Genomic DNA, 105,431 nt, shown 5'->3' with positions numbered 1-105,431 from the left:
GTGTCTGCACTTTGCGACCCCTTGGACTACAGCAAGCCAAGCTTCCCTGTCCATCACCAACGCCTAGGAAGCCCATATGATCCAGCAGTCCCACTTCCGGGCATATATCCAGACAAAACTCTAGATCAAAAAGATGCATGCACCCCAGTGTTCATAGCAGCATTGCTCACAATAACCAAGACATGGAAACAATCTAAGTGCTTGTTAACAGAGGAATGGATAAAGATATGGTATATACAACATTCAATATATACATATACATATTGTATATTCATATATAATATGGTATATTTACAATGGAATATTAGTCAAAATAAAGAATGAAATAATGTCATTTGCAGCAACATGGATGGACCTGGAGATTATCACACTAAGCAAAGTAAGTCTCCATGGGGTTGCAAAGAGTCAGGCATGACTGAGCAGCTATCACTCACTCAAAGTAAGTGAGAAAGAGAAAAACAGATACCCTATGACATTACTTATATGTGGAATTTAAAATATGACACAAATGAACATACCTATGAAAAAGACTCACAGACAGAAAAGACTTGTGGTTGCCAAGGGGGAGGGGGAGTGGGGGAGGGAAGGACTGAGAGTTTGGGATAACCAGATGCAAACTATTATATATAGGATAAACAGCAAGTTTCCAATGTACAGTACAGGGAACTATATTTAATATCCTGTGATAAACCATAATGAAAAATAATGTGAAAAAGAGTTTATGTATAACTGAGTTAATTTGCTGTACAGCTGTGCAGCAGAAATTAATACAACAGTAATTAAAACTATTAATACAATGGTAAACCAACTATACTTCAATTAAGGGGGAAAAAAAAGCAGCTCACATTCGAGTGGTTGTTTAATCCAGATAAACTCATTCTCACCTCATTGCCTGCCAGGAGGAAATGACCCCACTTTCCAGATGAAGAAACTGAGGCCTCTGAGCTGAGCCTGGGCCGAGCCAGTGGGTAGAGCCTGGATTCCCTTTGACGGTGCCATCCTCCTCCAGGAAGCCCTCCCTGATGGCCCCCGACTGCACAGGGCTGTGATCCTTTAGCTGCTGCAGAGCCCGGCACTTAAGAGTTGCCTATAAAGGCGAGGTAACCATGCTTTGTGGGTACTCTCACCCCCCACAACCCTCTTTTCCAAGGCTGAGAGACAGAAAGCAATGCTTCCAGGGTCACCGTGGCAGGCCTGGCAATGGTTCTATGTTAGTGGGGGTGGGGCCACCCGTCCACCAATGCCTGGCCCTGCTCCGAGGCAGGGGTGTGCCCCCCCCCAGGGACCTCAGGGCGGCCCTCCCCACCCTCCCCACAGCAGGCCGAGGAGCTGATTGGCCCACAGCACAGCCTCCAGCCACCTGCTGCTGTCTGTCTGGGGCCACCCTCCCCGTGCTCCATGCTGTCCACCAGGCCCAGCGTGGCGACTGTGGGTAAGAGGGGCACAAGGAGGGCTGGGAAGAGGTGGGGGGTCCCCAGGACCTGGGAGGGCACCCCTGAGGTCCACAGGGGTGTCCCCGACTTCTGTGGCTGCCCCCACGCAACCCTAGGGGCCCTCCCTACCCATAGGTCTCCTCCCCCACCGACTGCTCTGGCCCCAGGGAAGGGTCCCCTTTCTGCCCAGGGATGGGTCACACTAACACTGGTGCAAGGGACACTGAGGATTCCAAAAAACAGGGGCGTGGGAGCCAACAGATGGGGTTTGGCTCCAATTCTGCACCACCTCTGGTCCACAGCTCCACCTTCAGCCTGTTTCTTCATCTGCCCTATGGGGGTGGCATAGAGGAGGCAGGGACCCCAGGGTCAGGGGTGGGAAGCCTGGCACTCCCTGCCCCTGCCTGTCATGGCCAGAGTCAGGCTGGTCCTGCCTGCTGGGGCTTGAGCTCCAACACCCACAGGGTCCGGAAGGAGGCTAGGTGCCAGGAATGAGGGGTAAGGAGGACCCAGAGGGAGACCCCAGGGGAGCAAGGGCCTAGGAGGGGCTGGGCCCCTAACCGGCCTGCCCTGCTGGCCTTGGGCACCAGATAAAAATAGTCCCTGGTCTCAGAGAACATGAGCTGACCCTGGGGCCAAGGGTTCCGGTTTAGGCTCTGTACTCACCTCTGTGTGACCATGGACAGGACCCAACCTGCTCTGGGCCCCAGCGGTCTCTGCTGTGTGCACAGGGATACTGGAGCCTGTAGAAGTTGGCCTATCCAGAGGGGTCCCAAGACAGACCTGGGGGGATGTCAAAGAGAGTGCCTGCTGGAGGGCTGTCGGGCCGTGCCCTTCGCAAGTGTGAAGTTAGCAGGGAAGGTGGCTCCAGGCAGAGGGACAAGTCAGGGTGGTGGTGTGGGGAGGCAAGGAGCTCCCTTCTCTAAGAGCTAAGCCCAGGCCCATAGCAGGGGCTCAGGCTGCCTCTTCCCCACTCCCCTTAGCCTGACTCTGGGCCTGCTGCTGCTCAGCTGTCTCCATGGCAACCAGGGCCTTGGAGGAGCTGGATGGAGGCCTGGGCAGCTGCCAAGTGGATGAGGACCTCTCTGCACTGGCTGACCCTTGTCCCGGCCAGCCTCAGAAGGACAGTGTGCAAGGTACCGGAGAAGGTGCCAGGGGAGGAAGCCCACGCCCCCATCCTCCTTCTGAGTCAGGTGGCCCACCTTCAGAAACCAGGACTTGGACTTCCACACTGGACTGGCTTAAACCATGCTCCTTGTTTCCAACTTCTGTGCCCATTAGTGTCCTGGGGGGTGGTGGGGGTTGTAAAGATCCCAGAAAACACGGGGCTGGGCCACACAGGTCAGGGTTTAGATCCTGGCTTGCCAGTGACCTGCTGTGTGCTTTTGTGCAAGGCTGTCTGAGTCTATCTACTTTCTAACCTGTAAACTGGGATATCTCCTGTCCCCAGCCCCTCACTCAGCAGAACCCAACAGAAAGTGGGATCTGGGGGTCCCCACGACTTTGATTCTCCCCTCTTTTTCCACCAACAGCGACATCCAGGTTGGCTGACTCCAGCAGCCGGTCCCATGTGAGTAGTGGGGGTGGGGGGGGGGGGGTCCTCCCTCTGGGTTTCAGCCCGAGGTGCTCCTGGAGTAGGGAGGTGCTGGCTTAAGAGGGTGGGTTTCTGCAGCCCCTGGGAAGGTTCGGTCTCCCTTAGAGGGAACATCCAGGATGACACGTGTCCCTACAGGATTCTCAGGAGCGGGTGACTGAGGGCAGCCCCACAGGCAGTGTGGACACCAAGCCCAAGAAGATGGAAAAGGAGCCTGTGTCCAAAGTGACCTCAGGAACTGGGAAGGAGAGAATGAAAGCAGGAGCAAGTGGGTTTGCAGGAGGCAGGGGTGAGGTGGGGGGATGGGTATGGACCAGCATGGGAGGGGAGGGTGGGTCCTTGGATCTGGGAGGATAGCCGGCATGGGGCTCCCGGCTGAGCGGTTTCCACGGCTGTAACTGAAAGGGCTGTGAGTCTCCGCTAATTCATGATAATACCAGCTTAGTTGCCACTAAGCTTCAGCTAATTATCTTCTGGAAAATTCTCTGCATCCCAGTGAAGCTGCCAAGCCAGCAGGGCTTAGTTTCTCAGCCCAGGGCCACACAGCCGGGCAGAGCAGAGCTGACTTTAGCCGCAGGTCTGCCCCTGGCTGCCCGAGAACCCAACCACCACTTGCTCTTGCAGCACCCCGGAGCCCCGCACGGAAGAAGGCACAGACCGCACCCCCAGCGCAGCCACCACCGCCGCCGCCGTCAGCGGCGCTGAGCGACGAGCTGCCCTGGGGAGACTTGACGCTCAACAAGTGCCTGGTGCTTGCCTCGCTTGTGGCGCTGTTGGGCTCCGCCTTCCAGCTGTGCCGCGGTGAGCCTCACACTTGGCTACTCCTTCCCGGAAGCAGGGACACCCCACGGGGAGGGTCTGTGTGCCCTGACACTAGGCGGTGTGCAGGCCGCCTGGATCTTGTAAGGGGTTCCTGGCGGCCCCCTGCACTTCTTGCTGGGCAGTGGACCTTGTGCACCCCCGTGGTCCCGTAATAGTCCCTCTATTTAGTACCGGCTCTGAGATCCCGCCATCCCTCTCACCAACAGATCTTACAGGGAACTGCCTCCTCCCCCACCCCAGTAGGGACCTTGATGCACCTGCCTCACCACCCCATACCCTGGGCCTTGCATGCCCAGGAAGGGCCATGTGCACCCCCATTTCAGTGTGTGGCTTTTCCTGTGTGCCTCAGTGCTCCCATGCCCTCAGAGAAACTGGAGCATCCTGGCACACCCTGAATGAGGGAGGTTTGAAGAGAAGCAGCAGTGGAGACCCGGAGCCCCTTCCCAGGGCTGGAAGGGACCCAGCCTAGCCTCAGTGTACCAGGGTGGAGACAGCTGGGTCCCCTTGCCTGTCCTCAGGAGAGGGGCCTCTAGGGGATGGATGGTGTGCTGTGGTTCCACTCCCGACTCCTGCCCCAGGCTGACTCGCATCCCCTCCTGTCCCCACCCAGAGGCTGTGGCTGGGGATGCAGAAGCCCCCGCACCTGTCCCTGAGTCGTGGGCCTCGTCAAGCTCATCATCCAAGGGGCCAACGTCACCCCTGGTAAGCTCTTCCTCAGTGGGCTCCTCACTGGGGGAAGAGGCTTGAGCCATGGAATTGTGGCTGATCCCACCACCCTGCACTTGTCTGCATAACAGCCAAAGCCTGAGGCCTGGGCCCCCCCAGTGAGGCAGCCTGAGCGCCCCTTGAAGTTAGAGGAAAGGGTCCAGGTTCCTAGGAGCAAAGAGGCTGCAGAGAAGGACGAATGGGAGTCTGAAGAAGCTGCTGATGAGGAGCATGCGCCCCTCGCCGGCCGAGGGCCCAAGGAGAGGCTGAAGGAGAAGCCTCGGAAGGAGAGGCCCAGGAAGGAGAAGCCACAGAAGGAGGAGAGGCTGAGAAAGGAGAAACCACGTGGTGCCAGGGAGCCCCAGGGGGCCCTACCGCGACGCTGGGAGGCCCGCGAAGGGGGCCATCGACCTTGGGGGCGAGACTCTGGAGCCCCCGAGGATAGGAAGAGGCAGGCCTGGGTCTCCCCGCGGCGCCCCGATGAGGAGGACCGGCCTCCGGGCCGCCAGAAGCGCCGTGCCGGCAAAGGCCGGGACTGAGTGAGACCGGGGCCTGTGTGCGTGAGTTTCTGAATATCTGCTCTAGGGCCCCGCGGTTCCAGCTAAATAAAGCAAGTGCTGCGGCCCCCTCATCGTCTGTTCCTTCGCACCAGGACGCCAGAACCTGCCCCAGGCCTGCGTGGCGCGGATAAGGAGCTTTGGGTGGGGGGTGGAGGGAGGACGGAGGCGCAAGGGGACAACGGGTGAAGACGGCGAGGACTGCGGGAAGGCCTCCGCCTTTCCCCAAACATGCACAAACACCCCAACCGCGTGCCTTCCCGTCTTTATTGGGGCGATGACGGGGTCCGAATAAATACGGGCCTGGGCAGCACAAGTACAGCGGGAGGTCACCGGCAGCCGCACTCGGTGGCCACCATGTTCGGGACGTGGTGCGCACTGATGCGCTCCTCGGACAGGCTGATGAGGAGCTTGCCTGTGTAGGCTGTGGGCACACAGCAGGGCGGGCGCGCCAGGGCGGCGCCGCGGGCCTGCATCTTCAGCAGCAGCACCACGTGGTTGCCGTAGCGTGGGTTGCGGTCCGACTGAGGCCAGCCGCAGGCGCCCTGGCAGTTGTTGGCCTGGTATGTCTCGGGGATGAGCACCGAGCGCTCGGCCCGCAGGTCTACGCTCAGCTCACGCAGAGCGCACGGCCCGTCTGCAGCTGCGGCTCCGGTGCTGCGCTGCGCCCGTGCAGAGCCGCTCCGCTCCCGCCCGCGCCACTCAGCGCGCAGGCCCTGCAGCGCTTTGAGTAGCAGCAGAGCGCGCAGCGGGCCGCCGGGGCCATCTGGGTTTCCAGGGCACAGTGCCAGCAGGCGCGCCAGCAGCGGAGGGGCGGCAGGAGGCAGCCCAGGGAGGGCGCGCAGCTCGGCAGCTGCTGCCTGAAGCTCGGCAGCCACACGGCGCGCTAGTCCCGCGGCCCACAGAGGGGACTTGGGACCTTGCGGCGTTGCGGGGACCCCGGTGGTGGCTGCCGTTGGCGGCAGCAGCAGCAGCAGCGGCTCCTCGCCGTCCAGCAGGCGCTCCAGGGCCGTGGGGTCCGACAGGTTGACCTGGCCCTGCGGGAAACCAGCCAGTGCGCCGGGGTCCAAGGCCAGTCGCGGTGGCGAGCTCCGGGCCGGGGGTCCCCGCAGCGCGCGCACCAGGCGCGTGAGAGTCTCCAGGAAGGGATCGGCGCTGGGCGGTGCCTCCTCTGGCTCTGGGGAAGGCCTGGACAGCAGAGTCGGGGGTCGGGAGGGCGCAAGGCTGCGGCGTCCACACTCCCCGCATCCCCAGGTCCGAGCCTGCGCGCACCTGGGCTGTGGGAAGGGCACCAAGTCCAGCCGACCGTGCGCGGGCATCGGTGCCGACGACCGCGCCGACAGCAAGAGCAACAGGGCCGGGGTTTTTCGTGTGAAGCAGCGGGAGTCTGCACCGAACAGCAGCGCCTGCAGCTGGGCGGTGCTCAGGGGCTCACCTGAGAGGGAAGGCGCGTGTGCCGTGCGGTTCAGCGGCCGGGGATGGGCTGGGGTCTGCGGGTCGAGGGCAGCCACCCAATCGGGTCCCTGTCGAGGCAAGGCCTACCATTTCCACGGCGCTGCAGGGTCAGGGCTAGCCCAGGCCGGCGCCAGGCCCCCTCCGGAGGGTCCACGACCAGGGCCAGGAAGTCCGAGTCTGCGGTCAGGCAGAGGCTCTGCAGGCAGACACGGGGAGTTCAGCCAGGTTGGGGGAAGGGCATGGATGCCAACCCTGCTCTGCCTGCTGCCCTTAACATCCCCTCAAGGTCTAGCCTGGACACTTGTGGCCTTTCTGTGAGGCCAAGTTAAAAACAACACAAACACAAACCCATAATCCCTCCCTTGCTCTGTGGGGGGGCCTGGGGGGCCTGAGAGAGCCACATTCCACTCCCTGGTACCTGGGTGCCTGGTAGCCCAGCCCCGGTGACAGTGACCTCCAGGCCAGGCCCTGGGTACAACACCAGCAGCGCCAGCTCTGGGGGGCTGGCTCCTCCAGGTGGAGGCTCCTGGAACCTCAGCAAGGGTGTCGGCTCCCACGTCACTGCGGCCAGGACAAAGGAAGAAGGGAGGCACCTGAGCCACCGAAGCCTGAGCACCTCCCCTAAGCCTGTCCCCTCCATAGGAGACCCCACGCCAACCAAAGCCTGGGGGAACCTGGTGAGAGGTTTGACGCTGGCTCCTGGCTTCTCTGGGACAGGAGTGGCCTAGAAGTGATGGATAGGGTGGGCAGTGGGGCTGCCACCTGTGTTTCCCCAGCCCTTGGGGGCTCTAGGCCTGGAGAGCTCCTGGGGGAGTCCTGGTAGTGGGTCTGAGGACAGCGATCCCTTGGAACAGGAACCTCTTGCTACCCAGTGTGGAGGGAGAGGCACTCCTCTGCTGGACCATCAGGCTGCACTGACCTGCCTCCCTCCTCCATCCCCCACCGTGTAGCTCCCAGGTAGGTGAACAAGGTGTTAGCCCCCACATCCCCCTCTGCCAGGCACTGCATGGGGAGAGGGGTGGCTGGGAGCTGGAGAACTTCTGGCCCCAAACAAGCAAAGATACAGTGACCCACCTCTCTGGCCATTAGCCTCCACTTCCTGAGACTGGGGAGGGGTCTGGGCTGGGGGCTCTGCAGTCCTCTGGTCTTGGGAGGAGGGCACTAGAGCCTGGCCTCCCACCCCAGCCCCGACACAACACATACCTTCCTCCAGGTGCAGGACCACCAGCCACCGGCCCCCGGGCTCCCCCAGCCATGCCTGCAGCCGCTGCAGGTGGGGCAGCACAGGCTGCCCGTCACCAGCGGGGCACACAGCGAAGGTGGTCAAGTCACTCAGGCCCCAGTGGGTGCGCCGCACAGCCTCCAGGAAGGCCTGCTCATAGCCGCTCAGGGACCCCACCACCCGCAGGGGGGCCCTGCTCCCGTTGCCACTCCCATGCAGGGTCACCAGGCACAGGGGGTCCTGAGGGCTGCCTGGCAGCCAGAGACTGGGGAGTGGCCAGTCCCAGTCTTGCTGAAAGATGAGTGTCCCGCTGCCTGTGGCCTGCTCCCTGGGCGAGGCTGAGGTACTGGAGACCTCTTCCCTGGGGGTCCCTGGCCTCAGCAGAGCCCCCATGGCCGACAGCACCAGGGCCAGAGAGAGAGATGGACCGGGCATCCTGGGAGCTTCCAGGGGCTGTGCTGCCCTACTTTATAAGGGGAGCAGGGCTGTTTGTGGTACAGGGCAGTCCCTATCTCCTCCTGGGACATGACCTTGGAGACTGGTGCCTGCTGCAAGCCTGGGAGGCCTGTGGCCTTCTCAAAGCCCCCTCTGTTCCAACCTGCCTGTCTATCTCCTGAGCAGTGATACAGTGTGTGTGGCCTGTGACCCATTTGTCAGACTGTCCTTGACAAATCTTTCCCCTCCCCAGAGCAGGAATGTGAGCAGGAGTGCATGCCCCAGACAGTCAGACTATCAACAACCTGGGGGTGTTGGAGGGCAAGGTGTGGAGCCCCTGCCCCAGGAGGATTCAGGTGCCAGCCCCAAGGGGGATGACGCTTCACATCGGGTAGGCAGGTCTGTCCCCCAGTGACCCCACGTGCTCGCTCACCCTACCTCTGAGGCCCACAGAGACCCCCAAGGAGAGTGAGCAGCCTTCTTCGCTCTGCTGTCTTCCCAGAGAACCACCCCACATTCTGCTGGCCCACAGGGTCTGTCCTTGCAGAGACACCAGGGGCCACCCCCTGTGGTCCAGGTGGGACCCTGACACCCCCTATGGTGGTGGAAAGCAGTCACGTGTGTCCACCCACAGCAAGCTGACCGCCCACAGGTTAACACAGCAGTCCAGTTCAGGGTCAGCAGACTCTTTAATGAGCTCTGGGGACACCCAGCCCAGTACAAAAGAACTCTACTCTGAGGGCGAAACCCAGGAAAACCAAACCAGACTTGCTAGGATGGGGGTGGCTTTTCAGTTGGTGGGGGGAGGGGGAGGAATGTTCCCAGGGCCTTCGGAGGGCAGTGGAGGCCTCAGCATCGGGGGCATGGGCGTTGGGGGGTGCACCCCAGGATTTGAGGGGTGCACCCCAGGTGGCTGAGGATGGACCCCAGGAGCCGGAGGATGGACCCCAGGAGGAGGGGGGTGGACCCCAGGAGGCTGGGGGTGGATCCCAGGGGCTGGTGGGTGGACCCCAGGAGCTGGTGGGTGGACCCCTGGAGCCTGGGGGTGAACGGCAGGAGTCGGGTGCACCCCTGGAGCCTGGGGGTGAACTGCAGGAGCTGGTGGGTGCACCACTGGTGCCTGGGGGTGAACACCAGCAGATGGGGGAGGATGGACCCCTGGGGCTGGAGGGTGGACTCCCGGAGCAGGAGGGTGGACTCCTGGGGCTGGAGGGTGGACCCCTGGAGCAGGGGGGTGGACCCCAGATGCTGGTGGGTGAACCACTGGTGCCGGGGGGTGGACCCCAGGAGCTGGGGGATGGACCCCAGGAGCAGGGGGATGCACCCCAGAGGCTGGTGGGTGGACCACCGGTGCTGGTGGGTGGACCCCAGGAGCCGGTGGGGGCAGCTGAGGAGGGCCTGGGGGCCCTGAGGGTGCAGGCCCACTGGGCGGCATCGGTGGCAGGGGCAGGCCTCCTGGTGGGGGCGGAGGCAGCGACTCTGGTAGTGGCGGGCGAGGGGGCAGGCCGTTCATCAGTGGGGGTGGGGGCCGTTTCACCCCAGGAGGCCCAGCAGGAAGGCTCGGTGGGGCTGGTGGCTTTTCCATCTTGAAGTGGAACTGGAGGAAAAACTGGACAGACAGGAAGAACTGAGTAGGGTCCCAGAGGCCTTGGGGTGGGAGAAGGATGGGGAACTGCATGGACATGGACTGACTCACTTGCTTGGTTTCCCGGTTCCAGTGAGTCCAGAACTTGCCTTCAGCCTTGTCTATTTCCCTGCTTGGCACCTGTGCGGGGTAGAGGGGCAGACAGGCCCTCAGGACCATGAAATGGCCTGGCCCAGGAGGCCCTTCTATGAGGGAACAGGGTCTGACGTGGGGGTGACAGCTGGCATTCTTGCTCCACTGCTTAGCAGCCCTGCCACCCAGGGAAGCTGCAACCTACCCTGTCTCGTTAACATGTATCTGAGAATTGGACCAGGTCAGAGTCCTGCACAGCCTGGTAACAGGGCCACCTCACTGCTAGGGCCATGCCAGGGTCTGATTCACGGTGGACACCCAGCCCCTGCCCTCGCTCTGCATCGTCTTCTGACAACCCTCAGGAGGCAAGGGCCCAGAGGGGGCGCCTGGTGTGGGCTGGGGCCAGCTGCTTGGATGGAGCAGACCCTGCAGGACCCTCCGGGGTCCCAGCAAACTACCTTGAAGGCGATGGTCTCATAGGGCTCAGCGGCCATGAGTAGGTACTGCCAGCGCCGGTCCGGGGGCTCGATCCTCTGCTCGTAGGCAGACATGAAGCGGTGTCGGGGCATGATGCCCTCGGCAATCTCAGGGTAGTCGATCTGCAGGGACACGGCCAGTGACAGCACTGCCTCTCAGGGGCCCCTCCCCTCAGGACAAAGGGTTCCCGGCCTTTGCTCACCTGGAAAAGGAGGCTCTGCTGGCCCATCTCTGTATCTCTCTGCTTGGTTACTGCAACACAAGAGGATGTCAGGTCCAGTAACGGGGTCCTAGGACTGGCCTAATGTCACCCACGAATGGGAGAGCTGGCTTGGCAAGTGGGGGGAGGTCACCCTGCTGGGCAACTAGCAGTCATTGGCCCAAGGGTGGGAGGGCTGTGCCCCAGGTGCCACCTGCCTGATATCACTTGGGTGGGGGCAGAGGGTGGGCTCCCCACTGCCCACCCTCCTCCACCAGACCTTCTGGGAGCGGGTGCCCATCACTGTCTAGCTCTGTGGCTTTGGGCTGCTCTCCACACAGCTCCGGGGCCCTTCATATGCGCCCTCAGGCACTTAGTGTCTCCCTGACACAGCCAGGAAGAGGCCAGATGACCCAGACTGACCAAAAGGCCTGTGGTGGCCTCCCTGGGGGTAGTGTCATCCTCGCCCTGGCTCACCAAGCTGGACCACTCCAAGGCCTTCCCAAGCCATGTCTTGTCTGAAACGCCAGTCATACACAGGGTGTGCCCACTTCAGCAAGAACACCTGCAAGGAGGCCTGCCTTCCCCTCCTCCCTGGCAACCCGATCCTCTGCAGCTGCTGGCCCAGGTAAGCCTCCTCTTTCCTTTACTCTCTCTCCATGTGAAAAGGCACCAGCACCCAGTTCTAAGGTCAGAGGAAAGGACTACACCAGGGCCTGCAGTCCCCTCCCACCCTCGCACCCACCTCTGCTAGGAGTGTAAAGAGCAGAGGAGACACTAAGGCCCCCGCCCTCAGGGCAGGAAGCCTCTAATGGAAGCTGAGGCCACTGGTGAAGCTGGAGGTGGGTGAGGGACTGCCCACCCAGGGCATCGACAGTTACCTTTGTAGCCCGGGCGGCCGATCTTCACAAACTTCTTCACTTCTACCTTGACCTTCTCCGGTGCTGGCTGGGCGGGGGCCTCCTTGGCCTCCTTGGCTGCTCGCCGGGCCCTGCAGGTGGGACGGACACAGTGTTGAGGCCCCTCCTCACAGGCCATCAAGGCCACAGCCCCAGGCGCCAGGAGCGCCCATCCCCGGCCGACCTTGGAGATGTGAGGTGAGGGGGACAGCAGGCATGGGAAGGGGTGCCAGGTACTTACAAGTTGGTCTGATGTTTCTTCCCCTGGGTGTGCGCGAGGTAACTCCCCTGGAACATGAGAGGAACATGCAATTGAGGGCACAGTGAGGGAGTGGTGCCCGGTGTCCCACCCGGGCCCGCCTCCATCCACAGGGCTCAGTGCTGACGGGCACCCGGTGGCTACTGAACACATGAGCTCTCGTGGATCTGCACACAGGGGGACGAGATGCTCAAAAGCCAGAGATGAGAGTCTCGGGTCGGGGGGACACAGCAGTCTTGTGGCTGCCAGGATGTGGGTGGGGCCAGTGGATATTGCTGGGCAGTGGTGGGGACACCTGGAATAAACATGCCCTTTGATTCCACCTCAATAATGTCCCAAGAAGAAAACACGTGTATCAGCAGTTTCCAACTGGAGGCTTTTCTGACCTCCAGGGACTCTATGTCCAGGATGGTCCCCCAAAGAGAAGGGGGAGCCTCAAAACCGCTGGGAGATGCTCCCATACGAGACTATTCAGCTCAGTGCAGCTGTCTGGAGCTGCGAACCATCTGGACAGAAAGTGCGCCCTCCATACACAGGAAAGGACAGAGAGGACCTGCTTATGGCAAAGGACAGGAACCCAATGCAAGCAAGCATCCGACTGACACTTGCTTAAAGACTCAAACTAGAAGCCACGCCTTCCAGACCTCTCGCCCCATGTGGACATCCTGGACATCCCCACATGTACAGATGCACATCTGTGATGTCGGAGCCACTGATGTTACAGGAAACTGACAGATGGAGGTAGGAACCCCACGGTGGCTGTCCCAGTGCCATGCAGGGCGGAGATGGCACAGCGGGGCTCTAAAGCCAGTACCTCCCTGGGAAAAACGCACCTCATTGTTATGTAGCGTCAGGCACAGCTTGCACTCATAGGAGCCCAGATGGTTCTTCATGAAGTAGGGGTCCTGCAGAAGAAACACATGTGTCAGGCAGTGGGGGAGACGCTCAGGGATGGAGGACAAGCTGGAGCCCCAAGCCAGCACCACCGCCCCTGGGATCCCACAGGGTCCACTGCACGGGGCTAGGGCTGGGGCTGACTGCCCGCCTCTGCAGCAAGACCCGGAGAGGGCTCCCTTGAAAGCCCCCAGCCCCACATTAGTGGTGGCCTGGGATCTAGGAAGAGGCAGAGCCAAAGGTGCACTGCTGATCCTCCAACTCCCCAGCCGGGACAGGGCTCCTCGTGCTGCAGTACAAGCTGGGCGCGGGCAGAGGAGAGAAGCAGGCAGGCCAACCCCAGGCCTGGGGAGACCATGGTCTGGAGGGCGCTGAGCTGCTGCTTTAGGGTGGGCAGGTGGGCGCACACCTTATTGATGTCAATGGTTTCTAGGGCCAGCTGTCGCAGGCGCTCCCGGCGGTCCCGGTTGCTCTCAGAGGAGGAGGCCACACCCCCGCTCCCGGTCTTGCCCCCGGGGCGATGCTGGAAGTCCATGGTGAGACCCTGGGCACTCTGTCAGACCAGGGGAGAAACCTGCGGAGGCCAAGGGGCAGCTGGTGAGACTACGTGTGAGATCTCACCCTCCTGGCCTGGCCTCACCTCTCCCCACTCTCACCGCCCCAGCCCTGGCTTCACCACCTGTCTCCCAATGGCTGAGGGCCCATGCTGGGCCAGGCACACAGGGATGAGGAAGGAGAAACAGGAGAAACGAGGCATCTCCAGGTGACAGTAGGGGTGGACCGGAGAGGAAGGTCTCTTTGACTGAGGAGTGCAAAGACCCAGGGACCCGAAACAACAGAGAAGAGGAGGCTGAGTTCTCACTAATTAGTCCCATCTCCTCTAAGCAGCCTTCCCAAACTGCCCAGGCCCACACCATTCACCCCCTTCTCTGAATCTCTTTTCTGCTCGTCTACACTTCCTTCCCGCAACCTAAACTCTACTTCTCTGATTCAGCAGTACATTTGCTGGAACAAGGAACACATCCGTCTACCTGCCTGCCCCCGACCCCCACTGCCTAACACACGAGACAGTCACAGCTCGTTTGCAGCTGAGGCAACTCTTCCAGGCCCTGGATTCTCCTCCATGCCCATCAAGCTATCCAACTGCTGTTTCCTACTGTTCCCCATACTGCTCCAGGTGCAGTTCAGATCCAGCCTCGGGTACCTTCCTCTCATCCTACACTCTCTTTACTGTCAAAGCTGGCCCCAGGCCCCTGGTTTAAACCCACAGTATCTTGACTCTGTTAGGGTAAGCTCACAGAGATGGGGCCCAAGAGTGTGAACCCCCAAAGATGTACCTGTCCTGCTCCCTGGGGTGCCTGGACACGTCACCTCACGCAGAAGAGGGGACTTTGCAGGTGGGATTAAGTTAGGTCTCTGAGATGGATATGACCCTGGATTCCCTGGGGGGGCCAAGTGTCATTATAGGGTCCTTATAAGAGGGAGGGGGAGGGTCAGAGGCAGATACAGGAGATGCTGCTCTGCTGGCTGTGAGCCAGGGATGCAGTGCCTCCAGAAGCTGGAAAGCACATGTCTTTCAGCAGGAGCTGGTACTCCCCTGAAGCCTCCAGAGGGAACAAAGCCCAGTGAGACTAGTGCTGAGTTTCTGACCACATAGATGCAGCGCAAACTCATGTCATGGAAGCCACTGGTGATTTCCTGTACCAGCCAGCTGTGCCACTAACTTGCCCTACAACTTGATGAGTTTATGAAAACCTCACGTCGGGTGACCAGTAGGGTGACCTAGCTGGCTGCAGAATCACCAGGCCTAACTCTTTTACTACACACAAGGCCACCCAGAGCCATCAACTGGTAAAGGCAAAACACTAACAGAGCCAAGAGTTCCAGTCAGTTTGGGGACAGCCAGTTCCTTCATAAGCAGCCAGAAGAACATGCCAATGGTGAAAGCCCTCAAGGAGAATCTGACCAACTCAGGAAACCCAAAAGCAGACAGATACTTAATCACTCAGCAGCCTACCTGTTGGGAGTCTCAGAGAGGCTGGGGTAAGGCCAGGTCCATTGGTGCCTGCCTGTTGAGCAGCAGGCTCCACGCTGCCCACTCCCGCCCCCCCAACCTGGCCTGTGTCCAGCAGGCAAGAAACCTGGCTTGAGTCCCCAGCCCAGGGGACAGGGGAGATCAGGAGTTTCTTCTGGGGAGAGAGCACCAGAGACAGTATTCTCAGACACTGAAAGTTGGGGGCTCTGCATCCCCTAAACCTCAGCACTTTGCCAGGCCCACTGAGCTCACTAGAGAAGCACTGCTCTCCATGCAGAAGAGTGAAGTCGCTCAGTCGTGTCCGATTCTTTGTGACCCCATGGACTGTAGCTTATCAGGCTCCTCCGTCCATTGGATTTTCCAGGCAAGAATGCTGGAGTGGATTGCCATTTCCTCCTCCAGGGGATCTTCCAGAACCCGGGTCTCCCGCATTGCGGGCAGACGCTTTACCGTCTGAGCCACCAGGAAGCTCCACACAGAACTGATATCTAAACAGATGTGAAGAAATGCATGTACTGGGGAAAAAGGAAACTCAGTGAAAAGCTCAACAGAAGATGTTAACATCCTCTTGGATGATGGGCGATGTTCCCACAGCTCGAAACTAGAACAGGATGCCACAGATTAGCATGGCCAATTAACACTAGATAAACCCTTTAAGCAAAGATGCAGTGAGCCTAACACACTGAATGTGAGCGCCTGAAGATAAGAGTCAAAGCTATCATAAAGAACAGAAAAATAAACAATAGCAAAATAACAAGATAACAGGAGGCAAAGCAAGAACCTAGAAATTTTGGACTGAGAACACAACATGGCCACACTACTATATTTAATAAAGATATAACCTATAGGAACCTACTGTATAAAGAACACAGAAAACTCTGCTCAGTGCTCTCTAACGACCTACACAGGGCAACAAAACGAAAAACAATGGGTCTGTATATATGTATAACTGATTCACTTCGCTGTACACCTGAAGCACAACACTGTTAGTCAACTACAGTCCAAATACAAAACTAAAACTAGAAAAGAAAAACAAAAAACTTGGAGAGTATTATCAAAGAAACAACCTAAAAAAATAAAAAACTCTCCAATAAATAGACCATGAAGTTTCCTAGTAGATGGGAAAAAACTCAGCAACAAGAGGTTAGAAACCAGGATGAGATGAGAGCCTTCAGAACAGCAGGAACACATAAGGCAGGGCAAGGCTTTTCCCAATTCCCATCAGGGGCTTTCAATCTAGAACTTTACACCCACACTTCTGACTGTCGGGATGGATAAAGCCATTTTCAGCAAACTGAGGACTCAAACTGAACAAATGAGTCGACTTCTTCAAAACCTACCTGAAGAGCTCTGATGGGAAAAAGAGGAGACAGTGGGACTGAAAACAGAAACCAGCCCATGGGAGCCTGGACAGAAGGTTCTAGGATAGTTACTCAGCTGCTGAGTGGAGCTCCAGTCCTCAGTGGAACAGGAGGATGCCAGCGCTGAGAGGAAAGTTTGCAGGCAGGAAAAGAAAAAAAGACATCCATTGTTTCAACCCATGGCAAACTACAACCCATACGCTTGCAAAGAGCGCACTCATCCGAAAAGCCCCTGATGCTTGGAAAGACTAACCACGAAAGAAGGGGGCAGCAGAGGATGGGATGGTTGGATGGCATCACTTACTCAATGGACATAAGTTAAGTGTAGTTGTTCAGTCGTGTTCGACTCTTTGCTACTGTAGCCCACCCGGCTCCTCTGTCCATGGGATTCTCCAGGCAAGAATACTGGAGTGGGTTGCCATTTCCTTCTCCAGGGGATCTTCCCGACCCAGGGATCGAACCTGGGTCTTCCGTATTACAGGCAGATACTTTACCCTCTGAGCCACCAGGGAAGCCCCAATGGGCATAAGCTTGAGCAAACTCTGGGAGATGGTGAAAGACAGGGAAGCCTGATGTGCTGCAGCCCATGGGGTCAGTCAGATGCGACTGAAAAACAAGGCGTGTGAAATGATGATGCTTTGAGAGAAAAATTAATAACCAGCAAAATCAGACAAATAGGAAGAATGAAGAAATGAAAGCGCTCTGGGGGGAGGGTTAAGAGGAGAACAGTACCCTCAAAAAGCAGCACGGCTCAATACAGTACCCGCCTGAGCAGCGAACGCTATTTTCAGCCCTAGAACATAAGACTGACAATCTGACTGAAGCTCAGGTTAACCACATCCATGGTATGAAGGATGAGGCTGCAGCGGGTGAGGGGGAGGCAGAAATGAGACCTCAGCAGTCACGGTAGGAAGTTGAGAGACCACTTCTACACCCGACTCAGGCTATTTACAAGCTCAGGTCGCTCGTACTCAGCTGCCAAAGGGCAGAAGGGAGAAGGGGGCCGGGCTCCCAGAGTGACAAGGGGAGAAGTCATTTAAACTCTGGGCTTCGCTCGCTAAACGCGCCTAGCTAACGGGTCTTGGGCCTCGAGCCAAGAGATCCGCCTCTGGACCTTCCTCACTCCTCGGCGGGCCTGGAACCAGGCGCGCCGTCACCCCCACCTATTACAGGAACCAGGTAAGCCCCGGACCACAAAGCCAGCAAACCAGAGGACTCAGGGAAGGCGCCCCGGGTCCGCTGCGACCCGACCCGACCCAACGGGCCTTTGCAACCGGAGCTCCCTGCGGGAGGGTGGGGGTGCTGGGCCGGCCCAGCGCCCGACGGGTAGAGAGCCGATGCCGCCCTCAACCCAGCACTTCAGCCACTCCCCTCCAAGGAGTCCCCCGGGGCCGCCGCCCTTGTCTCGCACTACTACTAATCCTCACCCACGATTTCGTCAAGTCCACGGGCTCCTCACACACTGCCTTGGTCTATTCAGGCGCCACAGCCACCACGACGACCTCGTCCTGCGCACGCGCGCCGAGAGCTGAGAAAGCACTTCCGGGGACAGGCCGGGCCGGGCCTCCTGCGTACGCATGCCCGGCCCGCCCAATGGCGCGGGCGACACGCTGATAGGCTGAAGGAAAGAGGGGAGCGGAGTGCAAACCGGAAGTCGAAGTCCGCGTGCACCCCGGATAATTTCGTTCTTTCGGTCAGTACCGCTCGCGCAGGGCCAGTTTTCGCGGGGAGGGTAGTTGCGACTCGCCTCCCACCCCTGGCGCCTGTTCGTTTGAATAACGGGCACCACCGGTCGTGGGGATGCTTTATTGTTCCCATCCCGGGTTCACGTTATTACATGGTCATATATGACACCGTCCATTTTGCCTATAGTCCCGTTCGCCCCAGGAAGTGCCCGCTCCGTCTTGACGGCCTCCGAGACGCTTCCGCCACACGCCGGTGATTGACAGACCGAGCGGCCCGGGAGCGCGCAGGCGTAGTAGCTCCGGCTGAGCTTCCGGGACGGCGCCGTAGGACCCTTGGCGCCGGCATCGGCGAGCGTTGGGACGGCGGCCGGGAGGGCGCGGCCGGCGTTCCGCGTTCTGGGTACCGGCGGCGCCATGCGCTATAACGACAAAGAGCTGCAGGCGTTATCCCGGCAGCCTGCCGAGATGGCAGCCGAGTTGGGCATGCGGGGACCCAAGAAAGGCAGCGGTGAGCGGTCCGGGACGCCGGAGCGGGGGGGCGGGAGTGGGCAGGTACTGAACCCGCGCGATCCCGCCTTGTGCTCGCAGTGGTGAAGCGGCGGCTGGTGAAGCTGGTGGTCAACTTCCTTTTCTACTTCCGTACGGACGAGGCGGAGGTAGGGTGGTAGAGAGGATCGGAGTGGGGGTTAGGTTCGGAGTTCGGAGTCGGGGACGGGGCGGGGTCGAGGTCCGGTGTCAGAGCAGGGCGGGCTCGGGAATCGGGGGCGGGGCAAGGGGCGGGCGGGTTCCCGGGGTCCTCCCCCATGCGCCTATTTGCCCGCAGCCCATTGGAGCCCTGCTGCTGGAGCACTGCAGAGTCATCCACGAAGAACCCAGCAGCTTCTCCATCAGTGAGTGCGGCCTGGGACGAGGCTGCTTGTCCCCGCCCCGGCGTGGCCCCACCTAAGTCCCTAGAGGCTGAGTGCAGTGTCCGGGCAGCCTCACGCGCTGGCTCCTCCCGTGGGGCCCAGTAGCCTAGACGGAAGCGATCCGAACGGCCGCCGTTGTCTTGTTGGGGAGCATTTCTCTCCCGGCGTGCCTCGCTGCAACTGTTCCATTTCTCCTGTGAGCAGGGCTTGTGCTGGGGATCCGGGAGGGTTTTCTTCTCGGTGCTTTTGAGAGGGTGGGGTCTGCAGGGGGAAAGATAGAGCTTCTACTAGTTTCCGCTGGAGGCCGCAAGAAAGTGCCACAGACTGGGAGGCTTAAATAGAAAAATGTATTCCTCCCTGTTCTAGGGGGCGAGAAGTCTGACATCAGAGTGTCAGCGCGTCTGCTTCCTTCTGAAGGAGAATCTGCCCAGCTTCTGGAGGGGTCGTTGGCAAAGCTTGTCTTGTAGAAACATCTCCCCATCTTTGCCTTCATTTTCTGGGATCTTCTCTCTTGTGTGGTTGGGTCTAGGTTCGGCTTTTCTTAACAGCAGTTCTATTGGATTAGAGGTTCACCCTCCTGCGGTGTGAGCTCAGCTTAACCACTTAACTACCTATGCCTGTAGTGACTCTGTGTCCAGATAGAGTCCCTGTCTTGGGAGATATACGTTTTAAGACGTGAACGTATGTTTTCTGGGGGACACGATTCAACCCACAGCCAGCTGTTGGGAAGCAGTGGGCCCAGACCGGGGCTGTAAAAGGAGGTTGAGGCCTGGGTGGGGGAGGTGGGAGGGGCAGGGACATATGGGGGCTGCTCCCTTCCCAGGCTTCCTGGAGGACCCAGAGAGGAAGTACCACTTCGAGTGCTGCAGTGAGGAGCAGTGTCAGGAGTGGATGGCTGCGCTGCGTCGAGCCAGGTGGGGTGCTGACAGAACCTAGGGCCAGGCGGAGCCTAGGGCAGTGCGGGGCCCTGGGGGCTCACTCAGCTTTCCTCTCCAGTTACGAGTTCATGCGGAGGAGCCTCATTTTCTACAGGAATGAGATCCAGAAGATGACTGGCAAGGTGTGTGTGGGAGTGGGGGCAGGGGGCGGGGGATGGGGGCCTCCTGGGCTCAGGCTTAAGCCCACCACCCTTGTTGTCCACCCACGCAGGACCCCCTGGAACAGTTTGGCATATCAGAGGAGGCCAGGTTCCAGCTGAGCGGCCTGAAGGCATGAGGCCGGGTGGGGCTCCCCAGCTGTCCTGTTGTCGGACAAGGCCTCCCTGCCCTCCCGGCCTCAGATTTCCTGACCAACCCTGGATTTGCTGTGGGAAGTGTCTTGGTTTAAAGACTTCAAACGCCCCAGGGTGGGCAGGGGCTGCCTTGTTGCGAGGAACCACCCAGCAAGTGTCCTCTAGACACACTGGGAACCACTGGACTGGTTTGGTACGTTGGTGCTACCTGCTGCTGCCAGGGGACCAGTGCCCCCTCCCATGAGCTGTGCCCTGCCCTTTGGGTGCGTTGACTCAGGGCCTGGCAGGTGCAATTCTCCTGCGCTGGGCAGGCTGAATGTATAAAGTTAGGTGAAGCTGTGAAGGGCGTGGGACTGTGCTGGGGCCGCTGTGAATTCTCCTGCTGAAGGGGCAGGCCCTGGCCGGACGCCTCTGGGCAGTGCTGGAAGGCTTGCCTTTGGGGTGGCCAGTATATTCTGTTCAAATAAAGGTACCTCTTTTCCATACGGGCCAGTGGTGCTGTGACTGCAGAGAGGAACGTGTGTCCTCTGCTGTGCGCCTGTCCTGCATCTGCACAGCCGTTCCTGAGGGAGACGAGGCTCTTCCCAGGTTCAAGGTTGAAGTGCCTGGGAGCAAGAGTGGGGGGGCCTGGAACCCAGAGCCAGGAAGGTCAAGGGGGGCTGGGACCCAGCCTACAGAGCTTCTGGCACTGACAGGCCCCCGTCTGAGTGCCAGCAGGACCTCAGGAAGGGTTTGTTGGTGGCGTTAAGGTCGCTAAGTAGTCGGTTTAGGAAGGCTAAAAGGAGACTACCCTGGGTGGTCCTGACCTGGTTATAGTTGTCGGTCCTTGAGCAGGGGCTGGGCCTCTGAGACCGGGGTTGGGGAAGTCATTGTGACTTGTCTGTCGTGGCCACCGTGCCTGTCTTCAGGAGCAGGTGGGGCCTCTACTGGGAGCGACCGTCCTCCCTGCTTGGGGACGGTAAGCACTGCCCTGGGCCCTATGCACTCCAGGACCTTGCCGTGTCATCACCAGGAAGAAACACTGCTGCCAGACTAGGTTCAAGTGAAAACAGGTATTTTATTACAGCGTCTAGAGATGGATATGCAGTGCAGTGGGGTTCCCTTGGGAAGGGAAGGGAGTTAGCACCCCAACTGAAACACAGGCTACCAAAACGACAAAGCCAAGCCCGTCTGCATTACAAACCAAGGTGCGACAGAGCGAGCGTGGATGGATGTGTGAGAACAAACAGTCCTACAGTGGATGGGCGGGATAAATAACGGGGGAATCTTAAATAGTTCACGATTTGACTTGTAGCTAAATGGAGGGCTGTGTCCCCTGACCAGAGGGTGTCTTCATTGTTAGGGTTTCCTGAGCAAAGCAACCGTAGCCATCGGACTTCCTGGAGTGGAGTGAAGCACCTGGGTCAACAGCAGCAGTGGGGCTCCTCCCCACGCCCAATACCCTGGTGCCCCCTCCTTCCTGTGGCAGCGGCACCCAGGCCAAGGCAAGGGGCTGGGGCCGGATGGTGGGTGTGGACAGGCCAAGCTGGCCCCACTGTGGGGCAGGCCCTGTGCACGTGTGTCTCTCCCTGTAGCTTGGAGGGCAGACAGGGCACGGTGGCCCACAAGCCATGCAGTGTTTGTGTACAGTGTCATTTGTTCAGATGGGGCTCCTCAGGCAGCCCCGCAGCTTTCTGTTGGGGGTGGGGAGCCTCTTGAAGAGGGGTGAGGGCAGGGGGCAGGAAAGCACCATCATGCACCCACCAGGAGCACCGACTTGGGGTGGAGGGGGCAGGGCAGGGCCGGTGGTCACAGGAGGAGGGGAGGGCTCCATCTCCAGCTTCAACTGCCGCTCTGAGCAGTGGAGAGGTGGCCAGAGGTGGGACACTGTCCTGCTCTGATCCTGTGGCCTGTATCTCACCGGGCCTCCACCTGCCAGAAAGGCTGGCTCCAGACCCACCCCAGGAATGAGGTGGCGGGCTGGGGCTCGGCTACCATACTGATCCTTGGGGCAGCAGAGGGCCCCACTCCACAGGGGTGGGTGGTGGTGGCCAGGCTGGGGAAGGCTCAGGTGAGATCCCTACATGGAGGCCCACCTCTTGCGCTCCTTGGTGGGTGCCACCTGGTGGGGGGTGGTGAGCACCTGAGGACAGGGCTCTGACTGCCCACGCCCAGCCTTTGGCTGGGTGCCCACCTTGGGGTCTGGGCCCCCTGCCAGCACCTTTGGCCAACATTGGCCCTTCCAGGGAGGCACACAGACAACACTGCTGCACCAAGGGCCCAGCATAGTCACAGATGCTGTGTGGCGGACGGAGAGCCCCACCCACCACCTCGGAGCCGTAGGGACCAGCCCTCCTGCCCTGCCACCCCACCACATCCCTCCCGCATGGAGGGGTGTGGCTGCGGGGGGCGGGGGGAGAGGGTCACTCCAGCTATGGGATGGTGGGTGGGCGGGCCCTGGGCCAGCACCTATGTGCACGTGAATAAACAGCAAGGTTTCCCCTCACTTTTCTTTCTTCCTTTTTCTCTTTAGTTTACTGTGTATTCATCATACAGTCTAAAAATAAATGAAGTCAAGTCTATGAAATTTATAAATTTTCATCACATCTCTATAAAATACTGTCACCCGTCAGCGTGACTCCCCTGTAGACACACCAGGCACCCACGACTAACCACCCGCGTCCCCAGCCACCACTGGCGCTGACCCTCCCTGGGCAGCTGTGGCGCGGGCCCAGACGAGCAGAGACGTACAAAAGTAAATGCACTTGTCACACGGCGGGTTCCAGACCCTCCTCGCGAGCACCACTCAAACGGGTCCCCTCCTCCTCGAGGCACCCTGCTGCAGCCTGGCCGTGCGGCCACCATTCCTATGCCAAAGGCGTGATGCAGACCCAGGGGCCGAGCGAGGCCGTTCACAGTGCGAGGTGGGGCGGGCCTCCACCTGGAGCTGGGGCCTTTGGTATAGGAAGAGCGTTAGATAAACAGGGCAGGCACGGGGCCTGGCGTCGGCGTTGGTCAACCCCGAGAGTCAGCACCAAGAGTGTGGAGGCCGGCCTGCGACGAGATAGCACCGGGCAGCTGGCAGTCCCCGTGGCGGCCAGTCCTCGGGCAGATGGACGTCTTTTACATAGATCCTTTCACATATAGTATCTACATCTCTCAACAGGTTGCCTTTACGGCTTCGGTGGAATAAAATAAGTCAAAGTTGTTTATACTTTTTAAAAAACGATAAATACTTTATCTAAAACTATGGACAGTACAGGCTGGAGCTGGGCCCCAGCGAGCCGTCTCCGCAGGTCTGCGCGGTGCTGATTCACAGTAGAGCCTGTTCTCCGGCCTCCGTCCGTCCTCGCCGTCCCATGGGGGGCCCCGCGCCGCTGGCCCAGCCCACCCTTGCATAGTCTCGCGGTTGAGGTAGAAATCCTAGTTACCTGCGGACACGCGTGGGAAGAAAGGCAGCACAGCATTAGCCCCTCACCCACACGGCCCGGCGCTGCCCCAGGTCGGGAGCCAGAGCCACCGATGGACAGACGGACCGACAGACGACGCACATGGTAGCCGTAGGACCCCGAGCCACACCCTAGGCCCGTCCCCAGGTCCCCTGTCGGGCAGTGCTCCCAGAGGCCTGTGAGCAGCCTGGCGATAAGCCTACGTGCTCCTGGGAGACTGGCTCAGGCAGCAGGGGAGGCAGTGTCCACCATGGGCCTGACCCGGCCTCCATGTGCTCAGCTGCCCTCTTTAGCTCCTGATGGCTGGCAGCCGCTGCACGCTGAGCAGCCCCACCTGGGTTTTTCCAACCAACAAGGCACAGCCCCAGTCCCAGGCCTCAAGTAAAGCTGTCTGAGGACCCTGACCAGGAGGCCATCGGACTCCCACGGCTGCCCATTTGTTTCCACTTACACACACGACACGCAGCTGAAGACACAGGCAGATCCTGAGCCCAGTCCTGATGCCCCATTTCTGCTCCAGACCTCACCCTGGGGATGTGGGTGCGGCACTGGGAGTGGCTGGGCCTCAGTCATATGACAGAACACTGCCCACCCACCGGGCCTGCCTTCCTGTGGCTCCTGCCACATTCACCCTGCCGCCCCTAGGCCACCTGCGGCAGGCCCTTCGCCTAAGGAGCCCACCAGATGACCACGGTCTGAAGGCCTGTAGTGCACCAGGGGCCTTAAATGCATTGAGTTTTCCTAAAACCCTACGAGGCACGTTCAAGCACCAGGCGACAGGCCCAAGAGCGCACAAAAGGCACTGCTGGGCTTCTCCATGGCCCCCACGAACCCACATGGGAGCTGCCCGGGTCCCCGGCAGCCACACACCCAAGCCCAGAATGGCAGCAAGCTCAAGCTGGGCTCAACAGGGAGGACACCAGCTCAGTCCTGCTCCTCCTGGCACCCTCCCTGGGAGACCTAGGGTGCGGGTACGAAGGCAGTGGGACCAGCCACGCCCTGGTTCCCTTGCCGCCCTGGCTCTCTGCCTTCACGCCTCCTGGCTTGGGAGCACAGCCTTGGCCCCATGACCTTCCAGGAGCCCCGCCGGCCCACCTGTTCTCTGCAAAGGGAAGCACGGCCACCTAGTCGGGCTCTAGCCTTACCTTACAGAATACGAACTGCTAGCTAAGCAAGGTCTTTATCGCGGCTTAACCCCCGCAAGGCGCGCGGCATACGGAGGCGGCATGCCAAGGGAAACCCACACGGCGGGCGGCCCCGTGGAGCTGGCCTGTGGGTTCACGGGCGCGGCCTGGGCCAGGGCCAACCCAGGCAGGGGCTGGTGGTGCACCGTCAAGGCGGGCCGGGACACCTTGTGCGGGAGGGAGGCGAGCTTGATGGACAGAGAGGCGTTAGCAGGCGGCAGAGAGGCGGCAGAGGCGGCGGGCAAGAAAGCTTGGTTAGCAGGGAGGGATGCGAGGTTCTGCAGAAGCACGGGCTCAGAGTTAGCTGGGAGCAGCGCAGGGGGAGGAGGCAAGGTGGCGTTAGGATGGGGGGGTGCGTGGAGGGCAGGCTGCCCCGGAGGGGGCCGGCCCAGGTGCGGAGGGGGTTGGGGTGGCCTCGGCTCCGCAGAGGACGGGGCCTGAAAGGAAGAGGCCGGGGTGCTGGCCACCGCCTGCAGCGGGGTTAAGCTCAGCGTGGTGCTGCGACATGCAGCCCCACTGCCGAAACTGGCTCCAAACGGATGGGCGGAGGCGGGAGGCACCGCGTGGTTAAAGACACCTGCAAACAGGAGAGAAAAACTCAGCTTCAACAGGCGGGCACCTCCAGCCGAGCCAAGAGCAGCACGCGGAGGAGGAAGCGACGGCAGCTGCAGCTCCGCGTGCGGGCACAGATGCAGCGAAGCGCAGGCAGCAGGAGCGCGGGCGGGCCCACCGCCGGCCTGGACCCACCCCACCCCACCTCGGTGCCACGCGAGCCGGGAGCCTCTGGCTCCCCGTGCTCTGCTCCACCCTGCATGCACGCGGGCCACGGGCACCACAGCCCCTCGCTCTGTCCCAGCGCCGGCCGCATCGGACCTTCCGGGCGAGCTTGCGGTAGGAAGGAGAGCCCGGGCATGGCGCCAATCCCTCTAAGAAGCAGAGGGCGCGGTCAGACCAGAGAGCCCGGCACAGCCGACTCACGCCCGAGTGCTCTGCCCACACGACCGTCACGGCTGCGTTTCGTGAAAAGGAACGAGGTGGCGGGCGCAAAGTGGACCCAAGGGGACACGCGGGCACAGCCTCTCCCCCCTCAGGGGGCCCTGGAAGGGAACCTGCAAACAGCGGCGGTTAAACCCAACAGTCCGGGTGGGCGGCGGAGACAACATGTGGCCCGCAGCTCGTCCCCCAGCGGGTCCTGTGGGACCAAGTGGCCGTGAGGGCCCTGCCTACCTCCAACTGCGCCGCCGGCCACCCCGGAGGAGAAGCTGCCCATGGCGTGCGAGTTGGTCAATCTGGTGGCGGCGGTCGAGACGTGAACCAGGCCGGCGGCGGGCACAGAACTGAACAGGGACTGCAGCACAGACGGGCCCAGGTTGGCCTGTAGCGACATGGGGCCCAGCGCGAACTGTGGCCCAGGGGCGAAGGCGCCCAGGAAGGGGCGGTGGGTCTGCACGGACGGGGCTGTGCCACCTGCCGAGGATGCCGCTGGGGCAAGACCTGGGCCGCTGAGGAGGCCTGCAGGGGGCGCGGTGGCAGCAGCCATGAACAGGTTGTGGCCGTTCTTGACGTCGGGCTCGCGCTCACGGCCCTTGCCTGCCTTGCTATGCGCTGTAGAGGCCTTGTCCAGGGGTCCGCATGTGGGAAGGCCCCCCTCGCCTTTTGGGCCCAGTCCGTCCAGCTGCCGCTTGTTTGCGAAGGGGCCAGACTCTGCAGCGCCACCCTCCTTGCCCCGTGGGCCAGGGAAGCTCAGGGGGGCACCCAGGCCAGCTGCCTCGGGGGCCTTGTGGGAGAGAGAAGCACCATCACTGAAGCTGTGTAAACTGAGGTCAGCTGCTAGGCCCCCGCCCAGGGCGAAGCCGCTGGCAGGAAGGCTATTGGGGCTCAGCCCGCCCGCCCCCGGCAGGGTGCCTGGGAAGCTCTTCCTGGAGTGGGTGGCCAGCTTGCCATCGGCTGTACTGGGCTCCTCCAGGCCAGGCCGGAAAGCGAACAGGGAGTTGTGGCTCAGAGCGGAGGCAGCCTGCAGCGGGCTGTCAGCTGCCTTGGCCAGGCCCAGGTCGGAGATGGGTGAGAAGGTGGACTTCCACTTGCTGCTGTTGACCGGCTCGCTGGCCAGTGGTGCCTTCCTTCCTGCTAGGCTGCCACCTGCTGGGAGAGGCAGTGGCTGAGGCCTGGGCCACCGGTGGGGCCTGGGGAAGACACTGCAGATTCCAGACCACCACCTGCTCAGAGTGCCTCCACACAGAGAAGGCCCTCTGGAGAGGAAGAGTGGCCTGGCAAGGGTGGGGCTGCCAGAGAAGCTGAGGGAGGTGGGCTGCTCAGCGAGAGGAAAGCTGTGTTGACAGGGAGAACTACTTGCACCTGAGTGAACCAGGTGGCACCAAGGGCGTCCAGAGCATCACAGGGAAAGGGGCGGGGGAGGTGTGTACTCAGCACAGCCCAGGACAATCCTGGAAGCCCCATGGGGTCCTCAGGGACCAGGTAGCAAGCCTAGCGTGGGTGCCAAGGACTCAAACGTTGTGCAGACTGAACTCACCATTTTCCAAGGTTTTTGGTGGAGATTTGCTTTCTAAGGAGATTGTTGCAATTTTTCTCTCAATTCTATCAGAAAAAGAAAAAGAGGATGAGTGTTTGCCATCCACGTGCACACCAGAACGCTGTGTGTGTACACTGAATTGCCCAGGCAAGCCGTGAGCCAGGGATGTCCGACCTGCCGTCAGGGCCCCCAGCAGCGGCTGTGGCAAGGGGACATGGCTGTGGGTGGGCCCCGGCAGCGGAGGAATGCTGCTTCCCAACACACAGACACATGCGGGAGCTCCAGGCAGGACTGGCCCCGAGTGGAACGGGCTCTTGAGCCATAAGACTGTGTTGTCCACAGAGGGGGATGACATGGTGCTGAGCACGTAATGACCCCCCAGCAGGTTGCACCCAGTGACACAACGGTGTGGCTTCACATGTCAGGATTCTTAGGGGCCGTCCCGAAGGACCATGACCTCCAGAGACATAACTCCCAAAATAATCCAGAATTTTCACAACGTGATGTTTGTATGTGGAAGAATGAACTCAGACAACACTGGAAACAGCCAACTAAAGAAATACCACAAATACACGCTACACGGGGCCTGTTCAGAACACAGCACTCCTGTGCCTCAATGGACACGAGCAGGACAGAAACTACACACCAAGGATCGGAGGACACAGCTGTAGGCCCCTACCTGGAGAGGGGTCACACGAGAACAAACTAAAGAGCTCTCACGACTTAGCAGCACAACCCGAATCACACATGGGCCGGGATATGAACAGACATCTCTCCAAGGAAGAGGCAATGTGGAGTGCTGCTGGCCCCTGAGGAGAAGAGGTTGGAACCAGGAGGACACCACCACACCCACAGAGACAGCATTGCTGCATGGAACAGAGACCCAGAAGCTAACACATGAGGGCGAGAACGTGGAGAAATGCGCCCCGTGCATGGCTGGCAGGAGTGAGATGGGGCACCCACTGTAGGAAGTTGGAAGGATCCTCAAAAGTTAAGCACAGACTCACCATGTGATCTAGCAAATTCCACACCTAGGGCCTATGTGTGCTAATCACTGTTGTGTCCAACTCTTTGTGACCCCATGGACTAGCCAGCCAAGCTCCTCTGTCCATGGGATTCTCCAGGCGAGAATACTGGGGTGGGTTGCTATGCCCTTCCCCAGGGGATCTTCCCAGTCCAGGGACTGAACCCATATCTCTTATGTCTCCTGCATTGGGAGACAGGTTCTTTACCACTAGCACCACTAACCATAAACACGCTTTCAAATAAAAACATACATACGAACATCCAGACCAGCATGATTCACAGTAGCTAAAAACAAAGCAACCCAAGCATCCATGATGGGTGAACACAACGTGGTCCATCCACACAGTGGAACATGATGCAGCTTTTAAAAAGCAGGTTCCGACACCTGCTACAACCTGGATGAACCTTAAGGACACGATGCTCAGTAAGAGAAGCCAGACACAGAAAGACACACTATCTGATTCTACTCACAGGAGGTCCTAGAGGAGTCAGATCCACAGAGACAGGAAGGAGATGATGAGGCTAGGGACTGGGGGAGGGGACAGGGAGTCTTTCTGAGGTGATGAAATTGCCCTAAATTGAGTGGTGATATCTGCACAACCCCATAAATACATCAGAAAGCCCTGGATCACACATTTTAAGCAGATGGTATATTATGTGAATTATACCTAACACAGCTGCTGTCAAAGAAAAAATAAGGGAAAGAAAGCCCTGTTCCCCATCAGATGAGTGGCCCGGAGCCTGTGCACCTGCTTCCAGCTTTCCCACCTGCTGCCCTCCCTCCTCTCCGTTGACATGGGACACCTGCAGGTGGGCTGCAGGCTCAGGCTCGGCTTCACCCCGCACATAGGCAGCGAGGTGCTCTCAGAAGCCTTGGGCCCTCGCGGGCAGTTTCTCACAGTTAAACAATCCCAGATGTGCCCTGCAGTCAGGACCACCCCCCAACCCCCTGATCGCAGCCCACTCGCCTGGCACTGCCGGGCTCATCCTCAGAGCCTGGCTCCTCGTCCGAGGTCAGTGGGGAGTAGTGGGCACCATTGGTCTGGCTCAGGGGCTTCTCCTTCTTGAGCACAGGTGGTTGGTCATTGTCCTGGTAGGGGACGGGTGAGCTCTTTAGGGAGCTCTCAGGGGACGAGATGGCTGTGATCTCCAGGGGCTGGTTGATGTTGCTGACCTGAGGGCCGGGCACATGGATGAGCGCCAGCAGGCCTGGCATGTGCCCTCATCAGCCACCCAGCCCCAGCACACTGCTCCCGCCTCACCATGGAGTTGAGATTCAGGGGGGACCCTGAAGACTGCGTGAAAAGCCCAGCGACAGATGGCAAGGCCCGGCGCTTGGGGGACACACTCGAGCTCAGGCTGGGGGTCCCCGCCGATGCCCGCTTCCTCCGGCCCCGCTTGCGGCTGTCTGGTCCATGGCCCTGGCCACCATCCCCGCGGGCACCCGAGGGCAGAGGGCTGTGTTTGCTGGAAGGTGACTGCTTGGCGCTGCTGGCACCCGCCGAGATGGTAAAGACGATCCTCCTTTTGGCTTCGCTCTCAGGGTCTGAGAAGCTGGCGTCACAGGGCAGGTCCCCTTTGCCAGAGTCGGGAAGCGGGCCCAGGGCGCCTAGCCGGGGGCTGGCGCAGAGCTGGGGGGCTGGCGAGGCTGAGCCACAGGTGCGTGGCTGCGTCAGCAGGGGTGGGTGCTGCGGGGTGGAGCTGCGGGACCCCACAGTGGCAAAGAGGCTTCCAGAGCTGGAGGACTCGTCCAGGGCCGGGGGCTCAGCTCCAGGGCCAAGGGGTGCTGGGCTGCCTGCCAGGGCCCCACTGATGGCCACCGAGCCGCTGTATGCAAAGCCTGTGGAGGACACGAGGTGGTGGCTCGGCTTTCTTCATGCTTGGCACCCCTGGGCCTTCACTGTGCCCTCCTCCCCACTTCTGGGCCTGCGACAGTCGAGGGCCTGGAGCCCATGAACATGCTGAGTGGACCCTGGGCACCGCCAGCAGAGATGCCCTCCCCACACGAGAGCAGTGGCTTCAAGACGAGTGCTGGAGCCGCCTGCTTCACAGCAGCGACAGGGCCCGTCTAGGGGGCAGGCACCCAAGTGCACAGTTGGCCCCACACAGAAGCCCCATTGGATCTCCCAGAGGACCAGACCCCGCCAACAGGGCCGGCACGGCTTCTGACACGAACCGGACGGGACCCTAGGGTGCGTGCAGCTGAGGGCGGCCCTGCTGCAGCTCAGACCCCGCGGCTGGAGGGGCCGGGCCTGGCCTCTGGGAACCCTCACCTGTGGGAGCCAGGGCGAGGCTCTTGCTCCCAGCAGCGTTGCCCCCGGCACCATGGGTGTTAGCAGCCACCTGCTTCTCCAGCGTAGACGAGGACTCTCGGGCCGGTGGCCCAGGGCTGGGTGTGCTTCTCTGCAGAAAGAAGGCGCACACTGTCAGCCAAGCCGGGCACACACCCAAGGACGTCCCCAGGGCCTGAGGCAGCGAGCCCAAAAGGGCGACGGCCACGCAGGTAAGCCTAGAAGTCAGCTACCAGAAGGCTCTCACAAGGTGCAGATGTCTGAGCTCAGGTCTAAACGCCTGGGACAGCAGTGGGGCGATGTCATGACCTGACCTGGCAGCTCCACTCCTAGGTGAAGCCAGATAAAAACAACTGTCCACATGATTCCTGTTCACACATGTCCACAGCAGTGTGATTTACAACAGCCCCGAAGTGCATACAACCCAAATGACCATCCACAGAGGATACACACGTGTCCCTCCACACACTGGACCATCCCTCAGCCACAAAGAGGAGAGAAGCCCTGACACTCGCTACCGTATGGATGAACCCTCAGGACACGAAGCTCAGTGAGAGAGGCAGACACAGGACATACAGTGTGTGATTCCACTGATAGGAAACATCCAGAACAGGCTGAACCACAGACAGAGAGTGGGGTACTGATTGTCAGGGGCTGGGAGGGGGTACAGGGGTGATGCCGATGGGGATGGGCCTCCTCTTGGGGTATAGAATGTTCTAGAAGTAGAGCTGGCTGCAAGACTGGTGAACACACCGAAGACCCCTGCACTGAACATCTTAGACGGATGAATTCTGTGTGAATGACACCTCCATAAACACAAAGCCCAGCCCACTCTACACAAAGTGTCATTCTGAAGGGCATGTGTGTGAGGGAGAACCCGAGTGTGGACCAGAAGGACAAGGGCGGCTCCTCTCCACTCACCGTCACCATGCACACTCAGATCTAAGATTAAAGCTGAAAACCTTACTGGGAATCGGTGCTTTCTTTTTCTCAGGTATTGCGGCATGCTGGAGATATAACTGCGAGCAACTGAACAGAAAGTGACTGGCCCTCAAGGAGAAAGGACAGGCCCGCGGCTCTGCCCGTGCATGCACACGAGGCCTGCGGCAGCAGGCTTGGGCCAAGGGCCGCACTCACCGCCTTCTCGGCGCGGCTGGGCAGCACCACGCTGGCCAGGGGGATGCTGACGGGCAGCTTGCTGGGCTGCACGGTGCTCAGCGGGATGCTGACGGGCAGGCTGGTGATGGCCTCCCCACTGCTGGCGTAGGCACGCTCCTTCACACCCTGCCGACCAGGACAGTGGCCTCGGGCACTGCCCCGGGGATACCGGGGATTCCAACCAGCCCCCACCCCAACCCGTTCTCCCAACTGGCCAGACCCGCCCGTCAGCAGCCTCCACCCACGACTGGCCCACCCTGCTGCTCAACCACCCTCTCCTCCCATCCCCAGGGACTGAGCTCTCTCCCACCCTCACCTGAAGGCAAGGGTGCATTCGGGTGGCCATGCTGCCCCCTCCTGCAGGACCTCCTTTGAGAGCCCCCACCCCACCCCACCCCCCGCACCCAGCGTCACAGATGCTCTCAGACAGCAGCCTCACCTTCTCAGGGCCCTTCTCTCCCATCTGTAAAGCCGTGGGGGATGAAGGTCGGGGGTCTTGTGGGCTCAGCTTGATGCCGTTGGTGATGCCAGGGCTCTGGTAAGGGAGTCCGTTCTCCTTGGCATGCTCGGCTCTAGAGACAAGGCGTGTCCTTGGTCACTCTGGAGAGTGTGAACACGGCTGCAGCTTTGTGTTCAGAGCTGACAGCCCTGGCCTAGCAAACCCCCGATTCTCTTCAAAACTGATGACTCTCAGATGAGAAGACCCACAGGGCCTGTACAATGCAGTGACACTGGCCTGCACTCACCGTGGGTGCAGCTCGCTGGCAGCTGCCTTGCCACTGGCCGCGTGGTCCTGGCTCAGGTGGCGCCGCAGCACCAGCTTGGCAGGGGATAGCCTGGTATAGTCAGGCAGGGCCAGGCTGGATAGCTTCTCCAGCCGTGGCCGGCCGCTGTGGCTAGGGGTGCAGGGCACGACCTCCTGGTCTAGCGGAGAGGCCAGGTACTGGGGGGTGTTCTGCTTGGGTGAGGGCCGACCCAGTGCGCTGCAGAGCTCATAGCCGGCCGCATGGCCATTCATGGAGAGCTCGGGGCTCAAGCTGCTGAAGGGCGGCAGGGAGAAGCGGGCGCAGTCCAGCTCCAAGTGAAGCCGGCCAGGCTCGGCCTCTGGCTTCCCACGAAGCTGCAGGGCCAGCGCCTCATCAGGCGGCACGCAGGACTTGAGCTGGAGCAGCTCCTGCTGCCGCTGGCTCTTCTCCAGCTCCACGATGCTGATCTGCGGGACGACCAGGGGCGTGTCAGGCCCGCCCTGCCCCAAGCCCAGCACCCCTCCAGCCAGAACCGTCCAGGAGAGGAGGATGTGGCTGGTGAGCTGACAGGTGAACGAGCGTCAGAGTCGGGCACAGGTGCACAGAGATGATAAGGGACCCAGGCTCCGTGGCCATCATGGCGACTGCCAGGGTAAGACATCAGGACAGAACCTGTCCTGGGCGGGCCAGGGCTTGAAGAACCGCATGTTTGGCTTTTCCCCACAATTAACGGACCGCTCCTTGATTCTCAATTACGGAGGAGGGTCAGAACCCAGAGTGTTCCCTCCTGAGACCCCTCCTGCAGGCCCCATCACACACAGGCTTGGGCAATAAATCTCATTTCTGTGACACACGGGCTGTGACCTTGCAGAAAGCTGCTCTGGGGAGGTGTGTGCTCACGACACATCCTAAAAAGGATCTCAGTGGACACCAGTTCACCATGAGAGCTCTGTGGTCAGAGATCCCTCAAAAGCGTCCCAAGGTCTGGTGCTGGGAGCTGCAGTCGAGGGGAAGGCGTCTCTGTAGGTGAGCCAGGGAGTGGGGAAGGGGGCAATGAGGAAGGCTCCAATCCCCAGCCCAGCCTTACCTGCAGTTCCAGGCAGTGCCTCTGCTTCTCTGAGATCTGGCTCTTCAGGGCCTGCTTCTCCTTCAGCAGATTCTCCAGGGACAGCGTGGACCAGTCCAGCTTCAGCTCCTCACACCGTGCCTTGAGCTGTGGGGAGGGTGTTGGGCTCTGAGTCCTGGCGGACAGCCCCCACCCAGTATGCACAGCTGGTGGGGGTTGGGAGGGGCTCCGGTGGACGGCTCCTACCCAGGGGTGCCTGCAGTGGAGATGGGGAGGAGCCCCTGGTACACAGCTGGGGCACGGAAGAACAGGAGTCTGCTGCCCAACCCCAAGCCCGCACCCTTGAAGCACAGAGCAGAGCTGCTTCTGGAAGCAGGGCTGAGAAGATGGGTCCTTGGGAAGGACACCCTGCAGGAGCAAGTGAGGGGCATCCAGGAGAGGAGACAGGGCGCTTCCAACAGGCGAGGCCCAGCACACAGGGGGATGTGGGCTCAGGGTCCCTGGGCTGTAGGTGGGGGAAGGGCTGAGGGTGCCCTGGCAGTGAAGATCAGAGCCCGAGTCTGAGATGCGCCAGGTGCCCTTAGAGCATCCTGATGGTAGACAGGGGCGAGGAGGGGTCCCACCCGGCCTGGGATGCTCACCAGCCGCAGGCTCTGGCTCCTCAGCTCCCGGTTGCCCTTCTCTAGCTGCTCCGTCTGTTCCCTCAACTGCTGGTTGTGAGCCGAGATCTCCTTCTGAGCTTGGATCAGGTCGTTGTAGGTCAGCGCCTTCACTCCCAGCTGAGGACACACCATGGCCCAGGTGGGCGCTCACGGGGCCACGTGCAGACTTCCCCTTGTTTTCTTTGATGCGGACCATTTTTAAAGATTTTACTGAACTTGTTACAATATTCCTTCTGTTTTATGTTTTTGGTTTTTTGGCCGCAAGGCATTCAAGATCTTAGTTTCCTGCTCAGGGATTAAAACCGTGGCCCCTGCACTGGAGGGCAAAGTCTTAACCACTGTACCCCAGGCAGTCCCAGGAGCTGCCCTCTGACCGCCCCCAGGCTCCAGGCCTCCTGTGAGGGAGACTTTCAGCATCAGAAGCACAGCAAGGGCAACAGTCCACCTGGATATCAGCTGTCTGGGCTGGGGTACCAACCCCCTCACCTGCCTGCCCACCCGCCCGCCCATAGCTCAGCACTGGGGGTCATGTGCAAGGCCTCCCGGCAGCCAGGCAGGGACCAATCTACCTCGTCCAGTTTCTGCTGGAAGAGCCTCTTGCTCTCCTCCTTCTGAGCTTGGCAGTGGCCAAACAGCTGCTGCGCTGCGCCTAGCAACCGGGCATTCTTCTCCTGCGGGGCAGGGCTGATGAGCGCCAGGACCATGGCAGGAGGGAGGTGGGGGAAACGCAAGCAGATTGGCCAGGCCCCCATAAGGGCTTCACCCCAGAACGTGGTGCCACACAGCGGTGGCTTCAAGTCCTGTTTATGAGCATCGTGGGGCCTTATGCCGCCCACCTTCCAGAGAGCCATGCCCGAGCTGGGCCTGACTGAGGCTGCAGAGGACACGCCCAGGCTGAGGGCCCCCTAGATGCCTCTCAGACACTGTCCCCAGATGAGGACACCTCAGCCATCACAGCAGGGCCCGGGCCAGCTGCAACCATGGGGCCATTGGGCCCTGAGGTGGGGGATGAGTGCCCCCCAACCCTCCCGGGAACTTGGCTGGCAGCACGGGGGCCGCACCTTCTCCTGGTCCAGCAGCTGCTGCAGGGTGGCCTTGTACTGAGGGGTCTTCGTGTATGCCAGGAACTGTAGATACTGAATCCTGAAGGACTCTGCAAGGAGAGAGCAGACTGGATGTCGACACAGGAAGGATCCTGCCGAGGCTCAAGGCAGGGGTGGGGTTCATGAACACATGCAGGCCCACAGGGTTTTGGTGGGGCCAGGGCTCTGCCCCAACCTGGGGTCGCCCCCTCCTGGGGCCCCTCAAAGCTCCTGGCATCACTGGCCCATGTTTCCTTTCTCCCACACGTGTGGGCTCTGGTTGGCTAATCTGCCAGTTTTCTTGGTAAACATACGCTACTGCTGTTGAGAAAACTGATAGCTCCCAAGGTTGTAAAGGGTTTCCTTCACCCAGCTTCTAGAGCTGAGTGATCTCAACACAGCCCACCCTTGCCCACGACTGCGAGCTCAAGTTGGCAGAACGGGGTCTGATCCCGCGGGATCCTGGCACCATGGACACGGAGGCCATCCTCTAGGGGGGTGGAGCTGCCTCCCTGGCCCCACTCACTCAATGCCAGGAGCCCCCAGGGTGGCCCAGTGTGCCCTGGGGCAGAACCTTAGCCTCAGACCACCACACGGGCCCTGGTGATCCCAGAACCCAGGAGTCCCCTGGCAGGATAAGCCTGAGCCCTGGAGGTGGTGTGCTCCACTGCACAGCATGGGGCTCCTGCCAGGGTGTAGACCAGCTGCTGCTCGCCCTCCCAGACCCGTGGGCCTGGCTGGTGCTCACCTAGCAGCCTGTGCAGCGCGGGCGGGGTGGGTGCCAGCAGCAGCTGTTCAGGGGTAGGCCGCTGCACGCTGGGAGGTAGCTGGTAGAATGGGCTGTGAGGTGGCCTGTGCACGTCTGTGGGGACACAGCAGTGGTCACAATCCCATAAACGGGGCCCGGAAGGCCACTACAGAGCCCCCAGTGCCCCAACAACAGGACTCAACACAATTCCCACAGCCCCAACCACCAGACACTGAGCTGTACATGCTCGTGACCTGGCCACTCACTCTGAGCCAAGCCTCCTGCCAGGACCAGGAGCGTGGGAAGCCAAGGCCCTAGGACCTGCTCCCGGGCAGATAGCTGGGTCAAGCTGACCACACCAATGGCCCAGGGGACCCCTGAGGTGGTTCCTCCCTCAGGTGGAACCTCCCTCAGGAAGGTTCAGAGCTTGGGCGTACCCACAACAGCACGCCCACGACACTGGCACAGCAGCTTCTGCCCAAGGACCCCACGGCACTCACTCCCAGGATCCCACAGCATGGGGGCGGGGCTCACCCTGCGGCAAGGGGGAGGCCGCTCGTGACACGGTCTGGGCGTGCAGCAGGTCCAGTGCGCTCTGGGTCTTCTTGGGCTTGCGCTCGGGGTTGGTGGCACTCATCTTCTTGGGGCGCCCACGCTTCCGACCCACCATCTTCCGGCCCTTCTTGTTCAGCTTCTTCTTCCGGGCCTTGGAGGGAGATGGCTTCTTGACAGCGGCCGTCCCGGCTTTCTCCTCCTCAGCACCAGAGTCCTGGTGGAAACCCGCATGAAGGACTGGCCAGAGGTGTGGGCTCTGAGGGTGGCCTGGCTCCCTCCCCGACCAGAGTGGGGCTCACCACGGGGGTGTCTGCCGGCACAGCTGCCTTGCTCTCGGGCACCTTGGTGGGTGTGGTTGTGTTGCTCTTGTTCTCCCGCTGCTGCCGGCGCCGAGCTGCCTCTTGTTCCTCCTGGTGGGCAGGCAGGGGGTGTCTCCTGAATCTCAGGCACCGTGTGGAACCCCCTGCCTCCAGGGGCCCCACAGCTCAGGCTCCCGGGGCGGGGGTCGGCCAGGTTCTGTTCATCTGTACCCTTGATGATGCCGCAGGGAAAACCAATACCCACACCCTGTCTCTGCCAGGACCCCAGCGGCCTTCAGGTCACAAGGAAAAGTTATTAAAGGCAGAGCCTGGGTGCAGAGTGAGGAGCTGCTGAATGGCCTGGCCTCCCTGAGGTCCCCACAGCTGCTTCCCCACTTGGGGGTGCTCTGTCCATGAAGAGGGCTGAGGGACACCCTGGGTCACCAGCAGGCAGTACAGTGCTGCCCATGAAGCTGTTCTGTCTTCGATGGGGTGGTAGTCCCCACACTGTGACCTGAGGTCCTATCACGGTAGGAGGGGCCCGGGTTGGGGGCTCCTCCAGGCTCACAGGCTCGTCTGAGCCTCCAAAGAGAAAGATGCTGGGACACTGGGACACACATCCCACAAGATTCAGGGACAAACTGACAGGGACCAAGGGGCAGCAAAACGTTTCAAAATGTTAACTGTTTTCAACCTATTATCAACCTATTTCCCCCCAAATTGTTGAAACTGCTCAAGTCAAGGCTGTCACAGCCAGGGGCCCCTGGTGCCCAGGCCCGAATCCGGACCCTCAGGCCCTGGTCAGCAGCAACCAGGCTTATAGGTCAAGGGCAAACAGACAAACTTACCCTGAGTTTTGGATTTTTTAGACTAGAAAAATAGTTTTCAAGCTAAAAATGGAAAAGAAAAAGTCTCATTAGCGGTGGAAAACCCTGCAAGATGAAAGCCATATCCCAGACCCACCAACGCCAGGCAGTGACGTGCCCAGGGAACATGCTGGACCCCGGGGTGGGAGTAAAACCTCTGCCCCCACCAGGTTAGCTGAGAGGCAGGGCAGGGGCGCTCGGGCACCACTCACTATGGTGCGGTCGATGGTGTGCAGGTAGTAGGAGACTGGCTTCCCCGTCCATGACACCGAGCCTTTTAGCGGCGACAGCTCCACGACGCGCATGATGGTGCCGATGTCTGTGCACAATGGGCCCATGGGTCAGGGGATGCCTGGGCATCCCAACCACCGGCCTGGGAGGTGCCCATGGCCCTCCCTCCCCCCGGCCCTCAGCCGAGGATGAGGGTGGGGACAAGCCCACAGCATGGGCTCTGAAAGAGTCTCGGAGTCCAACGAGACAGCCAGGGCAGCTGCAAGGATGCCCAGGTCCTGTATATGCCCCCAAGGGGCGTTGTCACTCTCCCATGGGACCTGAGACTCTCACCCCTACAACCCTGACCGGGGCTATGTCTGGGGACATCAGGGGCTGTCACATGGGGGATCCTGCATGGAGTGGAGCTAGGCCCAGGATGCTCCCAGGTCACCTCTGCTGGCAGGGATCCTGCTTTAAGTCACTGCAGGTGCTGACAATCAGACATGTTAAGAATCTGGCAACACAAGTGTTCTTACCACTCAAGTTTCTACTGTTTATTCTGAAGTTCAGAGGCGCAAAGGGCTTCGAGGACACGATTCTGCCACCTGGAAAACAGAGAGGGGTCAGCACCGCCCTGAGGATACCAGCACGCGATGCAAACAAGAGCCTGATGACATCAGAGCAGAGGGGTGCAAAAGTGTCCAGGAAACGAGCCCCCAGAACCCAGAAGGGAGGATGCACTGTGAGTCAGTCCTCTGCTCCAGTGAGAGCCAAACTAAGCAGCATCTGAGTGCCCTGGCCTGGAGCACTGACTGCCTTCCTGCAAAGGTGCTCACAGCCCCACAGCCCCGGGGCTCGGGGTGGGACAGCTGGGGTCCTCCACGCTGTCTGCACTGTGCAGATGAGCCAGACCAGAACCAGCCCTGAACCATACTAACAGACAGAGCCTGAGGGAGATCCGGGCCCTGACCCAGACAGACAGAACTTGAGGAAAAGCAGGTCAAATCCACACAGACAGAACCTGAGGAGAACCGGATCCTGATCCACACAGACAGAACATGAGGAGAACTGGGTCCTGATCCACACAGACAGAATCTGAGGAGAATCAGGTCCTGACCCACACAGACAGAATCTGAGGAGAATCAGGTCCTGACCCACACAAACAGAATCCGAGGAGAACCAGATCCTGATCCACACAGACAGAACATGAGGAGAACCGGGTCCTGATCCACACAGGATCTGAGGAGAACCAGGCCCTGATCCACACAGAACCTGAGGAGAACCGAGCCCTGATTCACACAGATAGGATCTGAGGAGAACCAGACCCTGATCTACACAGACAGGATGTGAGGAAAACCGGGCCCTGATCCACACAGACAGAACATGAGGAGAACTGGGCCCTGATTCACACAGACAGAACATGAGGAGAACCGGATACTGATCCACACAGACAGAACATGAGGAAAATCGGGCCCTGATCCACACAGACAGGATCTGAGGAGAACCAAGCCCTGATCCACACAGATAGAACCCGAGGAGAACCGGATCCTGATCCACACAGACAGGACCCGAGGAGAACTGGATCCTGATTCACACAGACAGAACCTGAGGAGAACCAGGCCCTGATCCACACAGACAAAACCGGAGAAGAACCAGATCCTGATCCACACAGACAGAACTGGAGAAGAACCGGGACCTGATCCACACAGAACCCGAGGAGAACCGGACCCTGATCCACAAAGACAGGATCTGAGGAGAACCGGATCCTGATCCATACAAACAGAACCCGAGGAGAACCAGGCCCTGATTCATACAGAACATTAGGAGAACCAGATCCTGATCCACACAGACAGGATCTGAGGAGAACCGGATCCTGATCCACACAGACAGAACATGAGGAAAACCAGGCCCTGATCCACACAGAACCTGAGGAGAACCAGGGCCTGATCCACACGGACAGGCCCTGATCCATACAGACACAACCTGAGGAGAACCGGATCCTGATCCACACAGACAGAATCTGAGGAGAACCGGGCCCTGATCCACACAGACAGAACCCGAGGAGAATCAGGGGTTGACCCCACACAGCCATAATGGGAATGGTTCAAGTCAGAAACGGCTGCACAGGAAAGTTTTTCCAGTAAGTCCTGGCATGCGTGCAAATCACTGCAGAGAAAAGAAGAACCACAAGGACTCGAAGCCTTGTGCAGAAAGGTCACTGTGACTGGTGATGTTACCTTCAGAGTACAAAAGCTTCCCCTTACCCTGTATGAAACGCTGTCTCTAAATGCACCAACGCAAGAAGGACTGAAACTGTCCAGAAATAAAGAACCAAGAATAAATGTCAAAGAGGAGCTTCCCTGATGGCTCAGTTTTTAATAATCTGCCTGTCAACTCAGGTGACATGGGTTCAATCCCTGCCACGAGGAACCCAAGTGCCACGGAGCAACTAAGCCCGTGTACCGCAACTACTGAGCATGTGCTCCAGAGCCAGTGCTCTGCAACAAGAGAATCCAAAGCATGCAGAAGCCTGCACCCCGCTAGAAATTAGCCCCCGCTGGCCACAATTAGAGAAAAGTCTGCACAGCAGGAAAGACTCAACACAGACAAAATGCATAAACTTACCCCCCAAAAGTGAAAGAAATATGTTACAAGGAAAGTGGAGTGGTCAGGATGAGCCCCTCAGCACATGCTCACATGCTCCTGACTATCCAGGCACAAAGAGCACCCTAGCACCAGCCTGGCCTCTGGCACCCCATGAGGAGGCGGTGATGACAGGTCCCTGGCCAGCTGGGTGCACATTTAAGCAGTCACTGTGGCCAGAGTCTGGGGTTACCCCAGGCATCGTGGAGGCGTCTGAAGAGTGGGGCCGGGGAGCGGGAGGGAGTAAAGCCCACACATTCCAGGATGCTTTAATTAGAAAGCCCAAGCAAGTTTTTAGGGTCAACAGGATATGTTAAGAGGACTTCTGTGGGCATGTCACTGCAGGGCCACAGATCCCAGGTGACAGGAGGGCCTGGTAGGCAGTCCCACTCCCACCAGGGGCCACGAGCCAAGCATGTGTGACACCCGAGAACTCAGGGACATGGGGTGCAGAGGGCAAGATTAAGCAGACCATGAGGAACCAGTGCACCCCAGGTGACAATCCATAAGACAACGATTCAGGATGCCCAGTGGGCAGTGTCCAAATGGAGGGGCTGTGCCCCGAGGCCCAAAGGCTACAGAGTGGGACCCCACAGCCAGATAGATGCCTGGGCCAGCGGGAAGGACAGCAATTCAAGCTCTTCTCTGGGTGGAACCTGGGGCTGGGGAAAGGCACTCACTCCCATAAACCATCAGGAACGACCCCTGCCGCACGCTCAGGCTTGTGCTCACCTGCACACGCATGCAAACACATGTAGCCGGCTGTACTGAGGGCAGCTGGAAACTGCTTCTATGCTGGGTGATCCTTTCAATTCTTCTGTCCGCTTGACATGTTTCATGATGAAACATGGAGGACCCACCCTGCTTCTCTCCCAGCCACGGACCTCAGGAGGACATGGGAGTCTTCCTGGAGCCTTGGGGACAGGGACGTGGGGGATGAGGGAGGCAGGGCAAGGTGCCTGCCCATGTCAGGCGAGGCTTCCCTCCAGGACAGGGGACTCCTGCTGTCTTGAGTCACGACTGGAGAAGCTCTTCCAACCCCCCTTCCTGAACATGCCAGACCTGCTCTCCTACCCTGAGCCAGAGCCCAACTCCCCAGGGACCCAGCGGTGGTGATGAGAACATGAATGAACACCAGTCCTCATGGGTGTGACGCTCCACAGGCACCAGGATGCCCTGGCACTGTGCAGGGATGCCCCATGGACTGCTGCACCTGCTGCATGACCGCAAGGTGGTGACAGTTGCATCCCTGCTCCCTGTACCTTCAGTGGTCTGGAAGCTTCTCAGAGACCACCCACTTGGGGACAGCCCTGCTCAGGTTTGCCACAGGCTGGGGGACGAGCTTGGGACACAAGAAGATCCAACACCCCGCCGTTTCCGAAGGGCGGCGAGGGGAGAGGAAGAGGTTGAGGAGAGGAGGGAGGGAAGGCCAGTGAGGTTAGCAGGGTCAAAAGCAAGAACTCAGCCTCAGCACCTTCCTCTCGGCCTCCCTGTGGACTGTCAAGATCCCCCATGAGCTTCTAGCCAGACGCCATCAATACTCCCTCCATAAAACCACTCCTGTTGCCCCAAGTCTGCACACTTTCACACACACACGGAGCACACCCTTCCTAAAGACTACATGGACTCTGACTCAGAATCAGAATGGAAGCTCAGCTTTCACGCTCTGATGACCTCTCCCTCCAGAGCTGTGCCCAGCAGTCCCACAGGGATTCTGAGACTCAGAGCTGGAGAGGTGAGCTCCCCTCCTGGGTGCATCTGGTCTCACCCAGCCTTGGGACGGAGAGTAAGAGAGAGTGGGGAAGTGGCGGGGGGCTGCAGCCAGGCCTCGAGGGTCCAGACACAAGAAAGCCCTGGGCAAAGCCAAAGGGCTGGTCTGGGCAGCCCCAGCACCCCAAGGCTGAACTTCCACTTAGTCAAGTTCCAGTATGAGACACACAGTTAAGTGCCCAGGACGTCCTTAAACTAAGAAGTTACGCACTGTCCATGGGAAACCCAGATGACTTGGACAGACTGCAACTCCCTTGCTAACCAGGTCCCCACCCGTTTCCCAGGCAGCTGCAAGCTCTGGCCTGAGCAGTGGTGAGGTCCACTCTGTTCACTGAACATTCTGAGCTGGGAGGCACCCTGCCTGCAACCTAGGTGACAGCAAGAAAGACAGACAAACCCCTCCCTCCTGCCTCCGAGGCCTTCCCACTGGGGCTAGATCAGAGGATGCTGCTAGTCCCAGCATGCGTGATCAAGGCCGCTGCTACACGGCCCAAGCAGGACGGACACGGGACAGACGTGGGACGGACGCACAGAGCAGAGACAGAGGGATACATTACCTTCCTTCATGTTTGCAAACCGCTCCTTCAGCTGGTGATCCACCTCAGGACCAAAGGCAAAGTTATTCACAAATACAACACTGCAAAACAATGCTCCAGTTGAGTGCCAGGTTCTGCGTGCACACGCACAGAGCTGCAGCGCCTCCACCGCAGCGCTGTCTGCACCTCCTCCACAGCGGGGGCACAGGCTCAGGGCCCACGGGGCGTGACAGCTGCCCCGGGTGCTGCCAACACAGACCCCTCAGCCAGGTCCCATGACAAGCAGGCTGCTGGCTCCCTGGGGAAGGCCTGCACCGACAAGGGCATCCCCAAGGCTGGTGCATGGGCAGTACAAGCTGGGCCACCTGGGCACACAGGGGTGAGGCCGCCTGGGCAGGAAGGCAGCACAGACCCATTGAGCTACACTTGGAAGGGAGCCCACCACCTGAGGGCCCAGCACGAAGTTTTTCTGAGGCAGGGGCTGGCCCAGGCTTCCCGTTTTTCCAATGTTCTCTGGCATCTGAGGGCCTGAGAAGCTCTGTCTGCAGATGCCAACCAGGCAGTCGGGGGGCTCCTGCCCCACCCAAAGTCCCCCATCCCTTGGCCATCCTCTATCCCCTGGCTCCTGTCCACATGGGGGATCTCCCCAACCTGGGTTTCCCTCCTTATTTGAATGTGACAGAGTAGCCAGCTGCCTGCCGGCCCCATGCCGCTCCTCCTGAATCTCAGCAAAAGGACAGTCACAGGGCCTGACCAGGGCAAGGACACATTGACTGCTATGAGAGAGTGGCAGTGGGAGCCCTCAGCTGGGGGCTAAGCTCTCCCAGCCCCTACTTAGGAAAAAGAGCAGGGATGGTGAGGTTATGACGGGCAGAGCCCTGACGAGAGCGGCTGGCTGGGAGGCCTCCACGGGGAGCAGGGACATAGCCTGGGAAGGCTGGATGGCAGGGTCTCAAGGGGACTGGCCAGGAGAGGGCGTGGGCCAGGACAGAGCCTGGGGTCGCCTGCAAAGAGACAAGGCAGCTCTGAGGCCCGTGGGAGCTGGGGTGAGGCGGGGCCTCGAGGTGCTCCAGGCCAGGTGGACAGTGGGCAGCCAAGGCTGGGAGTAGGCCCCTCAAGCAGCTCTTCCTCACCATAACCATGACCATGGAGCCCAGATACAGCCGCAGGGCCCCACAGGAGAGGCCCCACAGCTGCAAGAGTCCCCACACTCAGACTGAGGGGGACACTTCAAGCCAGCATGTTTTCTCGACAAAAGGGGGATAGCATGCCCGCCTCAGGGGAGACGTCCTCACTGAGATCAAAGATGGGGTCAGACCTCTGTGAGCGAGAAGATAATGACGGGGCTCAGGGCGCCCTGCAACAAGCACGTGTGGAAGGAAGGTCAGAGAGAATGACTGTGACCCCTTCCCCCGGTCAGAGCCAAGAGCATGTGACACACTCGCTCCTTGGTCACTGAGGCCCGGGGAGCCACCAGGAGTGTGAGCACACGGCCCCACGGCCAGGGCCAGGAGGATGCCCATCAGGCTCCAGCGCAAGCGACACAAAGGCAGGGCCACAGCAAGCTCAGGACAGGTGGCGGTGGTCGCTGCTGTCCAGCCCAGGGAGGCAGGGGGTCAGGATCCTGTCTGCTGGTGTGACCCTCAGGGAGGGAAAGCCACATTGTCCCTGCCAGCCCGGCCCCTCGGCCCCACCCCCAGGCCCCGGCCGTACCTTGTGTTAGCAATCCGTTCTCTCCACTCCTCCGAGAGGAAGTCCCCCCTCTCCAGCTGAAAGGAGATAAGAGGGACAACCCATCACTTGGGGTCTCACTGCCTGTGTTCCACCCCCGTCTGACCCCCAAGAAGAGATGGAATGATCAGAGGCCCTGACTGGGAGGATGTGGGAAGAGGCCAGGGTCACAGCCACAGGCTGACCATGCACGTGGACACAGCTGCCGGAGCACCGGAGGTGCTGGAAAGTCCCAATGCCATGTCCATGCAAGGCCAGCAGGGGGCGCCCCAGGGTGACCATGTGCCACAGAGCTGGACTGCAAGCGCTGTGACAGCATCAGGGCCCCAGGGTGCAGCCCAGCGCCCACCCACACTGCTGTGGGCGGTCTCCTCGTGCCGGGGGCATCCCGACGTTTCCAGTACCGCTCCCACTACTGTCTCCCTCAGAGGACTAATCTCATTTTGCCTCAAGGCCAAAGTGCATCTGAGACAACACAAGTCTCATTAACCTCATTGTCTAGAAACTGTAATATTTCAGAAACCAAGAAATCTGATTTTATGATTCTTCAAAAAATGTTATCATCCCACCCCCAGTGTCCACCCACGGGAACATCTGCACACCCCTGTCCGCAGAGACAGGTGTGGACAGTGCACGTGTTGCTTGATGGACAAGCAGATACACACATATCCACCCCCCACCCAGGAGCATCCGTCAGAAGCCCTGACACTCGCTACCATGTGGATGGACCCTGAGAATAGGATGTTCAGTGAGAGGAAGCACAGAAGGACACACAGGATGTGATTTCACTGATGGGAAACATCCAGAACAGGCAGGTCCAGAGGTAGAGCACCTTGGGGGAGCAGGTGGGGGTGAGTGCTGACAGGCCCTCGTCTGCACTCCCACCAGTGCCCCCAGGTGACAGGGAGGCCCTCCAGGCAGCGATGGGGCAGCACCAGCCAGCAGGCCTAGCACCCAGCAGAGGTCCTTGCAACGAGCAGCGCCCAGGCAGAGCAGCTGCGGGTTCAGTACCCTCCCTGCACACAGAAACCACCCAGCATGGGAGGGGCCGAGCCTTGCTGGGCAGAAGAGAGGCGGCCATCCTAAAGGATCCGGGAGCTGGCGGAGGGCTGTCCATGTCCAGGGGATCCATCTCTGGGTCTCCCAAGTTTGCCACCGCTCCCTGTACACAGCCCAGTGGGGCTGGGCACTGATTCAAGTTCAAAATCCTTGTGATGCTGTGCAGGAGAAATCTCATGCTGTGGGCCCAGGGCTGTGTCCTGGGGAGGGTTCTCAGCGTTCCCACACTGTCCGTGCAAACACCTCACATCCTCCAAGAGTCTGGGGTCTTGGCCATGGTAGGTAGCAACACTGGCATGGCCAGCACCCAGAAAGAACCCTGGGAATGGGGTCTGTGTGAGCCCCCTGGGGGACCACACCTCCCTGGTGCCATTACGTCTCATCTGGGCACGGGGTCTGTACGAGCCCTGCTAGGGACTGCACGTCACTGGTGCTGTCATGTCTTGTCTGAGGGAGTTCAACCCTACTAAAAGCTCATGCCTGGTCCCGGGACTCATCCACCGCCTCCTTCCTCTATTTGCTCTGTCCTGTCTCTAACACACCGGTCGGTGAGGACAGCTGACTGCTGTGTCCTGGGCTCCCTCAGCCCAGCCTGATGCAGCTCCTCTCTGTGGGGCTCACCCACCCAAGGAAAGCCACTGGAGCCACAGCACCACTGCTCCGCAGCGGCCTCATGCTCAGGGCAAGAAAACAGCCACTGTCCTGCCCGCCTGGCCCCCAGGCTACCTACCACCTCTTGGCACGGGCAGGCCATAACTGGTTGAGGACAGGGACTGACCGGGCCAGCTCTGTGTCGCTGGGGTCCGCGTGCCCAGGTTAACAGTGACAGGAAGATAAGCACGGCCTTCCTGTCGCCCCCACAGAGGACCGTGACCGGCCCAGCTGGCCCAGACCTCCAGCTCCAGAGGAATGTGCATGAAGGCTGCCCCGCGTGACCGCCCTTCCCCAACCAGGGAGACCTCCAGGCCGCGAACCAGACAAGGCGGCCACAGCCCCCCTCACCACAAGCCTCCTCCTATGGGCCACCACCCACACCACATGGCGCACATGCTCCCCCTGCAGAAAGCACTCCCTCCCGGGGGCCCCAGGGAGGCCCCACCCGAAGCCACAGGGCGGGAGCCAGCGACGGGTGCCCCACTCAGTCACCCTGCCACCTGCCTTGGAACGGCCACAGGCGCAGACGCGGCACCCAACTGCCAGCCAGTCCCTCGGAGCTGCTGTGTGCTAGAGCCACCAGAGGAGGGCAGGGCTCGTGCTCTGGGCGGCCCGTCAGCAGCACCAGGTCCCTGCCAACCTGACTGCACCAGCCCGAGGGCAGCCTCGCCCACTGGGCTCCACGCTGCCACCTGGCTGGGGGCACCTCCTTCAGCGGCACTTCCGAGAACTCACTGACACCCTGGCACAGGAAACCTGCTTGTGCCAGGCCCGCCACCAGGCACCAATGGCACGTGGTCACTCAGACATCCCCAGGCAAAGGGGCACCCTGAGGTGCTGGGGACATAGGCAGAAGCTGGGCACAGGGAGGGCCCAGGGCTTCAACAGGAGGAGGGGACCCAGGAGGAGGCTCCGGCGCCCGCAAGTAAACACATTGGCTAGGGTGTCTGCTGTCCCTCGTCTATCATCAAGTGATGGAGGCAGGACTCTACCTACCGACCAGGGTGCCTGCTTGAAGCCACACAGAACCTCAAGGAGGGCCTCCCCAGACCTAGCACGCGCCCTCCCGCCAAGTCCAGGCGTTGGGCAGAAGTTGTCACCATGGCTTCCTGGAGTAGGGCTGCCTGGACACCAGAGGCACTGCCGGCTGCCGCTCCAGACACAGCAGCCAAAGCCACGACTTAAGAGTCCTCAGAGCCAAGTTCTGCTCGCAGCCACCTCGTGGGGCCTAACAGCAGGGCCCTGATGAGTGCCTGGCCTTCAGGAGGCAGAGAACAAGCAGGTTTCCACACAGGAGGCTACGCCAGTGCACCAGCTGACATGCCACCAACCCCCAATCACCCCCCTCTCAAATTGCACTGCCTCCCGATGTTGCCAAGAGAGGGAGGAAGGAGCGGTGACCCACCAGGCAGGCAGCCCACCAGCCTCACCCCCACCTTGGCCTCCAGCCATGGGCGTCGTGCCAGCAGCTAGAACCACACTGTGAATCAAGCACCACAGGCTGCTGCGGGTCCATGGGGCATTCTGGGGCCTAAGTCAACCAGGCTTTTACATCACATGTTTCAACCATTTGGCCCTCTCATCAGAAGTAAGAAGCACTTTATAATTTTAAAAACCTGTGTTTTAGGAGGTTGTGCTGCTGCTGCTAAGTCACTTCAGTCACGTCCGACTCTGTGCGACCCCATAGAGGGCAGCTCTCCAGGCTCCCCTGTCCCTGGGATTCTCCAGGCAAGAACATTGGAGTGGGTTGCCATTTCCTTCTCCAATGCATTAAAGTGAAAAGTGAAAGTGAAGCCACTCAGTCGTGTCCGACTCTCTGCGACCCCATGGACTGCAGCCCACCAGGCTCCTCTGTCCATGGGATTTTCCAGGCAAGCGTACTGGAGTGGGGTGCTATCGCCTTCTCCGAGGAGGTTGAGGCCTTAGGAAAATGGCAAGCCATCCAGGAACTCTTATCAGCATGCCAGTGGGACTGGGGACAGGACAGGAAGAAGTTTCTCAGAAATAGAAATGAACTGGACTAATTTCCCTTAGCCTGAGCAACAAACACTAGAGGACTGCAGGTGTGGGAGGACACAGGGGCCAGAGGTGACACCCTCACATTTCACTGAGGGGAAGAAACCTATGAGAAATCCCATCAAGAGAAAGGGGAGGGGAGCTGGGCCCACACTGCAGATGGGTAAGTCCTGGCCCAGGGAAAGCAGGGCAGAAGCAGAGGGTGATGGCTGACCTCCCAACATGGGGTCAGCATCACCTGGACGCCAAAGTCAGACTCACGAGAGGAGGAAACCAGTATCTCCCCGGGCTGCAAATACCCACAACAAAAAGGAACTATTCCCAAGGCCAGATGGGCTTGACCTCAGGCCTGGAAGGCTGGCTCAACCTTCAAATCTTCTATTCTACGGAGGAAAATGAAAACAATCAACAACCACAACAATAGTCACCCAGAAGTAACACCAGCAACTACAGCAAGGCTGCAGATAAAGGCCCTATCATCTGTTAACAGACCACATACAAAGTCAACGGCTCACCTCCTAGGCAGCTTCAGGCTGGAGGCCTGAAGCTACGGGACTCTGGGCTGACTCCCACGATGCTATCATGGCAGGGCGCTGCTGAGAGCAGACCAGGGGTGGGGGTGGGGATGGGGGGGCAGCAGCGTGGAACCGAGCAGAACAGAGCACCTACTGAGTATGGCCGCTGATGACACAACAGAGATGGCTCAGCAGAGAGGGGCAGTCTCTGCAGCAGATGGCGTGGGACGGCTGGACGTCCACTCAGAGAGAGATGAGTCTAGACCAGACCTCACACCCCTTGAGAATTACCCCAAAAGAAACCACAGGCCTAGAGATGAACCACACAATCAAGGACCACCTATAAGATATCTTAAATCCAGGTGAGCTGAGACTGGACTTTCACATCAATACTGAGGGTGCAGTCCCTGAAAGGAGAACCAGTCAGGTGGCTCCAGGGCCAAAACTCCGTCTCTCCTGCTGGCCCCCCACCCCCTGGAATCACACACACCATTCTATTCCCTGAGGCAACAAGGAACGCTAGCTCTGGCCCCATAGCCCCCCGTCCCCCAGGACCCCCAAGAGCAAGACACAAATAACGTCAGGAATCTTCAGAGGGACCAGGAAGACCACATTGCAGCCAGGTGGAACTTGGGGCCCTGGGGGACCTGGGACAAGAAGTGACGTGTATGCTGAAGAGCCAGTTTGGAACCTTCCCCCTGCAATGCCCCGGCCGCAGTCCCGCAGATGGAGGCTGCATGGCAGCCCTATGTCCACTGGCCACTGAAACCTGCAGTGGCTGACAAAGCCCTGGGCACAGAGATGCGCTGGAGCTGAGAACATGGAGTTGGACACCCCAGGCAGGAGGAGCAGAGAGAGGCCAGAACATCAGGATCCAGGAGGGAGACCCAAAGAACCTCGGCATTGAAGGCCGAGCTGACGGATGCTGGGAGAGGGGCACGGGGCAGCGGCACCAGGCCAGCTCGTTGGTGGGGCCTCACTGCTGCAGGCAGGGGGCAAGTACGAGAAAGATGCCCTTGGCCAGCCCACACCCCACCGCCCCACATGTGGTCCTGAAACAGCCAGTGCTCCCAAGGCCTCGCTGGGTGCCCAAGGAAGAGAAGTGGGGCAGAGAGCAGGGCCGGAGGAGTCGACTGCCTACAAGGCCCACAGCAAGGAGGCAGCAGGTGGCCAGGAGGCAGTGAAAGTGGTGGGGAGGGGGGCTCCGGGCAGGGAAAAGAGGGGGCGGCGGGTCAGGGGAGGCGGCGCAGAGGGCGGGGCTGCACCCTTAGCCGGGGGGCATGGAGCGATGGCACTCACTGTGTATTCTGCATGCTTTTTTCCATACCATTTCATCCACTTCCTGAACTCTCGGTCCATCGTCTGCAAAGAGCCAAACCAGACAGCCCATCAGGGACCCGGTGGCCAGGAGGGCGCCCCTGTCCTCCCCATGCCCGTCCCACTCCAGGGTTCCCGGGAAAGGAGCCTGACTGCAGGGAACCAGAGTGGGCAGGCTTGCAAACCACAAACTCTTAACGGTTTCCCATGGCGACACCACCACTCAGACGCGCACTCCTCAGACCTTGCTGCCTCCCCTATCCCAATCCCCAGCAGACGTTGGCACAAGGGTGATGCCAGCTGACCCCCAGCGCCAGGGGAACCAGGGGACACAGCCACAACAGTCTTTCAGGGACACGTGAAGCAGGGACCCCCTCCCCTACCTTCCCTCAACCCCAGCACAGACTGCCCCCTATCCTGCAGGTCGCTGCACACCAAGGCTGGAAACAAAAGTGACACAGATGTGGCCGCACCCGGGGCCCAGGGCCACTCACCTCCGCGTACTTGGCTGGGATGTCAGCTTTCTCTACACCATAATGATGTTTGCAGTTGGTGGCTGCGGCAACCTGCAGCACGACCTGGCCCACCCCTTCAGGGGGGGAGAGAGAGAGAGAGGCGTCAGACGCACAGCAGGACACACCCAGCAGCCGGGCCGTGACAAAAAGATCATCAGGCAGAGGCTTTGGCCTCTCAGCGCAAGTCCCCAAGTGCCCTCTCAGGTCACAGAATGTGTTCAAATGCCCCAGACCATGGGCTGAGCTCCGCCCCTACCCCCAGCCAAGCCGTGCTCCATTTCATTACGAAGAAGATGCTCAGTGGCCACCCAACTGGGACCTGCCATGGTCCACGGCCCCACGGGGCATTCACTGTGCACACGCGGACACAGCTTTTTGAGGCACAGTGACCCCTGGGAGGAAGCACCCCCCACCAATGAACCATGCTCCACCATCCACCTGAGTTGGGAGCGGCCCAGAGTGGTGGCAAGAGGCCCCGCACAGCACATGCCCACAGGACATGGCAGGATCTGTGGGTACTAGCTCACAGACAAAGGAGGCTTCTGAGACTGTCCCTCCTTGAACTCAGGCCAGGTGCACTTCAAATAAAGTGTCAGGAGCCCCAAGATTTCCCATTTTGAACAGAACAGAATCCAATGATGGAAACAAGCCTCTATTCGGAAACACAGGGTAAACAGGGAGAGGACATGGGGTCCCTCCCGGGGGGCAGGAGAAGCTAGGGGACCTGGGGTCTGAGGAGGCTGGCAGTTTTCAGAAATCATAAACCTTCTGACACACAGGGGAGTTTTACAGGCTTTTCTAGAAATGACCTTCAACCATGTGCATGCTTATTAGAATATGAATTGTACACTTAAGAGTGTAAGCCAATGACAATGTCACCAGAGAAGCCACCTCTGTCTGTCTGCAGGGCCCTTCTCAAGTGGCAAGGCCATGCCATATGGGATAGGACCTTGGGGTCTGTGAGTAGGTTATGGGGGGCAGTGGAGACCCCAGAGTGCTGTGCTTGGGGTTCCTGACAGAGCAGCCCAACCACACGCCAGGCAGCCTGTCACCTGCACAGTCCCACCAGGACAATTTGGCCCATGGCTTCTTCATTCAGGCAACATGGCACACCCACGGGCGCCCGCCTGGCCCCAGCCCCCGGAACCTCTCCTTATGGGGTGGCCATCCTACAAGCACAAGGAGTGGGGGAAGGGGTGGGGGGAAGAGCCCCCACCTACCACTGCCCAGGTCCACGAACAGGTCATCTTCGGTCATCTTGATCTCATCGATCATCTGGGCGACCAGGTCGAAGGAGGTCTCCCCATACACCTCTGGGGAGAAGGGCTCATAGTTGTTGAGCTTCTCAGGGTCGGTCACCGAGTGGTTGTAGACCTGCTGCAGGATGTGCCGCAGGAGCCCAGTGGACGGCCGTGTGTTCAGCTTCATGGGCTGTGTGGTGCCCTTCCACTGCGACAGGGCACACACACAGTTTGCGGGGCCACACCACCCAGCCCGCTGCCCCAACCCAGCGGAGACACAAGTGCGCAGGAGCGTGTGTGAGCCTGCGTGTGTGCCAGTGGTGTGAGCCTACGTGCATGTGTGTAGACAGAGCGTGTGTGGGTATAGATGTGTCGGGTTGTGCGTGCATGCAAGTGCAGCTGGGACCTGGGCAGAGCAAGCTCCCTGGCACTGCTCTCCGCACAAGCTGGTCCATCCTGGCGCCCAGAGCACCCATGGGGGAGAAGCCCCAGGAAGGTTCCCTGTTACCAGCTGGCTCAGCACGGCTCCCAGGGCATCCACAAGGGCCGGGACCACTGGCCAGCTCAGCCCCAGCCATCTGCATCAACACAGTTCCAGCCCCGGGCCACAGGGCCCACACCCTGGGACACTACAGACCCCACACCATGACTTGATGGGCAAGGAGGGGGCCTGAACCACAGCTCAGGGGGCCGAGATGATGACACAGGTCCGAGGTGAGGGTGAAGGCCACCTACCAGCTGGTGGATGCTGTCGATGGCCCGGTTGTACTTGTCACAGAGCCTCTGCATACTCTCAAAGCTAAAACAAGCAAGGGAAGGCACTGGTCACCGCTGGGCTCAGAACAAGCCACCAGGCCTCGGGGGAGGGGGCAGAGGCCATGGGGCAGAGCTTCAGTTCACTGTGCCCTGAGGGCTCAGGTGAGGAATGAGCTTCACAGCTGTTCACAGAACAAGGCAGGCAGAACAAGGCAGGCAGACCAAGGCCAGCCTCACCCCCACCTGTAGATGCAGGAAGTCCCGCTGCCCCAGGGCTGGGGGACAGCTGGGTGCCAAGGGCCACTGTAGGCAGGGAGGGCTCCCAGCACTGCTAGTCGGGTGGGAGGGGACGATAATCAACACCCCGACCCTGCAAACAGAGGTCAGCATCCGCCTTCCTGCTGGTGTGGCTTCCATTTACCCAACAGTGTGAACTGCTGACACTTGCCAGATACAAGCGTCCACGTCAGAAATTCAGCGAGGGAGTCGTCGACCCAGCTTTTCCCCACACCAGGGGGGAGTGTTCAGTGGAAGCCCCCAACCTGGGTTCTCCCAGAGGGTATCTGGGGTATCCATGTTAGTCAGTACCGGCAATGAGCGACCCGACGCCCCTGCATGAGGGGTCTACCCCGGCGTCTGTGCTGCACAGAGGAGGGGGCGGTCACTTGGGGCGTGTCTCCTAACGCCACCCACATTCTGGGCAGCAAGACAGCTGCTCCCCAGTGAGCACCAAGAGCCCAGGGACCCCTGAGATGTATGCAGAGACATGGGGGGGCACCCACACACAGCCTCTCTCAACCTGCATCAAGACCCCTTGACCCTGGGCCCTGGATGGACCCCAAGAGCTTAAGTGCACTTCCTTTTCTAACAGAAGCAAAGGGATCTAAACGGACCCGTAACCACATGACACGTTCAATCTCCGAGAACAGCAGCAGAAGCTGAAAAGCCAGAGACCTCGATAATGGGAAAGAGCCGATGTGGGCGAGGCCAGTGAAACCTCACACAGACAGACAGCGAGGGGACATGCGGCTCTAATATGCTGTGAGCAGGCTGACACGATGAGGTGGGAAACCCATTCTGGAGGAGCTACCTGTATGCTCAGGGGAGGAGTCCAGCCCAGTGCCAGCCCAAAAGGGACCCTGGTAACACAGGCCAGGAGCGGGCAGCCAGGGCAAGTGCCGACACTCCGGTCTGGCTGTCCTCAGGGAGAAAACCCGCACTAGTTCCCAGATTCCTTCCTTGCGCTCCAGCTTCCATGTCCCTGTCAGAGCCCCTGACTACACCCTGGTATACCTCCTCCTGGGAGAATGCACACACATGGAGGCGCAGAGGAGCCTGGCACCTGGGCCCCGCTGTGCCAGCCCTGCCCTCACACACCCCTGCTCTGGGCAGGACTCCGAGGTCACTTGGGTTGCGGGGAGCGGAGAGTTGCCATCAGACTGCACCTGCCCTCTCCCAGCCCGGAATCCTTTCAGTCTGCTTAGGAGCTTCGAAACTCCCCCTCCCTGCCCCCGCGCAAGCACCTTGGAGCAGAAGCACCTCTCAGCACTCCACTGCTTGAGCCAGGCACTCGGCCCTTGACCACCAGGAAATGTGAACCATGTGGATCTTGAGACCGACGTTCAAGGTTAGAGTCCACAGGCACCCCCACCCTGGGGTCAGGGCTGATGCGTGCACCCAGCCACCTAAGCCCGTAACGGCCACCTGTACCAATTATCAGACCGGAAGGAGGTGGGAAGTGAGGGGAAGGGACTAGGGCTGACTGAGTCAGGCAAGTCCTCCCGACACAGGAGTGAGACCACTCAGCCTGCGCAGGGGCCCACAGGCACCTTGGGGCCACCTTCTCCGTCAAGAGCAGTCACCTAGGCCCACAGCCTGCGAGTGATCAAAGTGAGCCTGCCAAGAACTGAAAGAGGCAGGAGAGTCTCTCAAAGAAAAACAAAAAGAAATTCCAGGCAGGCATTCCAGACCCGGCCTCGCCCTTCCCCACCCACAGGACTCTTCTAGGAGATCCAGGATGTGCCTGAGGAAACTGCAGGGAGCAGCCAAAACCATATGAGACCTGGCTGGAGCTGGGGGCCGAGGCTTGAGAAGCCAGGCCAGCGACAGCAGTCACTGCAGTGGAGAGAGCAACTCCAGCTTTACACACGCCGATCCCACTTTCCAATTATGTCCTCACTCCGACAGCCTCTGCCAATATTTGATAAACATTTCCTACCAAAATAACTCCGTGCTGGCTATGGCCAAGTCTAAAAGGAAACTTCCCATCAGCCTGCGGTGTCGAGGAAGGTCTAAATTTAGCCTGTGTCCACACACACGGAGCCCGTCCCGGTGGAGACGCAGCCCCAGCACAACTCCACTTACCTTTTGGTATCGTAGTCAATTAAAACGTAATTCTCCATAGCGAGCTTGAGATCCGGGATTTCCTCACAGACCCATCTGAAACGCAAAAGAAACTAGTATTAGTGCTCTGTGTTCTACTCTCAATGCTGTTCTTAAACACTGTTGATTCTGCAAATACAAAAACAAAACATTCTGGCTACTCATCTCAAAATGTGAAAGATTGAAGGGGGGGCGTGACTTCAAAACAAACAATGTAAAGACATGTTCTTAGGAGGATGCTGTCCTTACAAATTACACAAGTCTCATGTTGCTTCGCGTTTAAACAACGCTGGCCATTGGGAGCTCAATGGATTTAATGTGTTACAGGGTCTAGGACACCAATCAGCTTAAATCAGAGAGTCTGAAAAGCAATGCGTCGACCAGAAATAAAAGGGAACGATTATTTGAAGAATGAACTAATCCCAAGACAAACAACAGGGTTTCTTCAACCGCTGGACTTCTCTGGCAGCCCAGCAGCTAGGACTCGGCACCTTAACTGTTGAGGGCCAGGGTCCAGTGCCTGGACGGGGACTGAGATCACCCCCACAAAAAGTGAAAACAAAAAATACTGCAGTGGGGAAAAAGAGATGGAGGGGGAATCTGCTGATCCCAAGGTGGAACCCTGACTGGATCCTGATACAATCTGGAGAAAAATTGTGAAAGACGAGTCATCATGACAGAGCTTACAGAGAATAAAAGGAAAATAAGGGATATCACGAAAAAAAGCATGTCAATAAACTCAAAAACTTAGGAGAAGTGGACAAATTCCTTAAAAGATGCAAATTACCCAAACCGACACAAGAAGCCGAACACCTGAACAGTGGGACACCCAGCACAGAATGTGACGTGACTTTCTCCCAGAGACTCCCAGCCCACAGAGCTTCGCGGTGAACTCTGCCATTCGCTGGAAAAGTGGTGACGCGGACCCTTTCCAGCTTGGGGAGGCCAACACTGCCATACGACCAAAACCAGAGGACAAAGCCTTGTAAAGATGCAGCTGCTAAACTGGCATCCCTCAAAAACGCAGACACAGAACTCCTCTAGAAATGTTAGTAAGCCGAAGTCAGCAACACATCGTATTCCAATGGAGTGTATCCCAGGAACAGAAGGTTGTTTAACACTCTAAAACCAGTCACTGTAATTCACATCACTGAGAGAATAAAGGAGAAAAAAAAATCATACAATTGTCTCAACACATGATGAAATCAGTTTCCATTCACAATAAAAACTTTCAGGAAACAGGAGTGGAAAGAGCCACCCGCCACCTGATGGAGGGGCAGGGAGGTCTGGAGGAGCTGCTGTCCCTTCGCTGCTGTGGGCTCTGCCAGGGGAGCCCAAGGAGGCCAAGGGTTGGAAAGCAGGGAGGGGCAGTTCTCTCACCATGCGTGCCCACCCACCCCGGGGACCCTCTGACACACACACTGGCCCTAGCCACTGGGTGGCCAGAGCTCCCACATTAGGCGTCTGGCTCCCCTCTCTGCGAGACCCACCCACAGTCCCCGGAGCTGGCTGGGCAGTGCCAGCTCCCTCAGACCCAAGGGAACCCAAGTCACGGTCCCCGTGTCAGCAGTCTCTCCCCCGCACAGGGCCTGCGGAGCAGAGACCGCTACCTCTGGCGAGCGCTTCTCCGGCACATCTGCTTTCCTTGGGAGGGCATCCACACCCCAGTGGCAGGGAAGGACTGGGACCTCCAGCCTTCTACCACAGGGCCCGGACAGCGTTCACACGGCAGGAAAAACCAACCAACAGCACAAAGGCCAGGAAGGAAGAAGCAAAACTATCCCTCCTCATGGAGGGATGCCACACAATTCAGTACATGGGCCAACCTAGAGAGTTTATGGAGAAGCTACCAGAACTCGTGTGGGTTCAGCAAGGTCACAGGATACAGGTCAACTGTACTTACAAACGCCAGCAACAAAGAATTTAGAACAAGAGAAGTTTTACATGTTACTTAAAATAACATTCAAACATAAATACCTAGGAATGATCTTGACTTCTACACTGAAAACAACAAAACATTGCTGACAAAAATTAAAGGCAACATAAATAAATACACAAACAAACAAAACTCAAGAAACGTAAGACTAAATATTGTTAAACCTCCTCCTCAAACTAAACTGCAAAGTGATTCCTCTAAAAAGGTTCAGTTAGGGTTTTTTTTGAGAAACAGACAAACCAATTCTCAAACTGACATACAAGGGCAGAGAATCTAGAAGAGCCAAAATAGCCTTTAAAAATAACAGCAATGGGACTTCCCTCGTGGTCCAGTGGCTAAGACTGTGCTCCCAATGCTGGGGGGGCCGGGGTTCGGGCCCTGGTTGGGGAACTAGATCCCACATACCGAAACTTAAGATCCTGCATGTCACCTCGAAGATCGAAGATCCTTCATGCTGCAAGTAAGACTCAGCACAGCCAAATAAATAATACATATATGTTTGTTTTAGAAAAGCACTGTTGCAAAATCCACACCGCCTTGATTTGAGATGTACTGTAAGTCTACAGTAACCAAGAGTGTGACGGTGGGATTTCCCTGGTGGTCCAGTGGTTAAGACTTCACCTAGTGCAGGGGACGAGAGTCTGATCCCTGATCAGGGAACTAAGATCCCACATGTCGCAGGGCAACTAAGTCCACATGCTGCACCAACAGAGCCCATGCACAGCCAACAGAAAACAGGAGGAGTGTGGTACTGGCAGAGAGGTGAACAGACAGATCGACCATACAGGACATGGGATCCAGAAATAGACTAAACTCTAACAAATGATTTTTGACCAAAGCACCAAGGCAATGTGATGGGGAAAGGAATATTTCAATAAGGCTGGAAGGATTGAATATTGATCGGGAAAAAAGAATCTTGACCCCCGTAAACACAAACCCACATTAGACACAAAGATTAATTCACAACTGATCCTAAAACCTGGATGTAAAACCTAAAACCCCAGACCTTTCCCCAAAAAACGGGAGACTAACTGCCTGACTCTGCAGGTAAAGATTCCCAGCTATGCCTCAGACAACTAACCATCCAAGAATGAGTTGATAAGTTTAAAACTTCATCAAGATGCCATTAAAGCCGCGGTCAGTCACGCCTACCTCACTGGACACTCACAGCCGCAATATGTTAAGAATCCCTACAACTCAGTGAGAAGACAACTTTATCTCTAAAAAGCAACACAAACTCCTTTCCAGGGGAGGAGACCAGAACTCTCTGGGGAAGCGGCCGACTCAGGCTAGGACACAGCAAACTCAAGATGGCTGTGGAGCATCTTGAGGCTCCAGATAGTGAGGCTGTGCTGGGAGCAGGCAGGGTCAAGTCAAGGGGCGGGGGCATAAATCCAGAGAGCCCCCCAGCCAGCACGGGAACGACTGAGGAGCAAAGCAGGTGCAGCAGAAGCGGGTTAGGACCCACAGGATGAAACCAGTGCCTACAGGGGAACAGCCCTTCCTCCCAGAAAAGCTCCAACGACTAACGGGGCAGGGGAAGAAAGCAAAACAGAACAGCCTTTCGAATGCCCTAGTAACTAGTTCTCAGCAGTGAGATTCACTTCTGGATCCTATGATCAGTTGCAAAAGTCCAAGAAGAAACAGGATCTCTGCACAGTCTCCAAGGATTTCCCCCACGATTTTTATTAATTAAAAAGGGGAAAGCAGGAGCTTCCCTGGTGGCTCAGTGGTGAAGAATTCGCCTGCCACTGCAGGAGACAAAGGTTTGCTCCCTGATCCAGGAGGCTCCCACATGTCACTGAGCAACTGAGCCCATCCGTCACAACTACTGAGCCTGTGCCCACAGACTAGGCGCCGCAACCACTGAAGCCTAGGAGTCCTACAGCCCATGCTCCGCAACAAGAGGAGGCACCGCAATGAGGAGCTTGTCACTGCAACTGGAGGGGAACTCCCCCATTCCCCACAACTAGAGGAAAAAAGCCCTCACTGCAATGAAGACCCAGCAGAGCCCAAAATTAACAAATAACTTTCAAAAAAACAGGGGAAACGGTAACTTTACATGAAAGAAACCTGGAAGACACCTCACCACGGCAAGGCATGCAGACGCCACAAGCCGCTTGCTGGGCTCAGAGCACTTTTCTGCACCCACTCCATGCTATCTGAAAGCAGACCACACATGACATTTTCATCCATAAGTATTTCAGTATTAAACTGTAGAAGTTATGGCCTTTTTCTCTCTTTTTTTTTTTCTTTAACCTAACAATGACGGAGGACTTTCTGTGATTCCAAAGCTCACCGTAAAGCTGTGGTGCTGCCCAAAGGACAGAGCCATGTGTCAGTGGCACTGAAAGAGGTTCGAGAAACAAATCACCTCATACACTGTCAACTCATCTTTCACAAAGGTGATAAGGAAATTCCACAGAGAGAGGACAATTTCATCAACAAATGCTGCTGGAACTATGGGATGTCCACATGCAAAGCAATAAGCCTCAACCCATGCTCTGCACCTCATGTAAAAGTTTACTCAAAGTGGAAAAAAAGATGTAAATGTAAAACCTAAACCATAAAACTTCCAGAAACCATGGCAGAAAATCTTTGTGACCTCAAGTTAGGCACACATTATCTCAGCATGCAAAAAACTGCAAACTATAAAAGAAAAAAGTTGATAAATTAGACCTCTATCAAAATTTAAGATATTTGCTCTTTAAAAGACACTCTTATCAATGTGAAGAGACAAGCCACAGACTGAAAGAAAATATTCACAAAACACATACCTAATGAAGGATAAGCCAGAATGACAAAGAATGCTCAAAATTCAATAGTTAAAAAACAACCAGTTTTTTTAAAAGCAGGCAAAAAATGATGAACATCAATAATTCTTAACAAAATTCTCATTAAAACCACAATGATACCACCAAAGGACCAGCAAAAACAACGCCGTCAACATGCCCTGCCAACATGGGAGCCACAGGAGCGGTCCTGCATGGCTGCCTGCATCTTGGAGGGGGCGGTCTTCCTTCAAGCACAATCCAGCAGCCTCATTCCCAGGTATTTACCCAGAATGAAGGAAGACATGTCCACACAAAGACCTCCGTGGGGTGTTTACAACAGCTTTATTTACAATTGCCAAAACTCAGAAACCACCCAAACGTATGTCATCTGGTGAAAGGGTGCACCAATGGTGCACTCCTCAGGAATAAGAAAGAAAAGCTTTTGACACATTTTTTAAAATGTAAAATTCTAGAAAATGCAAAGTAATCCACAGCAACAGAAAGCAGGCTGGGCTGCCCGGGGACAGGAGTGGAGGGACGGGGCCAACAGGGGACCCAGGCAAACAGGGGTGACTCCTTCTCACACAGGTACAAGGGGCACCCACACATCCACCCTGGCCACCATGCTTGCTCCTAACAGGGGGTCTCCCTCCTGTACTTCAGTCACACCTTGACTGTCCCAGTAAACACACGGCAAAAGAGGAAAGTAGATGGCCTTCCCACCTCGTTTCCCCACCCATGGCACTGGTACAGGCGAAACAAACGCTAGGCTGGGTGACGGGCACGTGGGCTCGTCATACACACTGTCCATCTCTGGGCATGTCAGAAATCCTCCAGGATGAAGAGATAAGAGAAGAAACAAAACAGGTGACTGCCATCTTTACCAGTGGGAAAAAGCCATCTGTGGAGACAAGAGGGAAGGACTGAAATAGCCTGCAGACTTGAGGATGGGGAACGGGCCCCGCCAGACCTGGACAGGACCTGGCCACCGGGAGGCTCCAGAGAACCTGTTCTGGCTGGCCAGCTGCACCCCCGTCCTACTGCCCTGCACCACAGGGACACGCCCTCCCTGCAGGAGGCAGCAGGCAACCAGGCCAACCCGCCCCCAGAACTCACCTGGCCCAAGGGAAGGGGGAGGGAACCCAGGCTGGCCAGCTAGGAGCCCCTCGCATAACCACATGGCCTCCCTTCCTCACCAACTTTGACACGTGTGGGTGCTTAGTCGCTGTCATGTACGACCCTCTTGCGATCCCAGGAACTATAGCCCACCAGGCTCCCCTGTTCATGGGATATTTTTTCAGGCAAGAAACTGGAGTGGGGTGCCATTTCCTCCTCCATGATACCTTCCTGACCCAGGGAATGAACCCACGTTTCCCTCGTCTCCTGCACTGGCAGGTAAATTCTTTACACTGAACCACCTGGAAAGCCCCTCCTAACTGGCAGCCTTCTTTAAAAATAAACTAAACTAAGCCGGCCGTAGCACTACTCCACCAACCAACTGGTTTGTGGACTAGACCATTAAAGAAAGTAGATCCCACATTCTCAGCACCACCCCAGTCAGTCCCACCCTGCGAGATGCAATCCTGCACAGAGGCCTGGCTCGGCCCCGAGTGAAGCAGACGAGCTCAGGAGGCTGAGCCGCTTGGCTGCCAGGGGCAGGACGAGGCCTCCTTCACAGGGCACTGCCAGCCTGGCCACCGCAGATTTGAGAGGATATAACAGCACGAGGGAGGTGCCAGAGCCAGGAGAGTGGTCACGGAACGCCGAGGCTTGGTCACTCCGGAGGCCAATGCAAACCCTCAGGTCCAGGGTGAGGAGGACGCCCACCAGGAATACTGCAGGGCCCTCCTCCTGGAACTGCCCAGGCCAGCCTGCCGGGCACCTGCCCTTCACAACGGGTAGGCTCACATGCGGAGGAGTGGCCCAAACCCAACCCCCCATGACAAGAGAGGAAAGCAGGTGATGAGGGGAAGGGGAAGGGGCCGGGGGACCTGCCACTGGGGGTTCCAAGCCTGCCCACAGGAAGCTCACAAAGCACCAGGCCCTGTGCTGGGTCACACTCAGGCACCTAATCCCTGACCCCAGTCACAGTTTCCCTGGGTTCTCCATGGTAACGACGCTGAGGTGGACCAGCATGGAGGAACAGGGAGGCTGACATGTGGGGGCTGAAAGCAAGGGCCAGGAGCCTGAGGTGAGAGTCAGAGTGCACGGCTAGGCGCTGGGGGCCCACCTGAGGCCCCACCTCCAGGCCCCACCCCAGCAGGTGCTACACTCACCTGATGGTCTCGATGATTTCATGAGCAGCATCGTGGTGTTTGTCCTGAAAGACAATGGGACAGGGTTTAGAGCCGTCCCTCCAGCCTCGGTGATGGTGGCAACCAGAGGAGGCAGGCCCTCTAGCCCCCAGGCCTTCCCACCTTGTTTCCCCACCCATGGCACTAGGGTCCCTGCCACAAGGGGCACGCCGGCCTTGGGGGCACCCGGAAGGCAGCAGAGAAGGGAAAGGGCTGGGCTGGAGTCTAACTTTCAACCCTCCTTCCCCAAGGCTCTCCTGGGCACTCTTGCAGCCGGGTAGCCGCAGGCCTGCCTGAGTCCCTGACCCTTGGCTTCCGTCTGTAAAATGGGAAACAAGGATTCTGTCACTGCCAGGAGTGGGTGAGCAGCCATCATCCTGCCCGGTCACAGCAGTGCCCTCCCAGCTGCTCTTCCCAGCGGGCACATCACAGGTCGCTCTGGCCTCTCCCTGCAGTCTCGGTGACCAGTGAACTGGAGACCCCGCAGAAACCAAGGGAGGCCTTCCAGTGGTTCAGACTCCATGCTGCCAGTGCAAGGGGTGTGGGTTCAATCCCTGGTCAGGGAACCAAGATCTCACATGCTGTGCAGTGTGGCCAAAAAATACAAGTGAGCATGCGCGCACGGACGTCTGTAACTTGAGGCCACACTTTCACTCCAACCTTGGTGAGGAGGGCCGTGAAAAGCACGGGCTGAAACCAGAAGTGAGGTAAGAGACCCAGAGCCACCAGCCCTGCCTGGGACAGCAACCGCCCTTCTCAGCCCAGGCCACCGTTTCCCGGCTTCATAATGGACAAGAGCCACGAGGGCAGGTCGCAGGACAGGGCCCCACCCAACTCAGCACTCCAGAACCACTTTCATAGCCCTAGCCTCATCAGTGTTTAACAGCAGCTCTACTGAGGTGTAACTCACATAGAACAGACCCCGCTTTGAGTGTGCAATGTGGTGGAGTCAGTATATTCAGGGTCGTGCAACCAGCACCTCTGTCTAGTTCCAGAACATTCCATCACCCCATCAGCAGACAGGCCTCCCTCTAGCCCCTGAAAACACTAATCCACTCTCTGTCTCTATGCACTTGCCTATTCTGGACATTTGTAAACAGAATTGCAATATGTGACCTTTTGTCCAAAGCCTTAGTTTTTAAGGCAAAGGACAAAAGCAACCTTCTATCATGAATATCCTCCAACTTTGTTTCCTCCATCCTTGGAATACTCCTCCAAGGATGGAGCAGTAAACATTCAATGAACCCCTATCACTTAGACAAAACGGGCGGGAGGTGGAGTGCGTGCGCTCCAACACTGGACAGCCCCGCAGACCAGCGTCTCCTGGCATGGGGTGCTCGACCCCCAGCATCACCACCGCTGACCCAACACCTTCGGGAAGAACCACAGGTGAGAGCGGCAGGCCCCAACACCTCACGGCAAACGTCAGAATGGTGGGGGCAGCTGGTAGCTCCCTGAAAGGTGAAAAAGGCCCCACTTGACACAGCTATTCCTCTCTGGGTGTCTGCCCAAAAGAAGTGAGTACATACAACCACAGCCCCAAACTGGAAATCACCCAAACAACCACCAACAGGTGAATGAATAAACAAATGTGTCGTCCCTCCATGCATGGGAGCATCACTCGGCCTCGAAAAGAAGCCCTGACACTCACTGCCATGTGGACGGACCCTGAGAACACGACGCTCAGTAAGAGAAGCAGACACAGAGGGACATACAGGGTGTGATTCCACAAATGGGAAATGTGCAGAACAGGCTGATCCAGAGACACAGGGAGTGGGTTCCTGGTTGTCAGAGGCTGGGGCAGGAGGATGGGGGGAATGTTGATGGAGATGGGGTTTCTCCGGGGGGCGATGGAATGTTCTAAAATTAGTAGTAGTGATGACTGCACCCAGTGCACAAACCAGGGAACAGCATGTTCGGGGCAGATGAGTTGCATGGTGCGGGAATTACACCTCAATAATGCCATTAACAGGGAATTCCTTGGCAGTGTCTACACTCTCACTGCTGAGGGCCCGGGTTCAATCCCTGATCGGGGAGCTAAGATCCCCCAAGTCACTGAGGTGGCAAAAACAAACTAATAACAACAAAACGTCTGGGAGTAGATGTGATGTACTGTTAAAAGCACCTCCAACCTCAGCAGGAAAATCCTGAGTCTCTGGGATGCTCACAGGTGAACAACATCCAGGAAGTCAAGTCCCCACAGCCCTGGCAGGCATCCCCGGGCCCCCACAGCACAGACGGCAGAGACGACGCCACGCTGTCCTGAAGGGTCCACTCAGAGACAAGCTCACACGAACAGTGCACAGGGCTGTGGGGCAGCCACGGAACGAAGGGGATGGTCTGGGCCTCTTCACCAATGCTGAGACGCTTACTCTGAGGGGAACTAGCCCCGTGGACTGGGGAGTCTCAGGCAGCATGTGGAGCGCCACGATTCTGGCCCCATCAGCATTTGGATGAAGCATCTACAGCAGCCTCCTGTGGGCACCTGACCAGACTCCCTGGCCTGCCAGCTCTCGGTTCCTGCCCTCAGACACCATGAGCGGTCACCAGTGTATGTTATTCAAGTTGCGAAATGTCAGGCTGTTTCGTTACACACCACAGATAACGGATACACGCCCTGGGTTTAGGCTGATATGCAGGAAGCACGGCCTGCAAGAACAAGTCTGAGAGCCAGAGGAAGATGCAGTAGCAACCAGAAACATTTGCTTCCAGTCATCACCGTGAGATTACAAAACAAGGAGTACCATGAAAGGCCCCATGAATGCCCATGTGCAAAAGCCCACCATGTGGCAGGAGTGTGCCCAGCTGGCAGGAGTGTGCCCAGCTGTGGACCGCGCTCCCTCTCTGGACCCCCAGGCAGCCAGGACACGTCCAGGGCCCCTCCTCCTGCAGGGCCTGCAGGGGCCCCTGGGAAGACACGGGGCCTGGAGCGTGGTCTTCTCTGAGATGAGGTGAACTCAAGCTGTCCTAAGCTCTAACACCAAAAAGAGAGGAGGGAATGGTTGACAACATGCCTCCTCCAACTTCGTGACGCTGCTGCAGGGCCTGTCCAGCTTCCCGTGGCTGCCCTGACCACCTGAATGACTCGGAAGCTCTCACAACCTCTCAGCTCTGGCCACTTCTCACGCTCCACAGGTCTTCAGATCAGAGTAGCGCCAGTGGGGGTCCACATGGAGGGGCTGTCGGGGAGGGACTCTGGGGTGATGGGAGAAGAGGATGATCAAAAGCTCAGCACCAGAACTCTCTTCGCCTGAGGCCAAGGCCAAGGCCGTGATGGGAAAGGAGGGCAAGGGTCAGGAAGGACAGGAGGCCCTTCCAGGGGCCCAGTCAGCAGAAGGACTCACCCAGGATCCCTGAGCAACCAGTGGCTGCATGGCTGCCAGCCCGAGGTCTGGAAAGTCCAGGCAAGCCTCACCTTGAGCACTGTAGCTCTGAGCGTGCCAGCACTGTCCCACCCCCAGCAGGGGTCACTGTCAATGCCCCACCAGGGTACCTGGTGCCAGCCACCCCAGAACCAAGGCCAAAGGAGTGCCTCTCCAGGGGCCTCAAGACCGACTTGTCCCTCCACACACAGGAGTATCAGTTGGCCCTGCAAAGGGGTGAAGAGCCGACACTCGCTACCACGTGGGCAGACCCTGAGAGCACGATGCTCAGTGAGAGAGGCAGACACAGAAGGACACACAGGCTATGACTCCACTGATGGGAAACGTGCAGAGCAGGCCGATCCACAGACACAGGGAGTGGGTTCCTGGTGGTTAGGGGCTGGGGATGCAGGTCCTTTGAGGGGATGAAATGTCCTGGAATTAGATAAGATGGTTGCACAACTCTGTGAATACAGTAATACAGTACAGTAAAACCCGTTAAACTGTACACCTGCGGTAGGTGAGCTGTGTGGTACGAATGTTATCTGGACATAATAAAAGGAAAAAAGTATTAGTTGCTCAGTAGTGTCTGACATTTTGCAACCCTATGACTGTAGCCCGTCAGGCTCCAGGCAAAAATACTGGAGTGGGTTGCCATTTCCTCCTCCAGGGGATCTTCCCAACCACACATAAAGGAGATTTCATTAATGTGCGTTAGAGGATACCCCAGGTTAACCTGTAACTGTCTCTTGAGCCTTTAAATTCTATACCAATTCTATACCTCTGGTTGGCCAATTGTTTGTTTCTTTATTTAGGTTTTAAGGTGAATGACCTGGGGCTATTTGTTTCCATCAACCTGACTGTGAATCTAAAGACACAGTTGAAATGTCTATTTTTCTTCTATCCTCAGAAGAAATTGCTGCAACTCTACTCTATGATTCTCATTCTGTTCAGCTTACAATACAAATAGCTTATTATCTTTTGCAACCTATGTCTTACAATAAAGCAGTGCTGAAAAATTAAATAGAAAGTTCAGTTGCCATATAGGCTACGAAAATGATTTGCTGGTGGTGAGTTTTAAACTTGATTCTACATAAATTTACTAAGAAGGGCACTTCAAATTTTGCTCTTTAAGGTATCTTGAAATTATAGGCTCACTCTCCCTAAAATTTCTAAAAGTGTACAGCTTAGAACAAAGCTGTTATTAAATAAACACAAAAACCACAAGACCTGACAAGGCCCCTCCTCCCATGTCCTGCCTCTTCACCTGGGCTGCACCCAAACCAGGTGTGGGCCCAGCCCTGCCCCTCGGTGGGAGCCTGGCTCAGTCCCAGGGCAAGCCCAGAGCAGACCACGGGGGGCCGCTCACAGACCAGGAAAAACATAATCCACTATGAACAGGTCCAACACCGCCATGCAATGGAGAAATCCTTCTGAGGAGTCTCATTCCAAGCCCCCCGACCCTTGCTATCGCTGAGGAGCAAAGAAGCAGCAGTTCCAGAGGTAGTATTCCTCTACCAGGGGCCGCCCATCCCCCTGCATAAGGCTAATGCACCTTCCGTGCCTCAGCCTCGGACCCCACAACTAACTCAGGGGATTCAAACTGAAGCCCAGCAGAGACAGTTTCTCCATCCAGGGTCACACACAATGATGCTGGAGCCTCGGACCTCCCCACCCAGCTCACAGGGCCGTGCCTCGGCTGGAAGAGGGCCCTGTCCAACACAGGGGTGCCAAGGAACACTGCTCCAGGGCTAATCACCCCTGGGCTAGGGACTGAGACAGTGACCATGGGTGGAGAAAGTAAGGGAAGAAAAGAGAAATGCTGGTTGGGAGGGGAGGTCAGGCAGGTGGGCAGCGAGGGAGGCTGCAGAGGACACGGACCGACTCGGGCATGTCCTCTCTGAACATTCTCGGGACCACCACAGGCGCTGGGGGCAGGAGACCTGGTGGTGGGAAGGGCAGGACAGCTTGAAACGACAGAGAAGGAGCCAAAGAGGCTCCCAGGCACAGCCCTGAGCAAGAGGAACAGAATGGACTGTTATCCCCTGGTGGAAAGACAGGTGCGCAAACTGGGGAGAGCACTGACTGAGAAGAGAGAATGAGGGGCAAGAGGGGCCTCTCGGGAGACGAGCACGGAGCCCAGGCCCCAGGCCCCGGCAGACACGGCTGGCCACACCCTGCAGGGCCCCGGAACACTGCACCCTGGTGAACCCAGGCCAGTGAAAGAATCACATCGTCGTGCAGCTTCGAAAGGGGTCGCCATCAGGAGAAGCTGGGAGAAGAGAACACTTGGTGCCTCCGTCTCATTTCTTACAACTGTACAAGAATCTATGATTATCTGAAAACAAAAACTTTAAAAGAAAAGGACAGGGCTCCCAGAGGAAGACGGGGGCAGGTGGCCCACAGCTCCGCCACCTCCTCCCTAGTGAATACCCCAGGTTCCAGCACCGCTGGCTCCTTCCACCAGGAGCAGAGTACTTGGCCTGCCTACTCCAGGACACCTGGATGTCAGGGCCCAGGGTACAGAAGCTGAGAGCCACATGCGGGGTACCAGGCGTTTCCAATGACGCCATCCTCTCTAAAGTGGTCACCTCACCCACGGAGAGCTGTCAGAGGGTTAACCTGACTTCCACCTGAGCTCAGATTAGTCAGCACTCACTCATGCACACAAGAGGTCAGAGCAGAAAATATTTTCTGAGTCATAGGGAGGGATGGCTCAGCCAGCCGCCCACCTCAGCTACTACTCACAGCCGAGTCTGGGGCATGACGGCTCAGCATTCATCAGAGACTCGTGCGCTCGCGGAGGCAGGCAGGGACAGTCACACCGAGGCTGCTCCACACCCACAGCCTCCGTGAGTCACCGAGGGGAAGGACTACTGCCCGCCCTCGCAACCTCCGGCCCAGCCACCAGGCACCTGCTCCCTCCTGAGCTGAGACCCAGTTTTCTACCAAGAGAAGGGCCATCCTGCTTTAGCAACGCTGCCATAAACTGCGAGTGGACATCTGGGAACTCTGCGACAGAAGGAACAAAACTCGCCCTGCACCACGCCCTCTTATTTGTCAACTGCACAAAAACCCATTTCGGAGGCTGGACATTTCCGCATGTGGAAGACTGTGGCTGTCTGCACTTCCTCCTGTGGGTGCCCTCTCTTTGGAGAAGCCACTCACCCTCCCTCAGCCCCACCCTCCAGGACCTCATCCCCAGGACACATCTCCATTGCACCTCTGTGTTTACAGACAGCCCACCGACCCTCCTCATTCATAAGATTCCTGAGAGCAAGAACACTTGTGTACTGTGCTCTGCTCCCCTTGGAACACTGGAGATATACAGGAGGTGCTGGGATGAATGAATGAATGAATGAATGAACAAACAAGCAAGCTCAGTCATTTCCAATGTGTGGTCACATGAGTAATCTGACCTTTGGAAAGGCTATGCTCCTGGAAGTGGCCCATTTTCTTAACGTACTCATCATCTAGTCATCACTAAATATGAACTCTTATAATAAAGTTCTGCCCCCTCACTTCCTGTGAGAAAGCAAAATCTCCCAGTGGGGACACGGGAGGGGAGCAGACGTCACTGCACTGCTTTAGGAAGGTTGCAGCTTGCTGACCATGGCACGCCCCAGCCCCCACCTACTGCCTGGTCTTGGGACTGCCACCCCAGGAATGGCTGCTGACCTCAGATGGAGTGCCCAGCCAGGCAGGCAACACACCCTGAACCCTGCCAAGTAAGGTCCTGCCAGCAAGAGAAAGACACTCTCTAGTTCAGACCCGCCCACCACTGGAAAGCCAGCTCCCGCTGGGACCTGGACACACACGATGTCTTACTGGCAAAGGTTACAGACCTCTGTATATTGTCATCCTGCTTATTTAACTTATATTCAGAGTACATCATGAGAAACACTGGGCTGGAAGAAGCACAAGCTGGAATCAAGATTGCCGGGAGAAATATCAATAACCTCAGATATGCAGATGACACCACCCTTATGGCAGAAAGTGAAGAAGACCTAAAGAGCCTCTTGATGAAAGTGAAAGAGGACAGTGAAAAAGTTGGCTTAAAGCTCAACATTCAGAAAACGAAGATCATGGCATCTGGTCCCATCACTTCAAGGCAAATAGATGAGGAAACAGTGGCAGACTTTATTTTTTGGGGCTCCCAAATCACTGCAGATGGTGACCGCAGCCATGAAATTAAAAGATGCTTACTCTTTGGAAGCAAAGTTATGACCAACCTAGACAGCATATTAAAAAGCAGAGACATTACTTTGCCAACAAAAGTCCGTCTAGTCAAGGCTATGGTTTTTCCAGTAGTCATGTATGGATGTGAAAGTTGGACTTTATTATAAAGAGAGCTGAGTGCTGAAGAATTGATGCTTTTGAATTGTGGTGTTGGAGAAGACTCTTGAGAGTCCCTTGGATGGCAAGGAGATCCAACCAGTCCATCCTAAAGGAAATCAGTCCTGAATATTCATTGGAAGGACTGATGTTGAAGCTGAAACTCCAGTACTTTGGCTATCTGATGCGAAGAGCTGACTCATTTGAAAAGACCCTGATGCCGGGAAAGATTGAAGGCAGGAGGAGAAGGGGACGACAGAGGATGAGGTGGTTGGATGGCATTACCAACTCAATGGACATGAGTTTGAGTAAACTCCGGGAGTTGGTGATGGACAGGGAGGCCTGGCATGCTGCAGTTCATGGGGTCACAAAGAGTCGGACATGACTAAGAAACTGAACTGAACTGAGCAGACCTCTGTGGCCTTGCTCCGCCCTGAAAATAAGATGGTGATGGCAACAATGGGACCATCTCCAGATGAACCTTCATCTTAGTTTCAGGTGCTTCAGTGCTGGGTCACAGTGGATTTCTAGATTCTCCTGATACTCATAATACCAATTTTGGAAAAATACCAATTTCCAAGATGCAGGAATGTTGTTAAACAGACATTCAGCACAGACCCCAGTCTGACTCCCAGAGTGTTCCCCCAAGTGAGGTGAAAATCCAAGTTCACCTGCCCTGGGCTGTTTAGTAGCTCTATTCCTGATCTCTCAAAACTGCACAGCAGGGAAAAGGAGTGACTACTCACACCCTCAACAACGGGCATGAATCTCACATACATTTTGCTAAGCCAAGCAGCCCGAATCAAAAAGCTACACATTGTTGACCCCATTTACTTGACTTCCCAGAAAAGCCAAAACCTTAGAGACTGAGATGAGACTGGTGGCCAGGAAGCGAGAGGCGAGTTGATGCCAAAGGGCAGCAGATGGTTTGATGGGATTGTTCTGCTGCCTGACTGCAATGATCTGTCAAATACTCTAGAACTATGAGCTACAAGTGAACCACACTTCATGTCCACTGAGAATAAACATATTACATTTTGAAAAATGTACGGGCCAACGTACTGGTACAAGACGAGTGCAGTAAGAGGGGCAGAGAGGGAGGCAGCTGGATCAACTGGAGTTTTGAACGTTCTCCCCACTTTCAGTTTACGTCCCCTGGATCGTCTCCCCGCCCTGCCCACTGCTCAGGCCGCACGCCAGGGCGAGCGACACAGAGCTACCCAACCGGAAAAGCCAGAGCCCGGGCTCAGCCGCGCCTCCGGGCGCAGGAAGCGCAAAAATAGAAAGCGCCGGTGCGCTCGGCGGGCTGGAAAGCCTCCGACCTCGGAGAACCGCGGAGCACCAGGGCCAGGAGCCAACGTCGGCTCCTGGGCGGTCCCAGCGTCCCGACCCCGCCCCTGGCCGCGACAGTTTCCAAAAACTGACACACACGGAGCCCGCGCGAGGGGCGGGGCGCGCGGGCTTCCCCGCCGGGTCCCGTGGAGGCCGGTCCCCCCGCAAGCCGAGCGCGCGAAAGGGCGCCCCAAAGGCGCCCGCCCACCGCGCCCGCTGTGCTTTCCCTCCCGAAGGCGCGCTGCCCAGCCCGAGCGCGGTCGCTGGGGCACGGACACGCGCACCCACGCCGCCACCGGGGACAGGAGCCGGGGCGCCCACCCTGCGCCCTGCATGTCTGGAATCACCCGGACGCCTGTGTAAATTTCCGTTCGGCCTGTCATTTTCCAAAGGCCACACAAGATCAGGGAACAGGACGCCTCCAAGGGTCCGGCCAGCCCACCCACTCAAATTAGGGAACAGGACGCCTCCTTACCAAGGGTCCGGCCAGCCCACCCACTCAAACTAGGGAACATGACGCGTCCTTGCCAAGGGTCCGGCCAGCCCACCCACTCAAGATCCAGGAACAGGACGCTTCCTTTCCAAAGCTCTAGCCAGTCCTGCCCCTCAAAATTAGACAAATGCCTAATTTACAAAATTAACAACTGGAAAGGAGGAAAGAGTGTCCTCAAAAATAAAAAAGCTGAGCACGGTGACAGCGCCAAGAAAAAACTACCAGCAAAGAGAAACCCTACACGTCAAATCATAAAGTACGGAAAGGCAAGCCCGCCGGCCGTCCAGGCCCGGGGAACGGGGGTCCCCAGCCCCGCAGGACCAACGGCAGCCCGGCTCGGGCGCCCCTCGGAGGCGCAGGGTCCCCGCGGCCCAGTTTGCGCCCTCGGCCGGCCCGGGTTCCCCGCTGCCCACCCTGCGCGCGGGGCTTGGAAACGGCCGCCGAGAATCCGGCGGGGCGGGAATGGGGGGTCCCAGGGAAGGTTGGGCGCTCGAGTCGCTCCGTTTCTCGGTGGGCCCCCCACCAAGCTCACCGGGGAGTAGGGGGCTAGGGTCTGGGGAGAGGGGGTTGGGGAAAAGCGGGGCGGCACTCACGTAGACCGGCAGCGGCCACGGGTAGACGGCGGGCTCGGCCCCCACGGGCGACTTGAGCCTCAGCTCCAGCTTCTCCCCCATGTCGGCGCGCGCGGCCGCCGCACCATGCTAGTCGGGCGGTTGGGGGAGGGGCGGGGCCCCGCCGGCGGGGGCGGGGCGGACGGCCGGAGGAGGGCGGGCGGGAGGCTGAGGGGAGGGGGCCTGGCCTGGGCCTCAGCCGCCGCCACCGCGCTCCCGTCCAGCCCCCGGCTCCCTCTTTGTGGTCACAGGCCCGGGGCCTCCAGCGCCGCCGCCATCTTGGGCCGGCGTGAGACGAGCACAATGAGCCGGGGGCCGGGCTGAACCACTCGCGGCGCGCGCGCGGGGGGGCCTGGCGCGAGGAGGCGGTGCGCTCCCGCTGCCCCGCCCGCCGCGCCTCGTGCGCCCCCCCCCGCCGGCCCGCCCTGTGGGCTCTCCCGCTCCCACGCACGCACGCACGCACGCACGCACGTCCTCGGTTGCCCTCGGTTGCCCCCACCAGCCCCAAACGGGAACCTGGGGAGACCCCGCAAGGCCTGGGACGGAGGGTTCGAAACCCGCTCTTGGCGGACAGGAACAACCCCTCCCCCCCCATAATAAAAGTATAATTTCTCATTAAAGGTGACAGGTAGAGTCCCGGCTTCGGTCACAAGAATGCCATATATTTAGCCTATTTTGTTGTTGTTCAGTCGATAAGTTGTATCCATTTTTTTGTGACCCCATGGACTGCAGCATGCCAGGTTCCTGTATACTCCAATATCTCCCCAAATTTGCTCAAATTTATGTCAGTGAATTGAATCCGTGATGATATCTAATTGTCCCATCCTCTGCCACCGCCTTCTCCTTTTGCCCTCAATCTTTCCCAGCATCAGGGTCGCTTTTCCTGTTAGATAGCCTAAGTATTAGAGCTTGAGCTTCAGCATCAGTCCTTCCAATGAACATTCAGGGTTGATTTCCTTTAGGATTGACCGGTGATGTCTTTGCAGTCTGGAGGGACTCTCAAGAGTCCAGCACCACAGTTCAAAAGCATCAATTCTTTGGTGCTTGGCCTTCTTTGTGGTCCAAATCTCACAACCATACATGACTATTGGAAAAAACATAGCTTTGATTATATGGACCTTTGTTGGCAAAGTGATGTCTCTGTTTCTTAATAAGCTGTCTAGGTTTGTCATAGTTTCCTTCCAAGGAGCAAGGATCTTTTAATTTCGTGGCTGCAGTCACCATCGGCAGTGATTTTCTGTGTGCGTGCTCAGTCATGTCCAACTCTTTGCGACTCCATGGACAGACCCCACCAGACTCCTCTGTCCATTGGATTTCCCAGCAAGAATACTGGAGTGGGTTTCCATTTCCTCCTCCAAGGGATCTTCTCAATTCAGTGATCAAACACGCATCTCCTGTGTCTCCTGCCCTGGCGGGCGAATTCTTTACCACTGAGCCACCTGGGAAGCCTACAGTGATTTTGCAGCCTGAGAAAATGAAATCTGTCACTGCTTCCATTTTCCCCAGTTTATTTGCCATTAAGTGGTGGGGCTGGCTCCTTATCGCCAAATTCAGACTTAAATTGAAGAAAGTAGGGGAAACCACTAGACCATTCAGGTATGACCTAAATCAAATCCCTTATGATTATACATTGGAAGTGAGAAATAGATTTAAGGGACTAGATCTGATAGATAGAGAGCTGGATAAACTATGGACGGAGGCTCATGACATTGTACAGGAGACAGGGATCAAGATCATCCCCATGGAAAAGAAATGCAAAAGAGCAAAATGGCTGTCTGGGGAGGCCTTACAAATAGCTGTGAAAAGAAGAGAAGTGAAAAGCAAAGGAGAAAAGGAAAGATATAAGCATCTGAATGCAGAGTTCCAAAGAATAGCAAGAAGAGATAAGAAAGCCTTCCTCAGTGATCAATGCAAAGAAATAGAGGAAGACAACAGAATGGGAAAGACTAGAGATCTTTTCAAGAAAATTAGAGATGCCAAGGGAACATTTCATGCAAAGATGGGCTCGATAAAGGACAGAAATGATCTGGACCTCACAGAAGCAGAAGATATTAAGAAGAGGTGGCAAGAATACATGGAAGAACTGTACAAAAAAGATCTTCACGACCCAGATAATCATGATGGTGTGATCACTAATCTAGAGCCAGACATCTTGGAATGTGAAGTCAAGTGGGCCTTAGAAAGCATCACTACGAACAAAACTAGTGGAGGTGATGGAATTCCAATGGAGCTGTTTCAAATCCTGAAAGATGATGCTGTGAAAGTGCTGCACTCAATATGCCAGCAAATTTGGAAAACTCAGCAGTGGCTACAGGACTGGAAAAGGTCAGTTTTCATTCCAATCCCTAAGAAAGGCAATGCCAAAGAATGCTCAAACTACCGCACAATTGCACTCATTTCACATGCTGGTAAAGTAATGCTCAAAATTCTCCAAGCCAGGCTTCAGCAATCTGTGAACCATGAAATTCCAGATGTTCAAGCTGGTTTTAGAAAAGGCAGAGGAACCAGAGATCAAATTGCCAACATCCGCTGGATCATGGAAAAAGCAAGAGGGTTCCAGAAAAACATCTATTTCTGCTTTATTGACTATGCCAAAGCCTTTGACTGTGTGGATCACAATAAACTGTGGAAAATTCTGAGAGAGATGGGAATACCAGACCACCTAACCTGCCTCTTGAGAAATCTGTATGCAGGTCATGAAGCAACAGTTAGAACTGGACATGGAACAACAGACTGGTTCCAAATAGTAAAAGGAGTACGTCAAGGTTATATATTGTCACCCTGCTTATTTAGCTTATATGCAGAGTACATCATGAGAAACGCTGGACTGTAAGAAACACAAACTGGAATCAAGATTGCCGGGAGAAATATTAATAACTTCAGATATGCAGATGACACCACCCTTAAGGCAGAAAGTGAAGAGGAGCTAAAAAGCCTCTTGATGAAAGTGAAAGAGGAGAGTGAAAAAGTTGGCTTAAAGCTCAACATTCAGAAAACTAAGATCATGGCATCCGGTCCCATCACTTCATGGGAAATAGATGGTGAAACAGTAGAAACAGTGTCAGACTTTATTTTTTGGGGGGCTCCAAAATCACTGCAGATGGTGACTGCAGCCATGAAATTAAAAGATGCTTACTCCTTGGAAGAAAAGTTATGACCAACCTAGATACCGTATTGAAAAGCAGAGACATTACTTTGCCAGCTAAGGTCCGTCTAGTCAAGGTTATGGTTTTTCCAGTGGTCATGTATGGATGTGAGAGTTGGACTGTGAAGAAGGCTGAGCGCCGAAGAATTGATGCTTTTGAACTGTGGTGTTGGAGAAGACTCTTGAGAGTCCCTTGGACTGCAAGGAGATCCAACCAGTCCATTCTGAAGGAGATCAACCCTGGGATTTCTTTGGAAGGAATGATACTAAAGCTGAGGCTCCAGTACTTCGGCCACCTCATGTGAAGAGTTGACTCATTGGAAAAGACTCTGATGCTGGGAGGGATTGCGGGCAGGAGGAGAAGGGGACGACAGAGGATGAGATGGCTGGATGGCATCACGGACTGGATGGACGTGAGTCTGAGTGAACTCTGGGAGATGGTGATGGACAGGGAGGCCTGGCGTGCTGCGATTCATGGGGTCGCAAAGAGTTGGACACGACTGAGCTACTGAACTGAACTGAACTGCACCCATTCAAGTATTCTTGCCTGGAGAATCCTATAGACAGAGGAGCCTGGCTGGCTGCACTCCATGGAGTCACAAAGAGTTGGACACAACTGAGCAACTTAACACAATATACGTATGTTGTGTGCGAGTATATACACACCCGATGGATTCTGTTTGTCTGGAGAACCCTCACAGACACAGACCCTTATGACAGTTGAGCACCTCCTCTGTGCCAGCCAGGAAGCCAAATGCTTGTTCTTTCAGTGCGTGCCTTTATTGTTGCAAGTCCCCAGGTGAGGTGTCTTGGGGTCAGAGAAGTTCACAGGGTGCTGGCAGGGGGGCTGGCTGGAGCCCACATGGAGTTCTGACTATGCTAACAGCAGTAGAGCCCCACAGTCCCGCACCCCGGGGTGTTGCTCACAAAGACGTGGAGGGAGAGACAGGATCTGCAGGAAGGTCTAGGGAAGCTTCTGAAGGTCCCTTCGGAGCCCCAGATGGAGGTTGGATCCCCAAGGGTGTTCTTGGTCAGGACTCTGGGTGGGTGAGGGTTACACAGAGTCACTCACTTGAAAAGTATCCATTCTGCCCTTGTCTGTATGTTTATCCACCAAAATCTTTTAAAAATGGATGCCTTGGTTGCTGGGAACACACCTGCCAAAGTTGTGTGTCTGTGTTGTAAGGGGACCCAGCAGGAGGACTCAGAAATGGATGAGCCCCCCATTCACAGGGGTGGAGAACTTGAGCTAAGGATGGTCAGCAAGGTCCTGGAGAGAAGGGTCCCTGCTCTGGACACCCTCTTCCCAGCCCAAGATACCCAGAGCCACCACCTTACCCACACCACAGAGGAGAGTCAGTCACCGTGGCTCCCAGGCTCCCTGCACTAGGAGCTATTTTAAGCTTGCATCCCACAGGACATAGCTAGAGAGAGCTGCTGTCTGCAGACAATCTCTGTCTCTCTCGCTCCCTTGCCTCTCAGCTTCTTCCCCTTCCCCCTTAGCTGTCACAAACCGCATTTCTGCAGAGACCCCCGGGATCCTCTGAGACCCTGATTCAGGCACCAGCCACAGGATAGCCCACAGACAGCTGAAAACCCTAGTCCCTCCTTGTGCCCACCCCCACCATCTGACAGATGTCAAAGCAAGCCCTAGTCAGGTATGACTTTGGGTCCAGGGATATTGGCACATGCTGTCAGCATGCCACTTTCTTCCTTAGACTCCTCCCTCCCTCCTGTATTACTATCACTTCCTCCAGGACCTTCTCAGACTCTCCTATATGAGGCTGGGCTCAAGGTGTGCCCTCACCTATCCTTTGTTGCTGTTCAGTCTCTGAGTCATATCTGACTCTTTGCGATCCCATGGACTGCAGCTTGCCAGGCTTCCCTTTCCTTCACTGTCTCCCAGAGTTTGCTCAAACTCATGTCCATTGAGTCAGTGATGCCATCCAATCATCTTGTTGCAGGAAGGGGGACCCCTTCCAGGGCCCGAAACTGGGTTCTTGTCTAACATTCAGAAATGAACTGTCCGAGGAGACACATGTGCTGACAAAGCAAGAGATTTTATTGGGAAAGGGCATCCAGGTGGAGAGCAGTAGGGTAAGGGAACCCAGGAGAACTGCTCTGCTGCATGGCTGGCAGTCTCAGGTTTTATGGTGATAGGATTCGTTTCTGGGTGGTCTTTGGCCAATCATTCTACATTCAGAGTCTTTCCTGGTGGCACACGCATCACTCAGCCAAGATGGATGCTGCTGCTGCTGCTGCTGCTGCTAAGTCGCTTCAGTCGTGTCCGACTCTGTGCAACCCCATAGATGGCAGCCCATGAGGCTCCCCCGTCCCTGGGATTCTCTAGGCAAGAGTACTGGACTGGGTTGCCATTTCCGTCTCCAGTGCATGAAAGTGAAAAGTCAAAGTGAAGTCGCTCAGTCGTGTCCGACTCTTAGCAACCTCATGGACTGCAGCCTACCAGGCTCCTCTGTCCATGGGATTTTCCAGGCAAGAGTACTGGAGTGGGGGCCATTGCCTTCTTCAATATGGATGCTAGTGAGAGGGATTCTGGGAAGTGGACAGACACATAGTGTCTCCTTTCGACATTTCCCAAACTCTTCCAGTTGGTGGTGGCTTATTAGTTCCGTATTCCTTATCAGGATCTCCTATCATAAAACAACTCATGCAAATGGTTACTATGGTGCCTGGCCAGGGTGGGCGGTTTCAGTCAGTGTGCTTCCCCTAACAACTCTCCCCTGAGAGACTTCATACTCGAGATACTTCTTGGGAATTGAGGCGGAGGTCTCTTTCTTCTGTAACTTCTTCCTGCCGTCCATGGGCATAGGAGTGCCTAGCAGAGCAGAAGTGTCTCTCTACCTGATCTAAGCTGGAGTGTTCCACATCTGAAACCAGCTTCCACCCTTGTAGTAACAGCAATTTATTTTGAAACTGTTGGCCCCTCTCAGAGATGGAATAGACAAGGGCCAAACAGGAGACCTAACAGGCTGGCCATCTCTGGTCCCCAGAAACAGAAGGCAACATTTGGAGTGAGGGTTGCAGGGTTTGTGACCCTTTTTGATTGGTTTGGTGGTGAGGCAACAGAGCTGTGCTTCAGGAATCTTGTGTTCAGCCTGAAGTTACCATCCTCCACCTAGGTGGGGGCTCAAAGACATTATTATGCATATTTCTTTGAGTAGGAACCAGGACTCTGTCTGGAGGCTGTACCAACCTTTGATTTTTAATCCTATTTCTGTATCCCTTCCCTTCCCTGATTAGCAATTGTTTGAATCCACCCTTTGGAACTCAGGGAAGGTCAAGGAGGCTGAATGAAGCCTATATCCTACAGACAAGATATGGAGAACACAGAACTGATCTCTACTCCAGAGCCCCACAGGGTTCTACTCAGTTTTAATTTAGGGAACTAGGCAACTATGACTGTGATAACTTCCTGTCAAAATGGAGCATAGGACTGCCTCAGCTTGGAGTATAGACACTGAATTGGAAGTATTTCTGAGTTCCAAGTTCTAGATCTGAGTCTTGTATGATTAAAATCCTGATCCCTTGGTCTGCCATTTTGGTGTAACAGACCCAATTAGAAGTAGTTGGAGGAGTGATAACTGGAATTTAGTAGACAAAATAAATCTCATTTCTTTTTAGAAGAATAGGCCTGAAACCCAGTCTGGACCTGGCACTTCAGGGAGACTTGTAGCCAGGTAGCCAGTTGCCTAGTTTTATAAAAAGTAAGGTTACTAGCTACCAGCAGACATTGTTTTGAGAATAGTGGCATCCAAGCCTGACACAACTCAGAAAACTCAGGTGTTTAGCAATACAAGGTCTAATCTGAAAGTACACCCATAACATCACCTAGTTATTTTCCGGGATATCTGAACCATAGCTACTCTATTTTGACTTTTAATTTTAAACTTTTCCTTAATAGTCAAACTAGATTTCACCATTAATGACATCAGTGTTTCTTTAGGTATGAGAAGATGCAAGAATTGGGACTCATAAAATCTTCTGAAAAGATCTAACTATCTGAAGGGCTGTTCTGCCAGTTTTTCCCAGAGCACAAAGTGCCTCATTTTTTATTTTCACCCTGAACTCCTTTCAGGGGCATTGAAAGTCAGCAGTTGCAGTGGCCATGTTTTAATCTTTGTAGATGTAGATGACGAGTGTCAGTCTTCAGTTGGCAGAGCCCCTTTTTGCTCATAAACTTGACCATGATTTTGAGGGGGGCATTTCATGACCATTTTATTCCATGATGCTGAGAATGTCGATTCTCAGGTTTGACAAAGATTTTCTTGACATGCCACTCAATGTGTGTTACTGGCCTAGGTCATAAAACAGTATCCAAAATTCTCTGGGCCACCTGTCTTACTAGCCTCTTGGTCCAGGAAAATATTCCCTCTTGTTGATTCTTCCCATATCTAGAGTTACACTGTTACCATCATCGATCTCATATGGAACTATATATTATTCTATTAGAGGCCTCAGACACACATTTGACAGTGTAAGAAACGACAATTTTGTAAAACAGGTGAAATACAAATAACATAGCCAGCAGTTATTAGTAAAGTCACAAGTAAGACTGAAGTTAAGATCTTCCATTAAATATAGCCCAGTCATCTCAGATGTATCTCAGGTCATCTGACTTAGTCAGCTCTGTAGAATCTTCATCTTCCAGGGAAATTACATATTGGCACCACCATCTGTAAGGCACATAGCCCAGTTTTCTGGTGTTACTAGACTGATTATCCTTAATATGGTTCAATTGTTTCCAACATAGAGGAGACTTTAAACCTAAATTACCATAGCCTGGTGTTATCTATATAAATCCATCTCATAATTCTGGGAGATTTTTCCTCCTTTGCTGAAACTTTTCTTCTTGCTCTGACTGAGCTTGAGTAATAGAAAACAGCTCAAATTTATGGCCAGAGTCAGAGCAGGCATTATTAATAGCCCCGGTGAGGAGATCCCATCTAGTAATATCACAGTGACCTGAATATGCCTATAATTTTTTTTTTAAGTAAATTTTCTCAGGGCCAACCAGTTAGAGTCTTGTAGTAGAGACATTTACCAAGGTAACCCAGAACTAGACACAGGTAGTTGGCCACAAACCCAACAATTGAACTGATTTCTAAAACTAGCATAGAATCAGGCCTATAATAGAAAAGCATTTGATTTATATGCCAAGGTCTAAGAAGTCAAGAAAACATAAATGATCATACGAATCAGGTCCAGCATCTTGGGGAAGTTCTCTACCTCTGATGTTGTTGTCTTCTTATCCTGGTGTAGTGTAGTTTCTCCTGATAAAAAAAGTCCTTCCATCCAGGATGGAGACAGTCCCTTAAATTATGTCCTTTTCTAGTCCTGGTTGCAGGTCATGAGGCATCTGATCTTCATCCAAAGATAGATTACTGAGATAAGCTTCAGAAACAAACTTAGGGTGTTCTTTAAGAATTCAATTAAATTTTACATTAATATCACATAACAGCAAAGAACTAAGAGATGAGTCTTACTAGATGCAGACCTCCATTAACAAACAGGGATTTAACATTTTTTGAAATATCTTTTTCTCCCTAAAGTTACCCTCATTTTTATCAAATATAACCAAATTAAGGCTAATTTGTTTGCAAAATAGCTCTGTCCTCACTAATTTTGGTCTGATGATTTATATAACCATATGGAGAAATATCAATAACCTCAGATATGCAGATGACACCACCCTTAAGGCAGAAAGTGAAGAGGAACTAAAAAGCCTCTTGATGAAAGTGAAAGAAGAGAATGAAAAAGTTGGCATAAAGCTCAACATTCAGAAAATGAAGATCATGGCATCTGGTCCCATCACTTCATGGGAAATAGATGGGGAAACAGTGGAAACAGTGTCAGACTTTATTTTGGGGGGCTCCAAAATCACTGCAGATGGTGACTGCAGCCATGAAATTAAAAGACGCTTACTGCTTGGAAGGAAAGTTATGACCAACCTAGATAGCATATTGAAAAGCAGAGACATTACTTTGCCAACAAAGGTGCGTCTAGTCAAGGCTATGGTTTTTCCAGTGGTCATGTATGGATGTGAGAGCTGGACTGTGAAGAAAGCTGAGCGCCGAAGAACTGATGCTTTTGAACTGTGGTGTTGGAGAAGACTCTTGAGAGTCCCTTGGACTGCAAGGAGATGCAACCAGTCCATTCTGAAGGAGATCAGCCCTGGGTGTTCTTTGGAAGGAATGATGCTAAAGCTGAAACTCCAGTACTTCGGCCACCTCATGTGAAGAGTTGACTCATTGGAAAAGACTCTTTTGCTGGGAGGGATTGGGGGCAGGAGGAGAAGGGGATGACAGAGGATGAGATGGCTGGATGGCATCACGGACTCGGTGGACGTGAGTATGAGTGAACTCTGGGAGATGGTGATGGACAGGGAGGCCTGGCGTGCTGCGATTCATGGGGTCGCAAAGAGTTGGACACGACTGAGCAACTGAACTGAACTGAACTGAATTGATTATAGACTTTTTATTTTGCTGAAACATTTATAGAGTCTCAGACTGAACTTTTAAAATAAAACAGGGCTGGGAAACTCACACCGAAGGCTTATCACAGATTTTGCCTAATAAATCTAGGTGAATTCTTCCCTTTTTAAGGCCTCAAAAATTGATTGACATTTTTGAACCCATGAGATAACCTTCCTAACTCACTTGATAAACTTACTGGAAACCTAAGAATTTCCAATTTTTGGAGGAGTCAGATAGAGAGAAAATATAATTGTTTTGTTTATAACGTTTAATTTTACCAAAGTATTGTCATAATTAGTTTGAGAGGAAGGTTTTCCCTACTCCCTGAAAACATAAGATTCAAACCCATAATTTTTCAAATAGAAACCATAAAAGTTATAAGCATATTCGCTGGTTCATTCAGTCCTTCTGTTAACTTTTGTGAAGTCATCAGGTTTTTCATTAGAATACCAGGACATATCAGAATGTTAAGAACTCCATATAATTTCTAGGATATCTGTATTAGTAATTTTACCATACGTTATAACATGAGCAGATTTATTACTCATTTGATAATCTTTTTCATGTAATTTAACCAACCAAATAAACACAGTTTAATATCTTTCTTTGGGATGTTTCAGGGGCCCTCTGAAGCACCCCAAAGTTAGCTAGAGGTCAAGGGAACTTCAAAAGAATTCGATTTAGGAGGTTTTATCAAAAAGGTCAACTAAAAGCATTTAGAACATTTGGTCAGATTTAGTCAGTGTTGATGGGTGTATCATTTAGCTTGTTGATATGTCACAATGGGCGTAAATACCAAGGCTCAAGGTCTAGTGAAAGTCAGCTCCTCCATCTTGGACCTAATTGGCTCTGACCAGTTTTCTTATGGCTGTGTCATTCCTAACAAAATCAATTTATCTAAGTAATCATAATCCAATTTTAGAAAATCCTGATCATGCATAACTCTTTTTAGTATTTTTCATACCGGTTTTTTTTTTTTTAACTGAAAACACATTTCCTACTTTCCTTTAGCAACCAAGAACTAACTTTTATATTAGCATTTTATAGATTGGTGAGCATAAATACCAGTGATAATTTCTAAAACCCTTGCTTTCTTAGAACATTTTAGGATGGCACCAAACATTATTCATTTATAGTCCCAAATCCCTTTAGTTCCTCTGAAAAAGAAAATTAGTATTTAGTAGTAAATGTTTCAAAATCTTATTTTATTTGGAAATGACCTAACTGTTCAATAGACTTCCAACACTTTGCACACTTAGCACAACCCTTAGAAATTTAAGTTATCCCAATCTGGAGAGACTATTTTAGACAGATATTTCTAAAGAATAATTATTCTTAGTAGAGTTTATATAAAAGTTCATACCTCATTTACATTTTTTTAGAAGTTTCTCCACTCGAGGTAATTTCCTTTTTGACAAACTTGTAACAGAAATAATATTTAACATATTAAACCTTAGTACAATGAAAATATTCTACTTAATGTTAATTACTCTAAGACATGTCTATATTCGATAGATCAACAAACAAACATTAATATCAGGTATTTAATACTGAATATTTCCCAATTCACATGAACCTGGAAATTATTGTTTAATTTAGAATTATTTGATTTCTAAGCACTTACCTTTTTTTAAGCCAAATAAATAGAGCTCATTTACAAATTAACCTCAAAAATATTACCCAGAGACAAAGGCATACCAAGACATATTTAGACAGCGCAAGATCTAGCTTCATTTTCTAAGTTTAGTCATGAATTAGATATTACAATATAAAATTTACTAGTTTATAAAAAAACAGTTGAAATAAATAAAATTTTTACAGTCTTTTTCCCTCAGTCTCAGGAGTTAGAGATGGTCTAGATAAGTGTTCCTGAGACCCCTGGTCTCAAGGCACAGGGAAAGAAAATCAAGTTCTAACAGAATGGCGGCAGGTCTACCCAAATGGTGGCCAGACAAAGCAAAATGGCCACCACAAATCGCAACACAGAACACAGAGTTAAAACACACACATATAAACCTGGCAGTCCTCATCAGACACTCCCTTAAATACAAGAATGCAGTCTCTCAGAAAACCTCCTATAGAGACACAGAACTTCAGATCCAAGTACTAACAGCTTCAGAGAGTCAAAGGGAGGAAAGGAAGCCAGGTTGAAAGAAGAAGGGGGAGGAGGCGGGAGAGGGGGGCAAAAGGGATGGCCTTACAGACGTCTCCTGGCACCTGCAGATACCCAGGCATTATGGGACTTTACCCTGGGCCTCCAGAGAAGGGAGGACTGGAACTCGGCCCTACCAGAAATCAGACCAGACCAGAACCAGAATTTGAGTTCTCAGCCAAGAGGAGGTGATCAGTCTCCAATCCTCAGCTCAGGCTGAGGGCCCTTCGACCAGATTGTTGTGTCCAGGGCCGGGGGACTAGAAAAATGCGGAAGGATAGGAAGGGTTAAGAAGAGGAAGGAGAGAGGGAAGGGGAAGAGAGGTCAATAAAGTCTCTTGATCCTTACCGGTCGGGCACTCTGGCCAGTTGTCTGCGTCAGGAGGAGACCAGGGACAAAAGGGTCCCAGTGGTCCATTGGCAGCCAAGCTGGCCCCTGTGTACCCCAAGTGACCAGGATGTCAGTCTCAGTGAAGAAGATTTCCGCCAGAGTTGCCATTTGTTGCAGGAAGGGGGACCCCTTCCAGGGCCCAAAACTGGGCTCTTGTCTAACATTTGGAAATGAACTGTCCGAGGAGACCCATGTGCTGACAAAGCAAGAGATTTTATTGGGAAAGGGCACCTGGGTGGAGAGCAGTAGGGTAAGGAAACCCAGGAGAACTGCTCTGCCAGGTGGCTCACAATGTCGGGTTTTATGGTGATGGGATTCATTTCTGGGTGGTCTTTGGCCAATCATTCTAATTCAGACTCTTTCCTGGTGGCACATGCATTGCTCAGCCAAGATGGATGCTAGCGAGAGGGATTCTGGGAAGTGGACAGACACACGGTGTCTCCTTTCGACCTTTCCCGGACTCTTCCAGTTGGTGGTGGCTTATTAGTTCTGTATTCTTTATCAGGATCTCCTGTCATAAAACAACTCATGCAAATGGTTACTATGGTGCCTGGCCAGGGTGGGTGGTTTCAATCAGTGTGCTTCCCCTAACAGTCTCATCTTGTGTCACCCTCTTCTCTTGCCCTCAACTTTTCCCAGCATCAGGGACTTTTCCAAAGAATCAGCTCTTTGCATCAGGTGGCCAAAGTATTAGAGCTTCAGCTTCAGCATCAGTCCTTCCAAATATTGCAGTTGGAATTGTTATCATGGTTTGGTTGGGTGGGCAATCCCTCACCCCAGTTTGCCCCGGACCACCCAAGTTTTACTGCTGGAATTCTGGGAAAAACCCTCAGTCCCAGGGAACCCTGGAGGGGGCTAATTAGCCTATTGAGGACAGACCTCTTACTTGATCCCCCAACCCCCCAACCCCGAGAGCCAGAAAGGGAACCCTCCTCTTCCTTCTTATATGGTAATCTTCATTTATTCATCCATTCATCCTTGTCTTCAACTCCTTTATTTGGCAAGTATTTACCAAGTACCTAATGAAACAGGAATCCAAGTTCTTGTTCATGAAGGTGAAGAATGAGTTTCAAAGACATGGAAACACTAAAGGTATCAAGTGAATCAGTTCAGTTCACTTCAGTCACTCAGTCATGTATAGGATTCATTAAAGAGAAAGAAAGTACAAAGACTTCAGCATAAACACTGAGAGGAGGTAAAGGGTCCCCCAGAAGAGGAAGATTATAGCAGTTTTATATGTTTACCAGTATTAATCTGTACATTTTTAATTGACTCCTGTCCTTAAAATAAATCACTTCTAACCAATCAGCTGAAAGGTCACATTGTTTAATTTAACATCTTTATGGTTTCTTGGATTAAGTCACCACCCTTTTTCATGCCCCCTGGCCATTTTACAGTGGACCAGTGTATGGGATTAAGATTAATGATCACCAGTTGTTTTTCCCTCAGGCATATGAGACATACATTAATTACTGCCCTTTCCTTGGGATCAACCTAGTGGCTTAGAGGGTAAAGTGTCTTCCTACAATGCGGGAGACCCGGGTTCAATACCTGGGTTGGGAAGCTCTCCTGGAGAAAGCAATGGCAACCCACTCCAGGACTCTTGCCTGGAAAATCCCATGGACGGAAGAGCCTGGTAGACTACAGTCTATGGGGTCGCAAAGAGTCGGACACCACTGAGCAACTTCACTTTCCTGGATCTGAGTGCTGATAGTTTATCAGACCAAGGACACATTTCAGGAATTTGGGACAAAGGGTATAGCTTTAGGCAAATGGAGTGAGGAGCTCCCAGCAGCCGGGAGGAGCTACTCCACGCCTGAGGTCAGGGGCGGTGGCCAAGAGGTAAGGAGCAGCTGCTGGAGCAGTGGGGAAGAGCTACCCCATGTCCAAGATAAGAAAAGTGAAAGCGAAGTCACTCAGTCGTGTCCGACTCCTTGTGACCCCATGGGCTGTAGCCTACCAGGCTTTTCCGTCCATGGGATTTTCCAGGCAAGAATACTGGAGTGGGTTGCCATTGCTTTCTCCAGGAGAGCTTCCCAACCCAGGGATTGAACCCAGGTCTCCCGCATTGTAGACAGACACTTTACCGTCTGAGCCACCAGGGAAGTAGAAACCCAAATAAGAGGGTAGGTGTTCTGAGAGGCATCAGAGGGCAGACACACTGAAACCATAATCAAAGAAAACTAGTCAATCTAATCACATGGACCACAGTCTTGTTTAACTCAATGAAACTAAGCCATGCCGTATGGGGCCACCCAAGATGGGCGGGTCATGGTGGAGAAATCTAACAGAATGTGGTCCACTGGAGAAACGAATGGCAAACCACTTCAGTATTCTTGCTTTGAGAACCCCATGAACAGTATGAAAAGGCAAAATGATAGGATACTGAAAGAGGAACTCCCCAGGTCGGTAGGTGCCCAATATGCTACTGGAAATCAGTGGAGAAATAACTCCAGAAAGAATGAAGGGATGGAACCAAAGCAAAAACAATACCCAGTTGTGGCTGTGACTGGTGATAGAAGCAAGGTCCGATGCTGTAAAGAGCAATATTGCATAGGAACCTGGAATGTTAGGTCCATGCTGCTGCTGCTGCTAAGTCGCTTCAGTCGTGTCTGACTCTGCGACACCATAGACGGCAGCCCACCAGGCTCCCCCATCCCTGGGAGTCTCCAGGCAAGAATACTGGAGTGGGTTGCCATTTCCTTCTCAAATGCATGAACCATGAATCAAGGCAAATTGGAAGTGGTCAAACAGGAGGCGGCAAGAGTGAACGTCGACATTCTAGGAATCAGCAAACTAAAATGGACTGGAATGGGTGAATTTAACTCGGATGACCATTATATCTACTACTGTGGGCAGGAATCCCTTAGAAGAAATGGAGTAGCCATCATGGTCAACAAAAGAGTCTGAAATGCAGTACTTGGATGCAATCTCAAAAACGACAGAATGATCTCTGTTCATTTCCAAGGCAAACCATTCAATACCACAGTAATCCAAGTCTGTGCCCCAACCAGTAACGCTGAAGAAGCTGAAGTTGAACGGTTCTATGAAGACCTACAAGACCTTTTAGAACTAATACCAAAAAAGATGTCCTTTTCATTATAGGGGACTGGAATGCGAAAGTAGGAAGTCAAGAAACACCTGGAGTAACAAGCAAATTTGGCCTTGGAATATGGAATGAGGCAGAGCAAAGGCTAATAGAGTTTTTCCAAGAGAACGCACTGGTCATAGCAAACACCCTCTTCCAACAACACAAGAGAAGACCCTACACATGGACATCACAAGATGGTCAACACCGAAATCAGATTGATTATATTCTTTGGAGCCAAAGTGGAGAAGCTCTATACAGTCAACAAAACCAAGACCAGGAGCTGACTGTGGCTCAGATCATGAACTCTTTATTGCCAAATTCAGACTTAAATTGAAGAAAGTAGGGAAAACCACTAGACCAATCAGGTATTACCTAAATCAAATCCCTTATGATTATACATTGGAAGTGAGAAATAGATTTAAGGGACTAGATCTGATAGATAGAGTGCTGGATGAACTATGGACGGAGGTTCATGACATTGTACAGGAGACAGGGATCAAGATCATCCCCATGGAAAAGAAATGCAAAAGAGCAAAATGGCTGTCTGGGGAGGCCTTACAAATAGCTGTGAAAAGAAGAGAAGTGAAAAGCAAAGGAGAAAAGGAAAGATATAAGCATCTGAATGCAGAGTTCCAAAGAATAGCAAGAAGAGATGAGAAAGCCTTCCTCAGTGATCAATGCAAAGACATAGAAGAAAACAACAGAATGGGAAAGACTAGAGATCTCTTCAAGAAAATTAGAGATGCCAAGGGAACATTTCATGCAAAGATGGGCTCGATAAAGGACAGAAATGGTCTGGACCTCACAGAAGCAGAAGATATTAAGAAGAGGTGGCAAGAATACATGGAAGAACTGTACAAAAAAGATCTTCACGACCCAGATAATCATGATGATGTGATCACTAATCTAGAGCCAGACATCTTGGAATGTGAAGTCAAGTGGGCCTTAGAAAGCATCACTACGAACAAAGCTAGTGGAGGTGATGGAATTCCAGTTGAGCTGTTTCAAATCCTGAAAGATGATGCTGTGAAAGTGCTGCACTCAATATGCCAGCAAATTTGGAAAACTCAGCAGTGGCCACAGGACTGGAAAAGGTCAGTTTTCATTCCAATCCCTAAGAAAGGCAATGCCAAAGAATGCTCAATTGCACTCATCTCACATGCTGGTAAAGTAATGCTCAAAATTCTCCAAGCCAGGCTTCAGCAATCTGTGAACCATGAAATTCCAGATGTTGAAGCTGGTTTTAGAAAAGGCAGAGGAACCAGGGATCAAATTGCCAACATCTACTGGATCATGGAAAAAGCAAGAGAGTTCCAGAAACACATCTATTTCTGCTTTATTGACTATGCCAAAGCCTTTGACTGTGTGGATCACAATAAACTGTGGAAAATTCTGAAAGAGATGGGAATACCAGACCACCTGACCTGCCTCTTGAGAAACCTATACGCAGGTCAGGAAGCAACAGTTAGAACTGGACATGGAACAATAGACTGGTTCCAGATAGGAAAAGGAGTACATCAAGGCTATATATTGTCACCCTGCTTATTTAGCTTATATGCAGAGTACATCATGAGAAACGCTGGGCTGGAAGAAGCACAAGCTGGAATCAAGATTGCTAGGAGAAATATTGATAACCTCACTATGCAGATGACACCACCCTTATGGCAGAAAGTGAAGAGGAACTTAAAAGCCTCTTGATAAAAGTGAAAGAGGAGAGTGAAAAAGTTGGCTTAAAGCTCAACATTCAGAAAACTAAGATGATGGCATCTGGTCCCATCACTTCATGGGAAATAGATGGGGAAACAGTGGAAACAGTGTCAGACTTTATCTTTTTGGGGCTCCAAAATCACTGCAGATGGTGACTGCAGCCATGAAATTAAAAGACCCTTACTGTTTGGAAGGACAGTTATGACCAACCTAGATAGCATATTGAAAAGCAGAGACATTACTTTGCCAACAAAGGTGCGTCTAGTCAAGGCTATGGTTTTTCCAGTGGTCATGTATGGAGAGTTGGACTGTGAAGAAAGCTGAGTGCCGAAGAACTGATGCTTTTGAACTGTGGTGTTGGAGAAGACTCTTGATCGTCCCTTGGACTCAAGGAGATCCAACCAGTCCATTCTAAAGGAGATCAGTCTTGGGTGTTCTTTGGAAGGACTGATGTTGAAGCTGAATACTTTGGCCACCTCATGGGAAGAACTGACTCATTGGAAAAGACTCTTTTGCTGGGAGGGATTGGGGGCAGGAGGAGAAGGGGACGACAGAAGATGAGATGGCTGGATGGCATCACCAACTTGATGGACATCAGTCTGAGTGAACTCCGGGAGATGGTGATGGACAGGGAGGCCTGGCGTGCTGCGATTCATGGGGTGGCAAAGAGTCAGACAAGACTGAGAAACTGATCTGAACTGAACTGAATAGAGTGAGATGTTTACTGAAAACAAGACCTAGGTCTCAGAGTCCTACACTTACTGCCTAGCAATTTCTACCTCACTAATACACAGCAGACTGTTGCTGAGAATGTAACAGGACCCCCATTCTCAAACAGCCCACATTTTAGGGGCTTCTCTGCTGGCGCAGTGGATAAGAATGTGCCCTCCAGTGCAGGGAATCTGGGTTCAATCCCTGGACAGGAAGATCTCACACAACATGGAGCAACTAAGCCCATACGCCACAAATACTGAAGCCCACACTTCCCTGAGCCTGTGCTTGGCAACAAGAGAAGCCACTGCAATGAGAAGCCCTCCCACCACGATTAAGAGTAGCCCCAGCTCGTCACAACCGGAGACTGCCTGTGTGCAGCAACAAAGACCCAGTGTAGCCAATAAATAAGTACGTAGAAAAAAATTTTTAATTAGTTTTTTTAAAAAGTTCACATTTTGAAACAGGAGGGGAGGGCGGTAGGGCACAACCTTTCCCAAGGATGAAATATAAACTGATTAGAATCAAATGGGTCCAAGATGGCAGATAAGTCAACTTGGATTAAACCTTGATCCTCATTACACATTGTAACACCTCAGCAAGCCAAATGACACACCCAGAGGTGCCATGAGTTTGATGGTCAACCATCAAAGACGAAAAAGTGGACTGTGGCCAAATTCCTAGAAATCTTCCCTCAAATAATTTCAATAATCCTCCCACTCATTATCCTGTGAAGGCACCCATCCCATAAAAGCTAACCACAGTGCCTTGTGAGGCCGCACTTGCCCTCTGGAACAGCCCACACTCTGTGGAGTGTGTTTCTGTCTGAATAAATCCACTTCTTACCTATCGCTTTTTCTCTTACTGAATTCTTTCTGCAATGAGCCATAAAGAACCTGAGCTTCATTAGGTCCTCAAACCATGTGTGTGATCTTGGTTGGAATACTGTGGGTTTTGGCTGGGTTTGAGTCCCCGCCAGGTGAGTTTGAGTTCCATATTGGCCTTTGGCTGGGTTCAAGCCCTGGCACATGGGTTCAAATCCTGTTATATGCATTCAAGTCCCAATCTCAGGTAGACAGTTTCAGTTCTAGTTCAATTCAGTTCAGTCGCTCAGTCGTGTCCAACTCTTTGTGACCCCATGAACTGCAGCACACCAGGCCTCCCTGTCCATCACCAACTCCTGGAGTCCATCCAAAGCCATGTCCGTTGAGTCGGTGATGCCATCCAACCATCTCATCCTCTGTCCTCCCATTCTCCTCCTGGCCTCAATCTTTCCCAGCATCAGGGTCTTTTCAAATGAGTCAGCTCTTCGCATCAGGTGGCCAAAGTACTGGAGTTTCAGCTTCAACATCAGTCCTTCCAATGAACACCCATAAAGGACTGATCTCCTTTATGATGGACTGGTTGGATCTCCTTTTAGTTCTAGAGAGGGAAGTAAACAGTAAACTGAGAAGGTGTGGTTTTTTATATGGGACTGATATTTCAGAGACCACTGAAGGGAAGGGGGAGGTGAGAAGGGAAGAGAAGGGCAGTTCTAAATGCAGGCACTGATGGGACGGGGCAGGCTTTGCCCCCAGCCAAGCTGGCGGCTTCAACACACCTGTTCTCACCCAGGGCATTCCTGTCCCCACCCCACCCAGTTCTTTGATGATGTCTGGGAAAAATCTGTGGTTGTCACAACTGGAGTGGGGAGGGGCTCCTGGAATCAAATAGGTGGGGGCCAGGGATGATGTTCAACCCCCGACAGTGCCCAGGGCTCCCCCCACAGAGGATGATCTGCCCTGAATGTTGAAGTATCATGGGGGAGACCCTGCACTAATATTACTCTGACCTGCTGGTGTCCCCAGATTCTTGCTCAGGCAGGGACTCTATCCAGGTCACCTCTGTGTCCTGAGGTGACCTAGCGTAGGGCAAGCAGGAGATCCGAGATGAGCACTGGGGATGAAACCACAAGTCTGTGTGCCCAGGGGTAATGGCATCAATCACTTCCTTGTGCAGTTAGCTTTTCCCTGAGTCACTCTCTCTTGTCAAGGTCTCTTGGCTATCCTGGAGGTGATATTGAGAGCAAGGACTGGAGTGAAGCTTGCTAATGTAAAAGGTACAGAGAACAGAGGGCCATCATATGATCCAGCAACCCCATTCCTGGGCATATATGAAGACAAAACTTTAATTTGAAAAGAATACTAATAATCATAGTAACACTATTCACAATAGGCAAGACATGGAAGCAACCTAAATGTCCATTGACAGGTATGGATAAAGGATATGTGGTATGGCTATACAATGGAATATTACTCAGCCATCGAAAAGAATGAAATAATTCCATTTGCAGCAACATGGATGGAACCAGATATGGTCATACTAAAATCAAAGTAAGTTAGAAACAGAAAGGCAGATACAATATGATACCACTTACATAGGGAATCTAAAATATGACACAGATGAACTTATCTACAAAATAGAAACAGACTCACAGACATAGGGAACGGGCTTGTGGTTGCCCAGGGGGAGAGGGTTGGGGAAAGGAAGTGTTGGGAGTTTGGGATTAGCAGATGCAAACTGTTGTATTGGCGCTAGTGGTAAAGAATCCACCTGCCAAAGCAGGAGACATAGATTTGATCCCTGGGTCGGGAAGATACTCTGGAGAAGGACATGGCAATCCACTCTAGTATTCTTGCCTGGAAAACTCCATGGGCAGAGGAGCCTAGCAGGCTACACAGTCCACGTGGGTGTGTGCTAAGTCACTTCAATCGTGTCCAACTCTTTGCGACACTATGAACCAAAGACAGCCAGGCTCCTCTGTCCCTGGGATCAGAATACTGACTGGAGTGGGTTGCCATACCCTTCACTAGGGGATCTTCCCAATCCAGGGATCAAACCCATGTCTCGTATGTCTCCTGCATTGACGGGCAGGTTCTTACCACAGGTTCTTACCACTAGCGCCACCTGGGAGGCCCTACAGTCCAAGGGGTTACAAAAGAATCGGATATGACTGAACACACATAGATGAATCTTCCTAAAATATATAAGGTGGATAAACAGCAAAGTCCTACTGTATAGCACAGGGAACTATATTCAATATCCTGTGACAAACCATGATGGAAAAGAAAAAAATAGCTTTATTGATAGAGTCAGTTCCTAAGTGACTGGGCCCTTCCTCCCCCATGGTTCTCATTGCTGCCCAAGGCTGCAGACTTTCTTGCCACAACCATGGTCTTCAGGTCCAGGACAAGCCACCTGCAGACCACCCATACCTTCCCAGGGCTGGCAGCTCTCATTAGCTACTAATGGCAAGACACACCCAGAAAGCAAAAACATGACCATGAAAATATACTCAGGCATGTTCAAATTGAGGAAGTAACATTCTTATCTCTGTTTAGTACTCACCTGATTTTAGAATAGCTTAGATTGACAAAAATGTTGAAAAGCCCTGGACCCCTATTTCCAGCACATTACATTAGTATGATATGTTTGTACCAACTGAAGAATCAAGATAGATACATTATTATTAACTAAAGTCCAGAAGCGACTTAGCAGCAGCAGCAGCAGCAGTAGCAGACTTTGCTAGAATTTCCCTAGTTTTCCCTGTAAGTCCTTTTTCTCTCCCAGTCTCCTCTGGGATGTGACAGTCTCTCAGACTTTCCTGAGTTTTGATACCTAGAAAGCTTTGAGGAAGACTGATCAGGTATTCTGTTCCTCGGTTGGTTTGTTCAGAGATAAATTTATTAAACTGGTCACTTGGTAATCTGTGTCCTTTTTGTGTATATTTGTTGTTGTTTTAGTCACTAAGTCGTGTCCAGTTTTTTTGTAACCCCATGGACTGTAGCCCTCCAGGCTCCTCTGTCCAGGGGATTTACCAGGCAGGAATACTAGAGTGGTTTGCCATTCCCTTCTCCAGGGGATCTTCCCAACCCAAGGATTGAACCCTTGTCTCCTGCATACCAGGCAGATTCTTTACCACTGAGCCACCAGCCACCACCATATTTATGTATATTTTAACACAATTAGAAGAAAAGCAGCGATAGCAAACACAATCATAATACCAGCTTTGCAGTCAATCTATTAATAGAAGCCTCCAAGCGAGCTCTTGCGGCATTCCTGACACCTCATTTGCTTGGTCCTGGAGTCAGCAAACTCATTCTTGGCAAGACTGGGAGCACGGACACATCTGTCTCGGCAGGGGAGGATGATGACAAGTCTGTGTGCCAAGTCGAAGGTCATCCAGCAGATGTAACTTTAGACAGATGTCCTCGTGGAGATGAATGGACACAACAGAGTACAAGAAAAAGTCCAGATGCTGAGGAGTATGTAGAAGATCATATTTGTACACACATACACACACACACACACGTGTACATACAATGTACTTGTGTATAATGGTCTCTTTCTGACTTACAGGAAACACACCACACACTGTCCCTGGAAAGTAAGAGCAGATTGCTGTCCCCAGATATTTGAGTCTATCCCAACAAGAGGACCATGCATACCTCATGCTGTGCCATGAGTGTTTTCTGGGTCTCCCACTAGAGTTCTCAATACATACACCCCTTCTTGACTGACCCTGGTCTTGACCATGCACACTAGTTATCCATTGCTACATACAAACCACCTCAAAACTTAGTGGCTTTAGGGACTTCTCTGTTGATCCAGTGGCTGAGACTCTGTGATTCCAATGCAGGGGGCCCGGGGTTCGATCCCTGGTTGGGGAACTAGATCCTGAATGCCACAACTAAGACTCAGTGCAGCCAACTAAATAAACATATTAAAAAATAAAAACTTAGTGGCTTAGAACAACCACCCCTTAATATGTTACTTGTTCTGTCAACCAGCAATTTGGACTGGACTCAGCTAGACAGTTCCTCTGATGGTCTTTATCATCGGGGTCTGACAAGACCCAGAAATGCAATATTTTTTTCTTGGCAAAGACTGGCACACTGAGGATGACTCCTTGTCACCAGGTGCTCTGGGAAATCTCGGTGAATTCATCAAATTTATCTCCAAAGGGAAATGATAGCGCTGCCAGCTCTTCAAGGCCTACTTTACAGTCTCCGGGTGTGTTAGGGGAGACACAATGATGGAAACCACCTGTCCTGGCCAGGCATCATAATAACCACTTGCATGAGTTATCTTAAAATAGGAGGTCTTAACGTTTATAATCTAAATTCTTTTTTAAAAAATTTTATTGAAATATAGTTGATTTACAAAGTGTTAATTTCTACTGTACAGCAAAGTGACACAGTTATACATATATATGTATTCTTTTTATTTCATATTGGAGTATAGCCAGTTGACAATGTTGTGGTAGTTTCGGGTGAACAGCAAAAGGACTCAACCATGCATATACATGTTTCCATTTTCCCTGCAAACTCCTCTCCCATCAAGGCTGCCTCATAACATTGAACAGAGTTCCTGGTGCTGTATAATAGGACCTTGTTGGTTATCCATTCTAAATATAGCAGTGTGTACCTGTCTATCCCAAACTCTCTAATTATTTCTTCCCCCCATTTTTCCCCCCTGCTACCATAAGTTCATCATAAGTTCATTCTCTAAGTCCATGAGTCTGTTTCTCATATATATATGTGTATATATATATATATATATATGTATATATATATATATATATATATATACTCTTTCATGTTCTTTTCCATTTGGTGGTTTATCACAGGATATTGAATATGGTTCCCTGTGATATACAGTAGGACCTTGTTGCTTACTTGGTTCCTTTTTATCCTAACATATTCACATGTTCTGGGGACTAAGATGTGGGCATCTTTGAGGGGGAGGACCTTTCACCTGCACACATACTTTATGCATGCGTGCATGCTCAATTGTGTTCCACTCTTTGCAACCCCATGGACCATAGACCGCCAGGCTCTTTTATCCATGGGGTTTTCCAGGCAAGAATACTGGAGTGGGTTGCCATTTCCTGCTCCACCATACTTAATGCTGCTGCTGCTAAGTCGCTTCAGTTGTGTCCGACTCTGGGCGAACCCCATAGATGGTAGCCAACCAGGCTCTGCCGTCCCTGGGATTCTCCAGGCAAGAACATTGGAATGGGTTGCCATTTCCTTCTCCAATGCATGAAAGGGAAAAGTAAAAGTGAAGTCACTGAGTCGTGTCCAACTCTCAGCGACCCCATGGACTGCAGCCTACCAGGCTTCTCCGTCCATGAGATTTTCCAGGCAAGAGTACTGGAATGGGGTGCCATTGCCTTCTCCACACCATACTTTATAAACATCTCATTTTGCAGATGAGAAAACAAAAATGGAAGCTTGATGGTTCTGTTAGGGAAAACACACTGACTGAAATTGCCCACCCTGGCCAGGCACCATAGTAACCATTTGCATGAGTTATTTTATGACAGGAGATCCTGGTAAGGAACATAGAACTAATAAGCCACCAAAACCCAGAAGAGTTTGGGAAAGGTCAAAAGGAGATGCCACAGGTCTGACCTCTGGCATCCATCATGGCTGAGCAATGCATGTGCCACCTGGAAGGGCCCTGAGTCAGAATGATTGGCCAAAGACAACCCAGAAACTAATCCCATTACCATAAAACCCGAGACTGCAAGCCATGTGGCAGAGCAATTCTCCTGGGTTCCTTCACCCTGCTGCTTTCCACCCGGGCACCACTTCCCAATAAAATCTCTCACTTTGTCAGCATGTGTGTCTCCTTGGACAATTCATTTCCACGTGTTAGACAAGAGCCCACTCTCGGGCCCTGGAAGGGGTTCCTCTTCCTGTAATAGATCCAGTGACTTGCTTGAGTCACAAGGAGCTGGTCCGTGGTTGGCCTGGTCTGTCTAACTCCATGCCAGTCACCAGGGCTGTGATGAGCAGGGTCCCAAGTGCCTGTGGTCAGGAGGAAGGCAATGGAGGGCTGAATGCAGAGTTTAGAAAAGCAGAAACCCCGTCTCTCACTAAGTGAAAGGTGGAGCCCTTTCAGGGCACTCTACACCCACCAGAAAGTCCCTGGGGTCTGAGATTGCACCTCCTCTGCCCCCTAGTCTACACTGCTACATTCTCCCCATTTCAGCAGAATCTGGATTCTGGGCTCCCGCTGGGCAGCTCAGCGCTCTCCATGGTACTGAAACACCCCCCTTTCCGGCACCCCCCACCAGCTTGTCTTTCTTGGCCAGAGGTTTGGGTTTCTGAGGTTCTGGCTCCCAGTATGTCTTGCTAACTACACCCAGGTCTCCCTATTTCCAAGTTCTTACTTGGTCTCAAGCTGGGGGTCATCCTCGAGTTCTAGGGCAGCCCAAGAGCTTGGGTTGTTCCGGGAACTTCTCAATATTTTCACACCCAGAGACTCCTGACTGATGTGCAATAGGGGAGGTCTGTGATTAAAGGAAACACTCCCTTTTACTAACACATCTCTTAGGAATTATCTTCCCTGGTGGCTCAGACGGTAAAGACTTTGCCTGCAATGCAGGAGACCTGGGTTTGATCCCTGGGTGGGTAAGATCCCCTGGAGAACGGAATGGCTACTTACTACAGTATTCTTGCCTGGAGAATTCCACAGACAGCAGAGCCTGGTGGGTTACAGTCTGTGAGGTCACAAAGAGTTGGACATGACTGAAAGACTAACACAAAGTTTTCAAGTGTCCAGGTCAAATGACTTCCCTTGTGGTCAAGACTCTGTGCTTCCCCGGTGGGGGGCATGGGTTCAATCCCTGGTTGAGAAACTAAGATCCTGCATGCTGCATGGTACAGCCAAAAAATATTTTTTAAAAAAATGTGTCCAGATTTGGGCCTCAAATTATACCAGTTGGTTTGAGCATGCTGATTAAAAACAAAGGAAAAATACAAAAAAGCAAATTCTCTTCTGCTATTTTGACCTTATGGGACCTTCCAGAAGCCATCTGGTCAACCATATAGGACTCCTGCCATTTCCAGATGTGTTTTTTTAAAAAATGTGGTAAAATACACATAATATAAAATTTACCATTTTAACCATTTAAAGGGATTCAGTCATACTCAATACATTCACAGTGTTGTGAAAACATCTTCACCATCTCCTTCCAAAACTTTCTCAATTTCCCAAACTGCAGCTCTGTCCTCATGAAACATTCACTCTCCCAGCCCCTGGTACACACTATTCTAGGTTCTACTCTCTGTCTCTGTGGATTTTCCAATTCTGTGTCTTTTTTCTCTCAGGTTCCCACCCAGGTTACCACATGACAGTTAGTTGTCCCATTCATCCTCTTAAGAACTTCTTGGCTAACACAGTTTCTCAGAAATTCTTGTTTTTGATGACTCTGACAGTTTTACAGAGTGCTTGTTGGAAATTTTCTGGAATATCCCTCAATGGTGGCTTGTCTGGTGTTTTTCTTATGAATAGACCAAGGTGATGAGATTTTAGGAAGGAGGACACAGTAGAGACGAAGGGCCCTTCTCAGCATATGATATCAGTTATCCATGCCATTCATACGACTTGTCACAGTGGATGCTGGTGTTGATCACCTGGCTGAGGTGTGTTTATCAGGTTTCTCCAACATGAATCTACTCTTCCCCACACTTTTTCCTGGTTTTCCCTGGTGGCTCAGACAATAAAGAATCCACCTGCAATGCAGGAGACCTTGGTTCTGTCCCTGGGTCAGGAAGATTCCCTGGAGAAGGCAATGGTAACCCATTCCAGTATTCTTGCCTGGAGAATTGCATGGACAGAAGAGCCTGGTGTTCTACAGTCCATGGGGTCACAAAGACTCAGACATGACTTAGCCACTGAACAACAACAAATCACATGAGAATACAGGGCGGGACCACATTGTTCTCTAAAATTATAGACTCTTGTCACTATTTTGAGTCCCGCTGATGACAATGCAACATCTTACTCCTTCTTGGAGGGTGTGAACCCCCCATAGGTCACTTTGACCAGAGGAGCAGCCTGGATTTCCAGCCCAGATGTAGAGCTTCAAGTAAAGGATGTCTAGACAAGACACAATATTCCATTTGGTAGTTTCCAAGGAAACAGGACCTTGTATCCTCATCCCAACTTGAGCTTAACCTCTGTTTTTATTTTTTGACAGCTCAACATGTAGGATCTTAGTTCCCCAACCAAGGATCGAACCTGAGCCCCCTGCAGTGGAAGCCTGGACTCAACGCTTCCACCAGGGAAGTCTTATAGTCATTATTAAAGTCAATATAATAAACACCTTTGCCCTTCCTTCTTTTTTTGTCCTGTCAGTGCTGCCTTTTCTTTTCCCCATGAGATGAGGCCAACAGGGAATACAACCACCCCAGGTTACGACTAGTGAGACCAAAGCTCAGGATCTCATCACTGAGCTCCCAGTGGAGCCTCGGCTGTGAACAGGCCCCTTGAGGCCCCTTAATCACCTCCCTGGCAGCCCAACTCACACTGCAGCCGTGACAGGAGTTGCCCGCTCTCCGTGTTGTCCCAGCAAACCTGCCTGGTGCCTGTGGTTACGGGTACCATGGGTGATGCAAGATGATGAGCTCTTTGCTGGGATCCCTCCGCAGCCACCAGGGGCTCCAGGCAGCCTAACTGGTGTCTCTGGGGCTTGGAGGTGTCTAATCACTCACCAGACACGAACCAGACACAACCTTTGGGACTCCAACCTTCAAAGGCAGGAGCAGAGATTTTCCTGGTGGTCCAGTGACTAAGACTCCGAGCTCCCAATGCAGGGAACTAGATGCTCCCAAACTCTGGTCAGGGAACTAGATTCCACATAATGCAATCATGACCTGGTGCAGCCAAATATATATATATATAACTTTTTATTTTGTATTGGGGTGTCGCTGATTAACAATGTTATGATAGTTTCAACTGAACAGAGAAGGGACTCAGCCATACATATACATGTATCCATTCTCCCCCAAACTCCCCTCCCATCCAGGCTACTACATAACATTGAGCAGAGTTCCATGTAGTACACACTAGGTCCTTGATGGTCCTTTATTATTTAAAAAAAATTGTTTGATTTATTTTTGGCTGTGCTGGATCTTCATGGCTGCGTGGGCTTTACTCTAGTTTCAGAGAATGGGAGCTACTCTTTGTTGTAGTGTGGGGGCTTCTCACTGTGGTGACTTCTCTCATTGTGGAATGTGGGCTCATGGCCGGGTGGCTCAACAGTTATGGCGCACGGGCTTAGCTGCTCTGCGGCATGTAGGATCTTCCCAGACCAAGAATCAAAGCTGCATCTCCTGCATTGGCAGGCGGATTCTTTACCCCTGAGCCACCAGGGAAGTCCCGGTTATCCATTTTAAATATAGCAGAGTGAATATTAACAGCAGAAGCAGAGGTGTTTCTGGCTCTGAGTCAGATGGCTGGTGCTCTGCCATTGACCTCCTGAGTGATCAGGGCAAACTACCTCCATGCCACGTAGACACCATGACTATAGCCTTATGTGTGTGTATTAACTGAACAAATGTTGCTGACAAAACCAAGTGTTGGCAAGGATAGATAATACCAGAGCTCTCTCCTACCACTCATGTGATTGTAAATCCTTACAATGCTTTGGAAACTTGTTTAGCATCAATGACTAAATCTAACAATCACTTATCCCGTGACCCACTGATTCCATTCCCACATGCGTAGCCAAGAGAAATGAAAATACTTGTCCTTCAAAACACAGGCACAAGAATTTTTTTTTAGCTGCGCCTTGTGGTTTGTGGGATCTCAGTTTCCCAACCAGAGATTGAACCCTGGCCCTTGGCAGTGAAAGCGCAGAGTTCTAACCACCAGGTCACCAGGGAATTCCCAAGAATGTTCATCATTTAGATAAACGTCACATCATCAGAATGAAAGTGCTTCCAAGAACACCATTGAGAACATTAAAAGACAACCCACAAAGCAGGAGAAACTGTTTACATGGAGACAGCTGAAAAGGGGGTTTATCTAGAAGACCAAAGAACACTTACAATTCAAAAATTTAAAAAGCAAAAAAACTCAATAGGGGCTTCCCTGGTGGCTCAGTAGTAAAGAATTCGAGTGCCAATGCAAGGGACTCGGGTTTGATTCCTGGTCTGGGAAGATCCCACATGCCGAGGAGCAACTAAGCCCATGCGCCACAATTACTGAGCCTGTGCTCTAGAGCCGGGGAGCCCCAACTACTAAAGCCGGTGCTCCCCACAGCCCACGCTCCGCAACAAGAGAAGCCACTGCAATGAGAAGCCCAAGCACCACCACTAGAGAGTAGCCCCCGCTCACCCCAACTAGAGAAAGTCAGTGAGAGGAGCAGACACAGAGGGACACACAAGGAGTGATCCCACTGATGCAAAATGTCCAGAACAGGCAGGTCCACAGAGGGTGGGTCCAGATTGTCCGGGGCTGGGCAAGCGGGGGGGTGACTGGTCACAGGTTTTGTTTTCTGGTGATTAAACTATTCTACCATTGGATGGAGTGACGGTTGTATAACTTGTGAATGTGCTAAAATTCACTGAGTTGTTTATTTTTGGCTGCTTCGCGTGGCACACAGTTCCCAAGTTCCCCAACCAGGGATTGAACCTGTGTACCCTGCAAGGGAAACAGAGAGTCTTAACCAATAGACCACCAAGGAAGTCCAAAGTTAAACATTTAAAAGGGTAAGTTTCATGGTATATAAATTATATTTGTGAAATAATAGGAAAAAATACATATTAGTGGCTCAGCGGTAAATAATCTGCCTGCAATGCAGGAGCCTCAGGAGACGCGGTTTTGATCCCTGGGTGGTGAAGTTTCCCTGGAGAAGGAAATGGCAACCCACTCCAGTATTCTGGCCTGGGAAATTCCACGGACAGAAGTGCTTGATGGGCTACAGACCCTGGGGTCACAAAGAGTCGGACATGACTGAGCGCGCACACACACGCACACACACACACACAGAGTCTTTGCCCCCCAGTTTCTGGTGAGCGTTCTTAAGTCCCTTTTAATTTCCTGGTTGGCTGGAGAGTCTTTTGTTCTAGTGAGATGACTTGGGTGGGCTTCTGCCTAGAAGTAGTCACCAGAAAAACCATACCATGGTTAGAAACTTGAAACTTTCAGCTTCACCACCGTCCTCCGGGTAGGGGAGAAAGGTGGAGATGGAATTAATAATGGATTGTGCCTATGTGATGATGAAGCCTCCATAAAAATCTCTAAACTACAGGGCTCAGGGAGAATTTTTTAAATTTGTTTTTGGAGGATCTTAGTTCCCCAACCACGTATTGAATCTGCGCCCTCTGCAGTGGAAGCGCAGAGTCTTAACCACTGGACCGCCAAGGAAGCACAGAAGATTCTCAGCTGGTGAACACGTAGAGGGCCTTGGAGAGAGAGCAGGAGTTCTGCGTCCCTTCCCACATACCTTGCCCTCGGCATCTCTTCATCTAGAGGTTCATCTGCACCCTTTACCACATCCCTTGATAAAAGCAGTCCCCACCCTTTCTGGCTCAAAGGACCAATTTCCTGGAGGACAGTTTTTTCACGGCTCCCCGGGAAGAAGAGTTATTCCAAGATGATTCCAATGCATGACATTTATTGTGCATTTTATCTTTATCCTTATTACATCAGGTCCACCTCAGAGCATCAGGTATTAGAACCCAAAGGTTAGGGACCTCTGTTTTATAATAAATCAGCAACATTTAAGGAAGCTGTCTCTCTAAGTTCTGTGAGCGGCTCTAACAAATGAATTGCACCTGAGGAGAGGGTCCTGGCAACCTCCTTCTCCAGCCAGTTGGTTGGAAGCACAGGAGATAAACTGGACTCGTGTTTGGCATCTGAGTTTGAGACAAGCCTGGGACCTGGGACCCTTTGTCGCAAAGCCTGCACCTGGATCCACCTCTCCTCCAGCTACAAAATACAAAGAAACTATATGGAACTAAAAATAACTGTGTGAATGCACCATTGGGGCAAATTCTGGACCGAAAGATACAAAGACAAAAAACCCAACTGCCATTTCTGAAGAGCTGAGTGCAAAAGCAGGGAACTGCACTCAGCACCACAGAGGGGTGGGCACCTCCAGCCCGACCCTTGCATACACCTCACCCCAGATAAGGAACACGCTTGCCACCTCCATTGGGGAGCAAGCCAGGGAACCTGTTACTTGTTTTCACTCATTCCTGCAGCCAGCAAGGGAGCCGCCCCAATGAAGCCTTTAATTTTTTTTCATGTATCTATTTATTCTTGGTTGCACCGGGTCTTTGTCACTTCTTGGCATTTTCTCCAGTTGCAAGGAGTAGGGGCTACTCTCTAGCTTCAGTCCGTGGTCTTCTCCTTGCAGTGCCTTCTCGTGCTGCAGAGCACAGACCCTAGGGCCAGGGGGCTTCAGCTGTTGTGGTGCACAGGCTTAGTTGCTCTGTGGCATGCAGAATCTTTCCAGACCAGGGATCAAACTGATGTCCTCTGCGATGGCAGGCAGATTCTTAACCACTGGACCACCAGAAAAGTCCTCTAGTAAAGTCTTGCCTGAATTTCTTGTCTGGCCTCTATTCATTTCTATTGATTTCTATTGAAAGGACGGATGCTGAAGCTGAAGCGTCAATACGTTGGCCACCTGATGCCAAGAGTTGACTCTCTAGAAAAGACTCTGGTGCTGGGAAAGATTTAAGGCAGGAAGAGAAGGGGATGACAGAGAAGAGATGGTTGGATGGCACCACTGACTCAGTGGACGTGAGTTTGAGCAAGCTCCGGGAGATGGTGAAGGACAGGGAAGCCAGGCATGCTGCAGTCTATGGGGTTGCAAAGAGTCAGACATGACTGAGCTACTGAACACATTGATTGATTAAGGAGGCCAAGAACCCTGGTGGGTATGGGGGTAGGGACAGTTGTGTGGGACTGAGCCCTAAGCCTGTGAGGTCTGATGCCACCTCCAGACAGAGAGTGTCAGAACCGAGTGCAGTGGTAGACCTCTGAGCTGATGTCATGGAGAACTGCTTGCTGTGGGGAAAAAAACCCACACATTTGGTGTCAGTAGTGTGAGAGTAAAGGAGAAACAGCATGAAAGTGACTTTTTATTAAACATATCTCAGTGCATGCTAAGTCACTTCAGTTGTGTCCGGCTCTTTACGACCCCATGGACGATAGATCACCAGGCTCCTCTGCCCATGGGATTTCGCAGGCAAGAATACTGGAGTGGGTTGCCATTTCCTTTTCCAGAGGATCTTCCTGATCCAGGGATCAAAACTCCCTCTTCTGTGTCTCCTGCATTGGCAGGCGGACTCTTTACCATTGAGACACCAGGGTAGCCAATCGGGCCCTCACCAGACATTGAATCTGTCAACACCCTGATCTTGGACTTCCGGCCTCCAGGACTATGAGAAATAAATGTCGCTGAGATATTCTGTGACAGCAGCTCGAATGCACTGAGTGTACAATGGCCTGCCCCTCCATATCTCTTCCCAACTCTGCACTCAGTGATGTCACAATATTAGCTTTAAAACAGTGAGAGTATCAGCTCCACAGAAATCGCCAAAAGAGAGGACTTCCCTGGTGGTTAAGTGCTTAAGACCTCCAGGGGGTGCAGTTTTGATCCCTGGTTGGGGGAGCTAAGATCCCACCTGTCTTGCAGTCAAAAAGACGAAAGCATAAAGCAGGAACAATATTGTAACACATTCAATAAAGACTCTGAAAATGATCTATATCCAAAAAATCTTTTAAAAAAATAAAAAAGAAATTGGCAAAGGAGACAAAAGGATGCCACCACCCCACCTCCACCCAGGAGCCAGTGGTTAAACATTTGCCAGCATGCCTTGCATGGAACATAGTTGTACCAGTTCAAACTTTGAAATCAAAATGAGATGAACCAAAGTTAGACCTACTGAAGCCCAGCTGACCATGGACAGTTAAGATCTAAGCCACCGAGCTTTGGTATAGTTTGTTACGTGACATTACCAGAACATTTGCTGACTGATAGACACACCAAGCATCCACTATATTGGATGGAGAGAGTGTTGGAGCAGTGAAGCCACATGCAGAAGAGAGAGGCTGTTGAAGGACTGGTTGGTTCAAAGATAGCTAGAACCACGGGCAAATATGAGACCTGGGTAAGAATCTGGCAAGTTAATACCTGGGAGGGTTTGGTTAACTGACCTCAATTCTCTGAGCCTCTGGCTATCAGCAGCAAACAGGTTCCTCAGAAAACTAAAAATACAGTTACCGTGTAATCCCACAATCTCACTCCTGAGCATACACTCAGAGAAACTTTAATTCAAAAAGACATAACACTCCACGATGTTCATAGCAGCACTATTCACAATAGCCAAGACATGGAAATCACCTAAATGTCCATCAACAGATGAATGGATAAAGAATGTGTAGTATGTATATACAATGGAATATTACTCAGCCATAAAAAAGGATGAAATAATGCCATTTGCGGCAACATGGATGCAACTACAGATAATGATACTAATAAGTGAAGTAAGTCAGAAAGAGCAAGACAAATACCGAATGATTCCACTTTTATGTGGAGTCTAAAATATAGCACGAATGAACTTATCTACAAAACAGAAACAGACTCACAGACATAGAGAACAGACTTGTGCTTGCCAAGGGGAGGAAGGGAGAGGTTTAGACTGGAAGTCTGGGGTTAGTAAATTCAAACTCTTTCATTTAGAATAGATAAACAACAAGGCCCATCTGTATAGCACAGGGAACTATATCCAATCTCCTGAGATAAACCATAATGGAAAATAATATTTTTAAAGGAATGTATATATGTATATAACTGTCACTTTGCCATATAGCAGAGATGGGCACAACACTGTAAATCAACTATGCTTCCATACAAAATACATTTAGACAAGAGCAA

At 54.1% G+C, this 105,431-nt stretch overlaps 5 protein-coding genes across 17 annotated transcripts; 2 read left to right on the top strand and 3 right to left on the bottom strand.

The window, feature by feature from the left end:
- Positions 1-1,312: 1,312 nt before the first annotated feature.
- JSRP1 (junctional sarcoplasmic reticulum protein 1) lies at positions 1,313-5,181 on the top strand. Its single transcript, XM_069591572.1, has 7 exons — positions 1,313-1,432; positions 2,417-2,569; positions 2,966-3,003; positions 3,166-3,295; positions 3,652-3,828; positions 4,460-4,551; positions 4,647-5,181. Exons 2-7 carry the CDS (start codon positions 2,452-2,454, stop codon positions 5,091-5,093), a joined length of 1,002 nt encoding a protein of 333 aa, XP_069447673.1. The 5' UTR covers positions 1,313-1,432; positions 2,417-2,451; the 3' UTR covers positions 5,094-5,181.
- Positions 5,182-5,359: 178 nt separating this feature from the next.
- AMH (anti-Mullerian hormone) lies at positions 5,360-8,307 on the bottom strand. Of its 2 annotated transcripts, XM_069591508.1 has the most exons (5): positions 7,770-8,307; positions 6,985-7,127; positions 6,654-6,762; positions 6,384-6,546; positions 5,360-6,299 (listed from the first exon to the last, which is right to left on the bottom strand). In XM_069591508.1, the coding sequence occupies exons 1-5, from the start codon at positions 8,221-8,223 to the stop codon at positions 5,441-5,443; spliced, it is 1,728 nt and encodes a 575-aa protein (XP_069447609.1). In that variant the 5' UTR covers positions 8,224-8,307; the 3' UTR covers positions 5,360-5,440. The 2 variants fall into 2 exon arrangements, with proteins under 2 accessions (XP_069447609.1, XP_069447608.1); XM_069591507.1 differs by having other exon boundaries at positions 5,360-6,546.
- Positions 8,308-8,893: 586 nt separating this feature from the next.
- On the bottom strand, positions 8,894-18,011 carry SF3A2 (splicing factor 3a subunit 2). Its single transcript, XM_069591570.1, has 9 exons — positions 17,492-18,011; positions 13,078-13,242; positions 12,608-12,679; positions 11,757-11,803; positions 11,498-11,607; positions 10,620-10,669; positions 10,399-10,539; positions 9,920-9,988; positions 8,894-9,832 (listed from the first exon to the last, which is right to left on the bottom strand). Exons 2-9 carry the CDS (start codon positions 13,201-13,203, stop codon positions 9,014-9,016), a joined length of 1,434 nt encoding a protein of 477 aa, XP_069447671.1. The 5' UTR covers positions 13,204-13,242; positions 17,492-18,011; the 3' UTR covers positions 8,894-9,013.
- PLEKHJ1 (pleckstrin homology domain containing J1) lies at positions 17,610-20,373 on the top strand. Its single transcript, XM_069591589.1, has 7 exons — positions 17,610-17,757; positions 17,937-18,257; positions 18,338-18,405; positions 18,573-18,639; positions 19,481-19,571; positions 19,654-19,717; positions 19,807-20,373. The coding sequence occupies exons 2-7, from the start codon at positions 18,164-18,166 to the stop codon at positions 19,870-19,872; spliced, it is 450 nt and encodes a 149-aa protein (XP_069447690.1). The 5' UTR covers positions 17,610-17,757; positions 17,937-18,163; the 3' UTR covers positions 19,873-20,373.
- A 552-nt stretch (positions 20,374-20,925) lies between these two features.
- On the bottom strand, positions 20,926-72,310 carry DOT1L (DOT1 like histone lysine methyltransferase). Of its 12 annotated transcripts, none has more exons than XR_011257239.1 (30): positions 71,997-72,310; positions 61,864-61,907; positions 54,860-54,934; positions 52,475-52,538; positions 51,719-51,947; positions 50,478-50,572; positions 49,966-50,028; positions 44,405-44,460; positions 42,713-42,792; positions 38,279-38,347; positions 37,742-37,848; positions 37,512-37,553; positions 36,664-36,774; positions 36,344-36,578; positions 35,810-35,923; positions 35,041-35,132; positions 34,549-34,650; positions 33,959-34,096; positions 33,339-33,464; positions 32,252-32,718; positions 31,945-32,077; positions 31,485-31,631; positions 30,330-30,459; positions 29,319-29,896; positions 29,025-29,230; positions 27,031-27,095; positions 25,728-26,642; positions 25,479-25,609; positions 24,462-25,077; positions 22,375-23,298 (listed from the first exon to the last, which is right to left on the bottom strand). XR_011257239.1 is itself a non-coding variant. In XM_069591478.1 (29 exons), the coding sequence occupies exons 1-28, from the start codon at positions 72,075-72,077 to the stop codon at positions 24,497-24,499; spliced, it is 5,145 nt and encodes a 1,714-aa protein (XP_069447579.1). In that variant the 5' UTR covers positions 72,078-72,310; the 3' UTR covers positions 22,375-23,298; positions 24,462-24,496. The 12 variants fall into 12 exon arrangements, 9 of the variants coding, with proteins under 9 accessions (XP_069447583.1, XP_069447584.1, XP_069447579.1 ...); XR_011257240.1 differs by having other exon boundaries at positions 25,728-26,639; XR_011257238.1 differs by having other exon boundaries at positions 23,076-23,298; positions 25,258-25,609.
- Positions 72,311-105,431: the final 33,121 nt, after the last annotated feature.

The sequence above is a fragment of the Ovis canadensis genome, chromosome 5 (genome assembly GCF_042477335.2).
Source record: "Ovis canadensis isolate MfBH-ARS-UI-01 breed Bighorn chromosome 5, ARS-UI_OviCan_v2, whole genome shotgun sequence".
Classification (NCBI taxonomy): domain Eukaryota; kingdom Metazoa; phylum Chordata; class Mammalia; order Artiodactyla; family Bovidae; genus Ovis; species Ovis canadensis.
This window is presented reverse-complemented; position numbering and strand designations above follow the sequence as displayed.

Bases quoted from the DNA above. Each gene is read 5' to 3' on its own strand.
- JSRP1 (XM_069591572.1), top strand. From the start codon at position 2,452: ATGGCAACCAGGGCCTTGGAGGAGCTGGATGGAGGCCTGGGCAGCTGC. The intron at 3,829-4,459 runs GTGAGCCTCACA...GTCCCCACCCAG, and splicing joins CGCCTTCCAGCTGTGCCGCG to AGGCTGTGGCTGGGGATGCA. The intron at 4,552-4,646 runs GTAAGCTCTTCC...TCTGCATAACAG, and splicing joins AGGGGCCAACGTCACCCCTG to CCAAAGCCTGAGGCCTGGGC.
- AMH (XM_069591507.1), bottom strand. From the start codon at position 8,223: ATGCCCGGTCCATCTCTCTCTCTGGCCCTGGTGCTGTCGGCCATGGGG. The intron at 6,763-6,984 runs GTACCAGGGAGT...GTCTGCCTGCAG, and splicing joins CTGGGCTACCAGGCACCCAG to AGCCTCTGCCTGACCGCAGA. The intron at 6,547-6,653 runs GTAGGCCTTGCC...CTTCCCTCTCAG, and splicing joins CCTGCAGCGCCGTGGAAATG to GTGAGCCCCTGAGCACCGCC.
- SF3A2 (XM_069591570.1), bottom strand. From the start codon at position 13,203: ATGGACTTCCAGCATCGCCCCGGGGGCAAGACCGGGAGCGGGGGTGTG. The intron at 10,540-10,619 runs GTGAGCAAAGGC...GTGTCCCTGCAG, and splicing joins AGCAGAGCCTCCTTTTCCAG to ATCGACTACCCTGAGATTGC. The intron at 9,989-10,398 runs GTAGTTTGCTGG...TACCCCGCACAG, and splicing joins ATGAGACCATCGCCTTCAAG to GTGCCAAGCAGGGAAATAGA.
- PLEKHJ1 (XM_069591589.1), top strand. From the start codon at position 18,164: ATGCGCTATAACGACAAAGAGCTGCAGGCGTTATCCCGGCAGCCTGCC. The intron at 18,258-18,337 runs GTGAGCGGTCCG...TTGTGCTCGCAG, and splicing joins GGGACCCAAGAAAGGCAGCG to TGGTGAAGCGGCGGCTGGTG. The intron at 18,640-19,480 runs GTGAGTGCGGCC...CTCCCTTCCCAG, and splicing joins ACCCAGCAGCTTCTCCATCA to GCTTCCTGGAGGACCCAGAG.
- DOT1L (XM_069591478.1), bottom strand. From the start codon at position 72,077: ATGGGGGAGAAGCTGGAGCTGAGGCTCAAGTCGCCCGTGGGGGCCGAG. The intron at 31,632-31,944 runs GTGAGGCTGCTG...CCTGGTCGGCAG, and splicing joins GAGAGAAGGGCCCTGAGAAG to GGTGTGAAGGAGCGTGCCTA. The intron at 27,096-29,024 runs GCGAGTGGGCTG...TTTTTCTGATAG, and splicing joins GATGAGCCCGGCAGTGCCAG to AATTGAGAGAAAAATTGCAA.